The sequence below is a fragment of the Miniopterus natalensis genome, chromosome 17 (assembly GCF_054644295.1).
Source record: "Miniopterus natalensis isolate mMinNat1 chromosome 17, mMinNat1.hap1, whole genome shotgun sequence".
NCBI lineage: Eukaryota > Metazoa > Chordata > Mammalia > Chiroptera > Miniopteridae > Miniopterus > Miniopterus natalensis.
This window is the reverse complement of record NC_142097.1, coordinates 24,588,481-24,707,443: the sequence shown is the minus strand read 5'-3', so window position 1 is coordinate 24,707,443 and position 118,963 is coordinate 24,588,481. Positions and strand designations below refer to the sequence as shown.

The window sequence follows — 118,963 nt, the reverse complement described above, 5'->3', positions numbered from 1 at the left end:
GGAGAAACTACTAGTGCTCAAAGTTAATGAAAGAATTCCTGGCAGGGGGTAAGAGGGTGGAGACCAAGTTGGCTGAAGCAGGGGGCTATATGAGATATCCCTATCACCAAACAGGCTTCTCAAGGGGCCCAGAGAGGTCAACACAGCCTGTCCTTTGCCCCCATGTAGAGTGATCCGCCCATGTGGACTCCAAGGAGGAAACAGCTGCTTTGGGAAAGCTTGTAGGAGCCCCAATAGAAACTGAAGATAAGAACCACTGAACCAGGGTTCCACCCAGGTTGGGGAAGAGCCTGGGGCAGACTGGGTGTCCACTCAAGGAGCAGCAAAGAAGAATCCTTCACCTCCCCCGGTCCCTCTGACCCATCCTGATGTCCCTGTCTCCTTTCCAATCCCTCTCCCCCACTCCTTTCTCCATCCCTCAGGCTCTTCCCACCAATTTAAGACTGAGCTCTCATATCATCCAGGGAGCCTCAATTTGATTCATGTCAGAAAAACCTGGGACACCCCACTCATTCTCTTTTCTCAGGAGATATGAGCCTCCTCACTTCTAGGGATGCTCAGGGATAAGGGAAGGAACTAGGGTGTGGGAAAGTTCAGGCTGCAACTTTGACCGTCTACCCCAGCCACACCCTGGTCTGGGCCTTGGAACCCCGGCCCATTCCTATCAAACCCTCCATCAGTCCCTCCCCTGCCACTCTCTGAGTCTGCCCCACTCGGCTCACCCACCCCCTACTGGAATCAGGCTGGGCCACGTCCCTGTGGGTTCTGGGAAACAGACTGTGTGGATCTGTGGAGGTGGAAGGGTGGGGGAACAGGTGGGGCCCTGTGTCTCTGCCATTGGTGCCCATTCCTGGAGTCTCATTCAAATCCCTGTCATCCTGAGCAGCAGAGACTGAACCTTTAAGGTCTGCAGAGAGTTAGCTCCCTTACCCTGACACTTATCCCCAAATCTCTGAGGTGCACTCAGGATGGGGCAGGATCCAAGGAGGGCAGCTTTGCCTGGAGTCCTGATCAGGAGGGTTCCTGGAGCACTGACTAATAAACCTTCTACCAGTTATCCCCCTAGGTCCTCTCTGGCTCAAATACCTTTCCCTCTCTGGAGCAAGGACAGGTAGAAAGGAAGAGAGAAGACAAACAGAGGCTTGGGGAAGGGGCAGGGGAGATGTTTCATTGGCTCCCATCTCCAGGGATACACCTCTTCACCCCAGCCAGTTGGGGTCCCTGAGTCAGAACTTGGTGGGATGAGAGCTTCAGGAGCCGTAACTCCAGCTCAGCCCATCACAGGAGACTGGACAAAGCGGGGCCTCCACAGGCTCAGAGACGCTCCCACCTGGAACAACAGTCACCGAACCCCTCCTTCCTTTAGCACCCTGACCTGTGGGTTGTACTTGTCCACTGGGCAGGCAGAAAAGGGTGGCATAACTGGTTTCACCCCCATCCTTATCTCTGCCAGGGACCAGGGATCAGAGGACCCAGGTTCCAAGATGCCTCTGGGGCCCTGGCAAGGCAGCCACACGGCCTCATTTTTGCTGCCTGCTTATGGCCCATCTGCCTGGTACATACAGAGGAAGAGTGGGCCGCACTCATCAAGACCAACCTCTCCTACCAAGATGTGTTGGAGCCAGGAACAAAGTTTCCAGGTGCCAGGAGAGTCCAGCCACACTCCTGGTCCAGCTCTGAGGCACGAACTGGGAGGCCTAAGGCAGGCCCCAGCTTGTCCTCCCCATGCAGCATCCTGGAGCCAGCAGGCTGTGAGTAAAGATGGGAAGAAAGAAGCCCCTTTCTCAGCCCTCCCACCACCAGCTTCTTCCTGCCCTGTGAAGTAGTGGAGAAAGCAGACACTGCCACAGGGAACCCCCAGTCAAAGGAGAAGCGATATGAACCTAAGTCTCAGGAAACTCCCAAACTAAAGAAAGAAAGAGGTTTCTTTCTCCTTGAGGGACTCTGAACCCAATGAGACCCAGACATATCCCAGACACAGAAACTAAAGCACCTACAAAGCCTCGCCCTCTTTGAAAGGAAGTGAATAGAGGGCAGACGGAGCCCCAGGGAGCTGAGGGAGGCAGCTAAGGAGCAACAGGGTGGGGCACAGCCCCGCCCTTCCTGTCTTGGGTTCTTGTGCAGACAGTTAAGTGCAATGTTGAGCTTTCCTACCGAGTGAGGGATATCAGCATCAAAACCACAAGCAACCCAGGCAGCTTATCCCAAGGGGAGGGACGGTGCTTTCCCTTTAGACTAAGGGGAGTTCCAACTAGAAACAGGTTTACTTCTCTCTGGGGCTCTACCACCAGCAACCTCGCCTGCCTGGGAGGAATGTTTCCCCAAACCAGAAATGTGGCAAACAAAGCAGAGCAAGGCGTCCAACCTGCCCAAACAGATGCCGCCCCCAGGCTACTCATGCACTCGACAAGCATTTATTGAGTTACTACTATGTGACAGGCACTGCAGACACAAAGGTGAGAAAGCCATGGTGCCCATCCTTGGGGACCTGACAGGTCAGTGTATCAGTGCTGACAGCCAGGGTGGCAAGGTGCACATAGGGCCCATGTGAGCCCAGAAGGGTTATCTAAAGCAAACACTGACTAAGGTTCATGTACTTTGTTCACAAGAACACTTACTCAGAACCCATTTATTTTACCCATTTTTAAAATCTTACCTTATATAGGGTTCTAATAATTTTGGAACTGTGGTTTCCTGCCTACAAGTTAGAAGCAGTATATCTGGAGTAGCAAAAAGTGTATTACAGACAGAATGACAGCAGAGAGAAATGACAGCAGGTAGGGACATCATTAAAAGTATTTACAAGAACTCAAAAAGCATTGCAGTAGGGCCTTCAGTGTTTTCTAAATTGCCCTGTGTGGACAAATGATTTCCTCTGCCTTAAAGGGGCCTCTTGGCTTGGCAAAATGCATAATATTAATCACATTGACTATGAGTTACCTGCAAAAAAGGTGAAATCTCGGTATCCACTCTCAGGGACAGGGAGGAAGAGATGTATTTGAGAAAGTTTCCCTTCTATCAGGGCAGAAGCAAATGCAGTGGAACAATTGTTGGAAGACGCTCTTTCTACCTGGCCTACCTCCTTGTTCCTTCCTCCGCGGAGTCCAAGATCTGCCCCGGGGCCATGCAGAACAAGCCCAGTCTGTCTTGGGAGTGATCGCCTTTTGGTTAGGTGAAGATGGCTCTGGAGTTTCCAGCACTTGGTGTCAGCACATCGCAGTCCTCGGTGTTTGTCTCTCTGTCCCTGTGTAATGTTCTATCACCACCACCAACCCACACACCTGCCTCAGCTACCTGGAATCTAGTTTCATTTCTCTAAGTCACAATACTTACTTCTGCACTTATAACAATTAATAGCTTCTTTTAAAATGCTAAAAGAAGCCCAAACCTCAAGTCCTCCTAGTAAAACTAATGCCTGAAGCCAGCCCTCAATTCTCACTCGCTTTGGGGGTCAGGGCAAATTATCATGCAGAGTCAGTCAGGGAAGGTTTCCTGTGACAGATGTGTGGGAACAAGCAGAGGTGTGTGTCTGTCCCACAGAAGCAGCAGAGGACTCCAAGATCACCATGACTGCACCCCTGTCAGGGTCTGTGACAAGTGTCAAAACTCCCTGAATATCCAAAACCTCAGCATTGTTCCCCTCCCAAGGCAAGAGAAGCTGAAGGAGTCGACTCTTCTCCCCTTCTCCACCCCATGATGTGTTGGGGGTTGGGAAAGGATGGATCAAGTGTTGCAAGGCAAGAGAGACACAAAGACCCTCATCTCCAGCAAAGGAAAGAAACAGGTAAAGTGAGGAAGTCAAGTCCAGAGCTCCTTCTCCCAAACTAAGGGAGATGGTGGGTGGGATGCAGAGGGGTCCCTCAGACTTTGGCAGGACATGGCCATGACTGGGAGTTGGGGAGGCTGAGTGTTGACCATAGGAACTTCAAGATGAGAGGAGGGACGGCTGGGGGCTGGGTGGGGTCGCCTGGGGTGGAGTTGGGGAGACCGAGGGGGGGCTGAAGTGGTGAGGGACAGACTGTGAGTGCCAGAGGCAGGGCGCTTGTGGTGGTGACAGGACTAAGGAAGCGAAAGGCCCGGCTCCAGACAGCTGGGGGCGGAGCTGGGTCGTCCTGGGGCTGAGTGTGGCCGGATGGGGCCTGACCGACCTCCTCGTGAATGAGATTTCAGCCCACGCGTCCACTGGAGGGAGTCTTCTTTAGGCTGAGGGAGAGACTTGGAACCCCCACTCTGAACTAGGAGACCTGCTCCCCCACCTTAGGGAGTTCTTTTTCTCTCTAACTGCAGGTGTAGCTAGCCGATCACTCCCTATCTCTCTGCCAAGCATCAGGCCCTAGATATTAAAGAGCCAGTGGTTCAGGGAGTCCGAGAGCTAAGGCCGGGGACTCAGTCCTCGAATGACTGCAGGAGACTTCTAGCACACCCAACCTCGTCCTGGCTGGGTTCATCCGCTACCAGTGGGGGCTCTCCCGGGGGTGAGGTCAGCAGTGAGGATGGGGTCAGTCCCTGATGGGACTGACTGGCCTAGTGGGTTAGGCCCAATGGTAACAAGCAGGACCTGCAACATAATCAATGGGTTCCTGTGCAAGATGAAAACCCAGGGCTCCGTGTTTAAAAATTATTAAGAATTATTCACAACAGCATAGCATTCAACCAAGCTTGGAGCCATCTGCAGCTTGACCGGTTGCATGCCTGTAAAGCTGGCTCTGGTACTGAGCTACAGGCAGAGGGAGTCAGAGTCCAAGACCTGTTGTCCCCTCCTCCAAGGAAAAGACAAAAGGTGCAAGCCCACCTACTCCCCGTCTATTTTTCCTAAAAGAAAGAGGAAGATATCTTTCCAGGAATCTTCTCTCATGTTCTCCTGGAGTGGGAAGAGTGAATCTGCTAACCCCCCTCCCCCGCCACACATACACACACGCATTAGCTCCAGCTACCAGAGCTGCATTACAACCCTCTGCCCACCAGAGGGAGAGAGAGTATGCCCTTGTCCCTCCCTCTGTCGCCTTTTCTTTACCCACTGCAGACCTGAATGGGGAGCAATAGCAGCTGCTTGCCAGGTCCATGGAGAAGGGGTTCCTTCCCCAGCAGGCAGAGGGGGTGAGGTGTCTGAGGGTGGCAGGATAGGTGCAAGGAATGACAGCTAAGGTAATGTTGAGTTTGACCACTAGAGGGGGCGCGGGAGCTCACCCAGCTCCACTTCCTCACTCACGGATGAGCCCTTCGGTCCAGAGAGCAGGAGGCGCTTCTCTAGGGCCACCCTGCAGGCTCCTAGCAGAGCCTCTACAGAACTCAGGTCTCCACATTCTTAATCCATGCTCATTTCTGCCCCACTCTAGAACTAATGGGCAGAGAGGTCAAGGGTGGGGGGAAAGGGCTGAAATTCACATTTTCACTGCAGACCACCACCTCTGAAGTTGGTGGCTCCCAAAATGCGAAGCACCCTGTGATGTTTATTCTCTACTGTGCAGATGGAGACCATCCTGGACCAGAATTTCCTCCAGGGGGAGGCAGTTCCCTTCTGTGTTTACTTCAAACTGGTCAGAGGCTTCTGGGACGAGAAGCTGAAGGTGATCCAGGCCCTGGTGGGACTCTGCGACCTTGATATACACGGGAATGGACTCCTCTATATGTGGGTGCCTAATGCCCTGTGATCACTCTGAGCCTTCTATGCCACCCTCTCCTTCCTTCAGGCACCAGGCAACGACACCTGGCTATCCCTAACCAGGGCTAGGGAAAGCACAGTGGGGCTTGGCAGGGGTCTGGGGGAGGCACCCTTGGCAGGGTGAAATGGAGAGGCACTTAAGCCCCAAGTGCTCTTGGAACTTAAAAACCTCCATCTGGGACCCTGTCTCTTTAACAAGGATATGGGGGCTGTTTTTGTTCTCTCAGGAGGGCCTAGCAATCACAGCTGAGAAGCAAAGCCATGAAGTGGACAGGAGCTCCAGCACCAACTGCAGCTGCATCTTCAACCTGATGGGTAAGGGGACTGTCAGTGGAGAGCTGAGGACCGACATCTTGAAGTTTGATGCTGTGTTTGACTTGCTTCGTGCTGAACAAGTACGTTTATCCCTTCAGTTCTTCAGCACAACTTCAAGTTGAATAAGTGTCACAAGACAATGAACAGTGTCTGCTCAGCAAGGAGTTTGGAGATATCGTGGGCTCCAAAGGTAATTTGGGTATTTAGGAAGATAAGAAAGGAATCCTGGGGTTTTACTCTGTTCAGAAAATAAGTATAGTTCATTTATGGAAGTACAGATCACAATATGCAGGCTGTACCCCAAAACTTCCAACCTCCCACGGGAGATATAAAATTCAACGACCTTGGGGAGTATTCTTCCTGCCTGTCCACCAGTCAAGCCTCCTTTCCAGCCTTTTTTCCTCCCTCACTATTCCATCTCCTTTTACTCAGAGAAGATCGAGAAGTATGTCTGTGCGAAGAGCAACTTCCCCCAAATGCTCCAGCCATCCCACATCCTACACGTGGGCTCAATATCCTACAGGCACGTTCCTGAACCTGCTCTCTCATAACTGCCAGCTTCTTCCTGTTCTTGCCAGGATCAGTGCCTTCCACCCTCCTGAACTCCAGTAGACTACCCCTCTCTCTTTCCTCTTTGGCCCCCTGTTGAATAGAAAATCAACAATAATAAAAAAGAAAATGGGTAAGGAAATAACATCCCGTCCCAGTATCTGTGTCCGTCTGCGGTGTATGCAGAGCATTCTGTGGATCAGAGAGACATTCAGGTTCCCAGCGAACAGGTGGCTGAGGCCTCCTCTCCTGAGTTAATTCCCTTCCTGGATCCCCCTGGTCTAGCAAGACACACAAACCACAAGCTTGAAGCACACCTCCCGGGTGTTATGGTCCATTACCTCCCTTGATTGACCACTAGAGGGAGATGGAGAGCAAAGCCTGTCACTGCATCAGCCGGGTGCACCATTCAGCCTCCTGTTTCAGCTAAGTCACTTTTAATGGACCTAAAGAATTCTTACATATTAGTCAAACTTAAGTATCTTCCAGCGCAACTTAAAACATGTCCAAGATTCACCAGAACATAAACCAGGACTCTAAGGAGAAAGAGCCTCTGGACCCTAAAGGGATTCTGTGGACTTTCCCTAAGAATAAAAAACAAAGTAACCTGTGTGGGTGGGAGAAGCAGCACAGGGGCAAGCCTGACATGGATACTTTTATTCCAAAGCACAAGACCTTTAACCTGGCTGACCCCACAAGCCCATATTTTTTCTCTCTGCTTTGAACCCTCAAAGCCTGCTGCTAGGAACGCCATTAGGCAATTTGAGGGATGGTTCAATGTGTCAAGGGTGGGGTGGGGATGGGACCAGGAAAATGAAGACAGGCCTGTAGAGGTCAGAGTGAATGAGGGCAAGAGAAATAAAAGGAGCAAGATTCCTGGGCCAGAGGAGGGAGAGCTGGCTAGATGGACTTTGGGGGTCCATCTCAGAGAGAGCAGGTACATGTATCACTTCCTGAAACCACTGTTCTCTAGATCTTTAGAGGAAGAGTTAGACTGGAAATCTTGGCCTGCAGCCAGTGGGAGGAGAGTGGACACCAGAAAAACACTCGCAAACGTCTGACTGAGGCAATGGTGGGCTGGAACGAGGGTTGGGAGTGGGGCTGCCTCCTATGGAGCTGACTAAGGGATGGGAGATTGCACAGCCCAGGACTATATATATCAATGTACTGATTAAGAGATACAGCCCTGGCTGGTGTCGCTCAGCTGGTTGGGTGTTGTTCCATGTACCAAAATGTTGCCAGTTTGATTCCCCGTCAGGGCACATGCCCAGGCTGTGGGCTCAATTCCAGATGGGGATGGGGGGGCAGGTGTAGGAGGCAGCTGATCAATGTTTTGCTCTCACATCTCTCACTGTCTCTCTCTCTCGCTCTCTCTCATCAATTTTTAAATCTTAAAAAAAGAGACAGAGAGACAGAGAGCCCTGGCCAGTGTGACTCAGGTGTTTGAGTGTTGCCTCATTGCCCAAGAGGTTGCTGGTTCAATTCCCGGTCAGAGCAAATACCTGGGATGCAGGCTTGATCCCCAGTAGGGAGTGTGCAGGAGGCAGCCAATCAATGTTTATCTCTCTCTCTCTCTTCCTCTCCCTTCCTTTCTCTCTAAAATCAATAAAAACACATTTAAAAAAAAAAAAGAGAGAGAGATACAGAGAGGAAGAGGCAGAAATCCAGGAAAACATAGAGATGGAAAGGATATTACACAAAAGACACATTTCTGCATACATGTGCACATGTGAAAGGAACCAAATGACAAGTGACAATCTTCCCACTTGTTCAAAATCCCACCTCTGCCTCTCCTAAGGAGGAGGGATGTTTGGTTAAGGTAATGATTAGGGTTATGGAAGGAGAAAGTATTAGAAAGCTGCACGAGAAGGGCCTGGGGTGGATGGGAAGGGAGGTGAGCTAAAAGATAGGGGGCAGGGACCAGAGACTCAGCAGGGGCAAGGTCTTGTTTTGTTTTAAGATATAAAGAAGGGAGATTTAGGAGGAGCTGCCACATTGAATGAGGCTTTGCTACAGAGGTAGAGTAAGTTTTTAGAGAGTTTTATTGAGTGTGATGTGGCCTAATCTCCCCATTTATCACCATCCTCTCAAGAAAACCTCCAGTAAAGACCTCACTTACTGTTCATGGCTTTCAGGGTTTCATTTCATTTTTGATGCGTGATACTGAGAAGGACCTCCAGGTGAGAGCGTGAATGCTCAGTTGTATTCAGGTTATACATGCTCACATACATGGAAACATAGCCACCACTATAGGAGCCTGGCCTGTAAATGTCTTGAATTGTCATCTGGAGACCTCACATGTGTGCAAATTCCCCTTTAAAATTCCTTCCCAGCAGGGACTTAAGGTAAGAGCAGGGCCTGAGTGACCTATAGTGGGATGTCTACATTCCCACAGCAGACATGCGTTTGGGGTTTTCCACTAACTCCATATGCCTCTGCCTATATATGTGTGTATGTGTACATGCAGTGCTCCTTGAGGAACAGAGATGCTGAACACAGAACAACAGAAAACCATCTCTGCCTACACAGACATATGCTTCTAGCAGTGCCGTGGATATGTGTATGGAGCTAAAACAAATGGAGTCAGGTAGTGACATGCTAGCTCACTGGGGCCACTCTTCAGCTGCTCCCCTTTACGCTGGAATCTGCAAACACACAGGGTTTCTTATCCACTTATCACACCCCCAAGGTCTCATCATAAATACTAGATGCTTCCTGATGACCATGACAATAGCAAAACAAAGATGCCTTTCCTCATCTCCACACACACACACACACACACACACACACCAACTTCCACTGCTTCTCTCCCAAAGGTGCCTTCCTTCCTTTCCTCTCCTCTCAGCCCATCAAATTAACCTTCAGTTGCCACCTGTCTCTTGCCCTTGGTCCCCCAACCCACGCTGGCACCTGCCTGGCAGCTCCCCACCCCCTCAGCCCTCAGAAGGCCAGGGCCCGGGGCCTGGGGCAGGGCCCATGCGGAACAGGTTGATGCTGTTCTCCCGGAAGTGGAGGGGCAGGGGGGTGGGGTCAGTGGGGCAGGCCTACCTCCTTACGTCCACAGAGGCATAAAGCAGCAGCCTGACCTGGTCAGAGACAGTCACTATCTCAACCTACAGACCAAGTCCTGAGCCCTCACCCCAGCTCCAGCTGCCGGACAGGACCTAGCACCACTCCCTGGTAAGAGCGCGGTGACAGTGGAGAAGGCAGGGGGTGTTCTAGGGATGAACAAGAACATGGGTGGGTCAAGAAGGGCCTTGGAGTCCCCGAGAGCCCAATAGGGTAGGTGCCCAATTGGCCTTGGAGAGTGAAGGGAGAGGTGGCTCTGTGAGAACCTCTCTGGTAAGGAGACTGCAGTGGTCTGAGCCCCTCCCAGGTGAGTCTGGCTGGCCCCAGGAGTTTGTCCTGTCCCATCTTGGCCCTCCTAGGAATGAGGAAAGCTCATGTGACTGGCAGGAGAGCCCCATACATGCGTGCACTGCCTAGTGCTTCCCTGATTCTCTGAGGAGCCTACAGGGGAGAGGAGGCAGTTCCAGACCAGCTGGTATATCCCCTTCCACCCACGGAGATGATGTGGCTCTGCCACCTGGCCACCCAGCCAGAGCACCTGGACTTGAACCTCAAGACAGAGACCCAAGAGTGTGACCTTCAGGCTCTTGCAGGCCCCATGTTCTTCAGGGCCCTCACACCGCAGCGTATGTCTCCCAGGGCCACATTCATTCGTCTGTTCATTCATTCTTTCCACACACTTGCCAAGCTCCAAGTCTGCTCCAGGCACTGTGCCTGGTGCTGATGCTACAGGGATGACTAAGAGCCATTTCCTTCCCTCTGGGAGGTCACAGCCTAGTAGGTGAGAGAGTCAGGTGAACCGATGATAACAGCATGAAGTTGCAGGTGTTTCAGAAAGACACCTGACTTGGGCATATGAGGTGGAGTCACTAGCTGTCTGAAAGGGTGAGGGAAGTGATCACAGAGGAGGTGACGTGAATTGAGCTTTAAAAGGTAACTAAGGATTCTTTGGATTGGAGGGGAGGTATCGTTAGCAGGGAGGGAACAAAGGCAAAGAGCAGTGAAAAGCCTGAATCTGCTGGGAAAGACCTGGACGGCAGTGGGTCCACCCACACCCAGGAGCCAGGAGGAGGGCACAAGGGAAGTGCGGGTGCAGGGAAGCGACCTCAACCCCCCAAACAGGGCAACTACCATCTCAGGCTCTTGGCACCAGTGGTGGCTGCCTCCCTCCCCTGGCGTCCCTAGTCCTGGTTGTCACAGTTCTCTAGGAAGATGCGGTAGCCCTGTGAGAGAAGCTTTCCTTCCGTCACTAACGAAACGCTCCAGCCAGGCTCCAAGTCTGTGAAGAAAATGTGTGTGGAGTGAGAAAAGAGCCCTTGACAAAGAAAGGGCAGGGCTGGCTGGCTTCTCTAGCCAGCCTTGTGGCTTTGGGCAAGTTGTCTCAGCTCTGGAGGCCTCATTTCCACATCATAAAATGAAGAATCCTTGGGTTCCTTTCAACTTAGACATTCTGAGAAGCTAGGCATCCTAAGGATGATCTCTCTCTGCAAGGGCCTTGCCATGTCCGGGTCTCCCAACTTGTCACTCTCCTGTCTCCCTTCCCCCACAGAGACAATGACCATGTTTGAAAATGTCACCCGGGCCCTGACCCGACAGCTAAACCCTCGAGGGGACCTTACGCCCCTTGACAGCCTCATAGACTTCAAGCGCTTCCACCCCTTCTGCCTGGTGCTGAGGAAGAGAAAGAGCACGCTCTTCTGGGGCGCCCGGTACGTGCACACCGACTACAGCCTCCTGGATGTGCTGGAACCTGGCAGCTCACCCTCAGGTCAGCCTCGGCGTGGGGTTGGTTACTGAGGGATGGGCGCAGGCATCGGCCTATGAGGAGGACCCTGAAGCTCCTCTGCCCAGATGTGGTGTCATCTAATCCAAAGTTCTCACAGGAGGTGGGGGAAGACAGAGGGATGCCTCTCAGCCCAGCCCCTTTTGTCTTCTCCTTCCTGCAGATCCAACAGACTCTGGGAACTTTGCCTTTAAGAATATGCTGGATGCCCGAGTGGAGGGACAGGTGGATGTGCCAAAGACGGTCAAAGTGAGCGGGGCTGCAGGGCTGTCTCGGAGCAGCACCCTGGAGGTCCAGACACTCAGTGTGGCTCCCAAGGCCCTGGAGACCTTGCATCAGGAGAGGTGAGAGTTGGCAGCGCTGGGGGGCTACCAGGATGGGGGAGGGTGTTGCATGGAAAGGGTGTCTTGATCACAGAGTTAAAGGTCACCACTGGGGAGCTCTTCAAGATGACGCTTCTTGCCTACAGGTGCCTTCAGGCCATTTTCTAACCACTCCCCTGTGTCCTTCCACTACCTCTGATACCACCTCCCCACCTGTCACACACATATGAGGATGAGTGTGTTCACATGAACTTGCTTTGTGACCTTGGAAAAGTCACTTCTCCTCTTGGGACCTCAGTTTTGTTTCCTGAAAAATGATAGGGTTGGATGAAAATCTCAAGGGTTCCTTCCTACCTTAAGACTCCGTGAAATACACTATAAAGGAAAAGAGTCTAAACTGCTCCCCACTGCAGCTTGAGCACAGCATTCTGCTTCCATAAATGAAGCCTCAAGCCTGGCCCCATACACACATGAGGCAGCCCTTGGGATTGCTGCCCCAAGAGCACAAGGGGTGTGGCAGATGCCATGCCAATATTGGGGACCTCAGATGTTTGGTTTGACAGAGGAACTGACTTTTAAGTAGTTAAGTAGTGGTTGAAAGAAGCAGGTGGGGGCTGGAGAGGCAGGAAGGATGGACTGGGGTGCTTGGAAAGTCATCCAGTAAAATTTATATAGCTTTACTGAGTGCAAAGCACGCTGCTAGGTGCTAGAGTGCACTAGAACATCTTGATCCAAGAACCTTGAGATCTAGGAATGTATGAAAAGTGTGCGACAGTAACTAGAATCCAAGGCAAAAACGGATGAGTGCTATAGGAGGGGTTTGTCTGAGTTTTATGGCAGGTCAGGGAGACTTTTGGCTGAGGAAATGAGGACAGACTTCACAGAGGACATAGCCCATGATCTAGACCTTGAAAGATAAGCATAAATTGGGCATCCAGGGCCAGAAGAAGGGCATTACTAAGGCGCACGGGTAAGAAATCTCAAAACCTTTAGGGACCATGACTAGCCAGTTTGGCAGGAGCAGAAGAGGTATGAGTGGAGCAGTGGGAGACGTAAGGTGGGCCCAGATCATGCGAGACCCAGGTGCCTGGTCAAAGAGATGCAACTAGGCTATAGGCACCAGAGGGACCCTGACAATGCTCTGATGTATGTCATGATCAGTCTGGCCAGATGGAGGAAGTGTGTCAGTTAGAGCACAAGGGACAGGGGTTTGAAACAGACAGAGAGGGCGAGACTGTTCCACTGCCCATCAGAGATGTAAAATGAGGAACTGAGCTGGGAGACGCAGTCAGAACCATGAGGGAAGAATGGATGCAAGGCCTCTGGTGCAGCAGAATGGACTGGACCTGGCAGCTGACTACAGGGTAAGGGAATGGGTCTTGTCAAAGATCTCTCACAGAGATCTAATGTACAGCATGAGGACTATAGTTAATAATTCTATATTGTATCCTGGAAATTTGCTAAGAGTAGATTGCAGGTGCTCTTACTACACACACAAAAATGGTAACTGTGAGATGGATAGCTTGACTATAGTAATCATTTTTCTATGTATATCTAACCAAAATATGTTGTACATCTTAAATATATATAATTTTTATTAAAATAAATAAATAAATTAAATATAGAAGAATAAAAAAACCAAGATGACTTTGATATTTGACCCAAGTGATGACAAAATAGAAAGACCAAGTTTAGTAGAATATTTGGCAAGAAAGATTGTGAGTTCCTTTTGGATGTTTTGAGTTTGTCTCTCCACTGAGACAACAGGTGAGAGTATTCAATAGGTACTTGGAGGGACTATAGATAAGCACGCTGTATTCTATATTTGAAAATTGCTAAGAGACTGGATCTTAAAAATTCTCATCACAAGAAAAAAAAGATATTTGTAATTATGTGTGGTGACGGATGTTAACTAAACTCATTGTGGTAATCACTTCTCAATATATACATATATCAAATCATTATATCATACACCTAAAACTAATACAATGTTATGTGTCAATGAGTTCTCAATTTTTAAAAATTTTAAAGGTATTTGGAAATGAGAGTCTGGAATTCAGGAGAGAAGTCAAGGGACAGACACATATGTGGTGGTCAGCCACATAAAAATTAAAATTATAGGAATAGGGAGAAGCTGTTGGAGGGAATTCAGACAGCAGAGGACTGAGAACAGAATCTTGGAGAGCATAAAATTTTAGGGAAACCAATTAAACAAGAGAATGAGACACAGGCAGAATTGACAGGATTGAGAGGCCAGAAAGGCAGGAGCAGAACCAAGTGGCACAGGGTGATCAGAAGCCAGAAGACAGCATCCCACGGAGGGTTTGGACAGCAGGGTCCAATGTTGAGCAGAGTTAGAGAGGGTTTGAGTTTGGTGAGTGGGAGGTCATTCTGACTCCCAGGAAGGGAGAAGTTCTGGGTGATTCCCTCATGTTTCTCCTGCACAGGAAGCTGGCAGCAGAGCACCCATTCCTGAAGGAGATGCGAGAGCGAGGGGAGAACCTGTATGTGGTGATGGAGGTGGTGGAGACCGTGCAGGAGGTCACTCTGGAGAGAGCCGGCAAGGCAGAGGGTGTCTTCTCTCTCCCATTCTTCGCCCCTTTGGGGCTACAGGTTTGGTTCAAACACACACACACACACGCTCACATTCAGCCTCTCCACAGAGGCTACATTGACTTTGTCCCATCAGCGCCCACCCAGGATACTATAAAAGATCCACTCTTCCTCCCAGCTCTTCAAGATCCAGTCCCCTGCTGGCCAGACACAAACCCTGTCTACGGTCAATGGCACCCAGTGTGGCAGATCCCTGTGCCATGTGCCACAGGGAACAGTCAGAGAAAGGGAAACTCACAGTCATGGGTATTCCCTCATGGTGCTCCCAATCTACAGGAGAGCCATCCTTACTCTCAGAGAGTTCTCAGTCTCATGGAGGAGACATATAGGTTAAAGCCCAGAGAACACAAGCTTGGAAAATCCCATGTAAATAAGTAATGCTCTACATACTTCTACCTGTTTTGTATAAATATTCAAAGGATGAGTTGGAACTAGGAGTAGGAGTTAGTCATGGAACTTTTCTTGAAGGAGGTGAGCAAGGGACAGATGGCAAAGAGGAAGAAGGAACCAGGGCCTGGATGGAAGCACTAAGGTGGGACAAGGATGCCCAGGCAGGTGATGGAGCAGGTCGGCCCAGTTCCTTCATGTGTCTGAACCAGGAAGAGAGATACAGATCATTAGAGGGACCATCAGTGGAAATGAGCAGAAGAGCTTTGGAGCTCACTCCATAGAGTCTGGACCAGGTGGAAAGGCAACCAGGCCTGGCCCTTCACTTGCACCCTCACCCCCCATTTCCAACGTCTCATACTTAGGATCTCTGCAGATTCACAAATCTTCACTGTTTAATCCTAGGGATCCATAAACCACAAGGAGGCTGTAACCATCCCCAAAGGCTGCATCCTGGCCTTTCGAGTGAGACAGCTGATGGTCAAAGGCGAAGATGAGTGGGGTGAGCAGACACCAGCATGTTCTCCCCTCAAGATAAGAATTACCTGCACCAATAATAAGGTCCCCTCTTGTGGCAATGTCAGGGAATTAGTGAAGGAGTGTGTTGTATTGTGGTCCAACTGCAGGGAACAGAACAGCAGGGGTTGCTCTGGAGAGAGAGTGAAGGGACTCCTGGTTCTGAGCGTCTCCTGTGTGCTAGGCACTGTGTTAGCTGGGGGAAGGGGGCACAGAGAACAATCAGCCTCTGCTTCAAGAAGTCTGTGGGCAATGGAGGAAACAGACACAGACACCAGTACTCGAATGCGAGAGAGAAAATACTGTTATCACAGGAAAGGATTTACAGAGGAAGAAAGGGCTACTTCTAGGAATAGAGAGGGAGGCATTTGAGGGCAGGGTCCCAGCCCTTAGCAGAGCCCATAGACTTGAGACTAGAGAAAGAAAGGTGGGGGAGCTATATTAAGGTCCTGCTCTTTCCTCTCTTGCTCCCTTACAGAAATCCCACATATCTGCAATGATAACATGCAAACCTTCCCGCCCGGAGGTAAGTGACATTGCTTCCTGGCTCCCATCTTCTGCCCTACCCCTGACGTTATCTGCTACAGTCCTGCGCCCTCTAATAGCACATACATACCTAATGCCCACCAGGAGCCCCTGGTTTTGTTTTCTAAGTCTCTAAAAATACCTGTCCTCAACTTTAGGAAAGACAGACAAAGGCATATGAATACCACCCAAGAGAGACAGAGAAACCGAAAGGCACAATTGGAAGCAGAAATAAGACATGGAGGCAGTGTGTGTTCCCAGATTGTGGGGGCAGATGAGCTAACATAGTCTCCATGTGTTTTTACAATGATCACTGATAAAGCTGCCTTGACTACTGCTCTAGATAAAAAGGCACGAATAGGTTTCATGCTGACATATGTGCATTGTTTCTGTCTTCAGGAAAGCCAGAAGAGAAGTTCCTCCGTAAGTGTTTCCTGTCCTTTCACTGTAACTTTAAAACTCCAGTTTTTTATTTTTTATTTTTTAATCCTCACCTGCGGATATTTTTTCCATTGCTTTTCAGAGAGAGTGGAAGGGAGAGAGAGAGAGAGAAAAAAATCTATGTGAGAGAGACACAGTGATTGGTTGCCTCCCGCTCACACCCCAACCAGGGCCCTGCAACCGAGGTACGTGCCCTGGGCTAGAATCGAACCCCATACCGTTCACTCAATGGGCCGACGCTCTAATCACTGAGCCAAACCGGCTAGGGAAAAATTTCAGGTCTTTTTTCTTCCCTTCTGCCATGTTCCCAAAGGGTCTCAGCAAACAATTGTCCCTGAAACGTGGCAGAGATTCCAATAGCTTAGGGAAAAGCAGTGGAAAGGGAAAGTCTCTGGACAAGATGCCCAGGTGGCCTGATGCCTCAGACCTCTGTCCTCGAGGGCCTTAGTAGCTATAACCTGTGACACGCACATCTGCAGCTCCACTGCCCAGCACCAGGGGTGGGAACAGCTGACTCACAGTGTTGACAGCTCAATCCAGGGGCCCTTTTCCCATTGCATTAGCTTTTCTCCTGACCCATTCCTGCCTCCCATGAATGGGGCAAGAGTATCCTTAAGCTGGCTGGGTATTAATGTCTCATCACCTGGGTATGGCTACTGTTTGGGAGGATTACATTCTTATCATTGTTTTTTTCCCCCCTCAGTCATCCAGGGAGCTGATGCTGGTAAGGAACTTTGTGAGTTTCTCCCAAGACTTTGCCATGGAAGCAGTGGAAAAGCACTGGGGTGGAGGAGGGGGAGACAAATGCTGAGTCCCAGGTCCTAGGCACTGGTGCGCTGCCAGGAAGCCACTCTCTCCAAAGCAGGCTGGACATATTTCTAAGATGCCAGGTCCCTAGAGGGTCAGGCCAGGGTTCAAGCCGCCTCTGATCCACCCACATCCCTGGGTATAGACCCACGGATCTCCGAAGCAGTCCCATCCAGGCCTTCACTCTGGCGCCAGAGTCATTCGTCTTTGTCAGCTAACTCATGAGAAGGGGAAATAGACCTCCCTTCTCAGCTCTTAGCCAGTCTTAGAAAAGGGGAAGTCACCTGTCTGCTGACCCATGATGGGGCTGGGAGCTCAGAGAGGATGCAGTGCTGGCTTCGATGGTAACGTGGATCCTGGCCCTCTTCTCGCCCCTAACTGCCCCCCCACACACACCTCAAGTCAGAGCTGACGGATCACTTCATAATTGCATTCCTTGGTCAAGAGAAAAGAAAGGCCATGCTCAAGCTGGGAGCAGAGCACGGGGACCTTAGAAGGGCTGTGTGAAGGAGCCTGCAGGGAGAATGCTGGCTGAATGGGGAGGGTGCCAGGTAGAGAGCCATTTGTTTGCCACATTTACTGTCCCCATAGGGGAGATGCACGAGGACTTCGAGACACTAAAAGAAGAGATCCAACGAGAGACCCGAGCATTGGAGACACTGAGCCGTGTGGGACAAAGCTCCCTGCTCACCTCCCTCAGCAAACTTCTGGGAAAGAAAGGGGAGCTACAAGACCTGGAGCTCACGGTGAGGTCCCCGTGGAAGCGGGGCGGGTGTGGGAGAAGGGAGGTTTTGGGTGCAGGTGCAGCTGGTGGGGGATCTGACATGGCAGAAGGTGGTCAATGGCCAGGGGACTCGACAGCAGATGCCTTCCCCAAGGCTGGCCAAGTGCCCCCCAGGCTGCCAGACCACAGCTACTCCCTTGTCCCTCTGGAGAAGGGCAAACAGTGCAGATTCCCCCAAGGCCCACGCTCCTTCCCGATGGACAGAGGGAGGTAGCAGGCCAGCAGGGCCCTCTCTTGGAGGGGAGCTGGAACTTTCCTTTCCAGAATGCGAGGCTCAGGAACCCAGGAGTCCAATATTTTCAGCACTTGATACCTTAAAAAAGAAATAAGGAAATGGGAGAAAGTTTACACATTTCAAGGGGTTATGTGCCAGACACCATGCTAGGCCCCTTACTTGTGTTATCTTAAATAGTCACCCACCTCTCCCCACAGCTTGAAGGGGCCCTAGACAAAGGACATGAAGTGACACTGGAGGCACTCCCCAAAGATGTCCTCATATCAAAGGAGGTTATGGGCGCTGTCCTCTATTTCCTTGGAGCCCTAACAGGTAAGTAAGGAGTGAGGTCTTCATTTATATGCCCTTTCGGTGATAGGAATGAATCACTGAGTGAATTCTCAAATGTTCGAATGAATAAGTCAGTGAATGAATGCGGGCAAATTATAGCACAATTAGGTACAGTGGTGCCTCGGTTTCCGAATGTGATCTGTTCCGGAAGACCGTTCAGGCTCTGAACCGTTAAAAAACCGAGGGATCCACAGCCGACAGCCAGGCCTCGGGATTTCGCCCTCGGCGGAAGCCGCGTGGCATGTTCCACTTCCGAGGCGTGTTTGAGAACCGAAGCATTTACTCCCAGGTTTACAGCGTTCATAAACCAAAATGTTCCTCAACGAGCTGTTCAAAAACCAAGGCGCCACTGTAGTTTATATCTACATTTTATTTTATTTTATTTTTATTTTTATTTTTTTAAAATATGTCTTTATTGATTTCAGAGAGAGGAAGAGAGAAAGATAGAAACAACCACTGAGCCATGCCAATGGGGCTATATCTACATTTAAAAATATTGGTTTCACCCGGCCAGCATGGCTCAGTGGTTGAGCATTAACCTAGGATCCAGGAGATCGAGGTTTGATTCCTGGTCAGGGCACATGCCCAGGTTGCAGGCTTGGTCCCCAGCAGGGGGAGTGCAGGAGGCAGCTGATCAATGACGACTTTCTCATCATTGATGTTTCTACCTCTCTCTCCCTCTCACATCCTCTCTCTGAAATCAATAAAGATATAGTAAAAAAAAAAAAAAAATTGGTTTCATTCCTAAAGATTCACTTGGTCACCCTGGATAGTCTGAGAAGATAGCCTAGTCTTGCTAATAGAGGTTGAGATAACCCTGGTTTTATTGACCTTTTACTTAAAACTTCTACATATAGCTAAACTCATCACTTTTTTATCGATATTTGTGAGCTTTAATTTCAGAGGGCAACATCTTCTGATCTTGCCTCTGAATCCTCTTTGCTCTGCATGAAACATTCCCCTACTTATAAGAACTCCCTGGTCCTTCAGGCATAAGCTGAGATGTTTGTTCTCTTAAGAAGTCCCCCGTCAAATGGCAAGACCAAGTAGACCCCTCAGCTATGGCTCCCTTAACACTGCGTACTGTGTTTCACGTTCCTTTGTTTTCTCCTCTAGACTGCAAGTTCCTTGGGTGAGGGGAGTACATTTTTACCTAACATACCCAACAAAAGTGCCTGCCTCAGAGCAGGCATTCAGTCATGAGTGAATGGGTGAATTCATTAATGCTGGAAGGCTGGAAGTGTACCCATTTGGAGTCTGTAGTCCCCTTTGCACCAACAAAGCACATCTCTTTCTCTGCTTTTTTCTCCAGAATTAAGCGAAGCCCAACAGAAGCTGCTGATAAAATCCATGGAGAAAAAGATCCTACCTGTGCAACTAAAGCTTGTAAGAATAAACAGCAGATACCTGGGGGAGTCTGGGAGGGAGTCAGCTATGAACCAGTGACAAGATACAAAGTTAGCCTGATGCTGTCACCCTAGAGGGCCTCTGTTTTTTCCCAGGAGCTCATGCTCACGTCTTATTTCTCTCCATGTTTCTTCCTTTTTGCTATTTCACGACTAGAGATAGAAGAGTACATTTCTGGGTTTTTCAACCTGATTTTGGGAGAAAAGACAGAAAACTCTGGTTTTGCTCAGCCCTAGCCAAGTGCTGTGAGAAAATCTTCTAATATCTCTGAGTCTCAATTCACTCCTCTGTAAAATGGGGCTAAAAAAGAAATGCGCTGCCCACTGTACAGAGTTGTTAAAAGGCCCAGATGGGCCCTGGACGGTGCGGTTCTGTTGGTTGGAGCATCATTCCGTACACCAAAAGGTGGTGGGTTTGATCCCTGGTCAGGGCACACTGATTGATGTTTTTCTCTCACATCTATGTTTCTCTCTCTCTCTCTCTCTCTCTCTACTTTCCTTTCTAAAATCAGTGTAAAAAAAACAAAACCCAGATGGAGTTGTAATATAATGATAATGTAATGCAAGGAGTAATAATAAGAAAAAGGTAGGCAACTTTGTAGTTTTTATGAGTTAGGAGAAAGGAAAAGAGGTTTCCAGTTTTTTTTTTCACTCTATTTTGGTTCCTTCCAGGTGGAGAGCACAATGGAACAGAATTTTCTACAGGATAAAGAGGGTGTTTTCCATCTGCAACCTGACCTGCTCTCCTCCCTTGGGGAAGAGGAACTGACCCTCACAGAGGCCCTAGTGGGGCTGAGCGGCCTGGAGGTGCAGAGATCAGGCCCCCAGTACACGTGGGATCCAGACACCCTCCCCCACCTCTGTGCCCTTTACGCTGGCCTCTCCTTCCTGCAGCTGCTGACCAAGGCCTCCTAACTTGCCTTTTCCATCTGCTTCCTGCTTCCCTAATGCCTTGCCTACCTCATTGTGCTGTGTCCTTAACATCCAAGGGCATTTCAGAGCCACCGAGCTGAGGATGATGGAAACCCTAGCTGATCCCCCAAGATAACCAATTTCCACTTGTCCAACTCTATATCTCCCCCTGCCCCTGCAGCTCTGCAACCCGCTAAGCCCATCTGCTGATGCTTAAGTTCTCTGAAAGTAGAAACACTCAAATTTTTAAAATTATGTACCATTTCAGCAAAACCAAAATTAATTAATTTCCTATCCCAATCCCTCCCTCTTGTGCTTTTAAAAATCAAGCTTTACTGGAATTAATGGGAAATATTTCACTTGGACGAAATGTCTTTTGGTGTTTTTCTTTAAAGAATCTGTCATAAGGAAATCCTTAACTTGTGACAGAAAAAAAAATAGACATTATCATACCACATACAGCTCATATATACATGAATACTATTATACTGTCCCCGGGCCAGCTGCAAAATACTCAGAGAAGAACTATGAAGGTACAGAATGTGGAATTTAGATTCTAAAGTGAGAATATCGTCAACGCAGCTTGTCTTCGAAGGGGAGCCTTTGGAGTCCTCTGGACTTGGGTTGAGGGATTGGGAAAGACAAAGACCTAGAGATACAGTGTACAAACCCCAAACAAGAGTAAGACAACTTACAATTTTATTGAATAAAAAAATGCAGATAGGTTCTGGCCAGGTAGCTCAGTTGGTTAGAGAATCGTCACAATATGCCAAGGTTTCAAGTTTGATCCCCAGTCAGGGCACACACAAAAATCAACCAATGAATGAATAAATAAATGGAACAACAAATCGATGTTTTTCTCTCTCTCTCTCTCTCTCTAAAAATAAATAAATAAATAAATATTTTTAAAATACAGATAAGTCTTTTGGGGGGAAATAAGATACTCAAGAATAAGACTGACTCAAAACTTTTTAAAAGAAATTGTGCTATTACCTTCTGATTTCACCCTTTCCTCTTCTGCTCTCAGTTCAGGGTGGTTGTGGGAGGAAGTGGTATGGGTAGGCTTGGCACATGGACCTGCTAATACGGATATTGCAATCTCATAAAACTGCTAGGTTTATACCATCCTCCTCTGCCTAAAGCTTTGTTTTAATATCTTTTACCAATCTCTTTTAAAATAGCTTTATGGGTGGAATAATTTCTCCAAGGTTTTTGGCTGCAGGAGTCAGACTCTTCCCCTTCTTAGCCACCCCCTCACTCACCAAGAATTCATGACCAACTGCCAAAGACTTGGTGTTAAGCCATCCTCCGCCATTCTGGGGCATCTTCTAAGGTCTCATCATATTGCTCAAGGACATACTGAGTAGTTATCTGCTGACGTGATTGTTTTTCTCTTGTGATGTAAACATAATAAAGAGATGAGCTAACACCTTAACTATCCAGAAGGGTAACTTCATAAAGATGAACAACAAAGCTCATCTGTTTTCTCCTTTTACCATTCTCGCCCACCTTCGGTTACAGATATGGTGTTATGAAGCGGCTTTAATGAGTTTATCCCAGGGATGATTCAAAAGCCCTGTTATCCATTCCCCAACCGGAAGGGGAAGGGGGATAGTTAGGGAAGAATTGGTCAAGGCACATTCCCTGAAACTGGAGCATACATTTTTCCATTTAGGAAGTGACTGTTTGGTGCAAGGAGCTACTTGGTGCAATAGTATGAAAAGGGCAATACAAGCCCTGGCCAGGTAGCTCAGTTTGTTAGTGCATTGTCTTGATACACCAAGGTTGCCGGTTCAGTCCCCAGTCAGGGCACATACAAGAATCAACCAATGAATGCATAAATAAGTGGAACAACAAATTAATGTTTCTCTCTCTCCTTTCCTCTCTAAAATCAATCAATAAATTTTTTAAAGAATTTTTTATATACATAAATATAAAAAATATAGTCAAAATATATTCTCTGCCCTCTAGGACCTTACAACAGAGCTAGATTGTCCTGTGGGGTCTGAGCTGGTCTAAAACTCAGGACTTCTATTTATGGAAGAGATAAAAGTTCCAAGAGGGGAGGGGGTTTTGGTTTTGTCTTAGGAAGTTGGAACATGTGTCCTCCTGCAGAATCACTGGAGGATTCCTTTGTAAAATACGTGGACAGGATTTATGGTCCAATTTCCTTCCCCTGGGGGATTCTCAGGCTCCCCTTAGGTACACTATTATTCTGGTCCCTATCTCACTACAGTGTCTGTCTGGATGCATACAGGCGCCCCAAAAAGGACTCCCTGAAGCCTCTGCCAATAAAGGCTCCTACCTTCTTTCCGAAGGCCTCACAATACCCGGCAGTCCGAAGCACAGCTTCCAGCACGCTGCATTCTGCAGCTGTACTCGGCCACGGCGCCCCCCAATGCGCCAGCCCTGGGCCATACGTAGACCCCTAAACTTTATTAAACTGCAGCGATTGTACCCAAATGCACTCTGCCCCTATCCACACTCTCAGGCTGCAGAGATTTTTATGCCTTTTTTTCAGCACTAGCTAAAATCTGACAAGGAAAGCTGAATCCCATAGTTCGGTTTTATTTTAAGCCCAACAGCCTAGTTCCACATCCCTCTTTCGCAGCTTCTTTTCTTCCCCCGCGCGGGATGCACCGGGCAGCCGTTGAGGGTGAGCCGCGCGTATCCCGCAGGCGACTCAGCGGAGACAAATAGAGTCTGGGCAGCAACCCGCCCGGCAACTCGTGATGTCATCACGCCCTGCGCTCCCCTAGGCCCCGCCTACTCCACGCTGGTTGAAGCGCTGAGTCTGCGGAAACCCAGACTGGAGCCTGTGGGGACCTCTCGTGGACATGCACAGAAATGCACGCCGGAGGAACCTACCATCAACCCCAATACGGCAAAGAACGCCCCGCAAACCCGTACAGGCTCCTCCCCTCTCCTTCCTCCAAGATCCTCCCCCATCCTGCACCTCGGCTGTTGATTCCTTTCGCCTTTCTGGACTCGGCCTTCGGCCCACTCGGCCTGGCGCTTCCCAGCAGGCCCAGCGGTGGGAAGGGGTTTGCTGCTGCTCCGTCATCGTGCGGCCCGTCGCTACCCCGCGCTCGTGTGCAGGCCCGGCTCGGTTCCTGCTCTCTGTTGCGAGAATTCACGCGAGGCGCCGGCCTCGGTCCCCGGACTAGGCCGCGACCCCGTGTGCCATGAAGCAGGAGGGCTCGGCGCGGCGCCGCGGCGCGGACAAGGCGAAGCCGCCGCCGGGCGGAGGGGAACAGGAACCGCCGGCGCCCCCGGCCCCCCAGGATGTGGAGATGAAAGAGGAGGCGGCGGCGGGTGGCGGGTCAACCGGGGAGGCTGACGGGAAGACGGCGACGCCGGCCGAGCATTCACAGCGAGAGCTGGACACCGTCACCTTGGAGGGTACGAGAGCCTGGGCCGGGGACGTGCCACGATCACGGGTGACAGCGCCCCGGGTGATCCAGCTTCTTCTTGGGACCCCAGCGTAGCCTCCACCGTCCCCGGTTCCTAGGGATCACCCCCCCCCCCCCAATTTCCCGGCCCCACTACCCTGACGCTGCTAACCCCAGCCCCAGTTAGGCCAGGCTCGGACTCCCCTTGCCGCACACCTCCTCCCAACCCCCGGGATTGCATCTAGAACTAGTCTCTCCCTGTCGGTGACTCCCTCTTGGTCCTCCCCGCTGACCAACTCCCATTTACGTCCTGCCGGGCTGATTCTATCGCGCCCGATATTCACTGGTCCCCCTAGAAGCCGGTGTTTGTGTTTGTGTGTAAAGGGGGTCAGGAAGGCGCAGAATACTGACCCCTGAGTTGTGTGTACAAAGGTTTCTGTTGTCTTAGCTGCCTTTAGCAAACTCCCCTGAAAGAGCCCTTTCTACCTAGTATCTTGCTTCCTTGTTTCTGTAATTAAGTTACCCAAACGGTCCCATCTTTTTTTTCCCTCCTTTCCCTTCAAGCCCTTATTCCTACTCTTGTTTCTAAAGGTTTTAAACACATTACACGCTTTCAACTTCTTAGGGATCATCTTTGTTTGAGTTCCTAACACTCTCCCTCAATCTAAACTATACCCCAATCCCCGCATTTCTTTTCTCCTAGGTGCCTGTTCCCAGTTTCCTACCCTCCTCTTGTTCCTCCAGGTTCACATTTCACCTTTCCTACTTAGAGCATCCTGTCCTTGTTTGGAGTGGGTAGAGTAAGAGCTTCCCACTCTGAGCCTGTTGCTATCTGCCTAGTTCTGGATCAAGTGGGACTGGACTACTTCTTGGGTTTTCTCCCTGCTTACGTGCATGAGAAGCTAGCTCAAAAACATTGAGATAAGCCAAGGTATGCTTCTGGGTGCTGTTTTTGAGGATACGATAGGGCTGACTGCATCAGCGCCTACTCTGAATAGGTTGGGTAACAGGATCAGCATCTAATAAAGATCTTTTTACCCAAAATAATGATAGCCGGTGGCAAGGGTGCCGCTCAGCATTACCTACGGGGTGTGTACATGTCTCTTATGAATACTTCATTTTCTTATTATAAAGTAATTCATGTTCATTGTAGAAATTTTGGAAAATGTGAGATGTCTAAAGTATAGCAGGGTGAAAAAATCAACCATGGTTAACATTTGTTCCTATGAATTTTTAAGCTGCTCTCCTGTAATTGAGATCAAGTTATGTGTCCAGTTTGGAACAGGCATAACTTAATACAGATGATCTGGTGTGCTTTTATTTGACATATCCACAAACATGGCATTCGATTTATTTCAGAAACATTTATTGAATACCTGATATAGTGGCTAAGAATACAAGCTCTAGAATTAGTTTCATCTCTGTCACAAGAGTAATAGCATCTATTTCATTGGGTTGTTGTGAAGATGAGGATGCTTACAACTGTGCCTAGCACACGAGGAACACATAGTAAACCCTCCATAAATATTATAATTCTATCATTAATGTGACCCAGGCAGCCTGTGCTGAATATACAAAGGTAACGAAGAAACTACTAATTGGTTGCATTCCCTTATCGGACAGTTAAGTTGTTTCCAGTTTCTTATTCTTATAAATAGCTATGCAGCAATCATCTTTGTGCCCAAGTGTTTAATCTACCCCTATAATTTTTTTCTTCAGTATAGAATCTCTGTGTGCCTGAGTCGAAAGGGTAAATGTTTTTATTTGGATAGGTGTTGTCCAGGAAAACTGTACTGTTTAAAGTATACCAGCAGAAATGTCCTGTTCACCTCATATTTATCTTAAATCATTTATACAAGGTCTTTGTAGAATAAGAATATGAATCTTTGGTCACATTTGTTGCAGGTATTTTTCTTTTGTTGATTTCATCACTCTTATGTATGTGTGATTTCTCCCATTGTTTACATTTAGAAAGTCTTTTCCTATTTAGAGATCTGATAAATATCCATGTGTTTGTTTTGTTTCTCATCATTTCTTTGCTTCCTGTTTCTGTCACCCTCTACCCTTTCCCCCACCCCAGCTTTGTTTATTTTATTTTATTTATTTATTTTATTTTTTGGCTCTTGGTGATGTCTTAAAATTACTGTATGGCATCCATAAGTATTGCTTAACCCTGTTAGGGCAAAAGAGGTAACTGGCCACATCCTACCCTGTTGTAAGAGGCTCCCTAGAACTACTTGTCTGCGGGGGTAGGGGAGAATGGAAGGAGTTGGAAGTAACATTTTTTCCTCCTCTGGTCCTCCGCAGACATCAAGGAGCATGTGAGACAGCTGGAGAAGGCAGTTTCCGGCAAGGAGCCTCGCTATGTACTGAGGGCCCTGCGGATGCTGCCTTCCACGTCGCGCCGCCTCAACCACTATGTTCTATATAAGGCTGTGCATGGATTCTTCACCTCAAATAATGCCACTCGAGACTTCTTGCTATCCTTTCTGGAAGAGGTGAGTGGGTCAGGTGCATCCTGAAGGTCTGTCTTGTGACCTGCAGCCCATTTTAATGATCATTGCCCGTGGACAAGGGAACCATCCTTCTGCCCTGTAGTGTCATTCTTCTGAGTCGGGGAAAGGAACTGGGAATCAGGAACCTTCCAACCAAACTCATTTCCTACTACCCCCCAACACAGACCCTCTCCTCCAATTGGATGACATCTCCACTGTCCTAGGAGAAGTTGCCACCACCTCTTTGCCTCTGAGGTTCACTATGGGGGACATATAAAACAGTGGTTAAGAGCACAGGGTTTGGAAGTAGAGTTGAATTTGGATCCAGCCTCTACCACTTGGTACCTGTGGGACTTGAGCAAGTGACCTAACCTTCTGCGTTATTTTCTTCATTTGTTAAATGTGATGAACAGATTTTGGGGGCAATGGCAGGGGAGGAATATGTATAAAGCTCTTAGAATGAAGGTAGTTTGATAGAGTGGTGTCTGTGCCAGGAGAGACCTCTCCTTTTCCTTTTCTGCTGTAAAGTCCTCCTTATCATTCAGCACATGCCAGGTCCTGCCCCCTCAGACCTCACTGACCCTTCAGCCACCTCCATCCCCCTAAAATCCTATATACTTACAGTTGTTCCGTAGCTGTGGAAGCTCAGGAAATTGCCTGATGAAGAGTTGGAATGATGAAGAGTTTATTGTCAGGGAAAGGGGAAAAGCCCCCTCCCCCAATGGATTTTAACCTTTATACCCCTAAATTCACCCAACATGATCACTTTTTCAGCTGTTCACCTTATTCCAGTTCTGGTGATAGATCTGAAAATAAGTACTATGTATAAGTCCATTTCCCCCAAATTTCTTTTGTTCCCACGAAAAAGTTTTTTGTCCCATTATTCTTGATCTCATCTCTAAAATTGTATCACTATATTAAACCCTGTCTGATAGAGTTTGTAGTAGTTCCAGGTGCAGTGGTTTAATCTCTCCCCTTAGATTCTAGGCTCTATGAGGGGTCCTACATCATCCTTTCTGTCCCCACTACATTCTGTAAAATTGTCCATTACACTCCTGTAACCCTCTTTTCTGTTGTATGGTATGGTATTGCCAACCTCCTTGACTCACTCTAGAAAGAGACTGTCTTCTTTAATTTTTTATTCTCAGCACCTAGAAAAATCTTGGCACATATTAGGCATTCAGTATTTGTTGAAATACATAGCGAATGCTTAATAAATTTGTGATCTGACTGAGCTTTTCCACGGTAACTCATGTCCCCTCCTAGCCCATGGACACAGAAGCTGATTTACAGTTCCGTCCCCGAACAGGAAAAGCTGCCTCGGCACCCCTCCTGCCTGAAGTGGAAGCCTATCTACAACTTCTTGTGGTCATCTTCCTGATGAACAGCAAGCGCTACAAAGAGGTATCTAGAACCAGTGAGACTGATTCACATGTCCCAAGCAGTGGGGTGTTTTTCAGGATAGATTGCCTGTGGTAAAAAAGTGGAGATAATCCCTGGGTTATTAGCCATCCCCTAGACTCTTTCCTCAGTGGGAATGCACCGAACCCCACAGCCAGGGAAGACCCAACTCCTGCTAGGCACCAAGGGAAAGGGCTCGCAATGGTCATTCTACATGCCTGGCTGCAGCACAATACCAAATAGTGGGTCTTTTGGGAAAAGTAGGAGATTTGGAGACAGAAAGACCTGGGTTCAAATCCTAGCTGTACCTTAGGTAAATTAACTTTTCCTAGTTGTATGTAAAGTGGGGGAAACGATACCCAATTTACAAGATTATTGTTGGTATTAAATAAAATAATGTGTTCAAAAGTAATTAGCACAAAGATCTGTATGTAGTAAAGTTTTCACAATATTTTAATAAATATAGCAGCTCTTTTTTTTTTTTAATTCTCACCCGAGGATATGTTTTACTGATTTTAGAAAGCGGGGAGGGAGAGAGAGAGAGAGAGAAACATTGCTTGGTTGCCTCCCGTACACACCACAGCCAACTGGGGATTGAACCTGCAACCTAAGTATGTGCCCTGATCTGGAATCAAACCAGCAACCTTTCTGTGCACAGGACAGCACTCCACCAGCTGAGCCACACTGGCCAGGGCAAATAGCAGCTCTTATTATGGAACTGAACAACTCCATTTTGGATATTATATTACAGTTCACTACTTCCTCCACTTGGGGCCTGCTTATTTGTCAGTCATAGCCACTGTCCCAAGAGCACACTCAAGAAATGACAGGTCCCACTCCTGAATTCCCTGGGATTTTTTTCCTTTTCTTAAAACTAGTTGTTTCTTGGGTACAATTCACTCCCTTTAAAGTATACAATTCTGTGGGTTTTGGTATATTCACAACAATGTGCAATTATCACTATCCAATTCCAGAGCAGTTTAATCACCCCAAAAAGAAACACTACACCTATTAGTAGTCACTCCCTATATTTCCCTCTCCCCAGCCCCTGGCAAGCACTAATCCGTCTCATGGATTTTCCTACTCTGAGCATTTTCATATAAATGCAATTGTATAAATGGCCTTTTGTGTCTGGCTTCTTTCACTTAGCATAATGTTTCCTAGGTTTATCCATGTTGTAGCATGTATCTCTACTCCATTTTTAAGGCTGAATGATGTTCCATTGTATGGATATAGCACATTTTGTTTATCTGTTCATCAGGTGGTGGACACTTGGGTTGTTTCCACTTTTTGGTTATTAATAATGCTGCTATGAACATTGTGTACAAGTATTTATCCAAACAGATGTTTCCAGTTCTCTTGGATATGTGCCTAGGAGGGAAATTGCTCAGTGGCTCTTACGATGGCTCTGTGTTTAACTTTTTGAAAAACTACCACTTAATTCTCTTTTGGCTGCCCCTCCAGGCACAGAAGATCTCTGACGATCTGATGCAGAAGATCAGCACTCAGAACCGCCGGGCCCTGGACCTTTTGGCTGCAAAGTGTTACTATTACCACGCCCGGGTCTATGAGTTCCTAGACAAGCTGGATGTGGTGCGCAGGTACAGGTTGCCAAGGGTCTCCCTCTCGGCCTTTTGGGTCGGAGATGTAGTCAGTCACTACCACAGCTGTGGACTTGCAGAGAGGGATAAGCTGGTAGATGTAAAGTGCCAGGCAGGAAATGGGGCAGTGGTTAGCATGCCCCCCCAGGTGAGGGGTTGAGAGAGAGATTGATATTAGATGAAGAAATGGAGGTGACTGCAGGGCTGTTAAGAACTGTCCCACCCCCCAGTTTCTTCCCTTCACCCCACATCAAGCGAAGACTGATTGGTAGATCAAGAGTGGAATGACAGGCTGGAAAACATTTCCTCTACTTAAAACCTGCAGTGTCTCCCCGTTTCCCTTGAGGAAAAGCCAAAGTCCTCATGACCCAACATGTTCTGACACACTTTTCCTCAGAGTCTTTTTTTTCTTTTTTAAATATATTTCTATTGATTTTTCAGGGAGAGGAAAGGAGAGGGAGAAATAGAAACATCAGTGATGAGAGAGTCATTGATTGGCTGCCTCCTGCATGCCCCCTGCTGGGGATCAAGCCCACACCCCAGGCATGTCCCTCACTGGGAATTGAACCGTGACCTCCTGGTTCATAGGTCGATGTTGAACCACTGAGCCATGCCGGCCAGGCCTCTTCAGAGTCTTTACACTTACTGCTTCTAGTCTGCCAAGAAAGCTCCTCCCCCTACCTCTTTCAAGTCTTTGTTTAATTATCTTAAACAAAGAATTTCTGTCTCCCCCACTAGAATGCAGACTCCCTGAGAGCAGAGTTCTGTCCTTTTTGTGGACCTAGAATAGTTCATTAAATACTCTGAATAATCAGAAAAGCAGTTTGTATCACATTTTTAGGAATTGAGAGAGAATGGAGAGGTCAAAAGCAGTTTGAAGAGTTGTTATTTGAGACCTTTGACTTTTTTTTTTCCTTTCCCCCTTGAAGCTTCTTGCATGCTCGGCTCCGGACAGCCACCCTTCGGCACGACCCAGATGGGCAGGCCACCTTGCTGAACCTCCTGCTGCGGAACTACCTACACTACAGCTTGTACGACCAGGCTGAGAAGCTGGTGTCCAAGTCCGTGTTCCCTGAGCAGGCCAACAACAATGAGTGGGCAAGGTACCTCTACTACACAGGTGAGCAGGGGGCCCACCCCCCGAGTCAGAAGGTGCCTCAGGCTTACTTCACGCAAATGTTCTAAAAATGGGGTGCCCTTGGTGCACAGAGACACATTTGGCACTCTGGTTTGCGAGGAGGTTTGGATGGGGCCATTCTCTTGATCTACGCTTCCCTTCTCTACACCCAGGGCGGATCAAAGCCATCCAGTTGGAATACTCGGAGGCCCGGAGGACAATGACCAATGCCCTTCGCAAGGCCCCTCAGCACACAGCTGTCGGCTTCAAACAGACTGTGAGCAACAACTCTCCTCCCTCTGCCACTTACTCCTCTGATAACACTTTAGTTCTCCCTATGTAGGGGCCAGGGAAGGCCTCCTTCATCTTCACCGTCTAAAAGGTTGCATCAGGTGTCTGTGCACAGCATTGCTCAGGGCACATGAAGTAGATGCCACCTGCACCTCTGGCAGTTTATGTTCAGAGTGTCCCCAGTTCCCCAGCACTCCTTATGGTCATTCCAGGCATGGGCATAGGTTGTTGATAAATCTCAGACTCTTACCTGTTCCCTTCTGTGCCCATGTGGGAGCTGTGTTGTCTCCAGAAGGCTGGCTGATTCAGGTGGAGATAAACCTTGCCCCCCGCCCCTTGAACTGTCAGTCACCAAGGGTTGTTTGTGTTTTATTTTATTTGAGTGCTGGCCTTGGTGTTAAGACACTGTAAGGAATAAAAAAGAGGGATAAGAAATTGTATTTGCCCTCAAAGAGATACATAAAGAACTTTGACTCAGAAGGCTTGAGGGCCTAATAGCCAGATTTGGCCCCAGCTTTCCCAACTACAGGTCTTTGTTCCCACCTTAACACGAAATCAACAATATCCACATCCTAGTGTCCTTGAAAGAGAAGAGATTAAAAGTACACAATGATTAGGTCAGTGTAGCAGGAGATGTGGTTTGTTTGTGCTCAGAAAGGAAAGTTTGGTTTTGGTCAAATAATTAAAGAGATCTTAAAGAAAAATGTTAAATTGTATTTGGTTTCTGAAAGATGGGAAGAATTTCACAGAAAGGAATGACTTTTCAGAGACATGCAGTACATGTGCAGCATGTTAGATTGCTTACAATATTGGGCATACACTAAAGGTCTTTCTAAAAACAACTAAAACTACAAGTGATTAACACATAGGCTGTTTCCACATACTGGGGATAGGTGTCGAAGGGTAAAGCAGTGTTTTCAAACCAGATTTCATTATGGATGAACAAGGTTTCCAAGTTCTCTTTGGTGAAGCCAGGTGGCAGGAAGGAGCAGAGAGAGCTGGAGTGGGGTCTTTGGCTGGTGAACTGTTGGTGAGGAAGCAGGAAAGAGATGGGACAGTCGCTTGAGACAGAAAGAAGCAGAATTGGGGGAACTTCCCACCCAGAGAGACTTGAGCAAATAGGTGATGGGTGAAGGCCTTGGAAGAGACAGGAAGAAAGAGGGTGAAGAGCACAGACAGAGAAGCCGGGTTTAAGTAACAATGGGGAAGGTGAGAACAGGTGAAGGGAGACGTCAGCTGTAAAGTGGAGTTCATAGACGAACACTCTGGAAGCTTATTCATCCATAGTAAAACCCACATACTCTCCTTGGGTGGTCTTACTGCTTTCATAGCTCAACTCTGACCTTCATGGTGCATCACCAGAGTCCGTTGCTGTCTTAGTCTGCTCAGGCTGCTCTAACCGGGAAACCAGCCTGGGGCCTGAACAGAAATGCATTTCATCACAGTTCTGGAGGCCAGAAGTCCAAAATAAGGGTGTCAGTATGGTTAGATTTCTTGGAGGGCCTTTCTTTTGCTTGTAGATGGTCATCTTCTAACATCTTCAGATGGTCTTCCCTCTGCATTTGCCTGTATTTTAATCTCTTTTTATAAGGACACCAATCATTGGGCTAGGGCCCCCTCATATGACCTCATTTTACCTTAATTACCTCTTCAGATTTGGGGGCTTACAGATCAGTCCATAATATTAATTCTGGCTCCTCTTATGAACATCAGACCTACAAATCCAACTCCCACCACATATCCTATACAGATACTCACTGACGCTTCACTCAGCTTGTCCAAAATAAACCCCTCTGGTTGCCCATTGACCAGTTTTCCTTCTGTTCTCCCGATCCATCGGTCAAGACAGGATCCTGAGTATCACCTCAGACTCCTCCCCGCCCCATCTTCCCCATCACTAAGTCTTCTGTATTTGTCTCCTCTCTGATACTGTCAGTGCCCTTGTTTGAGCCATTGACATTTCTGGCCATCACTCTCCCCTCCACTAATCCAGCTTCCACACAACCGCCTGGCTAAGCAGAGCTCCGTGCCCGTCTTTGCCCTGCCCAGGAAGTTTGCATTGCTCCCCATTGCCTGCCCAGCAGAATATCCTGTCTCGTGAGGTAGGCAGCCAGGTATTACTGTTGTTATTATCGTGCCCATTTTAGGGATAAGAAAGCCAAGGACTCAGTTGCTCAGCATTTCCTAGCTAGTGAATAAAGACTAGCATTCTGTCTGTCAACTCAGAACTCAGCCTGGTATTCAAACAGCGCATCCCAAGACTGGCCCAGTCGTCTCTCCTGAGAGCCCCCGAACTCCCCCGAGGTGTGCCATCACACCTGCCTGCCTCTTTTCCAACCCGTTCCCTTGACTGAGACATCCTCCCTCCTTTTTTTGCTTCATCAGAATCTTACAGGCGTATGTTAACTGCTACAATTTCCATGGGTTTCCCCGCACTCATAGGTTATTCCCAGGGACAGGGCAGCCTCATGGGCTATGTGGAGGGTGAAGAGTCCTTGCCCAGGTGTGCGCATGTCACCCACCACCCATTTTAACCCCTTACCTTCCTCGTGACACTTGCTATCACATGATTTAGCTGTCTGTGTTCCTGTCCCTCCTGCTTGATAGAAAGCTCCTTTCTTACTGGGCGTCATCCCCTCCACTGTGGTTTTCCTTGCACGGTGCTAAATCCATAATAGGCACTATTCAGAAATACCTCGTGGTTTTATGAAGGAGGAAGGGCCCAATTTTCCAGCCAGCTTTCTATATCCATACATGGCTCATTCACTGACGTTGTGCCAGGCCCCTTTCCTGTGCTTCTGCCTCTACCCAGACTCTAGTTCTACACGTTGTTCAACTCTTCTCTACAGTAACATCCACCTCCCTAACCAGCATCTTCAGTTGACTCAAATTCCACCCCCTGGGTCTGGACCCTATTTCCTCACTGTTTCTGAGCCATTGCACCTGCCCATCTGGCCTGGCCTATTCTTTAGAGCACTGCCACTTAAGAGCAGTATGTGCTGACTGGCCAGGTGAAGTGACATGTGGGGCTAAGTGCAGTCAAAGGGTCAGATATTCCCAGTACCTGGCTCCACAGGTAGAGCCTTGATTCCCTGCCCAGCATAGGTTCAGGGACTTTTCCTCTCTCCATGAGCCTAATCACAGTGCCACTGTCCCCATTTCCCAGGATATCTGACTGAATTGAAGCCCCATTTCATTCTCTTCCACCTGGTGGGACTCCCTGCCCACTGTGTTCCTGTGTCACACTCTGCCAGGTGCACAAGCTTCTTATTGTGGTGGAGCTGTTGCTGGGGGAGATCCCGGACCGGCTGCAGTTCCGTCAGCCGTCTCTCAAGCGCTCACTCATGCCCTATTTCCTTCTGACCCAAGGTAAGGCCAGTCCCCCTCCCAGCGCTTGCCAGACTCCCTGGCACTGTGGCCTCTGATGTATATGCCCATGTGCATCATTTGATCCAATCCTCTCCCCCTGAAGCTGTCAGGACAGGAAACCTAGCCAAGTTCAACCAGGTCCTGGATCAGTTTGGGGAGAAGTTTCAAGCAGATGGGACCTACACCCTAATCATCCGACTACGGCACAACGTCATTAAGACAGGTATGGTCCTGCCGGGCGTGGCTCAGCGGTTAAGCATCAACCTAGGATCCAGGAGACTGGGGTTCGATTCCCGGTCAGGGTACATGCCCGGGTTGCAGGCTAGGCAGCCGATCAATGACACTCTCATCATTGATGTTTCTATCTCTTTCCCCCTTCCTTTCCTCTCTCTGAAATCAGTAAATATGTGTTTAAAAAAAAAAAAAGTATGAATCAGAGTCTGAGGGGCTGCTGGAAGAGCAGGACCCAGATTGGGCTTCTCCAAGGGACAGGGACAACCCTGTGGGTGGGTCGTCATGGGCAGTGAAGGGTCTGTGCTCTGCCTACCCCACCACTCCTTTCTCTCCCAGGTGTGCGCATGATCAGCCTCTCCTACTCCCGGATCTCCCTGGCTGACATCGCCCAGAAGCTGCAGCTGGATAGTCCAGAAGATGCAGAGTTCATTGTTGCCAAGGTGGGGCTGGTTCAGGGACTGCAGTTGTCACCTTCCTGCCTTATTTCAGAGGATGGGAGTGGGAGGAATTTGGCCAAGGAGGGGAATAGGTAAAGCAGTAGCACTGTCTTTTCAGGGCTACCAGTCTTGCAGTGAATCCAGGAAGCTACCAGAGAGTACGTGTGTTTGTGGGAGAATGTATGAGAGTGTAAGGAAGTCAGAGATGGAATAAGATGTTCTAGGACTTAGAGGATGGGCTCTTTGGTGACTTTTCCTCCCTTTGGGTGTCTGCAGGCCATCCGGGACGGCGTCATTGAGGCCAGCATCAACCATGAGAAGGGCTACGTGCAGTCCAAGGAGATGATTGATATCTATTCCACCCGAGAGCCCCAGCTCGCCTTCCACCAGCGCATCTCCTTCTGCCTCGACATCCACAACATGTCTGTCAAGGTGAGAAGTGCTTGGCTGCAGGCTCCGGCTGGGCAGCAACATGTCTGTCCACCCTACACACGTGGGTTCCTCAGAGAAGATTGGCATGATTTGGGGCCCAGTTCCCAAATCTGTAAAATCACTGTCAGGGCAGCGAGTCCCAGGGGGCAAAGAACTTTGCTTGTGGGACTGTAGCACCTTCTATTGCCTTTTTTTTTTTTTTTTAATATATCTGTATTGATTTCAGAGAGAGGAAGGGAGAGAGATAGATAGAAACATCAGTGATGAGAGAGTCATCGATCGGCTGCCTCCTGCACACCCCTGACTGGGGATCAAGCCCGCAACCGGGGCATGTGCCTCAACTGGGAATCGAACTGCGATCTCCTGGATCCTAGGTCAGTGCTCAACTGCTGAGCCTGGCCGGGCTCTATTGCTTTTAAGGAGTCTAGTAGCCAAGGAGGACAGAGATTTGGAGTCTGAGGTTCTAGATTTGGTTCCAAATTGGAGTTATTTGCCTTCTCTGAGGCTCTGTCCATCTGTGAAAGTGGTAGTGAGATATTACCTGCCCTGCCTGCTTCGCAGGATTGACCAGATTAAATAAAATCACTGTCTTAAGGCACTTAGTGAAGTCTGAGTTGTGTAAAAGGCAGGGCTGGTATCTAGTTCTACAAAGGCTACTGAGCACTTGTCCTGTGTCAGGCCCGAGTTGGGTGCAGGGACTGTTTGGTTTCCATATTTTTTCCTGGTCTCCTCCTTCCCTGTGGAAGCCAGGGATATCGCTGCCTTGCTTACAGTTGGGCAAACGCCATGCTCCAAGACACACAAGGCCTTGTGATCTGTCCCGTGTCTCCAGCCTCACTCCCCACTGTTACCTCCCCTTCATTCCCTATCCCCCTTTCCTTCTTCCCACCCCCACCCCTGCTGCACCCCCACTGAACTCAGAATTCAGGCCAGACCACTTCACACCTTGAATCCTCTGCCCGGACTGCTTTTCCTCCATTCCCACGGTCCAGCCATTCCTCCTCGCTGCCGTTCCCCTGCCTGCCCAGTCCAGGGATCAGTCTTTCATACCTCCAGAGGCTCCTAATTCTCTTTCCAGCATTTACCGCACAGTATTGCAATAATTCATTTCCATTCCTGGCTCCCCCACCACACTCAACTGGAGACTGAATAGCCTGCCTTACTCGTATCTTGGTGCCTGGTAGACAGAAGGAGCACAATAAATGTGTTAAGTTAATGGCTCCACTTCATCTTGTTCCTCTCTATTCTGCTTCAGGCCATGAGGTTTCCTCCCAAATCATACAACAAGGACTTGGAGTCCGCAGAGGTAAGCTGCCTTCTGCTGTGGGTATGACCGAAGATAGAACTTGCTACAGAAAGGGAAGAGGGAGGTTTCTGGAAGGTGGGGCAGCTGTGAAGCTTTGGCAGTTCCTGGCCTGGGGGGTGTCCGGCTGGGCAGAGCACTGAGTGGGAGCCCGACTCATCCTCGGCAGCACAGCTCTCACCCTGTCTCTCTCCCCAGGAACGGCGTGAGCGAGAGCAGCAAGATTTGGAGTTTGCCAAGGAGATGGCAGAAGATGATGATGACAGCTTCCCTTGAGCTGGGGGGCTGGGGAGGGGTGGGGTGAGTGGGGACTGGCTCTTTCTCTTTCCCCCTTTGGGGTCCCCTGCCCAGGGAACTGGCCCCTTTTCCCACGCACAGCTCACAGACTGCGTATTGTGGGGGTGGAGGTGGGGGATGTAGAGAGCCAGCCACCCCCACCTCACCCCAGGGCCCCTCCCCAGCCCGTGACTTAGCACACAGTGGGCCAGAGAGTGGGCAGGTAGCCTCCCAGGGCAGGGTCCTGGCTAGTGGTGTGGGCCGCAAGGTGGGAGGGAAAAGACCTGTGCTCTCCTCCAGGGAGTAGGGGGCTTGAATTGGGACATGGGTCGGATTGTATGTTTTTGAAGCTTCAATTATGATTTTTAAACAATAAAAAATTCTCCAAAGCTCTTTGTGCATCAGTTAATTACTGTAATTGGCTCTCACACCTGCAGTATTACAGCCCGGGGTCTTATTCCTGGTCTTGAGTACTCCGCAGGGGTAGTTAGGACCATGCAGCTGGAGATGAAGCAAAGGGCAGGGCGAAGAGACAGCTGGGGTCAGAAGGGCCTGAGTTTACTCTGCTTCAAATCTAACTGGCTCTCAAATATTGGGCACATCACTAAACCTCTCAGGCTCCTTTCCCACGTCTATCAGGATTCAATTCAGTGACCTGGCTCTAAAATTAGGAATCTAGACTTTGAGAGCATCAAAGAAAAGCAAGAGTGTGGCCTTCAGGTGAGGTCTGCAGAGGAGAGGAGGGTCTCCCTCTGGGCTACAGCCGGTTGAGAGCAGGGTTTTCTCATTTGGCCTTTATGGGATGGGGGATGGGCTCCTCACTGAGCACAGTTGAGGGGAGGCTAGAGGGGGCTTCCTGGGCTCCTAGCCCTTGGCCACTTTACCTGACCTCTAAAAGTGACTTTCTGAGTATCTGATAAGGGGACAGGTACAGCTGCCTGAGGCTCTTTCTTACATGCATTTCGTGTCTCATTGTAATTAAAATTATTCCTGATGATGCCCAACCTTATAATTGTTTATAAATCTTAAAGTCTGCACCAGGCCCAAAGTGCCTCAGACCCTTTCTTGCTTGGTAACGGATTGTAGAGGGTATCACCCTGTTACAGAGACTTGGAGTCATTTGTCATAATTTCCTGGTCCTTGCTCACCTTGACCATGTTCTGTCTACTCAACTGTCTGGAACTTTCTTGTAACTCATCCCCATCGGCTTGGCTTTCTTTTCCAGGAGAAGCATAGTGTCATTTTTATGCTTGGAGAGCTTGGTGTGTTCTCCATCTTCCAGTTTTGTTTTTTTAATAGGAAAACTACAGAGAAATACAAAGAACAACATAACCAATACCCATGTGCTTTCCACGCAAGTTTAATAAATGTTAACATTTTGTTATTGTGTCCTGTTTTTAATCCAAGAAAAAACACTGCAGATGAATTGGAAGGCCACCTGGTTCATTTCCTAGGCCCTTAGCTTCCTCCCCTAGAGGCAGCCATGATGAATTCAGTGTGTAGCCTTCCAGCTTATGTTTTTATACCTTTACTACAAAATATAGCATTGTTTTGAGTCTTTAAGTCTTTGTAAATGATGTATCACATGAAAGTAACTTGCTCTTTTCACTCAATCTTGGTTTTGAGGTCTAATCCAGGCATTGAGAATTCAGTGGGATAAACCAAACTCCTTTCCTCGTGGAGTTTCAGTCGGTGGGCTGCAGGGAGGCATACGTGGCGTGAATGGAACACAATTTGTTTAGCCATTCCCATCGGCGAGCATCTGTTTATTATTATAAGCCATGCTGCAGAGGACATCTCTGCCGGTCTCCTTGCACACATCACTGTGTACACAGTTTGCAAACTTTCTTAAAGGGCCAGATAATACATTTTTAGGCTTGTGAGCCATATGGCCTGTCACAATCACTCACTTCCGCCCTTCTTGAAAGTGGCTGTAAATAACATGTAAACACATCATCTATGAGCACTGGGGTTTGAATTTATATGATTGTACATGTTATGAAATATACTTTTGATTCCCCCCCAACCATTTAAAAATGGAAAACCCATTCTTAACTCAGGGTGTACGTATCTTGGCCCACTGGCTAAATCTGCAACAAATGAGTTACCCCGGAGCCCGCATGAAGATGCTCCAAGCCCAGGGCCAGACTGAAACAGCAAGTGTGAGGGGAAGTTGCTGACCAGTTCTGGACATTGAGAAATGCCTGGGAAAGCCTTTGGAAAGCTGGAGGGTGGGTAACTGGGGGTCTCTGGAGCCAGACCCTTTCCCAGGAGATCCCTTTGGTCTAGCTCAGCCTGTGTGCGCCGTGGCCAGTAACAAGCTCTTGCTCTCTCTCCTCTGCCTGCTCTTTATTCTCTCCTGAGTTGGGCAGAAGTCTGGATTGAGCCATTGCCCAAGAACAGGCAGGGAATGTAATGGGAGCCACAGAGGCTTGGGAAGCAAATCCTGCCCGGCTCTGCCACTCACTGTGATCTTGGGCAAGGCCCTTCGTTTCTCTGAGGCCAGCCCTTGTCTATAAGGAGAAAAAGCACAGCTTGGTTGAGAAGATGAAATGACAGAAGGATAATGGAAGGTGCCTGACATATCATTAGCAGCCAACATTCAGATTTCCTCCCTACGGGATGGATGCTATGGCACTTCCCGGGAAGGCTCTTCCTCTGGAAGCAGCCCGCTCCAGCATCTCAGACCATTAGAAAGCTCTTGCCACCCTCGCTGGTTTGGTTCAGTGGTTAGAGCATTGGCCTGTGGACTGAAGGGTCCCGGGTCTAATTCTGACCAAGGGCATGTGCCTCAGGTACAGGCTCGATCCCGGGCCCCGGCCAGGGTGCCGTGCGGGAGGCAACCAATTGATGTGTCTCTCTCACATCGATGTTTCTTTCTCTGTCTCTCCCTGTCTCTCTCTCCCTCCCACTCTCTCTGAAAAGCAATGAAAAACTATCCTCAAGTGAGGATTAAAAAAAAGAAGAAAAGAAAGCTCTTTCTGGTGAGCTGAAAACACTGGCTGTGGCCCCCTCTCCCTGTCCCCCTCCTAGCTCTGAGACCACACACAAGCCCTTCTGTTCCTGTTTTCTTTAGTCATGATTGTGAAGCCTTTCACACTCTGGCCACCCTTGTTAGAATTCACATATTTTTCTGAACCAAACATTTGACACACTTGGACTGTAGATGAAGATAAAAGTCTGGGTCTAGAGCTGGCCTGAGGAAGGCCAAACATTGGTTAAGGGAGTCGATGGTTAAGAGTTTAAGACTTTGGCCCAGCCGGGCATGGCTCAGAGGTTGAGCATCCACCTAGGATCCAGGAGGTCACGGTTCGATTCCCTGTCGGGGCACATGCAGGGTTATGGGCTGGATCCCCAGTGGGGGGCGTGCAGGAGGCAGCCGGTCAATGACTCTCTCATCATTGATGTTTTTCCCTCTCTCTCCCTCTCCCTTCCTCTCTCTGAAATGAATAAAGATATATTTAAAAAAAAAAAAAAAAGTTTAAGACTTCGACCCAGGGCAGACCTGGGTTCTGTGTTCTGCTCCTTAGCATGTTACTTAAGCTCTCTGAGGTCAGATTTGTCTCCTGTAAAAGGGAAAATGGTTCTAGTTCCCTCCTTATAGGCTTATTGAAAGGAATGCATTGATAATATATGGAGAGTGCTCTGCTCACCCACACAATGTCTAAGGCAGGTTGAGTTCTCCGGAGGTTTTAGGGGTCGTTTGTTGATGTGAATTTCCTGCCCTCCACAGTTGTTAAATCCAGCCCTCTGCTCCACAGAAGTGAGCCAAAGCTGCATTCAGGCAGCGCAAGGTGGCAAAATGCCTACTTGAAAGTGGAGTAGGGGGCCAATGTCCTCCGCCAAGGACAGGGGACCGGAGGCAGGATGTGCACAGAACACAGGTGAAGACCCTGTCAGCTACGACCACCAGGGGGCACCCCTGCCCCAGAAATGGCCTCATCCAAAGAGACACACCCACTCCTCAGGTGAAAATAGATGCCTCTGTTCCCAGGCATATCCCAGAGTAAACTGGAAAACTGACAGCCTCGGGTGCAGTTAGTCAGACTGCCCTGCGCAGGCCCCGCGGCCTGAGGAAAGCTCCCCAGCCAGAGGCAGAGACCTGGGGTATAACTCTCACTCTGCTCCCCGTGACCTTGGACGAGGCACTTCCCTCTCTGCCCAGTTCACAGGGTTGGAATAGACTCCAAGGTTCCTTCCAGTACCAACATTGCACCGTTTGAGGATTCAAAGCGGGGCAGTTTCTTCTTTTTCACCCCCAGCCTTTCTCCACCCCAGGACAGCACAAACACTCTGGCTGGCAGTGAACCTGGCCTGGGAAGCCACTTGTCCCAGACCCCCAACTCCAAAGCCCTGGGACGCTGTCCTGGGAGGGGGAGTGTAGGAGGAGGAAGGGCAGGGTTAGGTGAACCAAGAGCCTCCAAGGGTCTTGCTTCATTCGGGACAGACATCCGGTTTCCTCTGGTCTCTGCCAGGATTCCAGGGGCTTAAAGGAATGAGTCATGGGGGGGATTGGGGAGTTCCCAGCTAACCAATTCAGGACAGGAATCTGGGATGATGGCCATCAAATTGTGTGGTGGGACAGGAGGCAAGACCCTAATGTCCCGATCCCAGGCCTCTGGCCCCTCAGGAGAGCACTCAGGAAGGCAGCCTCGTGGGAGTTTGGGGGTAGGAATGGGGGCAACTAGCTTCTTTCCTCTCAGAATTTGGGGGCAGGGAGTAGGGGGCTTGATTATCCCAAGGGAAAGTGGCAAAGGGAGCTGCCCCACAGATCTGCCAGGGGGGAGAGGGCGGGGCCGCCTGGAGGTCTGCCTATCCCCGCTCCGTCTGACCCCACTCCAGCCTCCAAGGCTTTTATCTGGAGGCTCGGCCTTTGTTCAATGGTTCTGTTCAAACACCCTGGGGCAATTCAGGCCTGGGTGGGGCTGAGGGGGAGGGAGAGAGTTTGAGGGGGGGCACTACGTCAAAGAAGAATCAGAGATTCCACAATTTCACAAAACTTTCGCAAACAGCTTTTTGTCTCAACCCCCCTGCATTGTCCTGGACACTAAATTTGCATAAATCCTGGGAAGTTATTACTAAGCCTTAGTCTCAGGTAATTTCCTCCCAGGCCTTCATGGGCTTCCGTATAAAGGCCCTCTGGAGCTGGTCCCTGACAGAGCCCTGAGCCTGCAGACCCACCCAGACCCTCTTGAGCCTGCAGTCCAGAGCCCCATGAAGCTGATGGGTGAGTGTCCCTGCCCAGGATCCGGGAGCTGCCTGCCTGGGGCATGCAAGGGAGGTCGGAGTGGCCCTGGGGCTGGCGGTCCTTAGTCTCAAGAAAGGGACCCTGGTGGGGGTGGAGAGCATGTCTTCTGAGTGCCCCTCCCATCTGCTCCCAGCCCTTCAGCTGCTATTCTGGCACAGTGCACTTTGGACAGTGCAAGAAGCCACTCCCCTGCGCCCTGCCAGCAACCTGCCCCAGACCTTCCTGCTCAAGTGCTTAGAGCAAGTTAGAAAAATCCAGGCTGATGTCGTGGTCGTGCAGGAGAGGCTGGTGAGTGAGAGAGGCTGGTGGAAAGACAGGGAGGGGACCCAGATGCTGCCCAGCGGGTGTAGAGGAAAGAGGACCCAGAGTGGAGAGCTGAGGGAGGGGAAGGGAAGCATGGGGGAGACATCAGGAAGGAGCAGGAGAGAGGAGAGGAACGGGGAAATGGAAGAAAGGTTAGGAGAAGAGGAGCCCCGAACGGCTGGGAAGAAACTGGGGGAAGAGGACCTCTTGGGGACTGTGCTGGGAGGGGCTGGCTGGGATGGAAGTGGAGGGCAGAATGGGGCTGAGGAGCCTGGCAGGACATGGAGGGAGAGGAAGACCTCAGAGAGATGGGAAGGAAGAGCTTGGTCCTATCAATTCCCCTGCACTCAACATTTTTCTCATCCCCAGTGTGCTACCCACAAGCTGTGCCACCCCGAGGAGCTGGTGCTGCTCAGTCACTCTCTGGGCATCCCCCAGGTTCCCCTGGGCAGTTGTTCCAGCCAGGCCCTGCAGCTGGTAAGTATCTAGAGGAGAGGAGGGAGGGGGGAGGGAGGGAAGGATGATCTGGAAGCTCCGCACCCACCTCCAGGCTCCAAGCTGGGGCCCTGAGGGGAACATCCCAGGCAGCACCCCCTAACTCTCCTACTCCATCTCCCCCAGACGGGCTGCCTGAGACAACTCCACAGTGGCCTCTTCCTCTACCAGGGCCTCCTGCAGGCCCTGGCAGGAATCTCCCCCGAGTTAGCCCCCACCTTGGACATGCTTCAGCTGGACATCACCGACTTTGCCACCAACATCTGGCAGCAGGTGAGCCTCAGTTGGGAGAGGCATGTGTTGGGGACGCAGACCCAGCAGGTCCCTAAAGGTCATGCTGGAAGCCTGGGGGTCCTGGAAGTTCTTTAGGGGTTGGTGGGAGCATTCTGGGGGGTGAGGGGCTGAATGTAGGGAGCTGCCACCCCCAACCCAGGACCCTCTTGCTGCTGGCCCTCCCACACACACCCTAGTTGAGGGCAGTATTGGGATCACATCACGGGCCCTCAGAACACACCTGGGTTCAGGTCCTGGCCCTGTCTTAACCATGGGATCTGCCTCATCTGCGATAACCACACCCACTCATGGGGGCCTGATTGCTGATCTTGTCTTCTCCCCCACAGATGGAAGACCTGGGGATGGCCCCTGCTGTGCAGGCAACCCAGAGCACTGTGCCAATGTTCACCTCGGCCTTCCAGCGCAGGGCAGGAGGTGTACTGGTTGCCTCCAACCTGCAGAACTTCCTGGAGCTGGCCTATCGTGTCCTGCGCTACGTTGCTGAGCCCTGAGCAAAACCCTACCCACCCAATGTATTTATCTCTATTTAATATTTATGTTTATTTAAACCTAATATTTAAAGACAGGGAACAGGAAAGGAGCCTCAGATTCCTGGGCCCCTGCCTCCACCTCCATGTTTTACTCTCCTGTCTGTAGCAGAGAGAAAAAGCTCCTGTCTTCCTGTCCCCTGGACTGGGAGGTAGGTAGGTAAATACCAAGTATTAACTCCTGTGACTATAGTGGGCACTGTGAAGACCTGCAGTGAACTCCCGACCTGAGGGTACCCAACTTGGGACCCTTGGAAGCATCAGGAAATCTCCCATGTGGGAGACAAGACAGCCCTGTTTAATATTTAAACAGCAGTGTTCCCCAGCTGGGTCCTCGTATCCCTCCCTCACTCTGGCCTCAGCTTGGCTTGTGAATGCCAGGCCTTGCTTCCTCCCATGTCCCTTCCCCACAGGCATGAAGCCCAGCAGAGGCAGCCAGAGCTGGGAGGCTTGACTCTGGGGTCCCACAAATTTGTTGGGAAATCTAATTTTTAAGATTTTTTGGGTATGTTTTGATAGCCATGGGGTGTCTCTCATTTTTTCTGGATGCCCTATAGAGACACCCATAGGCTTTTGACACCACCCCACCAGGGTCAGTATTCTGACTCCTTTTAGGGTTGGGCAGATGGTCACGTATCTGCCTTGCTGGGTGGGGACTGGAAATGCGGGTGGGAAAAGATGACAGGGATTATGTGATGGGTGAGAGGGAAGCTCAATTGTTCATTCTCTGCCTCTACTTTCTAATTGTAGCCAAACTTCATTTTAATAAAATGTTTGTTTCTAGTAAATGTCTTTCCTCCTTCTTGGTGCCTGGCCATGGGCTGGGGGGCAGGGAGTTGAATGGTGATCAAGGGCAGAGGGAGGGGAAGAGGTGGTGCAGGGAGGAAGGGGGCAGTCCTCTGGGTCCTCAACATTCATTCCTTTAGCATGTATGTATCTTATACCTCCTCCGTGCAGACGCTGGGCTAAGTGCTAGGGACACAACAGGGCACGAGGCAGGCATGGTCCTACCCTCATGTAGCCACAGCCTAGTGGGGAAGACAGGAGGCAGATGGGCCACTGTTACCACGAGAGGAGAGTGTGGAGTTGGGGGAGAACCTCAGCAGTCCAGACGCATTGAACATTTGCACAGGGCCAGTCAGTTTACCATCTTCTCTAGCCCATCTACGATCACAGGTGATCACAGGTGATCATAGAATGAGACGTGCCTTGTACAGATCAGGAAGCTGAGTCAAGGGGACAACTTGGGTCAGAACTGAAATTCCAGGCTCTGCACGTCTCTCCCTTGCCCAGCTCTGCCTCTGCTCTCATGCCAGCAGGCTGCTCTCCTGCTAGTCTCAGCACATGGGCTGAAAAGGCTGAGCTCACAGCTCAGGAGGGGGTGACACGTGGAGATGCAGGGGCTGCTTCACACCAGGCACACCTCTCTGTGCCCTCACTCAAGGTGCATGTGTGGTGCCCAGGTAACTCCACCAGACCCAGGGAGGTCCAGCTGACCAACCAGTCCCCAGTTCCCCTCCCAAGGCTTCCCCACCCTTATCCTCCATCACTTCCCTTCTGCATGTGGCTACTTGGAAAGCAGGGTCTGGCTGAGCCAGGCTGGGCTTCCCAGCTGTGTGGCTCAGGGTCCTTCCTCTTGTCTTGGAGGTGCATGGCACAGGCAAGGCAGGGTTAAACAGAGCTCCTGCCCCTCACTCCCCTCTTCCCCCCCCCGCCCCGCCCCCGTGCTCTTCTGGGGGACAGATCAAACTCAAGGCTAGTCAGACTCTGGGAGGGGCTGGTCTGGTTGGGGAGCATCAGAACAGGACCCTCTACCCAATGCCAGTGGGGCCTTTACCCAAAACCTCACCCTTTCAGAGTCTGACTTTTGAGGGTGGGGGTAGGCAGCAGGCCAGTGTTGACTCACTATCACCCCACAGGAGTCTGAGGAAGGGAGGCCTCTCCCACTGCCCTCCCTGCCCTGATGAGTGGACAAACACGGACCCCAATGCCAGCCCTCCTCTGTTCCCCTTTCCCTCCCTCCCTCCCTCCCTCCCTCCCTCCCTCCCTCCCTCCCTCCCTCCCTCCCTCCCTCCGCTCCAAGATGAGCCTCTCCTGGGGCCATGGCAAACCGGATTCCAAGGAAAAGACATAGTTCTGACAAAGGCATCAACAGCACTTACAAAAGGATCCACAGGATCTTTATTTACAAGTGAGCTGACGTGAACGTCCTTCATGTGTTACCAAATGTTTTTTAAATACACATATACATACATATACACTCTGCCCTATAAAGTCCCTCAGGTAAATCTAGTGGAAGGAGGCAGGGTGCACAGGAGGGATGTGGTGGTGAGACCGTCCTGAGGTAGGGAGTCAGGCTGCTCACACTCATAAGGTACTGGCAGTGGGAAGAGGAAATTATGAAAGAAAACAACGGCGATACATCTTAATGGTCAGAAGTCAGGGACAGGGGAAAGATCTGGAAATCAGCAAAGGGCTCTTACATCATGTGGATATGAGCAATGATGCCTCATCTTTCCTCACTGTTCCCTTCAGAGGAGCCTGGGGCTGGGACCCTCCCAACGGGGTCCCTGCAGCCACCCCTAAGCTCCTCAGAGGGCAGCAATGGCTTTGGCAGCCACCTGGCGGCCCAGGGGCAGGCTGAGGTCCGTGATGGCCAGAACCACCTTGGGGCTGGACATGGCTGACACTTTCACCAGTTCTGATACCTGCCACAGACAGACAGACAGCTGCTCACTGGGGCTTCCTCATTGTGGGTGTGATGTCTTGGGAGGAAGGAGGCCCCCTCCCTACTCTGAGGGCTCACCACTGAACCCCAACCTCTGCCTGGACTTGCCGACCCCATCTGATCTAGCGGGTGGGGCCAGCCCCCCCCCAGGCGTGAAGTACTCACTGTGGTAAAGGGCATGAACTGCAAGATGCTGCCTCGGCTGCCCTGCTCCAGGCAGTCCACACACTCCTCCATGAACCACTGCACAAACTGCGTGTGGGGGCCAGCAGTCCGAGACCCCAGGATGGAGGCAATGAGCAGGAATAGGTTGGCTGTGTGGGATGTGAGGAGAATGGAAAGAATTCCATGAGGTGGGCCTGAGGAGAGGTTAGACTCTGGGAGAAGAGGGGCTGGAAAGGGAAAAGGAAGCAGTGTAGGAGTGCCTCCCAAGATGGGGATGGCAAAGGGGAAATGTGGGGTGTGGGGTGGATGTGGGGTAGAGGAGATCAATGGGAGAAAATGGGATATCTGTAATACTTTCAACAATAAAGATACATTTTTCTAAGAAAGAGAAAATGTAAAAAGAAAATTGGGGGTGAGTCGGAAGAGGCACTAAATGGGAGCCTGGGGGAGACAGGAGACCTAGCAGGTAGGGGAGATGGAGGACAGAGGTGGGGAGATGTGGTGGGGGGGCACCAGGAGGCTCCCTTCCAGCTGATGAGGCCTAAACCCCCATTTCAGGAACAGGGGTGGGAGGACTCACCCAGGACTCGGTTCAGCGGGTCTCTCATGTTAACTGTGTGGAGCTGGGAGGCTGACAAGGAGCTGCTCATGGACCGGTCAGCTGTGGGGCCAAGTAGAGGGAACACTAAAGAAAAGGCCTCCAGCATTCACACTTCCTTTCCCAGGGAAGCCCTCACCCATCAGGCGTGCAGGGCCCACCCAGAGAAGGTCTTTGGATCCAGAATCACAGAGGGGCCCCGAATACAGAGATCCCCCTAAGGAAAGTAGACAGAAGAACTAATATTGGTAAGCACCACTGGGTGCCAGGTGCCTCTGCGGGCTGTACATGGACTAGGACACTAAGCTGCTTAATCCTCATATCTCTGTAGTACAAACAAAGAAATGAAGAAACTGAGATTCAGAGACGCTAAGTAAGCCAAAGGTCATAGGGTTTGTAGGTGGCAGACTGAGCATCTATCCTCTGATCCTCTGCTCAAGTGCAGAATTGGTTCCCTAGTCCCTAAAAGGCCTCAGAGAAATGTCCAGGCTCAGGAGAAATCTCTGGAAACAGGAAAATTTAAGTGCCACAGAAGGAGCCCTGGGCAGGGAGAGGTAACAATATCTAGGGAAGTCAGGTGGGGGAGGGGTACTCTTCAGGCAGGAAGAGTGGGGAGCAGCCCCAAGTCCCAGCCCAGGCCTGCTCCAGGCCTCAGGGTCTGTTTCAGGGGAAGGAAGGTCAGAGCTGGTGAGTCAATGGCACAGACTGTGCTCAAGGCAGTGAACTCACTTGGGTAGCTTGTCCTTCCCTCCACCTTGTGGTAAGGGGTGGGGAGGAGACAACAGTGTGCCCCTGGGACTGGAAGAGCTTCAGCCCTTAGGGAGAGCGCCACAGCAATCTTTGGTCTCTGGGGTGGGAAACAGCAGCACCCATAGGAGACAAAATGGGGAAGGCTCTTGCCAGGCCCTCTCTGACCAGCCAGCAAAGATGCCTGCAATGGGGACTAGCGTAGAACAGTTTAGGCAAGACTGGGTTCCCAGGAAAGGAAGTAGGCTGCCCAGCCCTGTCCACATACTCACCAGGACTGGAAAGGATGTTGGCATCTTCCTCATTGGAGCTCAAGAGTCGCATCAGCTTTGAGGGCTGCATGTCATCCAAAGGGAAGAGGCTGATATAATCCTAGGGGTGAGAAACTCACTGTCATCAGGGAAGAGGTCTGGAGTTCAGATCAGAGTGGGGAAGAGCCAAGTCCCCACAGGCCTTAGCATCTCCAGTGGGGCCCTCTTCCCTCTGCATCCCAGCCCCCTCCTCACCGCTCCAACCTCTGGGGACACCTGCAGAGGTGTGAGCACCAGGCCTCCTAGGGGCAAGGATCATGCCTGATGGCCTTTGCCTGGGGGGGAGCCTCTTACCAGAAAAGGCTAAGGAAATGTCTGCTGAACAAACATATGAGCAAGTGAACTGAGGGGTCCCTTACCTCGATGTCTTCACGGTGTCTCTTCTTTTGGCGGGAAGATGCCTGTCCCTTGTGGGAAGAATAGGAACTGAGGGCACACCAGACAGCCAGCCTGGCAGAGGGTTCCAGGAAAAGAAGTAAAATTAGAGGGACTCAAAGGGGGGCTTCTGTGCCCATGGTGATCAGGCCCCATCTGACAGGTCCTCCCCACAGCCCAGATTCCTGGGTGACCCCAGGTAAGGGTGACTGACTCAGGGTTATGGGGACTTGAGGCTTTGAAGACTCCTACTTGGCGAGTGCAGTGCCAGGGGGGTCCATGAGGCTGTGCCACTTGGAGGAGTCGGTGAGCAGGCCAGGCAGGATGTGGCCCAGCAGGACCAGTGTCACCTGCTGCATGTCTAGACAGAAGATGGAGTACAGCAGCTCCACTGCCCGCAGCGTGTGCTCCTTCCGGGTCTCCTTCAACAGCTCCTAAGGGGGCAAGTGAGGGGAGATTTAGGAGCTGAGGGCCGTGGGGCTCTCTGAGAGAGCACACAGAGAGCCCCAGCTGCTGCTCCATCCCTTCCTCTGCTTCAGAGCCTCTGGCAAGAGCTACCTGAGGAGGCAGCTCCCCTCAGAGTCCAGGAGCTCCTGAAGTGAGGACCAACCTCTATTCCAAGGAATCTTCTCGCAGCATTTAAGAGGCCCCTCAGATAGGCCCAGCTGAGGCAGTTGAGTGCTGGGAAGTCAGAGGATGGGACCAAGTTTGGTCCCATCAGGTAGTTCCTCAGATGTCTCCTGGAGTCTGAGGATACCTGCTCCCCCAGCTGGCCGTGTGTCTGGCCTACACCCAATACCCCACCCCACCCCAAGTACCTTAATCAGGTTGTTGCAGAACCAGTAGACGCCTCCCATGTGCAGCAAGGTGTCAAAGATGTGGATGGAGCGACTGTCCACCCATCCCTTCTCCAGCACCCTGGCAAATATGTTTGTCAGCACCTCCTTGATGGGTCGCTTAGGGGGCAGCAGGTTCCAGTAGGGCATTGTGTCCATGCCCGTGGACGGGAACTTGATCTGTGTGGCTGTCTGCTGCAACACATCAGCACACATGTGCTCCAGGATGGAGCTCATGATCACCACCCTGGGGGAGGAGGAGAGAACCTGAGGCTCAGACAACACTGGGTTCAAGAGCTGGGGTGGGGAGGGAAGGAAACACCCAGGCCAGACATTTCTAAGGAGTTGGTTTATGGAAACATTCCTGGGGTATTAACCCCATTCTATGTTAAGGGAGGAGACAAGAGGAAGTTGCAGCCCCCTAGCAGGCCTGACCCTACCAGTCCTGCTCCTGGCAGGAATCTCACCTGCTGGGCACAAAGCCTATTGGGGGGGGGGGGGATTGCTTTCTTTCCCAGGCTATCTAGCAATATATTCATATTTTCTCTCTCTCCAACTTCCCCCATCCCCCAGGCCTGGCCCTGCCAACCCTCTGGCATAAGTAAGAACAATCACTTCCCTCTGGGCTGAGTGCTTGGGGGGGAAGGGGGGCGTGCCCAGCCTTGGCCTCCTACCAATGTAAACTGTTACTTCCCAAGGGCTGCCCCACAGGACTCTTCCCGGCCCTTGGTAGCTGGGCAAATATAAGTGTATCCAGGAATTTTCTCATGAAGAGTCTTCAACTGTGAATACAGACCTGGGTCTGAGAGCTAACTGTTCCTGGAATGCTGGGTGGCTCTGGGAAAGTCCCTCTGACTTTCAGAGACACTTCTACCTGCATGATGAAACCAGAGATTTCCCACCATTCCTCACCCAGACAGGAGTCAGGGTGCTTAGAATGAATTACATGAGAGCAAACACTCCATTACTTGTGAAGGGAGGATGATGAGGGAAGAAAAGAAGGAAAAGAGACAAGGGAAAAACAGGTAAGATTTCGTAGGCCCTTCCCTACCTCATTTCAACTCAGTTTCCCACTTCCCCTTATCAGGCATGCTGATGGCTACCTGATGTGTCACCACTCAAAACTTATCGATTGGTTCATGCCTGTGTTCATAACACCACTGTTCACAATAGCTAAAAGGCGATAAACACCAAGTGTCCATTGACTAGTAAATGGATACACAAATATGGTACATACGTATAATGGAATATTATTCAGCCTTAAAAAGGAAGGAAATTCTGACATGTTCTACAACGTGCATAAACCTTGGGGATATTATGCTAAGTAAGATATGCCAGTCACAAAAAGACAAATACTGCATGACTCCACTTACATGGGTTATCAAAGTAGTCAAACTCATAGAAACAAAGCAGAATGGTGGTTACAAAAAGTTGGAGGTGAGTTGTCACTTAATGGGTACAGTTTCAGATTTACAAGACAGAGATCTGCTTCACAACAATGTGAATATGTTAACACTACTGAACTGTACACTTAAATATGGTTACAAATGGGCCCTGGCCAGGCAGATCAGCTGAGTAGTGTCATCCTGATACACCAATGTTGTGGATTCAGTTCCTAGAAGCCACCAATGAATGCATGAAAAAGTGAAACTATAAATTGATGCTTTGCTCTCTTTCTCTCCCTTTCTCTCTCTCCAAAATAAATCAATAAAAAATGGTTAAGATGGTAGACTTCATGTTATGTATTTTTATCATAATTTTTTTAAAAAAAAGCTTATTGGATGGGTGAATGAACCACCACCACTGAACTCAACATGGCCGAAGTCACCAGGGAGGTTCTGTAAGCCCATGAAAAGTCTAGGCAGAAAAATGTCACAAAAGATAGCCAGGTGGGGGGTCAGGCAGTGGGCAGGACCAAGGCCTATAAAATCTACAGATGGGTTCACAGTTTCTAGACAGTGACACAGCTAAGAGAATCACTTTGTTCTTCTGGCAAGCTAGTTCTACAGAACTTGACATCTTTGAGAGCAGGAGTCATAGTTCTTTGGGGTCTATATTTCTGGGACATGGCAGGTGCCGGATAAGACACACACGAAAATGTTGCTGAGTCAGTGAGTGAATACGTGAATAAGAATGTGAGCGAGGGAGGAAGTGAGTGAGCGAGCAGCATGTTTGTGAAGGTAAGAGAAGAGGGGTTAGATATCGGTTACTGGAGGTGGAGGCTTCTCACGACAGACCTGCAGAGTTCCAGAGGGAGGGGCCAGGTTACTGACCTCTCATTGTAGAATTGCAGGGTGTTCTCACTATACAGTGGCCCTGCCAGCTGGCGGATCATTTGCAGCGACTTCTCACGCTCATCCAGCCCCAGCATCCGCACGTGGGCCACAAGCCAAGCCACAGCACACACTGCCAGACTGCATACTTTTCCCTTGATATTATCTGTGATTTTCTGAGAGAGGGGAAAAGCGTGACTAGGGCCATTATCTCCCCCTCCCTGGCTATCACTTTCCCCAGCCTCTACAGGCAGCTAAACGCAGCAGTTGGAGCCCTGGGCCACATTCCACACCTCTTTTCACCACAAGTTTGACTTTCCCAGTTACCTGGGTGGGAGGGAGTGGCTAAGACTAGGATTACAAGGAAGATCAACATCCAAACATGAGTTTCTGGATTAAGGGTGTTCTTGTTCTCAGGAATTATAACAATCTATCAAAAACTGGCTCTGTGTCCCAGGGAAGAGAGAAGGCTACTGGAAAGGTGGGGCTACCTGTATAGACTCGAAGGCTAGTACCCCATTCTCCCAGGCATTGAGGATTTCCAAGATGGCGGCTGAAATGCTGAGACAGGCTTCGTGCCAATTCATCTGCCTGGGGGGGGGGGGGAGGAGAGAAATCACCACAGGGGAATGAGGGATGGGCTGAGAGAGAGGGACTTGGCACTGCCCCCACCGCCACCCTTGGAGTGGGCACCCATGCACTGACACCAGCTTCATCTCTGAGGAGTTGTTGAGCAGGGCCACCAGAGACTCCACTTTGGTGGAGTCCGGCCGGAAGCAGGGGTGGTCAGGATTCAAGATTTTGCCCTCCTCAGGCATGCAGGTCTGTATCCAGGTCTCGAAGAAGGGCACCTCTGCTCCTGTGCTTGACTCAGACAGAATCACCTGGGAAAAGAGGAGAGAGTCACTAGCCGAGTGGGGAGGGCATAGCGCCCTGCATCTGTTTCCTGCCCCACTTTGTTTCTCCCTTCCCCACCTGAAAAATTGGGGACAAATTAGCTAAAGGAGAAAGATGAGGGCTATGCTGCCACCTAGTGGTCAGGAATATGACACTGAAGGACTTGGGATGTGACCAGGAGGGAGGGCAACTATTAACTTCTCTGGGTGGGAACCTGATTTCTTCATTCAGAACTAATGGGCTTGGGTGCCTAACAGGGCTGGGAGGGTGGCAGGGGAGTAAGGGATGACACTGGGGAGAGATACTGGTTGTTCCCTTCCCCTTTGCCTCACACATTTAGTGCCCCTAATCCTGCCTGCTCTCCTTTTACTCACCTCTGAGCCATAGGTCTGGGCCACGTGGCACAGCATGAGGAAGGAGATGTCAAAGAGCAGGGCTCGAACGGAGGCAGATTTGGCTGTGAAGGATGAGAAGGCTGACCCTGCAGCCCAGGGCAGGGGCCCAAAGCCCTTGTCTGGGTCACGAGGGAATCAGGATTCATCTCAAGGAAGGTCAGAGATCAGGTGTCTCCTTCAAAGCTCTGAGGCTCAGAATCCTTTTCTTGAGTCTCAATTGGAACATCATTCCTTCCTTGGAATCAAAGACTCCTGATACCCTCCCTCCCCCCAATATCGAACCAAATCCTAAGGGGGAGGGAGAGACAAAGGGGTGGTTGCAGAAGAACCCTTTTCCCAGCATTACCCTCTTTCAAGTCTCCCCAAAGGCTTCATCAGTTATCACTCAGGGGGAAAAGAGCCTCCCAGGGTGCACAAAGGCATCCTCTTGCCTCTCGAGCTCTCCCTCCACACCCATCTTTCAGTGCCAACCAGGCCTGGGGGTACACAGAGTTGACTTACTGCTTTCTTCACTGCCATGTGTCGTGAATTCATTCAAGCTGTGGAGGGAATGGAGACAGGCCCCATCAACCAGGGCAAGGGTGGAGCAATAGCTGGGGTTGGCGGACTACACCCACTCAGAGAGGCAGGCACTAGAGTCCGAGTTACAGGTTAAACTTAAATTGAACACTACTGCTACAGAAAAAAGAACTCTATTTTTAAAGATTTCCAAGGCCTAGAGAATGGCTTGCTGAATAGAACAATGTGCTATATATCAAATTCCAGGTTAACAAAACAAAAAAAAGTCAACAGAATTTGCGAGCCCCTGATTAATGACTAGGCACACACGGAATCCCTCCACACTAACTATTCAATGCCTTGTCCCCTCCTCAAACGCCTCTACTTCATTCTCAGCTGAAGAGCAAAAAGGTTCCATGTCCAAAGAGACAGCCCTTCTCCCAGGTCTCCAGCTGGGATGCTCTGCCTTGAACTGAGCATCCTGGGAGACCCAGACCCCAGGGCCCCAGGGCCTGCTACTTCCTCCTTCAGATATACCTCCCCGGCCCTGGTCAGGAGCTCGGCCTTCCTTACTTGATGAATTTCCGGGCGAAGGACTTAAGCTTCCCAGTGGCAGCGGCTGCAGCCAGCAACAAGTCCAGACTCTTCCCAGACAGCATGTGGCCCAGGACCCCCAGCAGCCCCTCCGGGGACTTGGAGTGGTCTGCATCCATCGTCTGGGGACACGACAGGAAATCAAGTCCTGAAGAACACTGAAGACCCCCCCAGATACCGCCTAGCCACAGTCTCTCTCTCTGTACGTCTCCATTAAATGGTACACCATGACCTGCAACTTAATCTACGTCTTTCTGATTCCAACCTGGAAAACTGTTTCTAAAATCTTATCCTTGCTCTCTAAACCATCCCTCTCAACTAAACGAACAATGGTGGTAGGGCTGGGACAGGCAAGGTCACTGCTGTGAAATTCTCCATTGTTTCTGCACCAGACGAGCTAAATGAAAGCACCTACCACAGTGCCTGGCTTACAAGTGATGCTCAATAAATGTTAGTTTTCAATGGCGGCTTCCCTTGCCTTCCCCCTTCCTCTACTTCCAAAGTAACTATGTATAAAAGCCAGAAAAGAGAGAGAGGTCTATAGCCTCTGCTTATTTATCTGGAAGTAGAGGGAAAACTGGAAGGAGGGAAGAGGTGACCTTGGAGGCAAGGGAAGGGCACACTCACCTTGAGGATGTTGGTAACAGTGGGCTCCGCTCGGAGGATCAGCCCAGGATTGGGCTGGATGTTGGCATTTTCTCCCGATTTCTGCTGGGGTGCATGCTCTCGGTCTGCTGCGCTGTGGCCATAACCAGTTGGCCAAGGGAAGAGAAGAGAAATAGAGATAAATTCCTGACATGCTCCTAGTCCAGTCCCAGAAGCAGAGGCACAGAGAAGGTGGGAAGCAAAGGAGAACCTTTGGTGTCACAGCGACATTTATGGAAGTGTATCCAATACTGCAATAGCTTTAATTTGCCATTGGTCATTATATCTATTTTGAAAGTTCATTTAAGATTGGAGGAGGAAAAAAATAAAATTAAATTAAAAATAAAAAAAAGATTGGAGGAAATTTTAAGATTTTAACCTTGATCACAAAGGAGGCTGAGAGTTAAAGTACAGTACTTAATTGGGCAAAACCCTAGTCTGCAGGGATCAGTGTCTCCTGTTCCTGGGAAACATAGGCCTGGTCTCAGTCACCCGCAACCCAAACTCTAGTCAGGAGGGAAAAAGGCACCTGGTAGCCTGAGGGAGCTTACACTTACCGCTTGGCCATAAGGTTGTTCACACTGGCTTCAGACAGAAGCCCCTGCTTCCTACACTCTTGAAGAAGGAAGTCTGTAAAGTCACAGCTGTGAGGGAAAGAGATGATGAGGGGACTGGGCATAGAGCAGGGATTCTTGAGGGGCAGGATCAATGGGTCCCAGCCCAGGATCCTCCCCCCTTCAGGATGAAGAATGTTTGGAGTGCCAGAGGAAAGGTGGAGGGTGGATGGTGGAGGGGCTCGGGCACTCAGCAATTAAGGGGCTGTTGCCTCCTGCTCCTGCCAAGGGGAGCGGACAATCAGACCATCCTTTGAGGCTTATCTGTTAAGGAAGAGCTGTGGAAGAGCACAGGACACTTCCCAGTAGAGTGAAGCAGGGAGTCCGTACTTGCAGCGCTGGTCAGCTTTGTCCAGCAAGGGTGTGAGCTTCAGCAGGAACTCAAAAGCACAGTTGACATCTTCAGTAAAGTCCTACAAAGAGCCAGAAACTGCCATCTGGCTTCTAGGTCCCCTTCCCCACCCACAGCCTGCAATGCAGGCTCCTAAGGACACCGTTGGATATAAAAGCCTACAGTTGGCCATGCCCACTACTGGCTTTTGGTGACTAGATGGGGAGAAGTATGGGTCACTGTCCCACATGGCCACCCAGGCCCTGATCAATCTAGGCAACCTTGCCTCCTGAAAGCCCTGGCTGTCTTCTGTCTGGAGATGTGGTGCACACGTGTGGTGCACACAGATGCTCAGGTACATACACACTTTCCTTCCCCCAGGCACAAGGACACACTACTGCTAGGTTAAGTGACCCTTCCCTTGCTATTGCTTCTCCAGGGCGGAAACAAGGATCTACCTGCTCCCATGCCCCCCTCCGTCTCATTTCTTCTACTCACCTTGTCGCCATGAGAGTATTTCTTCAACTTCACCAAAACCTGTGGGATCTAGAGGATGAGGCGGGGGACAGGAAGCACAAGTTCTTCTCATTCACCCAGAATTAAAGGCACCCCCTCCAGCCCCCTGCTCTAGGCAGAAAGATGGAATACTCTTGCCCTGAAAGTGAAAGCATTCTAGGAGCCAAATCAGAAAGCTGACAGGTACCCAAGGCCTGGTGCCCTAAGCCTACAGGACAAAGGGACCCCTCACTTCTCCTGGCTTGATGAAGAAATGCCATGAACAAAAGTGGAACTCCCACTTCAAAGACAGCAGCCCACTTCCCCGGCTCCCGTAACTACCCTACACCAATCTGGCTGAAGACTGAGCTAAAGAGCATCTGTGTGCTAAGAACCAGCAGAGCCTGCCAACTGGGCTAAATATGGCCCTGGGACTCTGAGAGAAAATAATCAATGTGAACTAGTGCTGGGGGACCTGGCAGGATGGGCATGAAGCCAGCAACACCAGCAGGGAGAAACACGGAGCAAAGGTCCAGAGTGTCGCTGCTTTTCCCAAGGACCATTCCTACACTGGCCCTCCTGCTGCTCCAAGGTACCTTGAGGAAGGTGAAAGCTGTCCACTTGAGCTCCTCTGTACCCTCAGGAGACTCGATGAGCCCCACGAGGCAAGCTTTCCAGATCTCCAGAACAAAAAGTGGGGTGGGGATATGCTGCAGGAAGATCCAAGGGTGAGGCATTAGAGGGGGCCCCAAATCCCCCTTCACCGTCTGCAGGCCCCAGGGGATCAGGCTGGGTCAGAGACTGTGAAACGCAGGACCATGAGAACCAGGGAAGTCAGATGAGATGGCAGAACCATACAGGACTGGGATTCACTTTCCACCATGAATAGGAGAAACCCTGTATTTCTCCCAGAAGAATCCTCCCTCCTGCCCCCAAATGGCCAGCCGCCTTGGGGATAGAGAAGCAGCTCTGGCCCTCCCACCTGCATGCGTTTCACCATCATCAGCTGTTCCACCAGAGGCTGTGTCTCGCCTGTCAGGTTCATGGTGCCCTCGAGCAGGACCAGCGCATGGACTGTGGGGAAGCCAGTTTTGTTCAGCTGCTCGGAGTGCACAGACAGCATCATGGGGATGCTGAGGGGACAGATACACAGGGGATGGTGTTGGTGAGCTAGGAAGAGTTGGAGAGCAGGTGAGAGCAGAAGGGTTGGGGTCAGGTGCCACATGATCCCACCCCCAGCCAGGGCTTTTCACCTCTCCCTTCACCACAATCACTCTGGGAGCTGGGTACCTCCTAATGAGTGTGCCACACTGCTCAGCTTGGCTCCGGAGTTGGGGGTTGCTGAGATTGGCCAGGATCTCCCCAAGCTTCAAGAGAGAATGTTCAATAGCTGTCCAGGAGGCTGGTGGAGAAAAGGAAATGCAGAAATATGATGGGAAACAGAGGAGACGGAAAAAGTGGCCCAAACTCCTCGACTTTGGCACCCCTTGGGCCCACAAAACCACGCAGGGAGACTTCCCTGAGGGTGACATGGAGGCTGGGGGCCTGGGGGCAGCATGCGCTGTTTCTACATAGAGGGTGCAAACAAACAGTGAAGCCTCTAGAAAGTATTCCCAGAAGCCTGACTTCTAGGGGATGCGTGCAGCTGACTTTAGAAACTGGCTCAGTCCTAACAAAGGCAGTGGTAGAGAGGTAGGGGAGGGGGAATAAGGGGGGAGGGGAGGGAAGTCCAGTGGTGGAACAAGGAGGCAGCCATAGATCACTTCAGGAGTGTGCCAGCAAGTAGCCAACATTCTCCAACTCGGTCAAGCTGGACTCCTACATGGCCTTCTGTGTTCTTCCACTCCCATCTGGCCTTTGCTCTAGCTGCCCTCTCTTCCAAAATCCCTCCTACTCATCTTCACCTCTCCAACTCTTCACTATCCTTCAAGCCTCTGTTCAAGCCCCAGCTCCTCTAACAACTTACCCAACTGGTCCAATCCACTGATCTCTCCTAAATGCCTGAACTCACAGTCTATACCGCATGATTTAGCACATAATTATAAGTCACTTATGCTAGTTACAATTCCAGAGGGTCAAATGATGAAATGGCACCAACTAGCCCATTAGCATAGGGGAAAACACAAAACAAAATGACCTGAGACCCATTGAAATTAAGTTAAATAATCATTCATTTTCAGTCAATAAACATTTGTAAAGTGTTCAAGATAGGTAAGAAACTGTCAAGATAGCCCATTTTTACATAGTGGTCACTTTTCCGTACTTTTCACAGACAATAAAACATATTTTGAGAAATAATAAATATACTAATCCTATAACAACTTCTTCAGCCAGGTCTTGAAGACCTGGAGATAACCTATTCTGACAATCTCAATATTGGAGAACAAGAGATCCTTAGGTGGTCCCAAGCAACTGCAAGACTGTGGCCTTCGGGCCCATGTCCAGAATATCAGAATCGTCCCTCCCACAGGTGATCTGTCTGACCTCAGGCTCTAAAGAATTCCAACGTTTAACATGTACACTTGAGTCAAGAGGTGTATGGCACAGTAGGCCTGAGAGCAGACAGGTATTCATGTTTAAAGGACATTTTAGGCAATGCTCAAACACAAGAGTCATTTGTTTTTCAGGTGATCAATAACATGGAGACAAACACAAGGATGGATCATGTGCTTGCCTTGTCCTCTAATTGTTTCCATGTATATTACACACTAGTCTTGCTCCCCACTAGCATGTATACTGGTTGAGGGCACGGACCCTGCCACATGCTCCTTCGGTAGCCCCCCACCCCCCACCCCCAGCACCTGGCACAGTGCTGGGCATACAATAATGCTCAGTAAATACCTGTTGGTTGATTGGCTCGGGTGCCACCCTGCCCAAGTCCCTGGGATGTATGCAATGCTTATGGGGAGAAAAAAAAGGAAGTGGGATGATTTCAGATCCTCCTGGAAAGAAGTGGGATGCCATCCTGCCTCTCCCCTCTCAAAGAACCGGATATGGGAGCAGTGGCAGGTGGGGCTCAGGGGAACGAGGGGACATACAGGCCTCCTCTAGTTTGGCGATGTGGAGCAGGGCTCTGTTCTTGGTGCTGCTGAGGGTCTTCTCCAGGCGCTGCAGGCACATGGCAAGCTGCTTCTCCCCAGCAGCTGGAGTGCCAGCCTCCAGCCCCTCCTGGAGCCGCTCTGCAGAGGCTGCAGTGCAGCGCAGCAGCCAGTGGAGGGTGCTGAGAAGGGCCCGGCACAGCCCGATGCACTCCTCCGCTTTGCCATGACAGCTACAGGAAAGGATGCAAAATCTGTATCTGCTCCAAAGGCTGAAATCTGACCCACACCAATGTTCCCCAGAGTGCCTGGCACTCCCCTACTAGGGAAGAGAGTTGGGAAGCTAGCAAAGTCCTGGGGAAGACAGCCCTGTTGGCTTCCACTGGACATGATTTCAAATGAGCTACTCCAAATCGAGAAGGGGCATTTTTGTCCTAAGGAATAAGTAAAAAAGACGGGAATGGGCAGGATGGGTGGGTGTGGGTGAGCAGGAGGGAAGAAGTGTAGGAAGCCAGAGTTGGGCTCAGTCTATATACTTGGAGCTTCACCTTTATACTAAGCTAATGCTGGAGGTTGTGAGCCCCTCACCCCTGCCATTACCTCAGTCGGTCACAAAACATGTCCATGATATCTAGCAAAGCCTGGACACACAAGTCCCGGGAAAAGTCATCAAACTGTGGAAAGAACAGTGGTGATGCTACAGAATGTCGCAGTGGACCCTTGGTCTCACACATGGGGCAGATGGGACACTCAGGATTCCTGCTCATCTTTCCTCCCACCTCAGGTTTCAGAGTGGGCATCGTTTCAACACTGGAAACTGGCTCCTAATTGCCAGTTCCTGCTTCCCAGGATACTCCTCCCTTCAGTGAAAGGCAGCAATGCCAGCCAGAGGCATCATGTGCTGCCTGTCTAGCTTCAGTGGTCACATGATTAGAGTAGTCAAGGAGGTAGGACCCCCTCCATCACTACCATATCTCTATTCCCCTGCCTCCACCTAGCTTGTGAGTGGCTATGGTCATACCTTACTGATAGCTGTGAGGACAGAGGAGTAGGACACCATCTGGAGGGAAAGAAGAAAGAAAAAGTTTAGACAGCTAGTGTCCCACAGTTGAGAGGAACAAACGCTGATACTTAAAGTTGCTGCAGCTCTCCTAAAACCTCAACCCCTTCAAGAGGCCTTCCTCAACCCATTCAAAGAGAGGCAGTAACACTAGGCACTGTCTCCATTCCTCCTTCTATCAGACTCACTGCAAATGACACCATAAGCATAAACCCATTCAGAAGATGATTTGGGGGGATTCAAGGGTGCCTGTTTCACTGTCCACTATATATAAGGTTTAACTGACTGACAGTGGATACAATAGTGGGCAAGAGTAGGTTATGTTCCTTTACTCCTACAACTTCTATCAAGAGTAATTTTATTTGGACAAGAACTGGAGACAAGCATACATTTCCTGCAGTGACTAGGTAGTAACTGCACCTTGAAATAGGTAGTGAATTTGATTAAGCACACTCTTACTCATTTTTCGAGTAAGTTCTCTAGGACTCCTCCAAGACACCTTCTCTGATCAACTCCAACCTCCCACTCAAACCTGAAATCCTTCCTCTGTGCTCCAAGTAATCCCCTTATGCCCATCATGCACAGCTGGTGCCTGCTGCCCCCGCTCAACTAGGAGCTCCTTGAGGACAAGGACACTTTTACTTGGTGACCCATGAACTTGTTGATAATGTTTGTAGAATGAATATGTAAAAACACACCCTTAGATCAGCATTTCCCAAAGTAGCTTCTAAAGCTACACTGTCCAATAGGGATGCCACTAGTCACGTGTGACTTTTTAAAGTTAAACAAAATTTAAAATTCAGTTCCTTAGTCACACTTGCCATTTCAAGCACTCAATAGCCACATGTGGCTAAAGGCTACTATATTAGACAATGCAGACACAGAACATTTCTATCACTGTAGAAAGTTCTACTGGATGATGTTGTTAATAGGTTCCTGAAGATGTTAAGAAAGTTTACACACACACACACACACACACACACACACACACACACACACACACACACACACACACACACACACACACACACACACACACACACACACACACACACACACACACACACACACACACACACACACACACACACACACACACACACACACACACACACACACACACACACACACACACACACAAAGACAGAGCTTCTCTGTGACATGAATTTGAGAAACCCTGGATTAAATATATATAAAGAGCTTTCTTTAGCCTAGCTGGTTTTCTCAGTGGTTAGAGCATCACCCCAAGGCCTGAAGGGTCCTGGGTTCGATTCCAGTCAAGGGCATGTACCTCGGTTGCAGGATTGAACCCTCGCTCAGTTCAGGGCACGTGCAGAAGGCAACCAATTGATGTGTCTCTTTCTCTCTTTCTCTCCTCCCTCCCTCTCTCTCTCTCTACCCCTCCCACTCTCTCTGAAAAGCAATGGAAAAAATATCCTCGGGTGAGGATTAAAAAACAATCATAAAAAATAAAAAAAGCTTTCTCTGAAGTAAGGGTTCTTTCAGTACAGAGCTTTTTTACTGTAGGACTTCTCTGAACCACAATATACTTGTATAAAATGAGAATCTCTCAGATGACTGGAGATGAAACAAGCAATTTTTCAAATTCATTTGACCAAGGATTACATTTAACTAGTATTTCCAAAATATGTTTTGGAAAATTCCACCTGAAGAGTGAACTTCCTGAGAACAGAAATAGTGATAAATGTATATCTGTTTCTCTAGCCTGGGGCCAGCAGGTGGTAGGTCCTCCGTAACTTTTTATTGCTTTGGATTGATGAATTCTAGTAACTAACATTCTGGGGAAAAATTTACCTTAAAACAAATTTCTATTAGTAAAACCTATTTATCACCATAAGATCAGAGATACAGTTCAAGAGAAATAATTTGTCCTGAATGAAATTAAACCCTACAGAAAGTCTTTTAAGTTGTCATATTCTAAAAAAATCGTAACATAGCATGCTGATAAAATATGAGTAACACTATAGGAAATAGTCATAATCGTTTAGTTAAAATCAATGGCAAAATACACCAAATTAAAAAGAAGAATCCGACAGAAACTGTCGAGATAATTAATTACCTGCCTCGTGGGTTGTCTTCACTAGAAAAATAGAACTTTCCAAAGATTTAAGAAGAAAGCTAAGTTAGCCTCGATGACCTCAGTATGGTGAATTTTACATGCATGGCGATGCCTTCCATGTCTAATCTCCCCCTCATGTGAACAGACTGCTCTCCGACATCTTTAACTAATATTCTTGGATAAACAGGTGCAAAATACACAGAAGACTTAAATACACAATTAGTGCTTAGTGCCACTCTCAGCAGGACATACTGTGAAGCCAATGCTAGTGTCTGACAGTGATCAGAGAGTTGGGTGCCTGCCTGGGCAGGATGACCATAACGTTCCAGGCAAGTGTTTGTTTATTTATAACTGATGTCCCCATAGCAAGAGCTTGGCAGAAAACTGAATCTTGTTGGATACCAACCTGAAGGGGGAGCTGGATGTTCCCACTAGAAACGGACTCCAAACTACTAGAAGAGACATCCCCAATTCTGTATGTTCTGAGGGGTGTCATTAGTTATGTTTATATAGTCTCCAAATTCAGAATTCTGTTCACTAAGTTTTTGCTAACAGTATTAATAAAGCGCTTCTACTCTAGAGACCTAAAAATACTTTCCACATGGTGTTTCACACAGCAGGATTTAACCTATTCCAGTCTTAATCTATCTATCAATATAGGAGCTCTAAACTACCACCAGCCCAAGGCTGGAGACTGTCTATGCGGCCCACTGCACACAGCCAGCCAAAACTGACCCACAGCTGCTCTCTAGTCTCTTCTGCTCTTCATATTCAACACCCCAACTGCTCCTAAGTGCCCTCTACAAACACAGCACTGGACCAAAGAGCCTCTTGACTCTGAAGGGAAAATAAATGACTAATTTTGCATAGCACTTTGTAAGTCACGAAGGTCTTTCATGTATATTTATTTCTCTCGCACTGTTACTTCAGCCTCTTTATCCCTCTTGCTTTTCCCATCTGTGTTTACAGATCTCAAGATTATTCTGTTTTTAAAGGAACTTCCCACAGATCCTACAACTCCAATTAACCATCACCCTCTCTTCTGCTTTTCACAGGCATAAGAGTTCTCTATACTCACTGTGTCTACCTCCCCATCTCCCACTGGCAATTCAACCCACTCCAATCACTTCTGTTCTTCCCGCTGCATGAATCCTCTCATTAAGCTCATCAGCAAACTCTTGTTGTTAAACCCCATGGACAGTTTTCAGTTCTGATCTCAATGACTTCCCAGCAGCATCTAACACCAGGAAACACCTCCTCATTCCTCAGTCCTCTCCTTCCTCACAGGGCTTTTCTTAATACCACCCTCTCTTGCTTTTCTTTTCTTCTCTTCCCGCTGGCCTGTTCTTTTCAGACTCCTATAAGGAATTCTTTTTGTGTGTGTGTTCCTTAAATGTGACTGGTTCCTCAGGAATTTGACTTGGGTCACTCCCTTCCTTGCTTACTCTCCACACTCTCTGGGCAATCTCACCCATGCCCATAGTTTCAATTACCATCTGCAGATGATGACTCCTAAATCAATAGCTCTCATCTAGGCCTCTCCTTCTGAGTTCCAGACATGTTCAACTGCCTATTGAGTATCTTCTCTTTGATAGCTCACAGAGGCATCTTAAATGTAACAAGGCCAAAATCAAGCATGCCATCTCCAGCCCTCATCTGCATCCCAACCCTAACAACACTACTTTATTCCTATTGTCTTCTTACCATCCCATCATTCATCCAGTCCTCCAAACCAGAAACCTAGACACTAGCTTGGATTCCTTCCTCTCTTTCATGCTTCTCCTCCAGTAAATCACCAAATCCTCTCAATGCCACTTCCTAAATTGTTCGTGAATTCATCTTTTTTTTTAAAAAATATTTTTATTGCCCTGGCTGATGCAAGATGCAGGTCAGTTGGGTGTCGTCCTGTGCACTTAAAGGTTGACGGTTTGATTCCCGGTTGGGTCACCAGGTTGTGGTTGGATCTTCCGCCCCAGTGGGGGCACATGCTGGAGGCAACCAATCGATGTTCTCCCTCCCTCCCTCCCTCCCTCTCCCCCCCTTCCACTCTCTCTAAAAATCAATGAAAAAAATGTTGTCAGGTGAGGATTAATTAAAAAAAAGTCTTTCCTTTTCAAAGTATCTGATGTGTGCGGCCAGATTTTCTTCATATACTTGAATCAAAATAGCCTACTGCAACAACTGAATGCAGAAGCAGATAAGAGAATGCAGCTGTCTTCTATTGAGCCAGACATTAAAGAAACTTGCAAAAATGTAAAACAATGCCCCTTTCCTCACTAAATTGCTTTTGTTATTTCTTATTAAACTGTTATGTATATTAACATGTAATGGATTTATTTTTTGTTAATTTTAAATACATATTTTTAAACTTCTCAGTTTTATCATTCAAAAATGGTAAATATGAATAGACATCACATATAAACAAAAGTTCTGTGGGAGTCTCAATAATTTTTAAAAGCATAAAAGGTCCTGAAATGAAGACTGCTGCTCTAGCCATGCAAAATTATTTTCAGCTCCTAAATATCATGTAATTCTTGTCTCCCAGCCTTTGCATATGCTTTTCTCTCTGTTTGTACAGTTTCATCATCTGCCTGGCTAACTCCTACTCAACATTCATGTCTTGGTTTAAATATCACATCCCCTCTGATTGCTCATAATAGATTAGGTGCCCCTTCCATGTACTCCCATAGTACTCTGTCCTAGCCGATATCATAAGCCTATTCTGTGACTGACTGCTTATTTAATCTGTTATTACCCACTAAATTCTTTGGGTGCTGGGATCAGATCTTGTTTACAGCCATATCCCCGGGGCCTAGAGCACTGTCTGGCACATAACAAACATTCGTGAATACTTATTGTAGAATAAGTTGATGTAATATTCATTACAACCAATGAAGTATTATTCTTTTCATGAGAAAACTGAGGCTCAGGGAAGTGATATATTCAAACAAATTCACCTAGACAGTACATGAGCTGACAACTATACTCCAAGTCTTTTACCTGCAAACCCTCACTCTTCGGAATAGGTGCGGCAGTTTACCTGAGAACTAATGGCATACTTCAGGTAGGACAGGATGAGAGGATTGGGGGAAGGTCCAATCATGGCCTGCTCCAGTAGCGCTTCTGCAAGGGGGGTAACAAAGGAAAACTGTGTGGTTACAACGTTTCCGGGTTTAGCCCTACCATCCTTCCTTCCTACTTCACTTGAGACCTGCTAGGTTGAGAATGTCCCAGGTGGCTCCTTTGGGAAAGAATTTCTTCATGTTGATTGCCCACTGGTAGTCACTCCATCGCTCCTTCCAGGCTTGCAAAATGGCTTGCTTCAGGTTCACCACCTTCATGATTTCACTCTGAGGAAGCCGGGCCGGTGGAGGTCAGCTGTGAGGTGGGAATCGAGCTAGAGAAGGGGAGAGGAGATTCTAAGGGAAAGAACCGGTGAGGGCAGAGTTCAATGAAGTGGAGACGCTACAGGAAGATTTAAGGGAGACAGAGGAACTGAAAAGGGAAAAAAGGGGTGGGGGGTTGGTAACGATCCTGTCAGGTTTTTCCCTCCTGAACTACCCTTTCTTAAACTGGACCACTAAAGAGGGTGTCAGAGAGGCTTAATACAAAGAGTCAAGAGGCCATCAAAGGGTTAAGCCAGTTCTGGTTGCCTCATTTTCCCCTTAGCTCTGGCTCCGTCCCTCAACAGGCACTACCACCCCAAATCTAGACACACCCCCATTTCCTCCACCTTCCCCAACCCTGAAACTATAATTCCCTATATCCTTTTCATCCACCACCTCCCCAAATTAAGCCTACCGGACAACTTCGTTCTAAGTCCTAGGTACCGCCATTTTGGCACTTTTCAAAGAGCTAGTTTTCTATTGGCTAGGAGCAACATACACGAACCAATGCAGCACGAGACAGGTCACGCCGTGATGTCTTCTGGGAACTGTAGTTCCTCGGACTGAGCTGCCGCAGAAGACGAGCAGTCAGCCCGCATCGTTTCTCTCCTTTAAGATAGGACTTGCAGGAGCTGAGGCAGCACAGGGAGTCTTAGGTGGGAGGGGGAGGGCTCTCGAAAGGCCGTTCGCAATCGGGCGTCGCCCAGTGACGTCACTACGGCCCATCATTTAAATATTCTGCCACGCCTTCATTATCCGCTAGTTTGTAGGCACAGCAAGAGTATGGTGTTCGTTTAGCAATATGTTTCATCTTTCCTGGCTTTTTTTTTTTTTTTTTTTAATTATTATTTCCTAAACCTCTGGGTTTACCAAAGTTCTTCTCATTTCCACACTTGTGTTCCAGAGGCCACATTGAGGCTTCGGCCGTTACACACATCACCACTTCACCCCCATATCTGGCAGTACTCCCAGAACCTCGTGGCTTTGCAGGCTGCTTGAATATAGGGAGCAGTAGGAGGAAAGTAAGGAGAGAACTGAGGTTAAGGTTATCAAAAATAAGGAAAGTCTGAGAAACTGTCCTAGCCAAGAGGGCCTTAGGGGACATGATAACTAAATGTAACTCGGTAGCCTGGATGTGATCCTGAGACAGAAAAGGCACATTAGGAGAAACAGAAATCTGAATGAGGCATGGACATTGGTAAATAATAATGTATCAATTGTATCAATAATGTTACAATTGTAACAATTGTAATAAGATGTTAACAGAAAGGGGAAAATTGGGCTTGGAGTGTAAAGGGACCCTCTACTTATCTTCAAATTTTTTCCTATATATCTAAAACTATTCTTTAAAAAAAGCTTATTAACAACAATGTGATGTCTCGCTTATCCTATGGAACCATATTGTAGATAATTATGTCCACGGCTTCAGGCATTGGCCCTTCTTTCCCCCTCAGTGAGAAGCCCAAAAGCAAATGCTACCCACTACTGGTTCCAATGTCTGAGTCTCCCTACACACAGCCGTCATCCTTGCCATCCTGTGAACAGGTTGTCCCTAACGTTTACAACCAAGGACAAGACTAAACATGGAAGCCCCAGCCAGTGTCCTGCCACTCATTTTCAGCTCCCCATCTCATACCCTGAGGAGCTTGATATCCTAATCCATGAGTCCAAGCTTCATCCATATTCTCCAACAAGCACTCTTCGATCACCCTTTCAGTGGCAAATCAGTCCTCAGAGAAATGAATCTGGGAGAGCAGCCCACTCAGTCTCTGGAAGCAAACTTGTGGCCCTTAGGACAAGAAATAACAGTATCCTGAGTATCTGGAACATAGTCTAAACTGGGAGACAGGGACTCCTGTTCCCAAGGGGAGAGTGCAGCTGGAGGAGGGCCAGATCACATCCCCCTAAGGTCATTACTGCTTCAGGCCTTTCTACCCCCCAATACGCCCACCCACACCCCCTCCATTCTGCTCCCTTTTGTGCCTGCCCAAGTGATACCATTGAGGAACAGTGTTTATACAGAACAACTGCCAAATATGTTTAGCCAAAGCTTCCAAAGCAGGAAGGAGGGAGAACACAGACTCCTCACACTTAACCTCCAGAACACCCCCAGCCATACACACACACACACTTGAGATGGCCACAAACCCAGTTCCTCTGCAGTCTTTCCTGTACCTGGAATCCCTTCCTCTCCCAGGCCCCTCACTCTACCTCTGCCTGCTCCCCTCCTCTCATTCCTTTCCTGTTACTGCAGCCAAGCCCCCCCCCCCCCCCCCCGCCCCCCAGCCATTCCTGGATACTGTAGCTCCTTTCCCATCCCTCAGAACCCAAACTGCCCCTCTGGGAGAGAAACTGTCAACTTTGTGACTGCTCCTGACTGAGTTAGTGGGTGTTGGGCCCAGTCCACATGGAAGTGGGGAATACTTGGGCCCTGAGGATAGTAATACTCTGAACTCAAACCACTTCACTCTGGCAGGAAGCCTGGCAGATCTGAAGGGGGGGGAGGGGCTCCTTCCTACTTCACAGTCGCAAGGTGGCTTTTGTAGTCAGGCCATCTGCCTTCCCTGTCCCCTCGCCCCTCATCAGCAGCCCTTCCTCTAGGCTTGGTAGGGTGTCCCCAAAGGTTGGGCTCCTAAGGGAGCATAGGACCCCTTTAGTTCTGGGCAAGGGCTATCTTCAGCATCTCTACTTGTTGCTCCTGACTCCTCCTCTGTAAATATCAGAGACAGCTTTCCCATACATCACCTCTTTTCTCCACATCACAGGACCCACAAGCTTTCTGGGTTCCCCATCACAGGACAGGACTCCATGATAATCCTCCAACATGTGAGAGAAGAAATGCTGACATCCCCTTGGGGTATACAAGGAAACCCTCCCCTCACACAGCCCCTCTCAAAAACCCCTATTGCTCCACTTTCTTTTGCTGTCTGTTTCTTCTCCCTCAGCACTGATAAAGGCTAAGCTCTCACCTCTGCTCTCTTAGCCCTGAGCCCCAACCTCTGCATCATACTGGCTCATTTGGTTGGGGAAGGGGTCTGGCTGGAGAGAGGAGGGGCAGGTGGAGGCCAGCCAGGCAGAGTGACATGGCAACACTGGAGCAATGACAGAAAAGGAGCTAGGCCAGAATGGGGGCTTGGGGTGGGGTAGGAGGCTGTGAGGAGCAGGGTTTTGGGTGCCCAAGGGGACAAGGACATTCCTTATCTAGGCTAGAAAGAAGTATAAGGAAAAGGGATGAGTCTAGACCCCAAAACACTGAAATACTTGGTGAGCATATAAGGCACAGAGGGAAACAGACATTCCCCTCCCTTAATGGAATATTTCCTTTCAGAAATTTGCCTGGGTCCCCCCACTCTGGGGAGTTAATTGGCAGCAGGTGGATGGGAGAAAAAAGAGAGCCCTTCCCACATATCCATACACAGCTGGCTCCAAACCAGTTCCCTGTCCTCACCAGTCCCTGCATCAAAATGCCTGCTTTCTACCTATATGGGAGATGGAGGATGGGGGGAGAGACCTACATGGTGGGCCCACCCCAGGACAGCTCCTGGATCCCCCGCAGTTCTCTGTCTCTGTCTTCCCAATTGACCTCACAGGACATCCAGAAAGAGACCAACCAGAACAGAATTTGAAAGGCAGAATCTGAACCATCCTCCCAGTGTTTCCTCTCTCACATCCTGAAGGAGGCCTTCCCTCTCCACACTCTCAGTGTAGAGGAGAGAGGTGCTATGATCCCGAGGCCTGGACAGTGGCAGGGAATGGAGGCCAGCCTGCCATTCCTTTGCACTGCCCCTCCAGCCAGGTCCAGGGAGCCGCTCTAGACTCTTGGCCTCCACACCAGCCTTTAACTGAAGGGAGAGGGTTGCAGCATGGTAAGACCAAACTCCATGACAAAGGAGACTGCCCCCGACCCCTCCTCTCTCCTCCTGGCAAAGGCAGGATGAGGGGGTTCTGTATGGAAGTAAAACCAGAAGCCCAGAACTTTAGGGGATCCAATACCTGGCACAATAAAAAAAAGTGTTGTCTTGGTCGGTATGGCTCAACTGATTGGAGCATCATTCTGTACACCAAAAGGTGGTGGGTTCGATTCCTGGTCAGGGCACAGACCCAGGTTGCAGGTTCAATTCCCGGTCAGGGTGTGTATGGGAGGCAGGCGATCAATGCTTTTCACATCTCTCTCTCTCTCTCCCCCCCTTCCTCTCTCTTAAAAAAAGAAGTAAAAAAATAAAAGTGTCAAATGAATAAAAAGCAGGAGAAACTCTGAAAGACAACCTGGAGAAGGCATAAGCTGCTTTTTTCACTTCTTGTCTCAGCTATCAAAAGCAAGGCTCAGCCTGGCCAGAATCCCTTCTCTGCCTCCCTTGTTTGTGACCCATAGCAGGGCACCTGATGGGAAAAAGGTGATTGATGCCCCACTTTACTTCTAGCAAGATGATTGTTTGCTAATTTCCCAGTCTCTCCTCTCTGCCCCATGATTTCCAGCTCCCAGAAACTGTCGCCTCTTTCTTTCCTTTCTTTTCTTGATTTGAAAGATTACTCGGGGTCAAGAAACACCTGGGTTTCAGGTTCTTTTAGTTAGTGGTCTTTCAACTCCCCCAAAGTTGGGCTGTGTCTGCAGAGTCAAGGGGTCTCTGCTGGACGCCTCATCATTTGCTGCCGTCACCCAGAGTCCAGAAGGTCAGGATGAGGTGGGGGAGGGGAACTGCTGAGGCCCAAGACACAGAGCTCATCCCAGGGCAGGCTGGTAGAGGGCCTATCTCCTGTTCCCCCAAACAGCCTGCAGCTTCTTAGCAGGGGTGGAGGATGCCTTGTGGGGTCTTGGCTTCAAGGCTTTTGGTGGAAGCTCTTCATAAAGATATCTGGATCCTTAGTTTATATCGGTGAGAGGCTCAAGAAATCTTGGGGTGCTTCCTAGCAACAGTCTGTGAGGGAGGGAAGAAAGAAAAGAGGGAGGAGCCTGGGTATAGCTGCTGCCACTGTAGCGCAGGGAACAGGCTGTTCCTGCTGCCTCCATGGCAACCAAAATCTAAGAGGGAAGGGACTGCCAGGCAAATCCCCTTGGAGGGTCTCTATCCTTCATCACTTGTGCCCCACCCTCCTTCTCTCCCCCTTGACTCAGTCCTGAAGCAAAGGTGGGGGATGGGAAGAGACAGGCGGGTAGGGGTTTCATGATAAGGAGAGAACGGGAGCCCGGAGATGAAATGACTCGGAGAAGAGCAAGCTTCAGGAATTGAGGGTAGGCAGGGTGAGTGGGGTGGAAAGGGCGATGACACAACACAGGGGCAGGGGCTATAAGCCCAGCCCTGGGCTGGATCCTGGCATCTGAGAAGATGCCTGCCTTGGAGGCAGTGTGCCCTTCATTTTGCCCTTGCCCTGGTCGGTTAGCAGGCCATATTGGGAGCCAAAGGAAGGGAGAGAGGTAAGGAGAAAGTAGGAATGGTGAACTCTTGTCTTTGAGTTCAAGGCGCCCCACTCTGCCCCTGAGGGGGGGAAAAGGTGGATCAGGAAGCACCCTGTTTTCTATGGCTCTGGGTCTACAATTTCAAAAAGTTTCCCTCGCCCAATATCTTTAAGGCCTTTCATCATAGAGAGATGTGGTGGGGGAAGCCAGAGTGGAGGGGAGACAAAACCACAGCAATTGCATCTTCCCCCTCTTGATTCTGCAACCCTTCCCTAATCCAGGTCTCTGCTAAACCTCTCCATTGCCTCCGGTTTCTGCCCGATAGATGCAGAGTATAAATGTAGCTTATCTCATAAATGTAACCCATGCTTTAGGACTCTCTCCCAACTCCTTGGGCAGCCCTATCCCAAGAGACTATTTCCACACAGGGTAGAGCATGCACCCTGAACACTGCACACAGAAGCCTTGCTCCAAAGGGTTTCAGCCAGACCTGATCACCAAGGAGATGGTGTCGACGTCAGACAGCTCTGCTCAGTTCACCTCACGCTGCACACTGCTCTGACTGCTCAATGCGGCCTCCTGCTCCACACTGCAGCTGTTGCATGTCCACTGCAAGCCCATGCTGAACCCCCAGGTTCACTGACTGCATGCTGATTCTGCACACTGCAGCCTTGATTCCCCACTGCAGCTGCCACGACTGCACACTGCAGGCTACCTTCACCCACTGCACACCCCTCATCACCACCTCTCCACTCTGCAGCCCAAGGGTTTCATCCCCAGGATTCCAGGGTGGTCCCAAGAGAGGTACCCTCCCCTCTCCCATACATTGCAAACTCCAATGCCCCCGTAAGAGAGGTGGCTGCAACAAAGCCTAGGATGCAGGTGGCCGAGACTAAGATGAGCCAGGGCAGCCCAACTCCTATAGGCTGTTGGTCAGAACCCCACACTTAGCAAGTGATTTTTTTTTTCCAGCGTAAACTGGGTGATTAGTAGAAGAGCCATCCTTAACACACACACCCCTCCAAGAGCAGACTCTGGAGACAGTGCCCCGCCCTGAAAGCCGTGGGAAGGCTATGGCCCCCGCTGGTAAAACTGGGCTAATGACAGCAGGGGAACCGGCGGGGCCAGGGGGGTGCTGGAGTAATTAGAGCTCTGCCTGGTGCAGGGAGATCCCAAGATGAAAGGGGCTCTGGCGTCACTGGGTTGGTTTTATGTCCATGAATGCAGGTGTGTGTGTGTGTGTGTGTGTGTGTGTGTGTGTGTGTGTGAATGGGTGGTGGGGCTAAATGGTGGAGACCGCTGGGGTGGGGAAGGGAATCCATTTTTATGCAGCCTGCCCTCCTCCTTCGATTGGCCCTTGGACCATTTGGGTTTTGGTGGGGGCATACACGATAGGAAACACCACCTCTGTGAGCTGAGAGTTGAGGGAGTAGGGCAAGTCTTGCCCCCTCCTCAGCTCAGCAAGGGAGCCAGAGAGTTGAGGAAATGGCTGGTGACAGTGAATAGAAAGAGCCAGTGTTGGAAGAGGGCGACATGTGAAAGGGGAGGCAGTGGATCTTAGAAATGAGAGGGGAAGGGAGGTAATGGCAAATAAACCTCCAAAAGGATTAAACACATAAGATGGTTGAAGTTAAAAGGGCCTAAGGGGCCACCTGCTCAACCCTGGCATTTTCAGGTTGAGGGAGCTCTGCCCCAAGAGCGGGGGTGATTGCTCAAGGTCACACAGTGAGTTACTGGCAGGGGACCCGAACGCGGAGACAAGCTCTGCACCTCCAAGGGTCTGGTATTCAACCTTTATCCCTGCTTGTAAGGTGCAGGCGGCTCGTCGATAGCTATTCCCTTCTCCATCCCCACGGTGCAAACCCCAAAACCTCCCATTTTTTCAGCAAGCAAAGACTATTTTTTAAATGACATGTTTTTCAAAATATGTCACCAAGTAGCACTGCTGCCGTGGAGTGGGGAGGGCGAGTCCGAGCGGGACGGGGGCGGGGGCGGGGGCGGGCGAGGGGCGGCCGGTCGGCTGGCTGGCCCGGGTCCCGGGGCGCGGCAGGGAGCGGGGGGCGAGGCGGGCGGCGGCGAGGCGGCCTGCAGGGAGCAGCCGCGAGCTGGCCGGCGCGCGAGCGAGAGCCCCAGCCGGAGCGGGGCGGGGAAGGGCGGAGCCAGAGCGGCCGCCGCCTCTGCCGGAGGAGCCGCGGGGCCGCCACACTCGCCCCCCGCCCCCCCGCGCTCACTCGCACTCACACCCGGGCGCAGGAGGCGGGCGGCCCGGGCCCTACCGGCCCCCCATGGACGCCCCCCGCACGGGGCGCTGAGACCCCGCGTCGCTGCCCAGCTAGGTCCAGCGCGCCACGCCGAGGTAAGGGGGAGGGAGCGAGGGGGCATTAATATGCAAATACATCGCGATTGATTATGCAAAGCCGCGGGGCTCTGTGGCCAGCTCCCCGGCGGTCTGGGGGCGCCCGGGGGGTTCCCACTGCCAGCCTCAGCCTGCCCCGACGCCCCGGTGACCCTGTCACAGCCCGGGAGCTTGCAACTTACGCCCTTGAGAAGGGAGGTGTTGCTGGGAGGTCGGTGGGCCCCGGGGTTTGCCAACGGAGATGGCGTCCAGGCCTCCCCCTCGAGGGCCCGCCTGGCCTCTGTCCGGCCAGTCTGCTGCGCATTCCCGGGCCCGGGCCCGGCACCGCTGCCGGCCGCCCGAGCGCCCCCGCCCGCCGCGCCGCGGTTTGTTTACGGTGCGCCGGAGGCCTGCCCCCCCAGCCCCCACCTCTAGCCTGTGAGGCCGAGGCGGAGTGGCCTTTGCAAAGCTGCCTCCAGCTGCGGAGGGCAGTAATAGTGGGGTGGGGGGGGGTGGGCTTGCACGAGCCCCGGGAGGGGAAGTCCCCCCCCCAACTTAACCCGCCTCCCCAATTGAGCATGGCTCTCTGGTTGCAACACTCCTAATTGCAAAAAACGTGGCTGGGGGTGGGAGGAGTGTATTTGAGGGTCCCAAGATGATTAGGAGAGTTGCAAGCTAGGGTGGTTGGAGAAAAGAGGGAGGAGTGGACCTGTGTTGTGCATGCCCCCCCCCTTTTTTCCTCCCCTTGCAACGTGTCTCCTCGGGTGCCCCTTCTCTGCCTGGGGCCCTCCCTTGTCCAGTGTGAAAGAAAGGCCTGGGGCCGGGAAGCAATGGAGAGAGCCACCGCTTCCAGGGTGGAGGTCCCAGTAGGAAACCCAGTGGGATGGGAACCCACCTCTCAGTGATGGCTCTGGCCCCAGGAGGGGGAAGGAATGAACAGGGCTGTTGTCCAAGATGAGGGTGGGAGCAAATGTGACATGCAGACACTGAGATATGCTCACACAGACAGCCACATGCACACCCAGGGACACCCAGGCAGACTCAAGGACAGGAGCTGCTGGACACACCCACATGGGGACAAGGGAAGAGGCAGGCTGCTGCTGCCCTGGGGAGCTCAGAGGGGTGGGACACACCCACGGGAAACCTACCCGTGCACATACCCACACACAGGGTCACACGGAGATACTGTCACACACAGGGGCAAAGAGGAGTCGCTGTAACCCACACAAAAAGTCACTATCGCATGCATGCATGAACACAAGGCAATTGCACACAGCCGCACATTACAAAAGACCCTGTCACTCACAGGCACACACATGCACACAGGCATCATCCCCTGCCGTGACAGTGGCTGTCACTCAAACTCAAACGCGGTTACACATCAACACATGTATACACAATTTAGCAACAAGTATTTTCTTGGACTCCCTACTGTGGATTGCTGAGGTTCTGCATACAGCAAAACCCCTGCTCCCAAAAAAATTAAATTTGTTTGTGTGAAAAGACTTTCCTGCACAATGGTGCAAGACATACATTCGAGATAACATTCTAGGTCTCTATTGCTTGCCATCCCACCCTGCTAGGTGGTGAGCATGAGACCTGGCAGAAACACTCCCAAGAGCTCAGGATCCCACCCAGAGCCTAGCACAGGAAGTGCTCTGTAAATACTTGTTAATTGATTGACTGTGGGAACTCCAGACACAGGTGCACTCATTTGCACACAGTCCCAGGGACTCAGGTGCAGAAAGCATTCACAAGGCTCAGGTCCACACCAACAGTTGTGTCTAGACAACCTCAGACACACATACACTGTTAACTGTGCAGTCAGGCATACCCCTAGATGCACACATAGTCATGGACTTTTTCCCTTAAGCTTTTTTCTGTTGTCTTCCTCAAGGCTCAGCTTTTTTTTTTTTCTCCTTTTCTTGCCTTTTTTTTTTTTTTTTTTTTTTGAGGGACAGAGAAACTAGAGCAAAGAGAGTAGGGGCAGGGGGGTTCCAGAGGGCCGAGTCATGGGCCTGAAGCAGTGTCCAGTGACTTCCAGCAGCTGGGATTATCCTGGCTGCTGGGGGAAGGAGATTCTAGGGTCTGTCTCCCCACCCTAAAAGCAAATGGGGAGGGGATCTAGCTGTCCCTGCCGGGATCCTTTGTCTGAGCCTTTGCTGGGGTGGTTCAGTCTCCCCCAGCTGAGTTCCTGCCTCTCACTCTGAGTCTGGCCCCTTTTTCCACCTCTGCCCTCCTGTCTAAACTTGGAAGCCTTCCTTAGGAGGCTGTATGCTGGTGAGTGTCTGGGTGAGTGATGTGTATTTTTGACTTGGAATTTCTCTCTAACGCCCTCTCTCTGTTGCTCTGTCTTGCTGTGTCTGATTCCCTCTCCTTGTTTCTCTGCCAGACTGTAACTCTCACCCTGTCACTACTCCCGTCTACCCCTGTTCTTGTCTGTTTTTGCCACAACCTCCTTTCTCAGAGCTGGGAACTGGCATTGATGTTCTTCATAGTTTTCCGGTTGTTAATACTGAAACCCCGCCCCTCAGTCCCTGCCTGCCCTGCCTCTGGGGTCATGGAGAGGTTGGGGTGGGGGGGCAGGGGGCTCAGCTGGCTGCTCAGGACATCCTGCGCTTCCTTAATGCTGCAGCTGCAGGCCAGCAAGTTTTGGGGGCTGGGAATGGGGCGTAGGGAAGGGGGTCACCTACTGCCCATGCTGACCTCTTGGGCTGGCAGGCTCAGCCAGGAGACACCAGATGAGTAGAAACCCTGGGTGTGCACGCCATAGCAGGTTAGCTCCAACCAAGCCAATGAGGAGCTCCCCACCACACTCACCCACTGGAAGAGACTCACTCCATGGGCAGTGGCAGGAGTTGGCAGGACCTGCAATGGCCTTTCTCCACACCCCTGGCAGCTGAGACCCACCTCAGAGATGCCCAACAGCTGTGTCCTCTTTGCCCAGCTTCAGAGTGTGTTTCTCAGGGTACAGCTGCCCAGACTATGTGCAGGGCTGAGTAAGCCCTGTCCCATGAGTGCAGGCTCCAGCCCAGGGCTGCAGAATGGGCAACTCTTCCAGAGAGTGAATCTGAACATGGGACATGAAGCATTTCTGCTTTGCTCCCCTCTAGCTGTGGCCTGTTTGGGTGAGGAAGCACTGGTAGTGATTCTACCATAGAGAATCCATGGGCTGCTACAGAAGGGGAAACTGAGACTTGATCACAGGGACTTGATAGCTGGGTGAAAGACCAAGCTATCATTCCTCTAGCAGGTAATATCCTATAATTGTTAAGAGCATGGACTTTTGGAGAGCTAGATTACCTGGGTTTGAGTCCCAGCTATGCCACTTGCTGGTTGTATAACCTTGGGCAAGTGATTTAACCTATCCCTTGCATTATCTATAAATTGGAGATGATAATACTTCATTCAGCTTTTTGAGGATCAGAGGATTTAGAATATATAAAATGCTTTAAAAAGGGCCTGATGCATAACAGCACTGTATGTGTTAGTTGTTGTAAGGAGGAAGCCTGTGGGTCTGGGGTCCCCTGGATGTCTTAGAGAAGCTTGGTGGAGAACTGGAGCTCCTAGACATCGCAGGAGCAGGAATGAGATGGGGGTGGGGTGGGGAGCATAGTGGATCCCTAATCTCTAGACTCCTTAGCCTTTATGTCACCATTTTCTCCTCCACAAGTTTTTGCAACCTGGAGCTCCTCTGAACCTCACCTTTTAGCTGCTTCTTAAAAGGAGCCCTTGGCATCTTAGCCTGGGACACACCTCCCCAGTTAGGGGCACATGCATGAATGTTTGGGTATCACTGCATCTCTGTTGGGACAAGTCTGAGCACTGGGAGTGAGGGGGATGGGGAATAACAAGGAAAGCAGGCTCCGGTCCCTAACCCTTCATACTTGTAGAGTATAGCACCCTTCCTCTCTCCTGGGGACCCAGCAACCCAGCTACCTATCATTGACTAATGAACCAGGACCCAACCCTGGCTGACAGACACCAGATTCCCCAACCCTGCATAGAGGGGGCATTAGTGTGAACAGTGGTGGCACTGAGTAAGGATCGGTGTGGTAGCCATGGTGCCGTGAGATCCAGGGTCTGTCCTAGGTTACCTTCTCCCTCTGTGAAGCTGGTGGTAAGCCTCTTATCACCTCCAAATCCCCTTTTTAAAAAATTTATTTATTGATATTTGATAGAGAGTGAGAGAGAGATTTGTTGTTCCATTTATTTATGCATTCATTGGTTGATTCTTATATGTGCCTTGACCAGGGATCGAACCTGCAATCTTGGCATAATAGAACCATGCTCTAACCACCTGAGCTACTGGGCCAGGGCTCCAAATCCCTTTTATTCAGCCCTTCCCCTTCAAGATGCAGCAAGGACAATGTGGGTTGCTCTATGGTGGGGCACTGAGGAGCCAGTCTCAAATCTAGTTCTCATGCTGGCAAAGGTGCTTGGGGGACTTTTGTAGATCTTGGTGGGGGGAGGGAAGCATGAACACAGAAGAAAGAGCACTGCCTGGGAGTTGGCAGCTGCGTTTTGCCATCCACCAGTTGCTGATTTTGGGCCCGGGTTTTCATCATCTTGAAACAATGATGCCTACCTCACTCGGAGTGAGGGTAAATAACATACCATGAGATGACACCTGCGTTCAATCCCTGTTGCACTGTGGCATGGTAAACAATGCCTGTGGATTCTCCTGTCCTCCCAGGGCCTGGCATACTCCAGGGTGGTGGGGATACACTTGCCACTGGAGCCAGAGACAGTTCTCGTCTCTCACGGAGGCATCTGGGGCTGGCGTGTGGTGGAGGGCATATGGTTTTCAGGCATATGGTGCTGTCCTCTTCCCTGGCAGGCTAAGGCCAGGCTGCCGAAGGGGAACTCACTTTTGTTTGCCTTTTGTGTGCGGTGGTCCAGAGGGAGGGGTCAGTAGTTCTCCGGGTAGACAAGGGGAGCAAGATGGTACTTACTGGTGCCCAGAAAATGCTACCACTGCTCCCTGGCCTTGGGGGTAAGCATTCAGTCTGGGGACTAGTGACTGGAGTTAAAGATTAGGGCCAAAGGCACAGCAACACCCTCCAGAAGTAGCAAAGTTCAGCAAGACTGGACCAAGCCCTCAGCCCACCTCTTCTTCCTCTTGCAAGGAAAAGATGAGCTCTTGGCTCAAAGAGCTTTTGCTGCCTGTTTCATTTTCTCTTTTACCCAGGCACGTGGGCGGGGAAAGGGAAACTGGATGAGTTTTGGTGGCTATTGGCATTTTTGTACACATCAGCGAGTGGGTGTGTTGTGCACATCCATGTGTGTGTGTTTTGTGCATGTGTGGGCTGGGCAGGGCTCTGAATATCTGTGGAACAGTACCGGAGCCGCCGCTCTGCGCATGCGGGGTGAGTGTGTGTGTCTGCACGTGTCCGTGTGTGTGCCTGAGACTCAACTGCATGCTCCTGTGCCCGGGTGTAGGCGCACGCGCGCGCATGCACACACACATTTTTTAATCTCTCTCTCTCTCCCCATTTCTACCCTCCCTCTTCTCCTCCCTCTCCGCCTTCTCTTTCCCCCTCTCCCTCCCTCCTCTCTCTCTTCCTCTGTCTCTCTCTCCCTCCCTCCCTCAGTGGGGGCTAGCTTCCACCTCCCTGGGGTGCCTGGGAGAAGAACATCCCTGCCTTTCCCTTCGTCCATTTCCTTCCTTCCCGGGCTGTGTTCCTCAGGGCTTGGGGACAGTTCCTCTCTATGGCCTCTTCCTCTCTCCTTGGAAAAGGGGAGTGGGGAAGGGAGGACCCCAAGCCCTTTGCCCATGATACCATCTGCAGTGAGCGCTTTGGCCCTGTGACATTCATGCCTCCAGCCTTCAGCTGCCCCAGCGCCCAGCTCCAATTACCCCTGCCTGCTGGGGGGAGGGTGGGGAGAATGTGCCATGCCCAGCTAGGGGTGCTCCTAGCTCTGCTCTCTTGGCTACTTGCATTTCCCACCTCCATTCCTGAGGGGAATTGGGTCAGGGGACACAAAGTTCTATGGATTGGCAGGGAAGGAGCTGGGCATGGGGGATGGGGGTGACCTCTAGACCTGGGCACCCACCTTGATGCCTGACTGGAGCTGGGCTGAGTTAGGAGGAGGGAGAGGAGAGCAGCAGGTGGGTGAGGTTATGTTGGGGGGAAGCACAGTCTTTGATGTTAATACTGGGCATCTGGCCCAAGTCAAGGCTGCTGTTTATGTCCTTCTGTCTCTGACCTACAGGGGGGAGTTTCCTGTTCTATTCTTTTGGGGGAGAGGATCCTTTGTTGATCCAACCCTCCCCCCCCCCCATCTCCCATTCTCTAGCCTCCAGGGTCTCACAGTGGCTACGAAATCAGACTTAAGGGTCACTGCCCTTAAGCTCCAGAATCCCATCTCATGGGTGCCTAGAGACAGCCTACCAAGGAGTATTGCCTCCTTGGCCTGCCTCCCTCCCTCCCTCCCTCCCTCCCTCCCTCCCTCCCTTCCTCCCTCCTTCCCTCTCTTCCTCCCCTCCTCCCTCCCACTTGCCAAGCTGGTGCCTGTGTCTGTGTATTCCTCTGCCATCTCACACCTGCCAAATAGTACCTTCCTTCCCGCCTTCACTCCTCTCTTTCCTGGCACTAGGATAATAGTGAGTTGGGTGGGGCAGTCCTGCTCAGTCCATACCTGAGAATGGAACAGGGGGGATCTGGGAAAGGAAAAAGAGGTCCCAGCCCTGAGGGGCATCTACCCTCATTGTGGGGGCTTGGGTTGCTACTCCAGCTTCCACCATAGCCAGACTCCCAGGGGATGTTGGTGCTTGTGGCTGCCCATGGGAGCCCACGCTGGCATGGGCGGCTGTGTCTGCACACAGATGCCTGTGTTTGCCTGTGCATGCCTGTGTGTATGTTTGGGCTTCAGTAGCCACCTGGGCCCCTTAGCATCACCCTTCTTGACTCCCATGGTATAGGGTCATGGCATCAATGCCAGATCATTAGGAGACGGGGGTGGGGTGGGGGAGGATAGTATCTCCCCCAACCCTAGCAGCAGGCAAAGGGGAAGGGGAGAGGGAGGTGTGAACCTACCCACAGCACTATTAATAGCCCACATGCCAGGCCACCAAGAACCAGCTGTCACCGTGGAAACCATTTCTACTCCCCCTCCCCCAGCCTCCATGGGGTGGGACTTAGGCAGGGCCTGAATCAACCCCCCCCACCCATCTTTCTTTGTTACCTTTCTGTCTTTGTCTCCCCCTCCATTTGTCTCTCCTCCCCGTATCTGTCCTCTCTACCTCACCCCTCTCCCCCCCATCCCTTTCTCCCCCACCCTAAGCCCATCTCATTGCCGCCTTTCTTCCTTTCCCTATACTTCATAAGCACACCCCCCGCCCAGCTCTTTGTTCTTACCCCTCCTCATCTTTCTTCCCCTCTCCCCCCATCCTCTCTTCTACCCCTGTCTTCCTCCTCTTTCTCCCCTTTTCGGGGCCCCATCTCTATGAGTGTGTCTTTCCCTCTGTGGTTGGCAAGGAGGAGGGCTGGGCTTCCTTTAGAGCATTAAGGACAAAGTTTAGGGGCTCCAGACAGGTGGGGCCAAAGCCAAGAACAGACACCCAGGAGAGTATTGAGTATAGAATTAGGGGCTAGATTGTGGGGGCAGACTCCCCTCTGGCAGCCCCAGGAGTCCTTTGGGAAAATCTCTTGGGTCCTCAGGATTGTGGAGTGGGACAGTCTGGCAGTGGGAACCTGGCATGGTGCCTGTGGATGCCGCATTGGGCGCTTGTCTTTGTCCCCCCATTGCAGAAGCACTTAAGCTTAATGAAATGCTTCCCCCTCCACGGGCACCTTGCCCACACTGCTACCCCGCAGCTCTTATCTGACAAACAGGGAGTGGGTGGCCAGGCCAGCTGACAGGTGGGTCTTGCTGTCCGACTGTCCAGCCTAGTCTCAGAACCAAATAGCTCCACCCCCTCTGCCTCCTTGGGGCTGAGCCTCACCTCTGCAGGGCATGTGCAAGGAAGGAGCTGGGGGAATTAAGCAGGACTCAGGAAGAGGGGAGAGAGGCTGCCCTTCAGGGTGGGTATCCCTGCCTCACCCACCTTTCCCCCCTGACCTTTCTCTGCCCACAGCTAACACAGGCTCATGTGGTATGTGCTTCCCTGAATGCTGGGCCCTCTGCTTGCTCTGTGCCCCAGGTGTGTCCCTTGAGGGATGACAAAGAATCCCCAGGGCTTCTAGCTTCTTGCTAGGTGCCAGGTGAAAGTGCCCTAAGCAGTGAGGACAGTGCCTTTCTCCTCTGCCCACTGCCAGGGGCTCAGTGTAGCCTGGGTTGCACTGATAGGCACTAGGGAACCGTTCAGCTCAGCACAGAGATGGGGCAAAGGGGGATCCTTCCCCTTCCACAGTGAGCACGTGCAAGCCCTTGGCAGTGCCCAGACACATTTGGAGTTAAGACTGGGCAGGGGAGGGGGATGGGAAAATAAACATGGTCGCTTAGGTTGGCTCTGCCCCAGGTGTGCCCTGTAGCAACTGGCATAGGCAGGGGTGAGGGAGGAGGGGGTCCTCCAGAGCTATGGCCTGGGGCATGTGGCTGCTGTTGGTGTTCTCTGCCTGGCCTGGCCCACAGCTGCTAACACCCATTTGCACACACCCTAGCCTCTTCGTCTGCCCCCAGGGCCTGCTCCCCAGGGCTGCCCCTCTCTCAGCATGCCCACTCCTGTGCCTGCCTCCTCCCCTCCCCAGGGGCACTTGGGCCTCCTGCTGGCGAGTGGATTTTTCCAGCCTCTGTAAACAAGTGGTGGCAGCATGCCAGGTGGGCAGGAGACAGGCGGGGGCAGCACCGCAGCCAGGGTGTGCCAAGCACCGAGGCACAGCCTGGGGGGGAGATGGGGAGACACCCAGAGAGAGAGAGACATTCAGATGCAGGCAGACAGACCCAAGGAAGCCTTGTTGGAAACGGGCGACAGAAAATAGCCCTCTATTGTCCAGCCTAACCCCACAACTGCCCTGGCCCCCTACTCCTCACTGCTCTGGCTGAGAGCAGCAGGCCCCAGTGCCCAGTCTCTGGGCATCCCCACCCACTCCTACTTCTCCCCCCACCTCCACCCCTTAGGGCTGGCTACGCCATTATAAATTTATAACAGGAATTTCTCCACAAGCCAAGAAAAACTTGACCTACTTTCTTGACGGCTCTCTGGGCTAAGGCTCCCCGCTCTCAACCCCCCCAGTCTCCTGTCCAGCCCCCAGTGCCCAGTCCTGGTCTGTGGGGGTATCAGAGGCAGAATGAGCCACCCTTCTGTCCTCCTGCCACACTCCCTACACTGAGGGCTCACCTGAGTGCAGAGGCCCTGTCCCACTGTCCTGCCCTGCCCAATGGCCTGACTTATCTCACATTCCCCTCCTACTCTGGCTCCTTATCAGTTCCTGGGGGTGAGGCGGAGGGCCCAGGGGCGAGGTCTCTGGTGCCGCAGCTACTTGATGAAGGTTGTGTGTTGGGAGCTGCACCCTTTGGCCCCCTTGAGCATGCCCACACCTGCCTGTGTGTGCAGATAGTAAGCCTCAGGTCTGGAGCCTATGGTCAGAGGTGCAGTGTGGAGGGAATGGTGGGCCCAGGTTGGTGCTGTCCTGGACCCCAGATATTGAAACAAGGCTAGCATTCAAGCCAGGCTTCAAGGTTTTAATCCCTGAGCCACCTGCTCACTAGCTTTGTGAACTTGAGTGAATTACCAAGCTTTCTGAGACTCAGTTTTCTCATCTGTGAAGTTCTGCTGCCCACTTTGGAGGACGCATATTATCTATTTAGTTAGCACACGCTTGTTTCCTTCCCCCTTCCCGTGGTTGGTGACAACTCAGCTAAACCAGTTGGAATGTCTGGTCCTCAGACTGAGAAGTGTGATTTGGGGCCTTCTGTGGACAGCTGTGGAGTCCTTGGGAGGCCAGGGTTGAAGAGTCATAACTTGGCCAGCAGTGGGGGAGGTCAGCTCCCCACGGTTTTCAGTATCTCTCTCCATTAAGGCACTCAGGTGGGCATTCATGATCCCTGCCCCCATGCCTATACCCTTCCCTTCCTTCACAAGTACCCCCCATGCCTGGGCTGAAAATTGCTCATCTTTGGTCCCCTCTTGCCCGATAGTATGGTGAGTTTTATAAAAACTTGGCTAGATGGGTGGTGACAATAGCTAGTGTTTAATAGACACTTGTTAGAGGGCCAGGTACTTGATTGAATGTGAGGACTGAGACATGGCACATGGATGATCTCATTCTTTCCCTCCATCCCTTTCAGTGTCTGGGGCTTAGGATATGGATCTCCAGATTTGCCTGCTAAAACCTGTTGATCTGAGGGGTTATCCTGGTTCTCTCCCTGTGCCTGCCCTCCATGCCCACCACCATCTTGTTATGAGCCCCAAGAGCCCAAAATGTTGCCACCAAAGGACTCCTATACACCATGGTGCCATCTTATCCCTTCCTCTCTCCTCTCTTTGCAGGGACCTCTGGACAGGACAAGACTCCGAAGCTACTCCCCCAGCCCAGGACTCTTCCACAGACCCAGCTTTCCCCCCAACACTACCACCTGCCACTCCCTGGCCCATCTCACCGCCCACCCCCATTGGGGTGCAGGGCATGGTGTGAAAGGCCACGTGCTGAGGCGGGCACCATGGGTGCTGTGCCCTAGGCCTGGGTGGCGGGGGGTGGGTGGTCTGTGGGCGTGCCGGGGGGGCCAGTGTGCCCACCCGAGTCTCTTGGCGTGCTGGAAGGCATCCTGGATGGAATTGAAGTGAATGGAACAGAAGCCAAGCAAGGTGGAGTGTGGGTCAGACCCAGAGGAGAACAGGTAATGGGTCTGGCAACTAGATTGTGCCAACTCCTAGGTGGCAGGCATGGTCATCTGGCTGGGCAAAACAGAGCTGAGCTTGGGCCTTTGGGGGAATGGACTCAAGGCCAGCAAGCCTGCTGCCTACCTTTGCCCAGGAGATGAGGTCATGTTCACACGTGACAGGGAATTAGGCACCTGGAGGAGAGATGCCCATTTTGGAGTGGGGAAGTGATACAGAGCAGAGAAATTACACGAAACAGGCATGTGTCCCCTCCCTTGACAGTACTGGGTAGGCTCAAATGCTCCCAGTGTCCTCTCAGCCGTCTTCACCTGAGCATGTGGAATGCAAACAGTCTTGCCGTTTACCTCCTCTCCCTGCCAGCCTGTTCACATCTCCGCCAGTGTGTAGTCCACAGCCATAGTGCATGTGACATTACAGTTCAGGGCACATGCACCAGTAACTGTTGGTCGTAGCCCACGCTTATATTTGGAAACTTTTGGGAGCCCCACAAGCTCTTCCTTGTTCATGGGCAAGGGCGGGCACTGCCATGGGGCTCCTCCCAGGAAGTGGAAGTGAATGCCAAATGTGAAGGTTTTGCTCACACGTGGAGGAGGCATCAGCCCCACACACACTGCTGGGAATGGGCTACCTGTGATCTACATTACCCTTGAGGAGCCCAAAGGGTCTCTGCCTCTCCCATTAACTCCAAGTGGCACAGAACTTTGTGCCAGTTGGCATGGTGCCCCTGGAGCTGGGTACAGCCTGTGTCTAGGGCCAGGGAGAGGGTGGGGGATGGGTTGTTCTGGGGAGCACAGTGGCTGTTGCCTAGGAGACCGGATCCTGAGCCAGGAGGCCAGAGGCCTGGCCAGGCAAAGCCCTGGGGCCCAAGACTGGGTCTCCGGAGGGGTGGGGGAAGCCAGTGGGGCTGTCAGTTGGGTAGGGCATCTGGAGTTTCCCCTCCCCAAAGCCTCACCCCAGGGGGGGGCTCTGAAAAAGATTTGGCATATCACTGCATAGCTTTCACTGGCAACCTTCGTACCTCCCTGCCCAGACTTCGTGAATCTGGAAGAGTCTGCTCCTAACCTGAGTAAGACTGGAATCCTGGTTCCCGGTCCCCCAGAGCTGTATCACCCCCCACCCCGTCACCCTCCCCTCCCCAAGTCCTTGCGCCACCTTGTGGCTGTCCCTGGGACTGCACCCAGAGTCTGTAAAGCTAATAATTGCTGAAGACTGGCAGCTCAACTGGGGCCTTGGTGGCTCAGAGTTCCCCCACACCCTTCCCTTATGGAGGGGGGAGGGAGATCTGACCTTACCAACATTGTAGAACTCAGACAGGGTTAGCTCCCAGGGAGAGTGGAGCACAGAGCTGTCTTTGACTATGACCCTGGCCAAGGTCAGTGTGTCAGTATGTTGGGAACTGCATCAGGGGAGGGCCCTGCAACATGCCACACACAGGGTGGGTGTGGGAGGTTATACAATCTGTGCATGCATGTGGAAGGCTTATGCAACCTGTGTGTGCTGAGGTTATGTAACATGTGTGTGGAGAGGCTGGTGACATATATGTGCAGTGGCTGTGGCTTGCTAATACCTTGCATGAAGGGGCTTGGGTTCCTTGTCCTGGCTGATTTCAGTGCACAGTGTCACCAAGCACGAATGGGGTCTCTGCTGCTCTGTTAAATGGATAACATGGACAGGGTGACTCTGGAATTCCTTTCCTCTTCTCATATTCTTGGTTCTGTGTTCTAGTTGCTAGGCACTATATGTTTTCAGTCACTGTGGTTATTTAGCATGTGTGTGTGACCTGGAAATCATGTTTACTGGGGGGAAGGAGGGTGGTATTATTAGGTGTCTGTCCAGAGGGTTGTGTAACATATGGGCATATCCTAGAGGTCATATAACACATTTGAGAATACTCTGAAAGTTGCATAGATATGTAAATTCTGGTGCTTATTTACCATGCTTGGGTGTATCCTGAAGGCTGCATAGTTATTCACATTTAGTGGTCTTACGTTGCACGTGTGTGTGTGTGTGTGTGTGTGTGTGTGTGTTTTAAAGATTATATAACTCGAAGCATGTCCTGCAGATTCTGCATGTGTCATATACTGAATGCTTAAATATGTGGATATCTTGTAGATTATGGGTGTTTAAGGTTCTATAATGCTTGTGTGTGTGCATGTGTGTTTGAGCCCTAGAACATGCTTGTGCCCCAGCCAAGCCCCTTATCTCTCTCCCTAAAGCTTCTAGATAGCTGGACCCTTCTTACTTTTGTCAGCTGACTTGGGGGTGGGAGGTAGAGTGAGGACATGAGACGCAGAGAGTCGGGCCTGGGGGCTTACATAAGCCTATTGGATGAGAAGGGGCTGCCCAAAGACTGCTCTGTGATTCTGCCCACTTTGCCTCCCTCCAGTGCCAGGTCACCAGATGGAAAGCGAAAAAGAAAGAACGGCCAATGTTCCCTGAAAACCAGCATGTCAGGTGAGCCTGGCTGCGTGCGCCCTTCCTCCCTGCCCTGAATCCCACCAAACCAGACCAGGGCTCTTCTGGAGCCTGGGCATGTACCAGCAGCTCCTGTGTTCCATGGGGCGAGCCTCCTGGAGGGCTTGGGATGGACTTGTGTGGAGGTGAGATGGGTGATGTGGGCATGCTCTAGTTTTGAAGATGGATTAGGTCAGAAAGGGCTTCTTCCCTTCTCCCATAACCCCCTTGCCTGACACCCCCACCCCACCCCAGAATCAGGGCCTGGGCTGAAGGGCTGAGGGGTTCTATTCCCCTGAGATGAGTGCTGACATTGCTTCTCCTCCTGCATCCCCTGCCCCTTGGGGGCAGCAAGAGGAAAACCCTGAATGGGCAAGCAGAAGAACTCTGGGATTTGCCATATTAGGGAAGGGGGATGGACAAATAACCTCTGATGTGTCTCTAGGATTCTACCCTTCAGGGAGGCTGGGCTAGGGGATGGGCCAGGAAGGAAAAGTTGGGGGATGCAGAAAGTGTTAGAGCCTCTCTGCTAGGGACCCAAGCCATGCCTGCCTGCCTGCCTCCCTTCCTCCCTCCCAGGGTATATCCCTAGTTACCTGGACAAAGACGAGCAGTGTGTCGTGTGTGGGGACAAGGCAACCGGTTATCACTACCGCTGCATCACTTGTGAGGGCTGCAAGGTATGGACCAGCCAGCTCCTGCCCCTCCCCCACCACCTGAGCCCCCATCTCACTCCTTGTAAGGCCCTCAGCACCCAGCACAACAAATGGCTCTATAAACATGTAACCTAAAGCCCACCTGTCACATCATCTTTTCTCTTATTCATTCATTCATTTGTTCATTCATAACCCCTGCTCTGCCTCTTATAGATAAGATGCCTAATATACCTGAGCCTCGGTTTCTTCACTATAAAATGGGGTTAATCGTCCTCCCTAATTCATAGAGTTGTTGGGAGAATTAAATGAGATCATTCACATAGAGTATTTAAAACAGTGACAGACACAAAAGAAGCACTTAGTAAATGTCAACCATCATTCATCCACTCGGTGTATTAGGTGTGAGGAGTATAGTATATGCTCTGTCCTCAAGCTGCTCACAGCCTACCAGAGAGAGACAGACATCAGTTGAAACCAACATCAGTGTTTTTCAAAATGTGGTCTGTGGGCCACCTGCAATACTAGTTAAATGCAGATCCCCAGGCCTCATCCCAACCCTACCCAAGCAGAACCTTTTATGGTGGAGCCCAGGAATCTGCCTTGAAACAAGTCCCCCAGTTGCTTCCATTGCACCTGAAAGAGTGAGAACCAGTGCTGGGAGTATGGTAAGGTCCAGAGGAAAAGAGGATGGCAGGGTCACCCTGAGCAAAGGGGACAAGGTCATAAACTTGGGGAGGCTTAATTAGATTTCACTTTGGACATTTCAACCTGCATGGTTTTTCTGGGATCATCACCTCCTGAAAATGTAAACCTTCCAAGAAACAGAAATATTTAAAAATATATTAAGGCTTCGAGTTCCTTTCTTTCTTGGTGCCAACCAAACCAAGACCACCAGGGACTTAAAGTCCCATAGCAGTGTCTTGGAAGCAATACAAGCAGTGTGACCTAGACCAAGGATCCTCACCCTTAAGGACACCTGAGTTCCAGAAGAGTACCTCAAAAGGACAGATGCCTGACTGCACCCTTAGGGAGTCTGATGTTGTAGGCCTAGAGTGAGGCCCAGGAATCTGTATTTTTGGTAAGCACCCTACATGACTTTAATGCACTCCAGAATCTGAGAGCTCAGACCTTGGGTGTCCCATACCTCAGACCAGTTCTGGCTCTGATGCCCATTTAGCCATTTGGGCAATTTAAGCAAATTAAGCGACTTTGGACAAATTGCTAAATCTCTTCAAGCTTCCGTTTTCTAGTCAGCAAAATGGAGATGGGGCAGCTCCTACTCTGTGGGGTTGGCATGAGTGTTAAATGTGATGCCTCAAAGAAAAGGCTTATTAAGTAGTGAGCATTCAGTGTGATATATAAAACTGAAAATCTTGTTTTAAAGCTACTAGAATTCATATACATGCCTTATTTTGACACTCCCTCGCCCTGTTTCATGAATTCCACCTGCATGGGCAACAGGCAGCATGTATGAGAATAGTTTTGGGGTCAGTGTTTTTAGCAAGGTGGAAATCAGGTATCCACTGGACTGCTGATGCTGCTATTACTCAGACTCAGATCTCTGTACTTCAGTCATCATCCCTACCTCTGCCTCCCTCCCTACCCATGTACCCCCACCCTTAAGCTGCCAGGGGATCTGAGGGCATATGTTGTTCCTAAGGTCCTTCTAAGTCCTTGCAGAGCCCAGTGATCCTGCTGTGTCAGGAGTATGTCAGGTTCCCTCGCTAATCCCCCACCTCCCAGCAAACTGCATGGTTAGTTCAGGAAGGGAAGGTGACCATCACAACATGCTCCATCTCCCTCCCACCCCAGGGCTTCTTTCGCCGCACAATCCAGAAGAACCTTCATCCCACCTACTCCTGCAAATATGACAGCTGCTGCGTCATTGATAAGATCACCCGCAACCAGTGCCAGCTGTGCCGCTTTAAGAAGTGCATCGCCGTGGGCATGGCCATGGACTGTAAGGGGATGGGTGGGGGGAGTCAGGCCTGGTGGCTGGGGGTGGGGTGAATTCAGATATGGTAGCTCCTTTCCAGGGTACCCTTAGGGCCCAGAGGGCAGAGTCACAATGCAGGTCAGGCTGATGGAGGAATGAATGTTGAGAATATTTTTTAAAAATATACCTTTATTGAGGTCAGAGAGAGGAAGGGAGAGGGAGAGAGAGATAGAAACATCGCTGATGAGAGAGAGTCATTCATTGGCTGCCTCCTCCACACCCCCAATTGGGGATCGAGCCTACAACCCGGGCATGTGCCCTGACCGGGAATCAAACCGTGATCTCCTGGATCCTAGGTCGATGCTCAACTGCTGAGCCACACCTGGCCGGGCTGAATGTTCAGAATCTTGGTCCCTGGTGCCCTTATCCCTGGGGAACAGGAAACAGAGCATTCCTCTCTGGGTCCTGCGCATGAGCCCCAGTGCTTACCTGCCTTTCACCACTCCAGGCCTTAGAGGGAGTTGTTGGGTAGAAAGAAGTCCTGAGCACTCCACCCTAGCACAGTGTTCCTGACTGCCAGAGAGGACACGCTACTTCTGGGTGAGAGAGGATATCTTTCATTGCCTAGGGATTGGGTGGCAGGGTCTTCTGGTAACTGCTGTCACCATAACCCTTTAGACCAGAACCTGCTATGCCTCTGGATCAACCCCAATTGGAGTTGATGTCCCAGTGATCATCATGATCCAGGTTGTGCCACCCAGCTGCTAGGTGATTTGGAAGTCTGCTCAACCTCTCTGGCCCTCAGTTTCCCTAACTTGTACACTGGGAAGAGTACTTTCTGAGAGAGTTGTAGAGAGTGCCATGCAATGGGCACATGTCTTCCTGTTGTTGACAGTGGTTCTAGATGACTCGAAGCGAGTGGCCAAGCGCAAGCTGATTGAGCAGAACCGGGAGCGGCGGCGGAAGGAAGAGATGATCCGATCACTGCAGCAGCGACCAGAGCCCACTCCCGAGGAGTGGGATCTGATCCATGTTGCCACGGAGGCCCATCGGAGCACAAATGCCCAGGGCAGCCATTGGAAGCAGAGGCGGAAGTTCCTGGTAAGCAGAGGGAGATGGGGGTGAGTGGCAGCCAGGTGCCAGGGAGAGGAGAGCTAGCTCAGTGTCTTGCCTCCTCCAGGAAGCCCTCTTAGTTTATTCTAACACAAAGCTGATACTCCCCACACCTTGGTGGTTTTGATTTGTACACTTGTATATGTGTGACTGTTGCCTGGGTCCTGCCTATTCCACCCAATTAGGAGCTACGTGAGGATAGGGCCTTGCCTTCCTCATTGAATTTCCAGCAGGGCTGACCTCTCCTCTTTTCTTTGCCCACAGTGACTAGGAGGAGAGGGTGAGGACACAGTCATGTAACAGTATTTGGGGGCACCTTCTGGGTGCCAGGCATTGTGTTAGGCCCTGGCAAAACTGAGTCTAAGTGAATAGTCAGCTTGAGAGATGGATAGTTGGTTGTATATGGTGGGGGGAGGCAGGAAACGGGCAGTCTGGTTCCTAGTGGAGTGTGCCAGTGGGTGGAATAGTGTGCTGTTAAGCACACAGGCTCTGATACCAAGCAGTTGTGTGTGTAATGGTCAGGAATCAGACTGCCTGGTTCTACCACTTATTAGTCATGTGACCTTGGGCTTATTAGTTAGCTGCCCTGTGCCTCAGTTTCTTCATCTGTGAAATGGAGATAATTATAACATCTTTATAGGGTTGAGGTGAGGATTAAATGAGATAATATATGTAAAACATGTGGCCTAATGCCTGGCCACATATTAAATACTCAGTAAACATAGCTTCTATTATGACATTACTTCTGTTACTGTTATGATCACTGTTATTATTAGCAGACTTGGAGCTCTGGCTCTGGTCTGTTCTCTGCTCCAAGGTGAAGGAGAAGCCTTAGGCCTGGGACATAGCAGTCCTAGGTATGGTGGCCCCTCTTCCCCAAGCTGCCTTGGAGCTCCCCCTGGTGGGCAGGGAGCCTCCGGTTGAAAGGGGTCTGCAACCCCTACTGACCCCCATCTCTCCCTCTAGCCGGATGACATTGGCCAGTCACCCATCGTCTCCATGCCGGACGGAGACAAGGTAGACCTAGAGGCCTTCAGTGAGTTTACCAAGATCATCACCCCGGCCATCACCCGTGTGGTGGACTTTGCCAAAAAACTGCCCATGTTCTCCGAGGTGAGTGGCAGATGGGAGGGGAGACATGGTGACAAACTGGAGGGAAACCTACACCTGCTCCCCAGGTCACTCAGTCCCAGCACATGCTCATGTGAGTTTCTTCTCTTGACAGGGAACGATTCCTTTAGGTCAATAAACACCCAGCGCGCGCGCACACGCACACACACGCTCACTCCGGGCTACCTGATCCCTAAGGAACCAGTAGGCTCCAAGTGCCCAGTTTCCGCAGCACCCCCCAGCCCCTCTCCCCCACAAGTCTCCATAGCCATCCCAACTCTAGGCAGCTGGGAAGTTCTCACCTTAAAAAACACTAACGGGACAGGCTGCCATTCCAGCTGTGTGACCTTGGCTGTGTTTCCTAAGTCCCTTGTATCTCGGTTTCCTCATCTGTAGTGGGGATGGAGATAGGATAGGACAATTGTGAGGTTTCACGGAATAGGGCATGTCTGTGGCCCAACTCAAGGTTAGCCGTTCACAGTACACGTTACTGGCTGAGGCCAGGGGTGGCCTCCAAGTTCCCAGGGGGCATCCACAGGGGCCGCTCTTGGGGCGGGGCGTGCTGAGTGTTCCTGTGGCCCTGCCGCTTCACAGCTGCCTTGCGAAGACCAGATCATCCTCCTGAAGGGGTGCTGCATGGAGATCATGTCCCTGCGGGCTGCTGTCCGCTATGACCCCGAGAGCGACACCCTGACGCTCAGCGGGGAGATGGCTGTCAAGCGGGAGCAGCTCAAGAACGGCGGCCTGGGCGTAGTCTCCGACGCCATCTTTGAATTGGGCAAGTCACTCTCTGCCTTTAACCTGGACGACACGGAAGTGGCTCTACTGCAGGCCGTGCTGCTGATGTCAACAGGTACCTGCTGGTTGGCTGGGAGGGCTGTTCTCTTCCTTCCTTAATCCTGGTCTCTCTCTGCTCCAGCTTCTCTGCCGCCCCCAAGCCCACTTCTGTGTCCCACCAGCTTACCTCTGTCATCCAGGCCACCCCTGGCCCCCGGGCCCATCCTCTGTCCCCTGGCCCCTGCTCTGTCACCCATCCTTCCTCTGTTCTGTTCCTCAGGCCCATCTCTTGCCTCCGGATGCCTCTTCCGCTCCTTTCCCATCTTTGCCCCATGTCCTCTCTCTGTCCCCTCGTCCCCTCCCTACCCTTATTCCCACCCCACCTCTCTGACCACCAGCCCTTCTGCGCCCCCAGTCCTGTCCTGTCTCTGAGTCCTTTCTTCTCACCTCTCTGTCCCTCTGTCCTCTTTGCTTATCCCTTCACTCATGGTCCCTTCAGTCTCCCTCCCATGCCCTGGCGTCCTTCCTCCTACACACGCGCCCCCCACAGTGTGTTTTTCTCCACTCACTGCCCCTCTCCTCTCCCCTGTGTCTCCCTTCACCCACTCACCCTCATGCCTCTCCTTTCCCACAGACCGCTCGGGCCTGCTGTGTGTGGACAAGATCGAGAAGAGTCAGGAGGCGTACCTGCTGGCGTTCGAGCACTACGTCAACCACCGCAAACACAACATTCCGCACTTCTGGCCCAAGCTGCTGATGAAGGTGACTGACCTCCGCATGATCGGGGCCTGCCACGCCAGCCGCTTCCTCCACATGAAAGTCGAGTGCCCCACCGAACTCTTCCCCCCACTCTTCCTCGAGGTCTTTGAGGATCAGGAAGTCTAAAGCCTCAGGCGGCCAGAGGGTGTGCGGAGCTGGTGGGGAGGAGCCTGGAGAGAAGGGGCAGAGCTGGGGGCTGAGGGAGACCCCCACACCTCTTCTCTCCTTCCTCTCATCCTCGGATAGATTCAGCTCCCCCACACACCCGCACTACCCCGTCCCTCCTCCTCAGAACCTCCAGCCCTGGGACAGGGCAAACAAATGAACTTGCTATGAAAAGGACAGTGTGGGAGGCTGGGAGGGACCGTGTCCTGCAGTTCCCAGGACCCCGTCCTCTAAGAAGGTAGGGGAAGGGCGGGAGAACTAAGAGGGGACAAGCCATCTTGACTGTAGGGGACAGGAATGTGGGGTGGGGGAAGATGCCCTCAACTCACCCCCTACACACACATACACACATGAGAGAGAGTCCCCCATCTAGTTCCTTGGCCTAGATTTCCCCTCCAGGCTAAGGGCCTCTCTGCTTCCCCGGATGCCTGGGTGCAAAGAAGGGCTTGGCTTGGCTCCTCCCAGGAGGTTAAAAATTATAGTCATTCTAACTGCACTTTGGAAACCAGGCAAGGGGAGAAGATAAATGAAGAAAAACTAGACAGAGAGAAAAAGAAAAAAAGAGAGAGCGAGCGATTGATAGAGAGAGAGAGAGATAATATTAAGTTATTAACTGAGGCTGGCCAGAGGGGAGGACCCCCCTACCACCCCCATGCACTTTGAGAGCTACCCCTCCTCCCCCCCAAATCAGAAAGAACTGCCCCCCACACAAGGTCCCTAAAGGTAGGGCTGCCGATCAGAGCTGTGAGTTAACACAACAGGGTCCTGGCCACCCACCCCTTGCCTTGCCCCTTCCTCTGTGCCCCTTTGGCACCCCCACCCAAGTACTTCCTCTGCTCTCTGCCACTCGTGCCCGCTGAGTTCCATCTACCTCTCACGCTGGATGCCAGCTGGCCCCTCACCAGCCTGCCCTGCTGCCCACACAGCTCCCCTTTCAAGTGCCCAGCCCCAGGGGCCTCTCCTTGTCCCCACCCCCCACTCCTTCTGCACCTTGGCACCCACACAGGAAAAACTGTGGCTCAAGCTCCCGCCCTCCTCACATCCTGCAGTATTAGCTCCAATCCAGATGCTCTGCACTAGGGGCGAGGAGGGTGTGCACTCGAGCTTCTCCCAGAGCCTCCACCCCCTTAGGACTCTGTTTCCCATATGTCTTCTGGGCTCTCTCTAACCTCTGCCCTCCTCCTTCCCTGTTCCCACTTCAGCGCTCTAACCCAGACTCTGGGCGGGCAGGCACCAAGGAATGGGATGCTCATATTAATAGCACTTAGTTGGGGCCCAGGGGAAGGGGGCGGTTGGTGCTCCTCTTTTTTTCTTTGAAGCTCTTTAGGCCAGCCGCCCCTCTGCCTCTAGGACCCATTTCCCCTCTTTTCTCTAATTCAGGGACTTTGGCTTGAGCCACCTCCCACCTTCCTGGTGAGGAGTGCTCTATTGGTCTGCATTTGGGTGAGCTGCCCTCCTCTTCCTCCCTTTGCCTATAGCCCACTTTGCAGGGGAGAGGGACAGAGGAGGTAGCTCTCCCATGGGTGGGGCAAGGGGAGGATGGGGAGGGACAGAGCAGACCAGAGGGCCCTGGGCTCAGGGCTGCATGTCGGCAGGGATGGATGGGTGGACATAGATGCCCCCGGAAGCCATGGGGAATGGGGCAGGGGGGCAGGGGTGCCAGGGCTTCCTGCGCTTTGCACTATGGGGGCAAAAATGTCTTAAGCAGTGGGGAACCTGCCACCCCACCCTGACCCTCAGCCTGCCACAGCCCCCTACACACACACACACATACACACACACACACACACACACACATACACACAAGGCAATGCTATGCTGCCCATTAGGGCATGTCCTTCCCCTGCTGTTCAGGTGTTCTGACAGAGGGGAGGGCCTGGAAGAGCATCACCTGTCACCTGTGTGTGTGCCTGCCCCGCCCCCTTGGGCACGTGGATTGCACGTGCTGTCTTTGTCTCTCCCTCTTTCTCTCCTGGGGCTCTGATTCCTGTATTCCTCCTGTCCTATAGGCAAGCCCTCTTGTACCCTCTTCCTACCCCTGGGGGCCCAGTGGAATTCCTGACCTGTCTGCTGTCTCCCCCATCCCTCTAGCCCCATCTCTACCCCTCAGTCCCCATTCTCAACCATGGACATGGTGGAGAAAAGGCCTTAAAGAGGCTTGGCCTCTTACAGGCACTTGGGAATCCCCGTAGCCTTCCCAGTCATATGAGCTGTGATCCCCCACTCCTCCCCGACCCTTCCCCCCCACTCTCAGTGATGTGGGATGTATGTGTGCATTTCTCTACATGAATGTGTGTGTGAGTACACGTGGTGGGGGAGGAGTTGAGGGGGACTCAGGAGTGCCACAAACCTGCTCTAGAGAGGTAGCTGTCCCAGTCCCTGCTTTGGAAGTGGGGGACAGGGCCCTCTCCTGGGGGCCATTGGTGCTAATGAGGGGGATGGCCTTGATGTGGGTGCTTAGCATGCCTCCCCCAGTATTGGCCCGGGGCACTAGGGCAGGCAGGGTGGGGCAGCAGGTGCAGTATTGGTGGGAGGAGGGGCTGCTGAGAATAGAGTGAGGGGTCCAGGCCAGGACAAGGGGGTGCCAGAGCCATGACCACTACCCCACCCCCACCACCCGCCTCTCCATCTCAGTATTCCCCATCCTATCACTCATAACACACATACCTCATCCAGCCTCCTCCCTGCTCAGACTTGGGGAGGGTGGGGGTGGAAGAGCCCCTACGCCTTCTCCTAGTGGCGGGTCTACAGGGCTGGGAGAGGGCAGGGCGGGTGACATTGACACCGTCCATAAGGGGGACAGTAATTCCTGCCCTGGGAACTCCTGGGTGGGGGGAGGGGGACACTTCCCTGGAGGCGCTACTGAATGTATGAGAAGCTGGTGCTGGGGGTGGGGGGAGGGGGGTTGTGGCCAGAAACAGGGAAGGAGGTAGTTCCCTTCCCCAGGGGTGGGGCCAGTAGGAGTGACTTGGGGGGCTCCTACTCCTGCCCCACATTGACAATCAGTATGTCTGTTATGTGCGATTTTTCACCCCGTTGTGTTTTGGGTCAGGATTTTAAAGAAAGATATTTTTATGGTAATTGTTGCTCGTCTATTTTACTATATATTTATGTAATAAATATATGATGAAAATAACCCCCTTGGGCGCCCCCCCTTAGACTTGCGTGCTGTTTCCCTGTATCCTCCCATCTGCTGGCAGAGTACCCACCCCACAAACTGACCAGATGGAGAGGTGTGCCCCCAGCCTTGGCATTATTTCCACCCCACCCCACCCCCCAACGAGCACACACCACAGAAGCCAGCTCAGCTGTGAACTATTGGATTTGAGACAGGAATAGAACAAATTGGGGGGCTAGAGAATTAGAGGGGAGAGAGTGGTTTAAATAGGGGAGGATGGGAGGTTCAGTGATGGGGGAGGGAGGCAGGTATTTACAAGAAGGCTCAGGGGGGCCAGAGGCTCATCTTGGAATATTTTATAACAATATAAATAAGATTCTGGTTTGCTTTTCCTTTTCGTCTCGTAAAGGAGAGAGAAGTGCAGAGTTCGATTCTGTACAAGGGGGCAGCGGCAGAAGGCCGGCCGGGCGGGTCACTGGGCGTCCACCCGGAAGGACAGCAGCTTCTCGGAATGCATGTTGTTCAGGGTCCGCAGGTCCGGCAGCTTGAGCAGCAGCTTGGTGAAGCGGGAAGTCTCCAAGGGCCGGTTCTTCAGCACCAGAGCCCGAAGAGCCCGCAGCAGCGTCTCCTGGAGCTGCTCCACCGAAGCGGAATTCTCCATTCCCGAGCGGTCTGTGGAGAAGACGACAGCAGTGAGACAAGCTCCCTGAGCTCCTCTGACGAGGAACCGGAGGCCTGCCAGGAGGAACCCGAGGTGTGCCAGGAGGAACCCGAGGTGTGCCAGGAGGAGGTCTGCCAGGAGGACGTGGCGGGCAATGCAGCCTCTCCCTGAAGCCCCTCAGAGGGCCCAGGGGAAGGAGGAGGGAAGCATAACTCCTCCTCCCAGGCCTCTGCCCCAGAGCAGGAGGTACCTGAGAGCTGGGAGCATGGGCTCAGCAGGGCTGGGCACCTCCTATCTCACAAGGCCACTCTCCTTCCCTAAACAGGCCGAACATATCCAGGCCCCTTTGCTTTTTGCTCTATAGTTCCCTCCGCTTGAATGCCCTTGCCCTCCCTGCCCTCCACTCCCCCCCCCACCTCTGCCTGGCAATATCTTGTCCTTTGAGGCCCCACTCAAATGTCACCTCCTTCCCCAGCTCCCCAGGCAGAAATAGTTGTGTGTGCTCCCTAAGCCCTTGGTTCATGCTTCTACTGTGACACTTATTCACTGTTTTATAATTAGTCGGGCATGAGTCTGTCTCCTAAGCTAGACTGTGTTTGAATCATGTCTGTATCGCCAGTGCCCAGTGCAGGGCCTGGCATAGAGTAGGTACTCCATAAAAGGTGTGTTCAATTGAACTGCGTCCGCCTCCTCCCCCGGGGTCAGGCTCAGGCGAAAGCTTGACCTACCTGCAGAGACAAGCACCACCGCGGTGAAGAGGCCCAGCTCCTCCTCAGTAAGCGCTAAGGAGTTGAGCTTCTCGCTGAAGTCAAACATGGCATTGAGCAGGTCTCCCATGCCCATGGCACTGAGCTCCTGCAGGCTGTAGGTGGTGCGACTCAGGAACATCACTGTCTGGTCCTTCACGTTGAACAGCGATGCAAAGCGCACCATCAGCACCTAAAGCAGGGACAGTCGTCCTGGGTGAGGTGGCAGGAGCACTTGCCAAATCACCCCTAAAATTTTCTGAAGGGTTTAACTAGATTTCTCAGTAAAGAGTAGGGATAGTTTCTGAGTGGGTAAAGGGAAGTGGGGGACCAGGTGGGAGGATGGGGAACATCCCACTAGCTTTGGAATCCAACAGGCCTAAATCGGAGTCACAACTTAGTCACTACCTATGACCTTGGGCAAGTCACTTTACCAAAATCAATTTGCTCAGGCCTAGAATGGGGGTAGCAATGTGCCCTAAAGTGTTATTTTAAGACACTGGGATGTGATTAGACTCCAGCTGAGAAGACGTAAGTCCCAGCCATCCTGAGGAAGGAGAGGCATTCTGCCCCCTCCTCGTCGGTCATAGTCTATAAGGACAAAGGTACTGGGATTCCAAAGCCTTTCAGAGCTGCTGTCTGGCCCAGTCACCAAGCCTTTCTGCTGGATGCTTCCCAAGGTCAAGAGCAGGGAGCACAAAGGGTCACTCACCTCAAAGGTGCCAGCCTTAAGCAGAGTGACCTGGTCATGCTGAGAAAGATCACGGAAGCCTGGGATGTGCTTAGCAAACTCCACCACCTCCCGCACAGCGGGTGTGAAACTCATGGAGAAATCCTCCCAGATCTCTTGCACGGTTCGCCCACTGCATCCATGCGGGTACATATTCATCGGACACGCCTGGAGGAGGAAGGGATTTGGGGAGGGGAGTATCAGCCAGGCTAGCTCAGATGAGCTCCCCCCGCAGGCGTGGGCCCTAGATTCTGGGTGAGAGGCTGTGGCCCTGAAGGATGGGTCTTTCAGGTAAAGTAGCGATCAGTGTGCCAGGTAGAGATCAGGGATTCCTAGGCAGAGCCCTTGCTACAGGGCTAAGCATCCTCCCCTGGGAAGAGGATATCCTTGTGTTAGCCTCCAGGCACACCAGGCTGCCCTATGCTAAATCCATTCTAGGCCCCCTGCCCACCTTACCCCCGGTGCCCTCACCAGCAGAACGTTCTTGGAGTTGCCCTGCCACAGACTGTTGGCAGGTGCTTCGCCTTCTGGGGCTGGGTACACGTGGGTGGGGCATAGACGGTGCCCATTGCTATTGGGTTGGTGGCAGCTGTGGTGGGCAGGGCCAGGGGGCCAGGTGGGAGGGTAGGAGGAGGGAGCCTGGTGTAAACCGTTCAGGGCCTCGTTATGACGTTGGGCAGCCATGATGTTATTGTCATTGGGAACAGGCGGGCAGCCTTGACTTTCCCAGCAATGTGGGGTGGTGGCCGGAGGGCTGGCCGATGCATGGTTGTCATTGAAGTTGCCAGGTGAGGTGCCCAGCTTATCATGGGCATAGGTGAAGATCTCTCGGTGGGCCCGCGCCACCTGGGATATCACATCTTCCACTTTGGGCTCAGGACTTGGAGATCGGGGAGGTGTCAGCTGTTGTGGGAACTGGGAGAAGCCCACCAGGGGTGAGGGGGCTGGAGCTGGGGGTGGTGAGGGGCCCATGGGGCCTGGGGTCGGGTGCTGAGCGGGCGAGGTCTCCATTGAGCACTGGCTGCTCAACTGGTTGTTGGCCAGGTTCATGGCGCTCTGCATCTCAGCCAGCATCCGCTGCTTCTCTCGTTTGGGGATGCGCCCAAAACGCACAGCTGTGACAGGATGAGAGCAGTGTCAGGAAGTTCTCATACACACTCACATCCTTCTCTTCCTTCCTCCTGAAAGGGCAAGACCCTAAGGGCTTGGGGTTCCACATCAAAACTAAAACCAGCAAGACCACAGCTATGGATGGGGTTTTCCCAGTAGGGATTTTGCGGGGGAGGTGACCAGAGGGACTAATGGGAAAGAACTGTTTACCCAAGAGGATGAAGTATGGGTATCCCCTATGCAAATGAGACTCATGGTATGAGGTATCTCAGTTTGGGACTTTTTAAAGGGAGGGATTAATTCAGAAACTTTGGATGGAAGGAAGGAATGTGGGGATGCTCAAGGGGCAACAGTGTTGCCTTACCATCTCGGGACATGCCCACGGAGAGACACTTCTTGAAGCGACACTGCTGGCAGCGGTTGCGATTGATGCGGACGATGGAGCAGTTCTCATTTTTCAGACACCTTTTGTACTGGATGTTCTGCTGGATGCTCCGACGGAAAAAGCCCTGGAAGGCAGGGGGAACTAGTGAGCATCTCCATCGAGGCCACACCTATGTGTTCTGGGGGAGCGGATCACCTGCCCCTGCCCTTACCCCCAACCTGGCTCACCTTACAGCCCTCACAGGCATGTACACCATAGTGGAAGCCTGAGGCAACGTCTCCACACACTTTACACAGTAGCACCATGCCATTGAGCTCTGCAGGAAGAGAGGGGCAGCAAGTGAGCAGGAGGGCTGTCTGAGTGGCAAGAGATGGAAGTTTTCTGGGCTGGAGATTCTGGGGGGGAACTAAGGAGGAGCCCCAGTATCTAGGGGGCACTCAAATGATCAGACAGCTGATGCAACTCTAGGAGAAATTTCCAAGGCCAGGGTAGGCCCTGGGAATAACTGTTTCACATGGACACCAACTTCCAACCTAGGTCTGGCTGCCTTCCTTTCCCCCAGATCATCTGGAAATGTACTCACTGGTGATGTTGCTGGTGCTCTTGCTGGGGGACACTCGGCTGCTGTCTTCCAGGGCCACTTGTAGACCCCCTGGGGGGCTCCCATTATAAAAGGAGGAGGAAGAAGAGGAGGAGGAAGATGAAGGAGAACCACCATCACTCAAGCTGGGTGGAATACTCCCAAAGGAGCGAGCTGGGTCCTGGGTGAGGGAGCCAGTGGGTGATGGTGGGAAGTAGGTGGGGCAGCCTTGGGTCAGGGACTGGAAGCTTCCATTCGAGCTGTCACTGTAGAGGGACTCAGGGCTGGTGCGGCTCGGGGAAGAGCCACTGGAGCCAATGTAGGTGATGACGCCACCTGGCAGTAGAACACAAGGAAAGGGGATGTCAGCTGCCATATATGTATGGTCTTAGGGCACCACCCTGCTCATCACCCACTGTCTCCTCCACACACTGCTGGATACTCAGAAGTTAACCATGTGGAACCTCAGAAGAGCCACAATAAGTAACTCCCCAACACATACTTGATATGGCATAGCCACCAACAATCATGACCTTTCGCAGGGTACAATCTGCTTCTGCCTTGGGTGTGAGGTACCTCCCTATAGGCATGACCCCTGTGGGCATATCATGTATGTGCCCCCCTGCCCTGGATGCCTTCCTTGGGAATACTGACTTAGTTGTCAGAGCAGACCTAAGGATGGGATGAGCAGCTGAGACCCATTCATAAGGCCCAGTCTTCCAAAATAAACAGCTGCTGATTTTACTAGCAAGACCATTCCAGGGATGAGGCCATGGAGGGGCAGCTAGCCAACAGTGAGTGAGGAGAGTGTGGGAATGTGAGGAATAAAAGTCACATTCCCCGCAAACTGGAAGATGTATTCTACGAAAGTACTGAAGGTACCAAACCTGCCCAGTCTGGTTCCCCTGGCCTCCAAACGTGAGAGTCTGAGTGGACTCTCCCTCTGAGCCCAGGAAAGACTTAGCAGTACAAATTGCAGGAGGTGAATGTGAAGGACAAATTGTCCTGCCTAGGGCTTTGGAATTCCCCCTTCCAGATCTCAGCCCGGTGACAACGACCTTGGCTCTCTGGCCACTCCAGGACTTTGGCCCTCTGATTACATTGCTAACCAGGTGGCCATGTTCCCGTGGTATCAGCAGGAGAAAAAGGTGACCTGCCTGCCACACCTTTGCCAAGCACCTAGTTTGGCCTGCCGTAGGCGGGGTGAGAGAAGGGAGGATCCCAGGACACGTGTGAGCCAACACAGGCCGAACTACTGTGTCTCCAGAGGCACATGTCTTGCTCACCCACTGACACACACTAAGCTGGGCAGGGCAACCCTAAAATAGCTCAAGGTTGGTCAGGGTGAACCCAGCTCCCTGTAAAATAGTTGCACAACAGATCAGCTCCTACAGTTTCAAAGCTTACGAGGGGGGATGGGGTATTTATTTGGTGGTAAATGAACCTGACCTAGTTCACCCATCCCCCAAGAGAAGACTCATCAAAGAGGCTTCCTTCTAACCTGGAAGTGAGGGGCATGCTCAAACGAGTCTAGTTCTAGATCTATCACCACCAAATTGATTTGTAACCTAGAGAAAATCAAGTCCCTTCTCTGGGTCTCAGTTTTCCTATCCGTAAAAACAAACAAAAGGATGAGAGAGGCTAATATCCTTTCAGCTATTATTCTGGAATGTAGTTGTTTTGGGGAAGTCCTTAGGAAGCAAACTGCTGCTTGTTTGGTGGGGTGGGGAGTTAGATAATGTTTGCAGGACTAAAGAAAGAGATGCTTGGGGTACAGAAAGAACTAAATGTGGAGCTGAGTCTAACGGCAATACAGTGAATAGGTGCAAACAGAATAAAGAGAAAAGGAGAAGGGTGGCTAAACGTGAGGTTCCTTTGAGAAGTGTAAACATGAGGCCAATCGAGGTCAGGGATGGCTCCATCTTATTCTGCTTTGGTGAAGGGGAGGAGGGGGGACCCGGGCAGGCGGACAGGAAAAGGAGGCAGGCGGGGGCGGTGAGTCAGCCCAACTTCACCCAGATCTCGGCAGGGCCGGGCGGGGCGGGGCGGGGCGGGAGCCCAGCCCTCAGCCGGCCTCACGTCCCAGCTCCACGTGTGCCTCTCGCACGTGGCTACCCAACGAGGAACCCCGGAACTGGAGGGCCCGCCCACTCCGCTTCCCGTCAATCCGGAGCAGCAGCCCCACCTCCGTCCCGTCCCGCCCCTCCCCGGGTCCCGGTCCTGGGCTGGGCAGCAAACGCGAGATGGGCGGGGATTACTGAGGGGAGGAGAAAAGGGAACACGCGTTGCCTAGGCGACCAGGGGGCGGAGCTCATTATGTAACAGGGCTGGGAGGCAACGACCAATGAAGTGGCGGCCACGGCTTCTGCTGAATGAAAACAAACGCAGCACGTGGGCCCGGCTCCGCAGCCATGTGAGCCCTCTGGGCTACCCGGACACTGTGGGTGTCGTCCCTGGGGCCCAGCGCCACTCTCCTAGCTCCTCAAGTGCCGCTCCCTACTGTCACTGAGGATTTCCCAGTGAGACCTGACCTATTCCCCCAGCCCCTCCTGTCTTGGAGTCCCCATCACCCCACTGCTTCTCAGGTTCCTTCCAGCCTGCGGAAACTAGGAGAAGAGGAAGAGAGGAAGGAGGGGGCCTTCTTTCTGAGAAGGCCAGGCATGCCACAGCCGCAGGGGGCGGACAAATGGGGGTGTTTAGGAGCTGTGCTCCAAAGCTCCCACTCCCTCTAAACAATTCATCTCACCACACATACCCGCTCTCCATTTCCACCGGCACGGGATCCCAGTCCTTTAGTTTAAACAGAGCTTTAGGACTGAGGGGTGGTGGTAGAGCGTCTCTGGGCACAATCCCAGGTCAAAAAGGTCCCTCTCTTGAAATTCCAGCTTATAGTCCCCATTACGCTAGCAAATCCCCGGGCAGAGGGAGTCCCCAGTCCCTTACAAAGTTCCTCTTGTTATCAGACATAGATGGAAGTGAGCAGACAGTGACAAAGAAAGGATGATGATAGTAATCTCAGTACCTGTGTTGTTGTTGGAGTCCAGGGTCGTCATGTCTTCACCGGCTGAGAGAGGTCATTCAAACCGGACCTTGACACAAACTGGAGGTTGCAATTGCCGCTGTCTCCCCCTGGGCACTGGCTGAGGGTGGGGAGTGGAGGCACCCTGCAGCAAGGTCTTGGGGTGGCCGGACTGCAGCCCTGCAGAGGGGGAGGACGCTGAGGCAACGGAAGTCTGCTTTGCATGGGAAGAGCAGAGAGAGTGTGGGGGAAAGGGGCCGGAGGGAATTAGCCTGCAGTAGTTCTGGCTAGAAGGTAGGTAGCAAGGAGGGTCGGGTCTCCGCAGTGCACCCGGTGCCACTGCTCCAAGGCTCCGCAGCGCTGCAGGATAGCGAATCTGGAACTCCCGGTGCAAAAGTCCCAGAGAGAGAGGTTGCAGTCAGGAAGTAGATTATGGGGAGAAACGGGGCACCCAGGCGCAAAGAAGCGAGACGTGTGCCCTGCTACGTTCCCTCAGCAGCAATATTTCACTCTGCCAATCTCAGGCGCCTTTTGCCCCAGCCTTTTTTCCCTGGGACAGAGGGCTCTGCGCAGGCGCCAGCAACCCAGGGTTCCCGGCCGCACGCGGCACTGGAGCAGGTACCATGTGATCCCAGGGAGCGCCTCGTGCCCCAGTGACACACTTTTCCAGCAGCAGGCACGTTGAGCTCCGTGCGCCTGCGTAACGCTCAGGCTGCCGGGATTTGTAGTCCACTGGTAAAGTAGGCGGACGGCGTATATTTACCCCTTTCTGCCTTGCAAAAGCTCTTGCTGGGACGGGGGAGGAGCTGAGAGCGGGGTGGGTGGGGTGTGCTGAAGAGTCTGGGTGGCGTGTTTGGAAAGCCTGTATGGCAGAGGCATGTGAATTCTTGGGGAGGGACTGGCAAGCTTCGCTGCTCCCTGGGAGATCAAAGCTAATAGGCCTTTTCTGCAAACCTTGCAAACGTGAGGGCTTCACGTGATTGCAGAACTGACCTCCCCTTGAGGTTACTGGTGACACGGGGAGAAGGGAGATATCCCCGGAATCAGTAGCCTAAGCTGAACTTCTGCTGCAGGGCTAAGTCCTAAGACCAAAAGGAAATGTGTCTTCTACTTCTCTTAGGGAAAGCACCCCCAGGGAAAGGAATTGCTACAGGGGTGAGGATGTCCCTAGGGACTCCCCATCCCACCCATTTGAGGTGACTTTGGGATGAGTAATTTCCCTTTGTGGAATAAAAAGGACAAGGGAGGGAAACTTTATGGTGAAAGTGCTTTGAGGTCCTAAAGTAATGAGGCCAGAGGTAAGGCAGGGGCCTGGAAGCACAGTGACACCCCCACTCCCACCACCCCCAGTGCTTGATGGTAACTTGTGGATTCCACAGAAGGTAACTCAGAAGGGAACACCCAGGGTTAAGAGTATCTTACCCTTCCTCCTTTACTAATGAGGAAAGTGAGGCTCAGAAGTGACTGGCCCAAGATCAGACATCCATTGCTAGTTTCATCTCCCCACCCTAAAACATTGGGAGATCAGCAGATGTGCAAGTGCAACACTGAACGGGGGTTAGGAACAACCAGCATCTCCCTTCAAAGCAGCATTGTCCCATTGATAAAAACAAGTCTCACGTAGAGGTCTATCCTGTTTGAGGACTTGGGTTGTGGGGAGAGATTAAGAGCCCCTTGAAGCAGCGAAGTGAACCTGGGCCACCTGCTGCTTCCTGCTAATTCCTCCTCAGTCCCAGTGATTCTACGGAGATTTTTTCCCCCCTTCTCCACTTGTTCACAGGCAGCTCCTGGGGCAGCATTGATGGGTGCCTAGAAGCATGACAGCCGCCAAAGAGGTAGAGAAAAAGAGTGTGGGCACCAAGGAAGAAAATAGCTGGGCAGTAAGGAAGTGAGTAAGCTGAGAGGACTGTGAGGTTGCCTGAAGGAGTGGCAGCTGGGCCGCTGGCTTGACCACTGATCCCAGTAGACTTTGACTCCCAGTAGACTTTGACTCCCAGTAGATGGGCTCCCTAGAATGGGCACCCTAGAATGGCTGGGGCTTTAGCTTTGTTCTGCAGCCCCCAAGGAAAGTGGGAGAGAGAAGGCAGTGGGCTCTTCCTTGTCCTGCCCTGGCCCTTTGGCCCAGGGCTGGGAAGCTCCAGCAGAGCGTGGGAGGGACTGGGAGGGGCTAGGACAAACAAGGAAAGAAGCTTTTCAGGAAAACTTGGTTCAGAACTCGGCCTCCACCTCCTCTCCCTCCTCCCCCTGGGCTCTGGAGGGAAAGCTGGGAGGTGAGCTGCCATGTCTGGCTCTGCATGCTCTCTGTGCCCACTTTCTGACTCTCCATCAGAGCCAGGGCCACAGCCCAAGGATCTAACAGGGCTGGACTCGAAGTTAGGGCCCTTGGCATGACCTCTAGCTCTCCACGAGCCCCAGCACCACCCCTGGCACACTCCCTTTAGTTGCCTTAGATCCTCCCTAAGGCCTATAGCTCTGTTTGCTGCTTTGGTGATCCGACCCACCCTCTGTTCTACTTGCTGGTGTTTATCCCTGTAGGGGGGGAGGTCCAGGGGTCAAGGCTCCCTCCCTGAGTTTGCAACAAGCGAGAGGGAGGAGGAAGCAGAGGCAGCTAGAGCTGAAATTCAGTCAGCCTAAACTTGGCAAGAAGCTGGGTTGTTTTGCAATCCCTGTGAGGTATGAAGGTGGAGGCTGGGAAGGAGGAGGCAAAGGATGGGGATTACCTCTGCTCCCTCCTTCCTCTGCACTTGTTAGAGGGCTCTCCTTTTCTCCCTGACAAAGAAGTAATTTTGGGATCTTCCTTCTACAATTGGAGAGGCTACAGAATAATGAGAGGCAGGACTCTCCCTTGGCTCCAGAAGCTTCTAGTCTATCCACCCTGTTCCTCTCTCTGCGAACAGCTGCTGGAATAAGGAAAGAGACTATGGGACCCAGAGCCACCAAAGGGAGGGAGAAAAGGCTGGGTTGTCTGGCCTTTGGGGACCTGGGGTAGAACCTAGCTTTAGCCTCTCTTTGACCTCAACCTTGACCTTCAGACAACAGGTGCATCTCAACACAGCCTCCCATCTCTCCTGCCAGCTGGACATTCCACTTCACTTCTATACACACACACACACACACACACACACACACACACACACACACGCACGCACATACCATTCCTCCCATAACCAAGTTCAGCCCAAGAAAGAACTGGACCCTTAATAAACAGTATTCAGATTGGAACTGTGTGGAATGGATACACATCCAAGACTTGGCACAGCAAGGCACAGCTCTGGCTCCATGTTGCACACACTTCTACTCAGATTCCTCAGAGTCTGGGATTCTGGGGACTGACCTTACCATTTAGGGGCAGGGTTGTATCCTGTGCCTGTGTGTGCATTTCCAAATATGTCTTTAATTCTCCTGTATTTCTTTGGACTGGGAAGGACAGCAGAGATAGAGTAAAAAAGGCAAGAGATTGAGAGCTCTTAAGCCCTGGCCAGAGAGTGTGTGTGTGATCGTATGATTGTGAGTGAGAGACCATATATGTGGGTGTGTAAGTGTGAATGGCGTGAGTGTGTGTGGATGTATGTGTTTGATCCAATTTCTATTCTTCTTGTCAGTAGGTTGTTCTAGGTAACAGGGTAACGCCCTGTGCAAATCCTGGGTGTCCTAAATCTTGGGGCAACACTGACTGACTGACTGAGGGTGGGTCCTTGCTGGAAACCAGGTCAAGCTTCAGTAGGTACCTTCCCTTCCCCCTCCTTTCTCACCAAGCAAACCATTGCCCCCGGGGAAAACCTGCCTGCCCAGGTGATGCAAACCTGGGACAACCTGGGACAGAAACCCTGGGGATGTCCTAGAATCAGGGAACCAGCCTTCCTAGACCCTTTGCTGGTTCTCTGAAAGGCCAGCTAGTTTGCCCTAACCCTCCCAGAACCTTGATGTCTTGGGAAGGGTCAAAGTCTGAGCTAATTTGTTATTTGGGGGAGAAGGAGACAGAGTGAGGCATGATTCAGAGCTGGGTTCCATAGAAATGTTTTGTCTCAAATTCTTTCTCTACCTCACTACTCCCTTTTCCTAGGAAAGGAAATAATTATGTATTAAGTGCCAACTGTATGTCAGATACTGTGCTAAGTGCATTACATACATTACCTCAGTTAATATCCACAACAACCCTATGCTGTAGGTCTCATTCTTATTTTAGAGATGGGGAATCAGAGACTTAGAGACTTTGATTAACTTGCCCTGAATGCTCCAGAGACTAGGCAATTTGTCTGGAAGTGTATTTGCATAACATTTTACTTAGGATTAAGAAGATGTGCCCTAGCCAGCTTTGCTCAGTGGTTAGAGCGTTGACCTGCGGACTGAAGGGTCCCAGGTTCAGTTTTCACGAAGGGCACATACCTCTGTTGCAGGCTCAATCCTTGGCCCTGGTCGGGGTGTGTGCGGGAGGCAACTAATCGATGTGTCCCTCTCACATGGATGTTTCTCTCTCTCTCTCTCTCCCTCCTCTTCCCTCCCTCCTTCCCACTCTCTCTGAAAAATAGTGGAAAAAGTATCCTCAGGTGAGGATTTAAAAAAAAGAAAAAGATTAAGAAGATGTCACATCGCATGGCTGGGTAGCTCAGATGCTTAGAGTGTCATCCTGATACACCAAGGTTGTGGGTTCGATCTCTGGTCAGGGTACATACAAGAAGCAACCAATGAATGCACAACTAAATAGAACAACAAATTGACATTTCTGTCTCTCTCTCTCTCCCTCCCTGTCTAAAATCAATTTTTTAAAGGGTTATAAAAAAAGAGATGTCACATCAAAGGATGGCATAGATGATGAAGATTATTGGAGAGGCTAACACTTTCCCAGCTATCTCTTGGAACTATCACTATGAACGGCACAAAGAAAATGGCGAATGGGAATTCAACCCCAGGTCTGAGGATAAAACTCTTTCCACCAGCAAGACTGCCCTTCCTGAAGAGAATGATTACTTCCCATGGAATGTCTGAGCAGCAGGCTCATCCTGGTTTCCTAAGCAATGATGGTGCTTGGAAGTGAGGTGTGTCCCCAAGAAGAGAAGCCTGAAGCACTCCTTGCTCCTGCCCCCACAATACCTCAGCTTCCCAGAATCTCTCTTTTAATTCCAACCACATTTTCCCTTCCCTAAACTCCTTCCTCTCGCCCTCTCACCTTTCCCTGGTCTGATTGTAAAGGTAGAAGGGGGCCAGCATAGGATGTGACAAACAAACTTCCATATAGACTGCTACAGAGGTGGCTGAAGCCGGGATCTGAACTCTCTTCTCTCCCAGACTTTGGGATCTGCAGCTGGTGGTGAGGGCAGAGGGGCAGGTAGGTCCCGGACGTTTAAAGATCTATAGTCTCTCCTTCCAAGGGATGTATTAAGAATGGATTGGTTCAGTGAGTGTTGAAGGCCACCAAGGACAGGCAGAAGTTGCGTAAAAAGCCCTAAGGAAACAACACCCCACTTCCCCAGTCACCTGCCTGAGAGATGTGTACCTCTAAAAACAGACCTTCAAAAGCCCCCTACCATCCTGAGCTAATGCTTCTTCAGCAGATCCTTTGGTGAACCTGAAGAAGGGTCCACTTCTCAGAGCCTAGGATCCCACCTACATCACAGGGTCCAGGAGGTGGCATGGACTGTCCTTGGCAGTGGCAGACTGACACCCAGATTGCCCTCTTTCTGGCATGGGCTTCCTTCCTGGGTTGGGGGGCAGCGGCATCCAGCACATGCTATGCCAAGGCCATCGTGTCCAACATTGCTATGTTGCTGCTGCTGGAGCCTACTGGTGGTGTCATCTTCTAGGTCCCTGCACCTGCCCATTGGCTGTCCTTGAGTCTTTGTAGGACTGAGGTGCAGGAGAATGTGTGTGGGGAGTGTGTATGGTGGGGAGGACCTGTGTGCCTGCCTCCTTTTCCATTCCTTACCCCAAGATCTGTCTCAAACCCTCTCCCCAATCCCTGGGCCTCTGCAGATCTCCATGCAGCTGCTTGGGGAGGCCAGAGGCTCATGACAGGCCTCGTGAGCAGGATGGACCTAGGAGGAGTCATGGCCTGGGCAGGCGTAAGGGGCCTTGTGTAGCTTCTGGGAGGCTTACATAAACACTGGCTGGGATGGAGAGGGAAGGGGGGTGCGATGGGCTGCCCAGGAAAAAAAGAACCCCAGCCCCGCCAGCTCAGCCTGCATGGAAAGAAAGAACAAGGCTAATTTTCCCTCCTCTCATCCCTCTCCCCTGGTCTGCAGCTGTTAGTTGGGTTGGAAAGACTGCAGTATCTTGGGGGAGGAGGGAGGGGGAAGGAGAGAGAGACAAATTTGGGATCCCTCCCCTTCTTCTAAATTGGGGGGGAGGGGGAGAAGCAATTTGCCAAAGAGATTTTCAATGCCACAGGAAGGAGCTTTGTCTCATTAGAATGCACATTTGCACCCTGAAGAAAAAAAAAAAAAATTGTGCTGGTTGCAAAAATGCAGACGTGTGTAGGGGCCCAGCGGAGATTTAAAAAAAAAAAAAAAAAAGCGCTAGCTCTGCAATGCAGGATCTGTGAAGTTTTGATGCCATGAGGAAATGTGGGTCGTGCTCATTTCATTTGTTGTTCCTGCTAACCTACTGTCCGCCTGACTCCAGCACAGTCTCACATCTCAGTAAGAGGCACTGCTGCTTAGAAATAGGGTCATGGGCAGGGGGCTGAAACAGAGGGCTGGAAGTGGGGGTCTGAGGTTAGAGTGCTGAGAGAAGGATTCCATGGGGCTGGGAGGGCCAGACGGGTGGGAGGGGACACTTGCATGAGGGATGGAGGCTGAACTTGCCTTTTGCACCCATGTTTGTTCTCCAGCTGGACTGGGGTTAGTGTGAAGTTCTTCCAGATCTCCTCCCCCCTCCCCCCACCCTACCCTCAGCTCCTCCCTATCCCCAGTTGGCAGAAGGACTTTCTCCTTCCTGTCCACTAACTCCACAGACCACTGCTGCAGAAAGAACCCTTGCTTCGTGTCCCTGACCCCACAGATCCCTGAACTCTCCTTGTTCTAATCCTGGAGTGGCACTTGCTGCATCTCTGTATGGTGTCCTCCTTCCTACAAAGAAGGGACAAGGCAGTCTTATTTGGGGAGCCCAGGATGCAGGGAAACCAAGTCTTGGCTCCATGCTGACATTAGCACATTATTTCTCGAGGGCTGGCCTGGACCATTCTGTGCTCTTGGCTTGGGAAGGCCCTTTGTTCATTTGGGACCTAGGGCTCTGGGTTGTATAAATGCCAAGGGGCTGCCTGGGAAGAGACTGCTTGGAGAAACCATGTTTCTTTCCTGGGTGTTTGCTCCCCTGGTGGCTCAGGAGAGACAAAAGGAGACAGTGGCAGGATAAAGCGCCAGGAAAGGAGGAGAAGGGCACCCAGTGCCCTTCACTCCTTCCCCATCTTTCCTCCTGTTTCTCTGGCCAGCAGAGGCCAGGGCCCAGTGTGTTTGTGCTGGCTGGAGGCTCACGCGGGCTGCCGGGGTCACATGGGCTGGGCATGTGCAGCCTGCTCCATTTCTACCACAACAACTCGCTCATAAACAGCCCGGCTGCTGCTGGCGGTGGCGGCGGAGACATGTGCAAGCGAGGGGGTGGGGCACGTGGCCCTGCCCGAGCCAAGGGAAGGCGCTCGCTCAGCACTGCCTCTCCCTCCCCACTCTGGGGCTGCCTCGCCACAGGAAATTCCTAGTGCTCCCTTGCTGCTGCAAAACATGTTTTTGGGAAGTGACTTTCAATAAGGATGGAGTCAATGGACTATTTAAAAAGAGAACGGGTAATTAGCGGGAGACTGACTTCTGCTCGTCCTTGCCCTACCTTTCTTAGATCCCTGTACTTGTTGGGGTGGAGGGCTGAGCAGGAGTCACATGTTTCCAAGTCTCACCTGTTTCTTCCTCCTAAACTGTTTAAAATTGGAACCAGCTAGGCCTCCGTGGTGAGCGTTGGGGTGAGAAGCTGAGGTTCCCTAAAATGGTGGTCCCAGAATTAGTAGTAGGGTCAGCCTCAAATGATAACCTATTAGAAATGTAAATTCTCAGGCCCCATTGAATCAGAAACTCAGCAGTAGAGCCTAGCAGTCTGTTTTAAGGAGCCCTCCAGGTGATTTTGATGCCTGTTGAAGTCTGAGAACCATTTGTTCCCTGGCAGTCAGTCCCCTAGGAGAATTAACCCAGGATCTGGAGAGTCCACCTTCCCCTTTTGTGCTGCTTCCTCTTAGAGTCTGGCCAGAGAGCGCTGGTCGGTGTGGCTCAGTTGGTTGGAGGGTCATCGAGTACAGGTTCGATCCCTGGTGAGGGCACATACCCAGGTTTTGGATTCCAGGTTGCGAGTTTGGGTTCGATCCCTGGGTGGGGACTCGTGAGAGGCAACCGTTCAATGTTTCTCTCTCAAAAAATTTTTTTCTCTCTCTCTCTCTCAAATCAATTAAAAAAATTTTAAAAGTTCGACCAGCGCGCATAACCAGATACAGTTAGACTCAGTGTAAAAAGCATTTATTGAGTGCCTACCTACCATGTGCAAGGAGTCTGGAAATGAGGGCGAATGAGCAGTGGGAAGAGGAATAGCAGGGATCTGGAAGAGGAAGGGAAGGGATTGGGGGGAGAATAAGGGGAAAGAAGGCTCGGATTGTAATTGTTTATCCTTTCTCCATCTTACCTACTTTTCTTTCTGCCCCGAGGCCTCTATTAGAGCAATTGATTGGGGTTTAAATGGTTTTGAGACTGGAAATAGAAATTGGTCCCTTCTCTATTTTTGCTGGCTACGGGGATCCCAAGCTAGTTGCAGCCGTAGGTCCTCGACTCCCCGTGCACAACTAAAAGAATATGAGCAACACACACAGTCCCTGGGATCTCCGAGGCAGGGGTAGGGAGAGCCAAGAATAGGAATGAGGTCCCAGAGGGTTGGAAGTACCCCACAAAATGAGTTTAACAGACAACAAGCAGGAAAAACTCTTTCAATTGGGGAGGGTGGGGACAATCCCGGCCTGTTCCAGCTTCCTGAGACCCAGAAACTGTGACCAGAAGAAGCAGAGGGTCTCTAAGGCAAATCACAAAGGCTCCTGAGAATGAAACCTGAGCCTAGAGAACTAAGTGATTGGAGAACTGGGGATCAGAAGGGTTCCCCGACACAAGCAAACAGAACAAGGGTGGGCATGGATGGAATGGGGTGTTGGTGGGTTTAGGGAGGGGCAGAGGAAGCCAGGGAGGGAGACTTTCTCAACCCCTTTCCTCTGGCCTTCCCTCCTCTATCACATGCAGCCTCTCAGGAGCTCAGTGTGACCAGTTGACTCCTGGCATCTCCCTGCTTCATTTTTTGAGGAACATGCTTTCCTCTGAGTCTCAAAATGCCCTTTCTTTTGCTTCTCTGCAAGGTTTCCTCTCTGCCTGAAAGGCTCTGGGCTCAAGGAGCAGACATCCCTGCAGGCTCAGCTGCAGTGACCTACATCAGCTCTCCCCAGGTCCAGGGTGTGGGGGCTGAGGTCTCACGATAGGAACTTGGGAATCTGGCACAGATCTACAGATGATGTCAGGAAGGCAGCCTGCAAAAGTGTTATAGACAAGAAAGAGTTCACCCACCTGGCGCCAGCAGAGCTGAACACTAAACATCGAGAATTGCAGTGGAGAAATGTTGGCTATTTTATTGATGAATGGTACCACCCAGAAGAATGGGGAGCTAAAGCTCAAAAAATGGCATGTAGGTTACAGATTACATAGGGCAAAATCACAAGACAGGTGGGTTAGGGGTTGTGCTGGGAACTGATTGGTTGGAGGTAGAGTAAGGGTAATAAATAATTTCTTCAGGTCTTAAGGACAGTTTTGAGGTCTTTTCCAGCATCGCTCTGTCCAATTCCATGGGAAAGTAGCCAGAGAATAGCTCCACCTTAGGGCTCAGGAACTGAAACATAACAACTTAGGTCAAGATGTTATCTTTAGCCTGCTAGAGGTCCAGACTGTGTGATCATTGGTCAGATCTGGACTACTGTTCTGCTGCCTCGAGGGCTGCTGATTATTCAGGGGAAAGGCTAGGTCTGGGGCGGGGTTGGGGGAGAGAGAGAGAGAGAGAGAGGATTTTTAGGATTTAAAACTAATTTAATGAGAGTCATAAGGGGCCTCAGTTTCAAAAGGGGCAGGAAGAAATGGCAAGGCAGAGGGCAGGCGCCACAGGACTGAGTTCTCACTTGGTCGTTTGTGGATGATATCAGGAGACTCTCTAACCCCCGAACGCAAAAACATTTCTGAGCACAACCCCTGGCATAGGTGCCAGAGGTCTCTGACAGGCCTGGTGTCTATTCATTAGATTTGGGAGTCTGCTGCTCCCTATTCTTGCTGAATCCACCCCTGCTGCAGCTGAATCCAGTCTGCTGAAGCTGGCTGAAAAGGTTTCCTTGGGCTTGATATGGACCAATGCGTTCAGATTTCAGCTTATTTATTTCTTGGAGGATGAGTAGAGGTGGTCAGATATGCAGAAATCCATTCCCAGGCTTTACTATATAGGGTCGCATGTACTTCCTTAAACCCAGGGGTTCTGGAAAAGGATCTACAAGGAACTCCAGAACCAAATTACCATTTATAAACCCCTACCTCTGGACCCTGGCAGCTGAACCTCTCCTAGCTACGGGCATTCTGGAACAGGGAAGGCAGGTCCTGAAATAGGTGCCTTTTCTCTATGAACCACAGTGTTTAGGATGCCCACTGCCTCCAGATTGTGGATGTTTTGCCCTGGCAAGGAAATCCTATTGTGGGGGTAGGAAATTAGGTGGTGGTGACAGAGAATAATAGATGAGCCTTTTGTGTGTGTGTGTGTGTGTGTGTGTGTGTGTGTGTGTGTGTGAGAGAGAGAGAGAGAGACAGAAAGAGAGAGAGAGGGAGAGAGAAATGAGCTTGAGCTGGTGAGCAAGCTGTGCAAAGGGTGGCTCTCCCGTTCAAAGGGCTTCCCCTCAGCCAAACCCCACCCCAAAGCCCAGGAAGTCCACAGCTTGGCACCCAGCCAGGGTGAGAGCATTCCTCAGGACTCTTGACAGGCTGGGGGGGATGGTGGTGGTGTTCCCACCGAGAGGATGGGGGAGGGGAAGGAAACGCGCAGAGGAGGAAATGACCGAAGAGAAGAGGGTGAGGGTAAGAGGTGGGGAGCTCGTTCTCTGTCTCGAGTCTCTTTTAGAGAGAAAGTGGAGGCTGGGTACTTCCCAACGGCCACAAGAAGGGCCTGCAGTTTCAGAGCAGATGACCCCTAGGTCACCTCTCTGCTCAGGGTCATTACTGACGTCCCACACTGTCCTCTAGAGATTCCCTCGCTCTCTCCCTCCCTCACTCTGGAGCTGTGGTTGAGCTCGGGAGCCCCCGAGTGGTGAATATGTGGAACTGCAGCTGGGCTGAGGGAGGAGCCCTTCGGGTCTCCCTGTCTCTCCACCAGGGGCCCTCCCTTTCTTCCCCTAGGCCCAGGGCTCTGGAAATAGCACCTGATAATGGGAGCGCTGACAGATGCTGAGTTATAGGAAAGCAAATGTCTTCCCTAGTCCTTAACGTTCTAGTTTGATCCCTTTTGGGCTATTTCCCTGGAAAATAGAACACGGGTTTCCTATTTGCCCTAGGACCCCTCCCATTTCCTTCCACAAATGTGGAACATGCCCAGAGGTAGCATGCTTCTTGGCTACAGTGAGGTTCCCTTCTTGCACCCCAAGATTTGTAACTCTTGGGTTACCTATTATTCATGACTTCTATGACTCTGGAGGGATAAATGGCCCAAGGATCATTCTGATTTTAAATCCCTTCCTTACCCTTCCTTTTCTGAGCATTGACTGGTATAGAACTCTTTCTCCCAGTCAGCCTCCAACCACATACCTTCCATCACCCCAGTTCTCTACCCAGTCTCTCAACCCCACATCTCATGTGGGCAAAAGGAATGGAGAGGAAAATGGACAAAGCCTAGGTCCAAATTTTTCCCAAGGAAACCAGTTTCCCCTGTTTGGCTTCACTTGACCTATTTTTTAGCTTTTCCTCGTTAGTCCCCTTGTTCTGTACATCAAGCCTTCCCACTGGACTAATTTTTGCTGCCCTGCCCACTCCCCCTTCCTCCAACAAGATCTCCTGGGGTTCTTCCCATCCAGGGCAAATGTTCCCAATGCTGAAAGAGGAGGAGACTCCGTTTTGGAAATAATTTATGTCAGCTTCAGGAGTGTGATCCCACAGAGGGAGAACTACTTCGTGCTGCTGGGGGAAGGGGAAGTAGTGAAGGAGGCAAAAAACAGAATACTCACTCTAGGAGAGGCCATGTTCCCAATATTCAGCTCCTAATTAAAGAACTCTTGGTTTTTGTCTGGTATCTGAGGATCTCAAAGTGCTCGCTCTGCCAACATCCTGAAGAACTCAATGGGAAATGGAGGTGGAGTAGGGGTAACCAACTTTGTAACTAGGGATTAACACTTTATCCAGCTCTACCCCAAAGTAGTTTTCTTTCTTTTCATTTTTTTATTGATTTGAGAGAAACATTGATTTTCTTGTTCCACTTATTTATGCATTCATTTGATTCTTGTATGTCCCTCGACTGGGGATCAAACCTGCAACCTTGGTTTATCAGGAGGATGCTCTAACCAACTGAGCTTCCACTGCCAGGGCCAAAGTAGTTTTTTTTTTTATGATATCCCTTCTTTTGAATTTGCCTCATCTTTTGTGTGATCCTTAATGTTATTAACCCGGGGGCTATGTGGATATGAAATCATTTTTAAACAGAAGCACCCATGTTCCCCTATTGTACTCCAGCCCTCAATCAAATTTCCTCTCCCCCCAGGCTGCTGCTCCACATTCACCCTGAAGGGGGCACTTTTGTTCAGTTGTTAGTTGGTGCCAGCGATAGGGGAGCCCCAGGAAGGAAACATAACAATTGGTCACGTGCTGGGGGTGGGGGGTTCTCGCAGGGTTTGCTGGGACGGGGAAGGGAGGGCCACGTGGACTGGGCGGAGCTCACTGAAAGTTTTGGCGGGGCTGGTAAAGGAAGAAAAATACCCAAATTTGAGTTGTGATTAAAAAAAAAAAAAATCAGCAGAGAGGGTGTGTCCTGCCCTCAGAGAGGCCTAGCAGAAGGGAGAAGGGGAACGGCATATGAGCATCCTGCTTGTGGATGCCTGGAATGCAGGGCAGGATGTTTGCAAGAAAGAGTTCTGCAGCGGGGGCCGAGCTTCGGAGCCGGAAACCTCTGTGGCTCCATGTTGGTTCCCCCTCCCCCCGTCTCCCGAAGAAGGGAAAAGTGGCCTCTCCAGCCGTGGTCTCATTTTGGTGCCATGTAGGGCTGGGCTAATGCCAGCCACGCAATCCCAGTCTTTATTTACCTTTCCAAAAGCCTCAGGAAGCCGCCCAGATGAATCCTCTCTCCCTGGGAAAAAGCCAAAATAAGCCTCCTCTTTTTACTACCTAGTTCTGCCTCACTGTTAGCAGGAAAACACAGCTTCATAGTCTCTGAGCTGGAAGGAGACTTGTGGATAATATATTTCAATTTTCTTTTGGGGCTGGGGAAACGAAGACCAGACAGATAAAAGGGCTTGCTACATACTGTTTTCATACCATAGGGATTCCCTTCAAAGAATGTAGGTCGGAGAAAGGGAATTCCACCATTCCAAAAGCCCTAGGGGAATGGTAAATGTGTTGTTGCTTTAACTCCATCTGCACCCTTAGCCAGAGGGCAAAAGGGAATGACCATTATCCCATTAGAAATGAAATAGGCAGAGAATTGTTTAGGAACTTGATTTATGGGTCCTACCAGTTTCCTAGGTTCTCTCAACAGCTAGCAGCTCCTCTTTCTCCTCCTTGGACTTGACTCTTGGCTGCCTAGTGCTCTTGTATGTTTTAGTTCAGGGATTACCACAGCTTAAAACCTAATGGTTTGGAAGCAAGAATTCTCTTCCCTTCCTAGAAGAGCTTCTCTTCCCAGGTTTCATTTTTTGGGTGGATTATCCACCTCATCCTGTGAATCGAGATCAAGATCAGACTTCCAATCCCAAAATTCCAGCCTTTTGGCTTTGGGGAGGAAGCATGTTTACTTTGTCTGGAGCAGTGAAATCCTAGACTTGTATTTCAGAGCTGTAAAAGTCTCCAGAAAAGAAATTAAAAGTGGGGGACTGATGTAAGATTGCCAGCTTTTTATTTTGCCAAGTAAGGACATTAAAAAACTATCTCCACTAGTTGCTATTTACTATTACCATCATTTCACAAAAGAAAGTACATTTTAATGCACACAAAATAGGAAGCATATAACCTCAGAATAAATAACAGTCCCAGGCCACCTTGCATTGATTTACATGGGTACTATATAGTGCCAGCCTCCTCCCATTTTGTTGAAGATTGGCTCCAGTTTGGTCTATTGGTCTCTAGACCAGTGGAAGGCAAACTATAGCTTGTGTGCCAAATCTGGCCCGATGTCCCTTTTTGTATGTGCCACAAGGCTAAGAATAAGCTCAGAATTTTTAAATAGTTGAAAAAAATATAGAATAGTATTTCATGACACATGAAAATTACATGAAATCCAAATTTCAGTATTCCTAAATACAATTTTATGAAATGGTGGGACTGTGATTGCTGCTTGGTCTCACACCAGAGCCTTTGCTTTTAACCATTGAGTCTCCCACCTGTCACTCCCTCTATTGCCATACCACTAGTACCTTAATTACTTATCATCAGCCACACTCATTCATTCACATTTCTTTTTGCTACAATGGCAAAGTTGAATAGTGCAGGAGACCCCAGGGCTGTCAAAGCCCAAAGTATTTACTACCTGGGTTTTTAAGAATAGGTTGGCCAACCCCTGGTATAGATTCCAAAGCAATGGTTTTCAAACTTGAGGTGCATCAGAATCACCTGGAGAGCTTGTTAAAACAGACGACTGAGTCCCACCCTAGAGTTTCTGATTCATTAGGTCTAGAGTGGGGCCTGAGAATTTGCATTTCTAACAAGTTCCCAGGCAATGGTGATGATGCCAGTCTAAGCCCACACTTGGTCTAGTGAGGAAGAAAACATGCAATTCGTTCATGGAATTGCCATCTCTGTCTGGCCTTAGAAATCTTGACCACAAAGTCCTTCTTCTCCCCCTCCCCACTCTATTGATCAACAAATTTGACAAATTAATAATAATGTGATAACTACATTCTTAGCATTACCTGGCGTCACACACTACGATAAACACTTTACATGACATGGATTATCCCTTT

At 51.1% G+C, this 118,963-nt stretch overlaps 6 protein-coding genes and 1 non-coding gene across 15 annotated transcripts; 4 read left to right on the top strand and 3 right to left on the bottom strand.

Annotated features, from left to right (window-relative positions):
* Nucleotides 1–11,149: 11,149 nt before the first annotated feature.
* GSDMA (gasdermin A) lies at nucleotides 11,150–20,660 on the top strand. Its single transcript, XM_016202214.2, has 11 exons — nucleotides 11,150–11,363; nucleotides 11,542–11,722; nucleotides 14,149–14,314; nucleotides 15,107–15,203; nucleotides 15,696–15,743; nucleotides 16,142–16,165; nucleotides 16,887–16,907; nucleotides 17,582–17,736; nucleotides 18,207–18,321; nucleotides 19,652–19,725; nucleotides 20,418–20,660. Exons 1-11 carry the CDS (start codon nucleotides 11,150–11,152, stop codon nucleotides 20,658–20,660), a joined length of 1,338 nt encoding a protein of 445 aa, XP_016057700.2.
* A 3,053-nt stretch (nucleotides 20,661–23,713) lies between these two features.
* PSMD3 (proteasome 26S subunit, non-ATPase 3) lies at nucleotides 23,714–37,395 on the top strand. The gene is made up of 12 exons (XM_016202266.2): nucleotides 23,714–24,059; nucleotides 26,357–26,547; nucleotides 27,811–27,948; nucleotides 29,410–29,546; nucleotides 30,476–30,666; nucleotides 30,837–30,940; nucleotides 34,209–34,323; nucleotides 34,427–34,546; nucleotides 34,894–34,997; nucleotides 35,271–35,426; nucleotides 36,682–36,732; nucleotides 36,928–37,395. Exons 1-12 carry the CDS (start codon nucleotides 23,843–23,845, stop codon nucleotides 37,003–37,005), a joined length of 1,602 nt encoding a protein of 533 aa, XP_016057752.2. The 5' UTR covers nucleotides 23,714–23,842; the 3' UTR covers nucleotides 37,006–37,395.
* Nucleotides 37,396–42,207: 4,812 nt separating this feature from the next.
* CSF3 (colony stimulating factor 3) lies at nucleotides 42,208–43,836 on the top strand. 4 transcript variants are annotated; one of them, XM_016202213.2, is made up of 5 exons: nucleotides 42,208–42,232; nucleotides 42,387–42,541; nucleotides 42,926–43,033; nucleotides 43,178–43,324; nucleotides 43,672–43,836. In XM_016202213.2, exons 1-5 carry the CDS (start codon nucleotides 42,220–42,222, stop codon nucleotides 43,834–43,836), a joined length of 588 nt encoding a protein of 195 aa, XP_016057699.1. In that variant the 5' UTR covers nucleotides 42,208–42,219. The 4 variants fall into 4 exon arrangements, with proteins under 4 accessions (XP_016057699.1, XP_087681735.1, XP_087681737.1 ...); XM_087825609.1 differs by having other exon boundaries at nucleotides 42,387–42,548; nucleotides 42,924–43,033; XM_087825611.1 differs by lacking the exon at nucleotides 42,926–43,033.
* Nucleotides 43,837–46,035: 2,199 nt separating this feature from the next.
* MED24 (mediator complex subunit 24) lies at nucleotides 46,036–66,424 on the bottom strand. 5 transcript variants are annotated; one of them, XM_087826140.1, is made up of 27 exons: nucleotides 66,354–66,424; nucleotides 65,764–65,949; nucleotides 65,593–65,675; nucleotides 60,434–60,472; nucleotides 60,013–60,086; nucleotides 59,413–59,645; nucleotides 59,216–59,272; nucleotides 57,665–57,776; nucleotides 57,357–57,507; nucleotides 56,971–57,084; nucleotides 56,378–56,425; nucleotides 55,879–55,961; nucleotides 55,492–55,578; nucleotides 54,917–55,028; nucleotides 54,269–54,411; nucleotides 53,699–53,736; nucleotides 53,177–53,259; nucleotides 52,611–52,789; nucleotides 52,397–52,496; nucleotides 51,906–52,081; nucleotides 49,615–49,879; nucleotides 49,049–49,230; nucleotides 48,781–48,871; nucleotides 48,383–48,482; nucleotides 47,346–47,426; nucleotides 46,766–46,914; nucleotides 46,036–46,580 (listed from the first exon to the last, which is right to left on the bottom strand). In XM_087826140.1, exons 2-27 carry the CDS (start codon nucleotides 65,891–65,893, stop codon nucleotides 46,464–46,466), a joined length of 3,027 nt encoding a protein of 1,008 aa, XP_087682266.1. In that variant the 5' UTR covers nucleotides 65,894–65,949; nucleotides 66,354–66,424; the 3' UTR covers nucleotides 46,036–46,463. The 5 variants fall into 5 exon arrangements, with proteins under 5 accessions (XP_087682266.1, XP_016057749.2, XP_087682264.1 ...); XM_016202263.2 differs by lacking the exons at nucleotides 46,036–46,580; nucleotides 46,766–46,914; nucleotides 59,216–59,272 and having other exon boundaries at nucleotides 47,088–47,426; nucleotides 54,269–54,447; XM_087826138.1 differs by lacking the exons at nucleotides 46,036–46,580; nucleotides 46,766–46,914; nucleotides 47,346–47,426; nucleotides 59,216–59,272 and having other exon boundaries at nucleotides 47,443–48,482; nucleotides 54,269–54,447.
* Nucleotides 53,339–53,442, bottom strand: LOC148091267 (small nucleolar RNA SNORD124). Its single transcript, XR_015715972.1, has one exon. It is a non-coding gene; the product is annotated as a small nucleolar RNA SNORD124 (small nucleolar RNA).
* Nucleotides 66,425–73,582: 7,158 nt separating the features above from the next.
* Nucleotides 73,583–96,560, top strand: THRA (thyroid hormone receptor alpha). 2 transcript variants are annotated; one of them, XM_016202261.2, is made up of 9 exons: nucleotides 73,583–73,689; nucleotides 84,104–84,450; nucleotides 86,841–86,908; nucleotides 87,488–87,588; nucleotides 89,377–89,524; nucleotides 90,396–90,601; nucleotides 91,580–91,726; nucleotides 92,318–92,576; nucleotides 93,135–96,560. In XM_016202261.2, the coding sequence occupies exons 2-9, from the start codon at nucleotides 84,398–84,400 to the stop codon at nucleotides 93,383–93,385; spliced, it is 1,233 nt and encodes a 410-aa protein (XP_016057747.2). In that variant the 5' UTR covers nucleotides 73,583–73,689; nucleotides 84,104–84,397; the 3' UTR covers nucleotides 93,386–96,560. The 2 variants fall into 2 exon arrangements, with proteins under 2 accessions (XP_016057747.2, XP_016057746.2); XM_016202260.2 differs by lacking the exons at nucleotides 73,583–73,689; nucleotides 84,104–84,450 and having other exon boundaries at nucleotides 86,466–86,908.
* A 305-nt stretch (nucleotides 96,561–96,865) lies between these two features.
* On the bottom strand, nucleotides 96,866–103,854 carry NR1D1 (nuclear receptor subfamily 1 group D member 1). Its single transcript, XM_016202257.2, has 8 exons — nucleotides 103,777–103,854; nucleotides 100,758–101,090; nucleotides 100,402–100,490; nucleotides 100,154–100,298; nucleotides 99,151–99,794; nucleotides 98,662–98,847; nucleotides 97,932–98,142; nucleotides 96,866–97,214 (listed from the first exon to the last, which is right to left on the bottom strand). Exons 1-8 carry the CDS (start codon nucleotides 103,805–103,807, stop codon nucleotides 97,015–97,017), a joined length of 1,839 nt encoding a protein of 612 aa, XP_016057743.2. The 5' UTR covers nucleotides 103,808–103,854; the 3' UTR covers nucleotides 96,866–97,014.
* Between the last annotated feature and the right edge of the window lie 15,109 nt (nucleotides 103,855–118,963).

Coding starts and splice junctions, on each gene's coding strand:
- NR1D1 (XM_016202257.2), bottom strand. CDS start 103,807: ATGACGACCCTGGACTCCAACAACAACACAG. Junction 100,491..100,757: donor GAGCACCAGCAACATCACCA/GTGAGTACATTT, acceptor CTCTTCCTGCAG/AGCTCAATGGCATGGTGCTA. Junction 97,215..97,931: donor GGTGGTGCTTGTCTCTGCAG/GTAGGTCAAGCT, acceptor TCTTCTCCACAG/ACCGCTCGGGAATGGAGAAT.
- CSF3 (XM_087825609.1), top strand. Junction 43,034..43,177: donor CCAGCCAGGCCCTGCAGCTG/GTAAGTATCTAG, acceptor CATCTCCCCCAG/ACGGGCTGCCTGAGACAACT. Junction 43,325..43,671: donor CCACCAACATCTGGCAGCAG/GTGAGCCTCAGT, acceptor TCTCCCCCACAG/ATGGAAGACCTGGGGATGGC.
- PSMD3 (XM_016202266.2), top strand. CDS start 23,843: ATGAAGCAGGAGGGCTCGGCGCGGCGCCGCGGCGCGGACAAGGCGAAG. Junction 24,060..26,356: donor GGACACCGTCACCTTGGAGG/GTACGAGAGCCT, acceptor GGTCCTCCGCAG/ACATCAAGGAGCATGTGAGA. Junction 35,427..36,681: donor TCCACAACATGTCTGTCAAG/GTGAGAAGTGCT, acceptor ATTCTGCTTCAG/GCCATGAGGTTTCCTCCCAA.
- THRA (XM_016202260.2), top strand. CDS start 86,737: ATGAGACGCAGAGAGTCGGGCCTGGGGGCTTACATAAGCCTATTGGAT. Junction 87,589..89,376: donor TCACTTGTGAGGGCTGCAAG/GTATGGACCAGC, acceptor CTCCCACCCCAG/GGCTTCTTTCGCCGCACAAT. Junction 90,602..91,579: donor AGCAGAGGCGGAAGTTCCTG/GTAAGCAGAGGG, acceptor CTCTCCCTCTAG/CCGGATGACATTGGCCAGTC.
- GSDMA (XM_016202214.2), top strand. CDS start 11,150: ATGACCATGTTTGAAAATGTCACCCGGGCCCTGACCCGACAGCTAAAC. Junction 11,723..14,148: donor GAGACCTTGCATCAGGAGAG/GTGAGAGTTGGC, acceptor TCTCCTGCACAG/GAAGCTGGCAGCAGAGCACC. Junction 14,315..15,106: donor TCGCCCCTTTGGGGCTACAG/GTTTGGTTCAAA, acceptor GTTTAATCCTAG/GGATCCATAAACCACAAGGA.
- MED24 (XM_087826140.1), bottom strand. CDS start 65,893: ATGAAGGTGGTGAACCTGAAGCAAGCCATTTTGCAAGCCTGGAAGGAG. Junction 65,676..65,763: donor GGACATTCTCAACCTAGCAG/GTCTCAAGTGAA, acceptor CCCCCCTTGCAG/AAGCGCTACTGGAGCAGGCC. Junction 48,483..48,780: donor GACACCGTGAAGACATCGAG/GTAAGGGACCCC, acceptor TCTCACCCCTAG/GATTATATCAGCCTCTTCCC.